General features: G+C 45.3%; 4 protein-coding genes, 6 non-coding genes and 1 pseudogene across 13 annotated transcripts; 4 read left to right on the top strand and 7 right to left on the bottom strand.

Moving 5' to 3' along the window:
* Positions 1–1,005: 1,005 nt before the first annotated feature.
* Positions 1,006–1,843, top strand: LOC138849896 (carnosine N-methyltransferase pseudogene; annotated as a pseudogene).
* A 53,404-nt stretch (positions 1,844–55,247) lies between these two features.
* Positions 55,248–76,090, bottom strand: ZNF322 (zinc finger protein 322). Of its 3 annotated transcripts, XM_051834690.1 has the most exons (5): positions 75,487–75,773; positions 74,710–74,801; positions 70,056–70,105; positions 66,689–66,760; positions 55,248–59,427 (listed from the first exon to the last, which is right to left on the bottom strand). In XM_051834690.1, the coding sequence occupies exon 5, from the start codon at positions 59,248–59,250 to the stop codon at positions 58,045–58,047; it is 1,206 nt and encodes a 401-aa protein (XP_051690650.1). In that variant the 5' UTR covers positions 59,251–59,427; positions 66,689–66,760; positions 70,056–70,105; positions 74,710–74,801; positions 75,487–75,773; the 3' UTR covers positions 55,248–58,044. The 3 variants fall into 3 exon arrangements, with proteins under 3 accessions (XP_051690650.1, XP_051690649.1, XP_017193153.1); XM_051834689.1 differs by lacking the exon at positions 70,056–70,105; XM_017337664.3 differs by lacking the exons at positions 66,689–66,760; positions 70,056–70,105 and having other exon boundaries at positions 75,487–76,090.
* Positions 76,091–87,344: 11,254 nt separating this feature from the next.
* ORYCUNV1R1565 (vomeronasal 1 receptor oryCunV1R1565) lies at positions 87,345–88,247 on the top strand. Its single transcript, NM_001167252.1, has one exon. The coding sequence runs from the start codon at positions 87,345–87,347 to the stop codon at positions 88,245–88,247; it is 903 nt and encodes a 300-aa protein (NP_001160724.1).
* A 5,174-nt stretch (positions 88,248–93,421) lies between these two features.
* On the bottom strand, positions 93,422–93,514 carry TRNAI-UAU (transfer RNA isoleucine (anticodon UAU)). Its single transcript has 2 exons — positions 93,478–93,514; positions 93,422–93,457 (listed from the first exon to the last, which is right to left on the bottom strand). It is a non-coding gene; the product is annotated as a tRNA-Ile (tRNA).
* Positions 93,515–96,809: 3,295 nt separating this feature from the next.
* Positions 96,810–96,882, bottom strand: TRNAA-AGC (transfer RNA alanine (anticodon AGC)). The gene has a single exon. It is a non-coding gene; the product is annotated as a tRNA-Ala (tRNA).
* Positions 96,883–99,551: 2,669 nt separating this feature from the next.
* TRNAM-CAU (transfer RNA methionine (anticodon CAU)) lies at positions 99,552–99,624 on the bottom strand. The gene has a single exon. It is a non-coding gene; the product is annotated as a tRNA-Met (tRNA).
* A 2,510-nt stretch (positions 99,625–102,134) lies between these two features.
* TRNAS-GCU (transfer RNA serine (anticodon GCU)) lies at positions 102,135–102,216 on the bottom strand. The gene has a single exon. It is a non-coding gene; the product is annotated as a tRNA-Ser (tRNA).
* Positions 102,217–107,699: 5,483 nt separating this feature from the next.
* On the top strand, positions 107,700–108,976 carry ORYCUNV1R1618 (vomeronasal 1 receptor oryCunV1R1618). 2 transcript variants are annotated; one of them, NM_001167305.1, is given in 2 exon segments: positions 107,700–107,953; positions 108,328–108,976. In NM_001167305.1, coding segments are annotated over 2 exon segments (903 nt in total).
* A 4,692-nt stretch (positions 108,977–113,668) lies between these two features.
* TRNAA-AGC (transfer RNA alanine (anticodon AGC)) lies at positions 113,669–113,741 on the bottom strand. The gene has a single exon. It is a non-coding gene; the product is annotated as a tRNA-Ala (tRNA).
* A 14,347-nt stretch (positions 113,742–128,088) lies between these two features.
* ORYCUNV1R1604 (vomeronasal 1 receptor oryCunV1R1604) lies at positions 128,089–128,991 on the top strand. Its single transcript, NM_001167291.1, is given in 1 exon segment — positions 128,089–128,991. A coding segment is annotated over 1 exon segment (903 nt).
* Positions 128,992–135,451: 6,460 nt separating this feature from the next.
* TRNAA-AGC (transfer RNA alanine (anticodon AGC)) lies at positions 135,452–135,524 on the bottom strand. The gene has a single exon. It is a non-coding gene; the product is annotated as a tRNA-Ala (tRNA).
* Positions 135,525–143,445: the final 7,921 nt, after the last annotated feature.

The raw sequence follows: 143,445 nt of genomic DNA, 5'->3' as shown, positions 1-143,445 counted from the left end.
GGGAGCTAGATAGGAAGTGGGGTTACAGGTACTAAAATTCATGATCTATGGGTGCAGACTCTGCTCAGACTGCTGCTCCACTACACAGAACCCTAGCTATGATTGTGTTAAATGCTTGATAGAGCAAGTGAATTCTAATCCCATTAAGTCTGAAGTGCTGAGACATGTCTACATAATCAGAGGTGGAATGAGGTAAAGGGGACCAGGGCATTGTTTTAGGAGAAAAAATGAGAACTCAAGGGCAGGAAGGTAAGGGATCAAAGCCAGAACAAGGCAAGCAGGGAGAAAGAAATACTGATGTTTGGAAGCACTGGATGACAGGATGTTTGTCTAATGACGAGTGTGCTCACAGGAGGTCAGGAACATGCATCTCAGTGAGGCACACTGCAGGGTCCTGCATCTACTTGCAGAAGAAGCTAGGCCACAGCTTCTCTTTCCTGTAAGTGCAGGAATAGAGTTTGCAACTGGCAGACAAGAAAGCAAAAGTGACGGGGTGGGCAGGGTCATACAGCTAAGCTCCTGTCAGATCACAAAGACTAGAAAGGATGGCTTCAGGTGCCTGGGCCCAGCCCTGTCCCGTCTTCCTTAGACCCATCTGCTTTGGTCCTGGGACCAATGGGAGAGTATGAATGGAAGCAGGTCTTCTTTGCTGAGCTTGATGCCCAGAGATGACCTGCCAGGCCTTACACCAGGTGTCCAAGCCATATCTTGGGGAGCCTTGGAGTGGCATACAAGAGCCCCTGCAGCCGTGGGAAGATCTCCATTGCCATGGGCCCCAGGAATTGTGCCCATGACACATCAGAGTACAGGACCTTGGAAATATTTCATGGTAGTATGTGAACAAATCCTGTCACTGTGCCTTGGGCCAACTCTTACTAAGGCCTTGCATAGCCCTTTAACCCTGTGGGGAATGCCAAGGATCCCACAGCACCTCAGGGATTCCAGCATGGAGGCAGCACTGAGGAGAGCAGGGAGTGAAATGTGCACTGAGTTTGCAGCAGGTCCATGTTAGCACCATCAAGAGGAGGACGGAGCAGCTGCCACCAAGCCAAGGGTGGTGGCAGGGATGCAGCAGAGGAGTTTAGCACAGCTTCCTGCCACTCAGATGCCAAAGGCTGCTGGCCAGAAAGCAGCGGCAGCTGTGCTGGAAGTGGTGCGGTGGAATCACTGTTCTCCACCCTGCACTGGGGCTCGGCCATGGCGATGTCCTCTGCTGCCTTGAGCAGCATGGAGGAGGAAAAGGAGAGGCTGGAACACTAGCACTTCTGGAGATCACGAATTCTTTCGGCCACTATGGCCCCAGAATGTAAGAGTTGGCACATTGAATAGAAAGAGAATTTTGATAACTTCCAGCTAATCAGCAGAAATTGCTTCCTCAATATCTTAACTTGGACAAGATCTCAAACTGCATTTCTCCTAATCAAGGCATGCTAATGACCATTGTGAATGACTACATACTTATTTTAAGAAATAAAGGATATGGAGAATATGGAAAGATCTCACCAGCATCTACATTTGACATGAGTAAGTGAAAATCCAAGTGAAACACTTTGTGAGACTATAGTGAAACTGGCGAAGCAGGATGGGATTTCTGCTACCAGCCAATCATTATAAAAATGTTTTTTAAATTTTCAAAGATATGGGATCCTTCAAAAACAAATATTCTGGTATGTGGTGCTGAGCTAGGAAGATTGGCCTGGAAAATATCTATGCTCAGTTATGGTTGTCAAAGAAAGAATGGAGACTTTTGTGATTTTTCCCTAGGTTTATAGTAAATAGATGCTTTGAAATTAATAAATATAACCTTTATCCCTGGCCCTTAGTTTCCTCAAATGTTCTATAAAGGAAGCACATGATCTGCCTGCATCTTGACAGTCATCATTTTTCCAGAGAAAAATTTCAGAAGAAGTTGGCAAAGGCACAGCTTGTGTATGTGGAAGGGATTGAGGCTGTCATTGAGAACTCCTGAAAATGGTACCCGAGCCAACTCTCATAGGCAGTGAAACAAATGTGCTATGTAGAAGACACCCAGGACCAGTGCTGATTCAAACAGAAGTTGAGGCAGAAGTCCTATGAAGCAAAGATCAAACAGTAGTGCAGAAACCTCCATTTGTGTCCATTTCCCAATCTGGATACCTTGGAGAACCATGCATAAAGTTCTAAAACACTATCCAGAACATTCTGATATCAGTTATCTAAGACATTAAGGGAGGGAGTGTGCCCTCTTTGTAGAACTTTCTGCCCTGTTGTTCTAGTTAAGCCTCACCAGGAAGAGCAACTTCCTTCACAAGCTCTGGCTGTTCAGATGTTAGACCATGCCAGAAATACCCACAGAGACATGTCAAGAATGAGGCTAGAGCTCTCTGCTGTGGCCTGGGAGTACAGTGGAGGATGGCCCAAGTGCTTGGGTCCCTGCACCCACATGGGAGACCAGGAGGAAGTACCCGGCTCCTGGCTTCGGATTGGCACAGCGCTGGCCATAGCAGCCAACAGGGGAGTGAACCTACGGAAGGAAGACCTTTGTCTCTCTCTCACTGTCTATAACTCTCTCTCTCTGCCTCTCTCTCTCTCTCACTAACTCTGCATAGCAAAAAGAAGAAAAAGAAAGAAGAAGAAGAATGAGGCTAGCCCAAATGTTTGAGCACTCAGTGGCCCAGTCCAGTCATTACATAAAGTTAACTATCATAATATGATCACACAGAAAATAAAAGCAATATTAAGGCAAGGCTTTGGCATTCATAACCATAATCCTTGATATGCACAGGCAGGCAGGAAGAAGGAGAAGGGCTGCAAGGGGAGAAGAGGTAAAGAAGGGAAGCCAAGCAAAGGGGTCTACTGGAAGGCAGAAAAATGATCAGACTGAAAAGGCAAATAACCAAAGACAAAACAATGCCATAGGGGTGAGCAGAGGAGTAAAACTCTGGAGTGAGAGAGCTGTTACCTGAAGCCTCAGCCCTCAAATTTAGCTCAATCCCTCACCCTTCACCCCATGGTGACCAAAAATATTAGTGGGCCAACCAGGGACAATTTTTCCCAAATTCAGGAAGAAGCTAATAGACCAGACACAGGCAGCCATTTCCAAACATCTCTCATGGGGGCAAAATGCTGTTCATTCACAGGCTTTTCCTCAGTACCCACGGCAGGGAAACGGGTCTCATTCCAAGGCGTCTCTGGAATTCAGTGTCACATAGGAAACCACAGGCAAGTAACAAAGGCAAAGACATGCTTTGTTATCTCACTTAGAACACGCACACACTTACTGTGGATGGCCGTGCATTTGTTGACTGATGCTTCTTAAAACTCCTCTGTATGAGAAACAGCCTCACCCATCCAGTCATGCGATGGATTCAGGAAGTGCACCCAAATAGAGACTTGATTAACAATCTTGTAAGATTTCCAGCTTGGTAGGTCAGCACACCTGGGGTGGGTAGAGCAAACTATTTATTTCCTAGCATGGAGATCCCTTCCCTGGTTCCTCAAGGCTGAGAAGGACTGGGGTTAGAATCTTCCCTGCATTTGCTTCACCTGTTTTTGCCGCTATACTCCTGTTTAACTTGTTTGCCTAAAAGCATTCAGGTGCATGTAACCAAGCAGTCTGACTTTAAAAATGAATCAAATTTGTTTTCAGTGATTTCTTAAAAAAGATGTACTTATTTGAATGGCAAAAATCATACAAACAAATACAGAGCATTCACATCTAAAATACTCAAAAAAAGTCAGTTCCAGGCCAGGCTAAAGTTTGGACTAGGTGTAAATCTGCCACGTTTGTGGCAGAGACTCAAGCTCTTTTTTTTTTTTAGTTTTCTTTTCTTTCTTTTTTTTTTTTTTTAGAGACACAGGGGGAGAAAGGTCTTCCTTCCGTTGGTTCACCCCCCAAATGGCCACTACAGCTGGCATGCTGCGCCGATCCGAAGCCAGGATTCAGGTGCTTCCTCCTGGTCTCCCATGCGGGTGCAGGGCCCAAGCACTTGGGCCATCCTCCACTGCCCTCCTGGGCCACAGCAGAGAGCTGGACTGGAAGAGGAGCAACTGGGACAGAATCCAGCACCCCAACTGGGACTAGAATCCAGGTTGCCAGCGCCACAGGTGGAGGATTAGCCTAGTGAGCCGCGGCGTGGGCCAGATCCAAGTTCTTAAGCCATCACATGCTGTTGTCTATGCTCAAGGTTTTCTATCTTTGATCTAAACCTTCTATGTGTACTGCTCTCTGGCCAAGGTCCTATTGGCCTCCAAGGTTTCCACCAGAGGTCAAGTGCCTAAGCCAAAACCTCTGCCTTCCATGTTTGTGACCCCAATTTTTCACTATCTCAGCTCACTATACCTCCCCCACCCACCCAGGAATTCGTACTTTATCTCAGAACCAGGCCTGGCCCAAAGTCTACTCTCTCTGTGTTATCAGTTTGGGAATGATTGTCTCCATGCTTTTGCTCTCCAGCCCTCGTCCTCCAACTGGTCTTTTGTCCCTCTCTTGTTCCAGTTTTACCATAAGAATAGCAAGGGAGTGGTAATCCCATCCTTTTGGGCTCCCTGCTTATTGAGAAATAAATTAGGTATCCCACCCTTCTGATGGCTCTTTTGTTTCATCATGAGCAAGCCAGACAGGAAAATTAGGTTTGGTGCACTGACCTCTGGCCCACTGTCACCTTTGGGAATTGTCTTCATGCAGTCCCACGTGGCTGATTATGATGTCATGAGTCTAAGGTATTCTTAGGAAAAAGGCAACTGTAACTAGACATTGAGTTTGAAGGAATTTCTCTTTAAATCTAGCAAGATCACTACCTTTAAAAATATTGCTTTATAACCTGTTGAACTTATTTTGCAATTTATTTTAACAGGTTTCCGGGTAATCAGTACTCAATGAAACAGCAATGCGTAATTAGTACTTGTTTTAGATGAATGCAATTTTAATTTTAATCAAATTCAGATAGATATATAATATAATATCAGCATCTTAAGTCATTTAGGTGTAACTGCTAATTTAAATTGGGTAAAGGCAAAAGAAATAAATGCATCTAAATGTAAACTTTTGTATACTCAGCATTTTATATTCTATAAAAAAATTTGGGTTAGTTTATAAACTGTCCATGAAAATAGTTTAACATTGCTTAGAGTAATTCAGGCTGAAATTTGATTTGTTACCTTATTTAAAAATGTCTTAATTTGGAGATTTTTAACAGATATTTTAAAATGTAAATCAAGGACATTGGCAGATGGAAAACATCACAAGTATACTAACCAATTCTCTTTGACATAAAATTAGAATCTGATCCTCTGTTAAAGCAATGTGTTAAAGTAATCTATTATGTTCTCTTGATGTCTGTTAAATTCTTTTGTTTTTTAGTGAGCATAAATTTCCAAAGTACAGCTTATGGATTACAATAGCTTCCTCCCCCCCGTAACTTCCCTCCCACCCACAATGCTAACACTCTCCCACTCCCTCTCCCCTTCCCCTTCACATCACGATTAATTTTCAATTATCTTTATATACAGAAGATCAATTTAGTGTGTGTTAAGATTTCCACATTTTGCTCCCACAAACACAAAGTGTAAAATACTATTTGAGTACTAGTTATAGCATTAATTAAACACTTAAGAGTAATTGTGTATTAGTTACAGAGTTCAACCAATAGTTTTAAGTAGAATATAAAATGCAACTTTTGTATTGCTATGGCTTCCCCCCACAACCTCCCTCCCTCCAGTGGCCCTCCCCTCTCCCACTCCCTCTCCCATCCTGCCCTTCATCACGTTTCATTTTCAATTACCTTCATATACTGAAGATCAACTTAGTATATACTAAGCAGGAATTTCAACAGGCTGCACTCACACAACCGAACCAGGTATAGGGTATTGTTCGACTAGTAGTGTTGTTTTTGAGTTTCATAGTTAAACACATTAAGGACAGAGATCCTATGTGGGGAGCATGAACCCAGTGACTCCCATTGTTGATTTAACAATTGGCACTCTTGTTTATGATGTCAGCAATCACCCGAGACTCTTGCTATGAGCTGTCTAGGCTATGGAAGCCCCTTCAGTTCACCAACTCTGAATTTGCTTAGTCAAGGCCGTATCACAGTGGAGGTTCCTTCCTCCCTTCAGAGAAAGGCGCCCCTCTCCTTGATGGCCTGATCCTTCTGCTGGGGTCTTGTTCACCAGGATCCTTCATTTAGATTGTTTTTTGCCACCACGTCATGGCTTTCCATGCCTGTGAGACTCTCATGGACCTTTTAGTCAGATCCGAATGTCCCAAGGGTTGATTCTGAGGCAGGAGTGCTGTTTAGGGCCTGTGCCATTCTATGAGTCTGCTGTGTGTCCTGCTTCCCCCGCAGGATCATTCTCTCCCTTTTGATCCTTTCATTATTTGCTTACACTGGTCTTATTTGCGTAATCTCTTCGACACTTACCCTATCTTTTTGATCAGTTGTGTATTTATACTTATCACTTTACCAAGTGTGCTGGCATTGGTACCTGCCTCCTTGGTAAGGTTGAGTTGAAATCCCCTGGCACATCTCTAGTTCCACCATTGGAGGTAGGTCTGAGTGAGTATGTGCCGTCCTATATATCTCCTCCCTCTCTTATTCCCACTCCTATGTTTCACAGAGATCAATTTTCTGTTAATTTTTAAACACTTAAGAATTGATGTGCATTCATTGCAGAGTTCAACCAGTGGTCTTGTGTAGAACAAACAGAGCAACAACAAGAAAAACAACAACAAAAATACTAAAGGAACAAAATAGTAAGTTGTTCCTCAACAGTCTAGACAAGGGCTGCTCATGTCATTGTCTCTCATAGTGTCCATTTCACTTCAATAGGTATCATTTTAGGTGCTCGTTTTGTTGCCATCGATCAGGGAGAACATGTGATATTTGTCCCTTTTGGACTGGCTTATTTCACTCAGCATGATGTTTTCCAGCTTCTTCCATTTTGTTGTAAGTGCCCGGATTTCATTGTTTTTTACTGCTGTATAGTGTTCCATAGAGTACATATCCCATAGTTTCTTTATCCAGTCATCCGTTGATGGACATTTAGGTTGATTCCATGTCTTAGCTATTGTGAATTGAGCTGCAACAAATATTGAGGTGCAAATGGCTTTTTTCACTCCTTTAATTCCATTTGGGTATATTCCAAGGAGTGGGATGGCTGGGTCCTGTGGTAGTGCTATATTCAGGTTTCTGAGGATTCTCCAGACTGACTTCCATAGTGGCTTCACCAGTTTGCATTCCCACCAACAGTGGATTAGTGTCCCTTTTTCCCCACATCCTCACCAGCATCTGTTGTTGGTTGATTTCTGTATGTGAGCCAATCTAACTGGAGTGAGGTGGTATCTCATTGTGGTTTTGATCTGCATTTCCCTGATGGCTAGGGATCCTGAACCTTTTTTCATCTGTCTGTTGGCCATTTGGATTTCCTCTTTTGAAAAATGTCTGTTAAGGTCCTTGGCCCATTTTTTTATTGGGTTGTTTTGATTCTGTGGTGTTTTCTGATATTTGTGTAGATTCTAGTTCTTAATCCTTTATCTGTTGTGTAGTTTGCGAATAACGTCGCCCATTCTGTTCGTTGCCTGTTCGCTTTCCTGACTGTTTCCTTTGCTGTTAAGAAACTCTTAAATTTGAGGTAATCCCATTTGTTTATTTTATCTTTGATTACCTGTGCCTGTGGGATCTTCTCCAGGAATTCTTCGCTTCGCCTATTCCGATATCTTGAAGGGTTTCCCCTATGCTCTCAATTAGTTTCATGGTGTCGTGGCACATCTCTAGTTCTTTGATCCATGTTGAGTGGATTTTTGTATAAGGTGTAAGGTAGGGGTCTTGCTTCATACTGCAACATATGGACATCCAGTTTTCCCAGCACCATTTGTTGAAGAGGCTGTCCTTGTTCCAGGGGTTGGTTTTAGGTCCTTTGTCGAATATGAGTTGGTTATAGATGTTTGGATTGATCTCCGGTGTTTCTATTCTGTTCCATTGGTCTATCCATCTGTTTCTGTACCAGTACCAGGCTGTTTTGATTATAACTGCCCTGTAGTATGCCTTGAAGTCTGGAATTGTGATGCCTCCAGCCTTGTTTTTATTGTTAAGGATTGCTTTAGTTATTCTTTGTTTCCTGTTTCTCCATATGAATTTCAGCATCATTTTTTCTAGATCTGAGAAGAATGTCTTTGGTATTTTGATTGGTATTGCATTGAACTTGTAAATTGCTTTTGGGAGAATGGACATTTTGATGATATTGATTCTTCCAATCCATGAACATGGCAGGTTTTTCCATTTTTTTGTGTGTTGTCTTCTATTTCTTTCTTTAGTGTTTTGTAATTTTCATCATAGAGGTCTTTGACATCCTTGGTTAAATTTATTCCAAGGTACTTTATTGTTTTTGTGGCTATCGTGAATGGGACTGATCTTAGTAGTTCTGCCTCGGCCCTGGCATTGTCTGTGTATACAAAGGCTGTTGATTTCTGAGCGTTGACTTTGTATCCTGCTACTTGACCAAACTCTTCTATGAGTTCCAGTAGTCTCTTATAGGAGTTTATCAGGTCCCCTATCTATAGTATCATGCCATCTGCAAATAGGGATAGTTTAGCTTCCTCCTTTCCCATTTGTATCCCTTTAATTTCTTTTTCTTGCCTGATGGCTCTGGCTAACACTTCTAGGACTATATTGAATAGCAATGGTGAGAGTGGGCATCCCTGTCTGGTGCCAGTTCTCAATGGAAATGCCTCCAACTTTTCCCCATTCAATATGATGCTGGCCTTTGGTTTATCATAGACTGCCTTAATTGTGTTGAGGAATGTTCCTTCTAACCCCAATTTGCTTAGGGTTTTCATCGTGAAAGGGTGTTGTATTTTGTCAAATGCTTTCTCTGCATCTATTGAGATAACCATATGATTTTTGTTTCTCAATTTGTTAATGTGATGTATTACATTGATTGACTTTCGAATATTGAACCATCCCTGCATACCAGGGATAAATCCCACTTGGTCCGGGTGAATGATCTTTGTGATGTGCAGTTGGATTCGGTTTGTCAGAATTTTATTGAGTATTTTCGCATCTATGTTCATCAGGGAGATAGGTCTGTAGTTTTCTTTCTCTGTTGTGTCTTTTCCGGGCTTAGGAATTAAGGTGATATTGGCTTCATAAAAGAATTTGGGAGGATTCCCTCTCTTTCAATTGTTTTGAATAATTTGAGAAGAACTGGGGTTAGTTGTTTTCTAAATGTCAGGTAAAATTCGGCAGTGAAACCATCCAGTCAAGGGCTCTTCTTTTTCGGTAGTGTGTTTATTACTGATTCAATTTCTTCCATGGTTATGGGTCTGTTTAGATTTTCTATATCTTCACGGCTCAGTTTAGGAAGGCTGTATTTGTCCAGGAATCTATCCATTTCTTCCAGGTTCCCCAATTTGTTAGCATACATCTCTTTGTAGTAGTTTCTGATGATTCTTTTTATTTCTGTTGTGTCTGTTGTTACATTTCTATTACTATCTTTGATTTTACAGATTTGGGTCTTCTCTCTCCTTTTTTTGGTTAGTTGGGCCAATGGTGTGTTGATTTTGTTTATTTTTTTTTTCATAGAACCAGCTCCTGGTTTTGTTGAACTTTTGTATTGTTTTTTTTTTTTTGTTTCAATTCTGTTTATTTCTTCTCTCATCTTTAGTATTTCTTTCCTCCTTTTGGATTTGGGCTTGATTTGCTGCTGTTTTTCTAAATCCTTGAGGTGCATGGATAGTTCATTTGTTTGGTTCCTTTCCAGCTTCTTGATGTAGGCACCAATTGCTATAAACTTTCCTCTTAGCACTGCTTTTGCTGTGTTCCACAGGTTTTGATAGTTGTGTTATCATTTTCTTTTGTTTCTAGAAATCTTTTGATTTCTCTTTTAATTTCTTCGATGACCCACTGTTTATTTAGGATCATGTTGTCCATTCTCCATATATTTGCATATGGTGTAGAGATTCTTGGGTTGTTGATTTCAAGTTTCACTGCGCTATGGTCTGAGAAGGTGCATGGTATAGTTTCAATTTTTTTGAATTTGTTGAGGCTCCCTTTATGGCCTAGTATATGGTCAATCCTAGAGAATGTTTCATGTACTGGGGAGAAATACGTGAACTCTGTGTCTGTGGGGTGGAAGGTTCTGAAGATATCTATTAGGTCTATTTGGTCTATGGCGTCAACTAGCTCAGTTGTTTCCTTGTTGAATTTCTGTCTGGTTGATCTGTCCATTGGTGAGAGTGGGGTGTTGAAGTCCCCTGTTACTGTTGTATTTGAGTCTATATCTCCCTTTAAATCCTTTAGTAATTCTTTCAAGTAGCCAGGCACCCTGTAATTAGGTGCGTATACATTTATAATAGTAATGTCTTCCTGTTGGATAGATCCTTTAATCATTATATAGTGCCCTTCTCTGTCTCTTTTAATAGTTTTTATGTTAAAGTCTATTTTGTCTGATATTAGGATGGCCACACCAGCTCTCTTTTGATTTCCGTTAGCTTGGAGTATCTTTTTCCATCCTTTCACTTTCAGTCTGCGTGCATCTTTGCTGATGAGGTGTGTCTCCAGAATATAGATGGATTCTCTTTTTTGATCCAATCAGCTAGTTTGTGTCCTTTGGTAGTAGAATTAAGACCATTCACATTCAATGTGATTACTGTTAAGTACTGTCTTTTCCCCTTCATGTTTCCTGAAATGAGCTGTTTATGTATTTTGAACTTTATTTGTGGGTTACTCTACATTCGCTTATTTTTGCAGTGAAGTTCTTGTTTTTGTATTTCTGTGTGCAGCACATCTTTGAGCAAGTGTTGTAGGGTTGGATGCGTGGATACAAATTCAGTTTCTGTTTGTTGTAGAAGATCTTTATTTCCCCTTCATTCATAAATGATAGCTTTGCAGGATATAGTATTCAAGGTTGGCATTGTTTGTCTTTTAAAACTTGAAATATATCATGCCATTGTCTCCTTGCCTGTAGTGTTTGCGATAAGAAGTCTGGGGTGAGTCTGATTGACTTACCCCTAAATGTGATTTGTTGCTTTTCTCTGGCACATTTTAGGATTTTTTCTTTGTGTGTCACTGAACTGAGTGTTGCCACAATGTGTCATGGTGAATTTCTCTTCTGGTCTACTCTGTCTGGAGTCCTGGCTATCTGTTGTATTTGTGTGTTGTTATCCAGCTGCCTTTGTTTGAAGTTTTCTGATATTATTTCATTGAAGACACCTTCCAATCCATTCTCTCTTTCCACCCCCTCCCTCAGGGGCTCCTATTATCCAAACATTACACCATTTGATTGAATCTTGTAGGTCTCCGACCGTATTTTTTAATTTTTTAATTTCTTCTTCCTGCGTTTGAACTGACTGTATTATTTCAGGAAGTTTGTATTCGAATTCTGATATTCAGTCTTCTATTTAATCTCTTCTATTTCCGAGGGATTCCACAGTGTTTTTTATATGGTCAATTGAGTTTTTCAGTTCTGGTATCTCATTCTGGCTTCTCTTTAGGATCTCTAATCCTTGGGCTTGTTTTTGATTCAGCTCTTTTTTTAACTTATATTTAATGAATATAGATTTCCAAAGTACAGCTTATGGACTACATTGGCTTCTCCCACCCCCCCGATGACTTCCCTCCCACCCACAACCCTCCCCTTTCCCGCTCTAACCTTCCATTCATATCAAGATTCATTTTCAATTTTCTATATATACAGATCAGTTTAGTATACATTAAGTAAAGATTTCAACAGTTTGCACCCACATGAAAGCACAAAGTGAAAAATACTGTTTCAGTACTCGTTATAGCATTAAATCTCAATGTACAGCCCATTAAGGACACAGATCCTACATGAGGAGTAATTGCACAGTGACTCCTGTTGTTGACTTTACAAATTGACACTCCTGTTTATGGCATCAGGAATCTCACTATGCTCCAGTCATGAGTTTCCAAGGCTATGGAAGCCTTTTGAGTTCTCCGACTCTTATCTTATTTAGACAAGGTCAAAGACCTTTCCACTGGGATCTTTCCACTTCTTTCCACTGGGATCTCACTCACAGAGATCTTTCATTTAGGGTTTTTTTTTTTTTTTTTTTTTTTTGCCAGAGTGTCTTGACTTTCCATGCCTGAAATACTCTCATGGGCTTTTCAGCCAGATCGGAATGCCTTTAGGGCTGATTCTGAGGCCAGAGTGCTGTTTAGGACATCTGCCATTCTATGAGTCTGCTGAGTATCTCGCTTCCCATGTTGGATCACCCTCCCCTTTATTTATTCTATCAGTTCGTATTAGCAGGTACTAGACTTGTTTATGTGCTCCCTTTGACTCGTGGTCCTTTCATTATGATCAATTGTGAACTGAAATTGATCACTTGGAATAGTGAGATGGCATTGGTACATGCCACCTTGATGGGATTAAATTGGAATCCCCTGGTATGTTTCTAACTCTACCATTTGGGGCAAGTCAGCTTGAGCATGTCCCAAATTGTACACCTCTTCCCTCTCTTATTCCCACTCTTATGTTTAACAGGGATCACATTTCAGTTAATTTCCAACACTTAAGAATAACTGTGTATTAATTACAGAATTAAACCAGTCATATTAAGTAGAACAGACAAAACAACTACTAAGAGGGATAATGTATTAAGTTGTTCATTAACAGTCAGGGCTATGCTGATCAAGTCACTGTTTCCCATAGTGTCCATTTCACTTCAGGAGGTTTCCTTTTTGGTGTTCAGTCAGTTGTCACCGATCAGGGAGAACATATGGTATTTGTTCCTTTGGGACTGGCTTATTTCACTCAGCATGATGTGTTCCAGATTCCTCCATTTTGTTGCAAATGACTGGATTTCGTTGTTTCTTACTGCGGTATAGTATTCTAAAGAGTACATATCCCATAATTTCTTTATCCAGTCTACCATTGATGGGCATTTAGGTTGGTTCCAGGTCTTAGCTATTGTGCTGCGATAAACACTAGGGTGCAGACCACAATTTTGTTTGCCAATTTAAATTCCTTTGGGTAAATTCCAAGGAGTGGGATGGCTGGGTCCTGTGGTAGGGTTATCTTCAGGTTTCTGAGGAATCTCCAGACTGACTTCCATAGTGGCTTGACCAGTTTGCATTCCCACCAACAGTGGGTTAGTGTCCCTTTTTCCCCACATCCTCGCCAGCATCTGTTGTTGGTAGATTTCTGAATGTGAGCCATTCTAACCGGGGTGAGGTGAAACCTCATTGTGGTTTTGATTTGCATTTCCCTGATTGCTAGTGATTTCAACATTTTTTCATGTGCCTGTTGGCCATTCAGATTTCCTCTTTTGAAAAATGCCTATTGAGGTCCTTGGCCCATCTCTAAAGTGGGTTGTTGGTTTTGTTGTTGTGGAGTTTCTTGATCTCATTGTAGATTCTGGTTATTAACCCTTTATCTGTTGCATAGTTTGCAAATATTTTTCCCATTCTGTCGGTTGTCTCTTCGCTTTCCTGTTTCTTTTGCAGTACAGAAACTTCTCAACTTGATGCAATCCCATAGTTGATTTTGGCTTTAACTGCCTGTGCCTCCTGGGTCTTTTCCAGAAACTGTTTCCCTGTGCCAATATCTTGAAGGGTTTCTCCAATGTTCTCTAATAACTTGATGGTGTCAGGTCATAGAGTTAGGTCTTTAATCCATGTTGAGTGGATTTTTGTGTAAGGTGTAAGGTAAGGGTCTTGCTTCATGCTTCTGCACGTGGAAATCCAGTTTTCCCAGCACCATTTATTGAATAGACTGTCCTTTCTCCAGGAATTGGTTTTAGATCCTTGCTCAAATATAAGTTGGCTGTAGATGTTTGGGTTGATTTCTGGTGTTTCTATTCTGTTCCATTGGTCTATCCATCTGTTTCTGTACCAGTACCATGCTGTTTTGATTACAACTGCCCTGTAGTATGTCCTGAAATCTGGCATTGTGATGCCTCCAGTTTTGTTTTTGTTGTACAAGATTGCTTTAGCTATTCGAGGTCTCTTGTGCCTCCATATGAATTTCAGCATCATTTTTTCCAGATTTGAGAAGAATGTCTTTGGTATCCTGATTGGAATTGCATTGAATCTATAAATTGCTTTTGGGAGAATGGACATTTTGATGATGTTGATTCTTCCAATCCATGAGCATGGAAGATTTTTCCATTTTTTGGTATCCTCTTCTATTTCTTTCTTTAAGATTTTGTAATTTTCATCATAGAGATCTTTAACGTCCTTGGTTAAGTTTATTCCAAGGTATTTGATTGTTTTTGTAGCTCTTGTGAATGGGATTGATCTTAGCAGTTCTTCTTCAGCCATGGCATTGCTTGTGTATACAAAGGCTGTTGATTTTTGTGCATTGATTTTATATCCTGCCACTTTGCCAAACTCCTCTATGAGTTCTAATAGTCTCTTAGTAGAGTTCTTTGGATCCTCTAAGTAAAGAATCATATCTGCAAAGAGGGATAGTTTGACTTCTTCCTTCTCAACTTGTATTCCTTTAATTTCTTTTTCTTGTCTGATGGCTCTGGCTAAAACTCCCAGAACTGTGTTAAATAGCAGTGGTGAGAGTGGGCATCCCTGCCTGGTGCCAGATCTCAATGGAAATGCTTCCAACTACTCCCCATTCAATAGGATGCTGGCCGTGGGTTTTTCATAAATTGCTTTGATTATATTGAGGAATGTTCCTTCTACACCCAATTTGCTTAGAGTTTTCATCATGAAAGGGTGTTGAATTTTATTGAATGCTTTCTCTGCATCTATTGAGATAATCATATGGTTTTTCTTCTGCAGTCTGTTAATGTGGTGAATCACATTGATTGATTTGCACATATTGAACCATCCCTGCATACCAGGGATAAATCCTACTTGGTCTGGGTGGATGATTATTCTGATGTGTTGTTGTACTCTATTGGCGAGAATTTTATTGAGGATTTTTGCATCTGTGTTCATCAGGGATATTGGTCTATAATTTTCTTTCAGTGCTGCATCTTTCTCTGGCTTAGGGATTAAGGTGATGCTGGCTTCATAGAAAGAATTTGGGAGGATTCCCTCTTTCGATTGTTCTGAATAGTTTAAGAAGAAATGGGATTAATTCTTCTTAAATGTCTGGTAGAATTCAGCAGTGAATCCATCTGGTCCTGGGCTTTTCTTTGTTGGGAGGGCCTTTATTACTGTTTCAATTTCTGTTTCAGTTATGGGTCTATTTAGCTTTTCTATGTCTTCATGGTTCAATTTAGATAGATTGCATGTGTCCCGGAATCTATCCATTTCTGATAGATTTCCCTGTTTGCTGGCATATAAGTCCTTGTAGTAATTTCTGATGATTCCTTATATTTCTGTAGTGTCTGTTGTTACATTTCCTTTTTCATCTCTGATTTTATTGATTCGGGTCTTTTCTCTTCTTTTTTTAGTTAGTTGGGCGAATGGGGTGTCAATTTTGTTTATTTTTTCAAAAAATGAGCTCCTCGCTTGGCTGATTTTTTGTAATTTTTTTTTATTCAATCCTGTTGATTTCTTCTCTGATTTTAATTATTTGTCTTCTCCTACTAGATTTGGGTCTGGTTTGCTGCAGTTTTTCTAGGTTCTTGAGATGCGCTGAAAGCTCATTTATTTGGTACCTTTCCAATTTCTTGATATAGGCACCTATTGCTATAAACTTGCCTCTCAATACTGCTTTTGCTGTATCCCATAAGTTTTGATATGTTGTGTTGTTATCTTCATTTACTTCCAGAAAGTTTTTGATTTCTCTTTTGATTTCTTGAATGACCCAGTGTTCATTCAGGAGCATGTTGTTCAGTCTCCGTGCGTTTGCATACTTTCTAGGGTTTCCTGAGTTGCTAATTTCCAGCTTCATTCCGCTGTGGTCTGAGAAGCTGCATGGTATGATTCTAATTCTTTTAAATTTGCTGAGACTTGCTTTATGGCCTAGTATGTGATCAATCCTAAAGAAGGTTCCATGCACTGCTGAGAAGAATGTGAAGTCTTTAGATGTAGGATTCAAAATTCTGTAGATATGTTAGATCCATTTGGGCAATAGTGTCAATTAAATCTGCTGTTTCCTTGTTGATCTGTCCAGATGATCTGTCTATTTCTGAGAGTGGAGTATTGAAGTCCCCCAGTACTACTGTATTGGAATCTAAATCTCCCTTCAAGTCCCTTAACATATCTTTGAAATAGACCGGTGCCCTGTAATTAGGCGCATATACATTTATAATAGTTACATCTTCCTGTTGAATTGAACCCTTAATCATTATATAGTGTCCCTCTTTGTCTCTCTTAACAGTTTTTGTATTAAAGTTTAATTTGTCTGATATTAATATGGCTACACCTGCTTTTTTTTAGTTTCTGTTGGCATGGAATATCTTTTTCCAACCTTTCACTTTCAGTCTGCATGCATCTTTGTTAGAGAGATGTGTTTCTTGTAGGCAACAAATAGTTGGGTTGTGTTCCTTAAGCCAATCAGCCAATCGGTGTCTTTTAACTGAAGAGTTAAGTCCATTAATGTTTAATGTGACTATTGATAAGTAGTGACTTTGCCCTGCCATTTTCCCGGAGATATTTTCTAGTATATGCTTTGAGCTTCCCATGCTCTTTTACTGGTAGGTGTTCTTCCTTTACCTTCTTTCATATTGATGGCCGTGTTTCTGTGTTTCTGAGTGTAGCACATCTTTAAGTATCTTTTGCAGGGCCGGACGAGTGGCCGCAAAGTCTTTCAATTTCTGTTTGCTATGAAAGGTCTTTATTTCACCTTCATTTACAAATGAGAGCTTGGCAGGATATAATCTTCTGGGATGGCAGTTTTTCTCTCTTAGTACCTGGGCTATGTCTCCCTCCTAGCCTGTAGTGTTTCTGATGAGAAGTCAGCTGTGAGTCTGATTGGAGATCCTCTGAGAGTAATCTGACGTTTCTCTCTTGCACATTTTAGGATCTTTTCTTTATGTTTCACTCTGGTAGTTTAATTACCACGTGTCGTGGTGAGGATCTCTTTTGGTCATGTTTATTGGGGGTTCTATCAGCTTCCTGTACTAGGATGTCTCTGTCCTTCTCCAAACCTGGAAAGTTCTCTGCTAGTATCTCACTAAAAAGGCCTTCTAATCCTTTCTCTCTCTCCATGCCTTCAGGAACTCCTAGAACTCGAATGTTGGTTTTTTTAATAGTATCCTGTAGATTCCCAACAATATTTTTTAGATTTCTAATTTCCTCTTCTTTTCTTTGGTTTGACTGTATGTTTTCCTGTGCTCTATCTTCTAAGTCCGATATTCTCTCTTCTGCTTCACCCATTCTGTTTTTAAGGCTCTCTAATGTGTTTGTCATTTGATCTATTGAGCTCTTCATTTCGATTTCTCTTCACTATCACACTTTCCTGTTCTACTAGTTTCTGCGTTTCATTTTGATTCTTCCTTAAAATTTCATTTTCACGAGAGAGATTTTCTATCCTGTCCAATAAGGATTTCTGTAGTTCAAGGATTTGCTTTTGAAAACTTCTAAATGTTCTTATCATAAATTTTTTGAAATCCGTATCTTGCATTTCTTCTATCTCATCATCTTCATGATCTTGGCTTGGGGTGTTTTGTTTATTTGGAGGCATCATAGTGTCATCGTTGATCTTGTTCCCTCAATTTCTGTGTTTGTTGCTTGGCATAGTTAATTCTTCTTCCCTCACTGTGCGGTTTATATATATATATATATATATATATATATATATATATATATATAAAATATGTCTGTGTTAAGTGGACTGCCTGCTGTTGGAGGAGCCTTGGAGGCTTGAGATGGGTGTGGCCAGAGAGCTCTGCTTGGTTCTTCTGGGTTACGGGTGTGCAAAGGTGACACCCTCAGGTTATGCGTGGTAAATATTTATTTATTTATTTTATTCAGGAGGTAAATAATACTGCACGGCTGTGCAGAATTGATGGTATTTAGCTTCTGATCTCTGGCTTCTACCCAAAGAGTCTGTGTAGGCTCTGTTTCTCCTCTGGACTCCCACTGGGTTGCCTAGGCTACTGAATTGTAATGACTCAGTTCCTTAGCTCTTCCCTGTTGTTATGTAAATCCAGAGAGGGGGCCTGCTCTTTGTCTCTTGCTCGCCTTTGCAAGGTTGGCAGAGAGAAAAACTCGAGAGAAACTCGTCTGTATCAGTACCCCCCCCCACCTTGTTTTTCCTTCTTTCCTATAGTCAATCTGGTGAACTTTCCTGCTCCCCTCTAGATTCTGACCCCCGTTTCCCCACCAATGTCTCGGGTTACTGAGCTCACCTCCCCTTCCAGCGCCGATGTGTGGACTCGGAGCCCTGTGCATCCCTGCTCTCTCCACTGGTGTCTGTGTGACATCCACTCCCCTTCCTGCATTGGCGCGCAGACCCTGCGGCTCCCACTGCTCAGCTTCCGCACGGTGGGCGACCTTGTTCTCCCAGTAGGTCCTCCGAGTCACAGCCACTAGATCCGGAAGAGTTTCCTCTGCAAATTTTTCCTGATCCTTTTTCTGAGGCTACCGTAACTCCCCTTTTATTAAACTAAATTTTCCTGGACTATTGGTGCGCGTCCTCACTATTCCGCCATCTTGGCTCCGTCCCCTGAAACCTAAACTTCTTCATTCAGCTCTTGACACTGTTTCTCATTATTTCTAAGTATTCTGATTATTAATTTTCTGAATTCTTTTTCTGGCATGGTTTCAACTTCTTCTTCTGCCTCTGTTATGGTTGGTTTAGCCTGCTCCATTGGCAAGTTTATATGTTCTTCTATATTCTTGCTGTGGGTTTTTGTTTTGTTTTTTGGCATGCCATCTGGGTGATTTTTCAGATTGATTTCTCTCTGCTATAGGCTGCTGTGAGTCTCTACCAATATCCAGTATAAGCAGGCTCTCTACACAGCCCGAACGTAAACAGACAGGATGGCTGCTCTCTGCCCACTGCAGCTCTAGATTCTGCCCTTTTTCCCCACCGGCAGGCGCTATTCAGTTGTTTTTTTTTTTTTCTTGTAACTTGAGTAGACGGGTGTCAGGGCTTTCAGCTGCCCTCCCTCGAGCAAGAAGTGTCCTGTTGCTCTGCTCTACCTTTGGGCTCCGCCTCTGAAGGTTAGTGTGGAGGCAAAGACAGTTCTCCTTTAAGCCCGAATGTAAACAGATAAAATGGCTGCTTCCCGCCCGCTACAGCTCTGAGGAGGCGCCAAGAGATACTGGCTTACTCAGTCTCTCAATTAGTACCCCTGAATCGTGCACTCTTTCCGCAGGCGCCACTCACTCTGTTCCGTTTTCTATTTCCTCCCCCACTTAGTTGTGCATGTCTCAGTGTCCGTCCCAGGGTGGGTTGGGGGAGGGGCAGCGGCAGCTGTCGTTAAATTCTAATTGTTTAAAAATAGCTGAGTTTTTATTAAGAGCTATGGGTTATTTAAATATGTGCTTATTTTCAAATATTTGAATAATCACCTTGTAACAATGATCAAATTTGGTCTATATTTTTGTCATGTTAAGGAATCTTATTTCAACCAGATACTTTAAGCCTTCTTGGCATCCTTAACAGGCATTCAGAAAATTAAAAATCAGTTTCAAAGAATTTGGACTCTGAAATTTCCAGTAAATTTTGGACTTCGGTTTTTCCAGTTTGGGCCCAACTGACCAGTCCACTGCAGTGGCTTTCAATGTGGAAAGCCTGGGCTTCAGCAGAAGTCAGCTTGTGAAGAGTCCTGGCAGCTCTTCCAAGAGTTGAAACACTGGAAATGGAACTGCCCTGGAATCAAAGGACTTCAGGTCAGAGCCACAGATCTTACTGGCTCTAAGCTGAAAAGCCCTTCACTCGGCCTAGCTTTCAAGGTGACCACCGCTGCTGAGAGGAGATGGCTAAATAGGGTCAATAACATTGCAGGCAGAACTGTAAATTTCCTGTTAGAGTTGCTACCTGTCTTTACCTAGCCAGCTCTCCTCCCAAGCCAGTGAGGTGATGGAAGTCAACAGGGTGCCTTCCCCAAGGACGTTCACACCTCGCTTAGGATGTATCCTATGAAGAGATAGATAAGTCTAGGCCTCATAATTTACAAGGCCCCAAAGCCCACCAGATTATTATCAAGCCCCTTCCTTCAGGTTCTATTTGATTCTCAATCAGAAAACTTAGTTGTAACTTAGCACCTTTCCTAGGTTCTCTAATAATGACTCTGTCCTTTGTATCTAGCCCACTTGGGCCTCATTCCTTTGTAATCATAGCCTCTACTCTAACACCAATGGCTCTACTCCCAACCTGTGTGTACTAATGGTCCTCTCCCCCACTTAATTTTGTATGACTGTTCAGAATTTCTCTACAAACCCTGCTACCTGCAAAAGTTAAGTGGCCTTTCTCCCAGTCTTGACTGGAATCAGCTTTAAGCCACATCCATCAAACTGTCCCCACAAGGGTCCAGAACCCCCCCCCATTTCCTCTCCTCTATGAAATCCTCTCATTACCTGGTTAATGCTACTATTAGGGTCATTGGTTACTATTCTCACCCTGTCTTTTATACTACAATGTCTGTTTAAGTGTTTACAGCAGGTTATAATGGAACAAATGAAGGCCTTCAGCAACCAGGCGGTCAACCAAATGCTGCTACAGGGATATATACAGCTCCCCACCCAGGAAACAGCAGCTTGAAACATTGCTCCATGCCAGTGAAGAGTACCTCATTGCCCCATGTCAGCAGGAAGTAGCTCTAAAGACAGATCATCATCCCTCTACCCCTCCTGGACTTTTGGGACTAATGTAATCCCATACAACTCCTGCTTTATAAAAAACAAAAGGGGGGAATGTTAGGAAAATGGTGCAGTTTTATCTATGGCATGATCTACATCCTGACTTACATCCTAAGCTGTAGCCCTCACAGCCATTGCTGGAAGCCAGGTGGCCACATGGCCCAACCACCGGTGCCAAGCTCCACCCCCATCCTAATGGAATTCGCTGCTCCTGCTTCCCTGCCAGCCCTCCAGCAAAGTTTTAAAAGGACCTGTTCCTGAACACGTGGCTCTCTTGGCTTCTCTCTTCTCTCCTGCTCACTCTCTCTAGCCCTCTCTCCTCTTTCACTCCCCTCTCTCCTTTCCTCTCTCCTCTTTCTCTCTTACTCTCCTTCTCCCTCTTCCCTTCCCACCAGCCTGCTGGGTTTCCCCAATAAACCCTTTTCCTTATTCTGGTGTTTTGTGTGTTTTGTGATGGTATAACAAGTAGTCTTGGTGGGAGATGCCACAAGCTCAGGTGGCCTTGGCTACCCGGTGAGAGACATTGCAGAAGAATCTGAGCTTAACCTGAGGACTGCACATATCCTTTGTGTGGTCCTTGGGACAGAGCAGACGAATATTATACCCACAGGGGCTAGCGCTCAGGCACTGATCACCATTGAGGAAAAGAGCTCAGCTGAGTGGAATTACTTCCCTTCTGAATAAAAAAGAGAGAGAGAGGGAAGATTTACCACGACAAACCTGGGTGTGTCATCTTTGGCATACCCTTAATCCTGAAGAACTGAACAGAGCTCTCTGGCCACACCCACCACAAGCCTCTAGATGCTCACTAAAAGCAGACAGTCCACTTAATCTAGAGTCATAGTATAACGAGAAAAGCCATCAGAGGGGAAAAAAAGAAGAAGAAGAAGAAGAAGAAGAAGAAGAAGAAGAAGAAGAAGAAGAAGAAGAAACCAAAGAATATCTACACAATGCCAAACAACAAATGCAAAAACCGAGGAAACAAGAACAAGGAAGACATCATGAAGCTCCCAAAAGAACATGAAACTCCAATACAGGACTATGAAGATGATGAGATGGAAGAAATACAAGAAACTGAACTCAAAAAATTTATGATAAGAATATTTAGAAGTAATCAAACACAAATGCATGAACTACAGAAATCCATGCAGGACATGACAGAAAATCTCTCTCATGAAAATGAAATCTTAAGGAGGAATCAAAATGAAATGAAGAATTTTGTAGTGCAGGGTCTGAGTCCACCCATACAAGGGTGGACTGGGTCCGAGGAAAGGTAAGTGTGCCGCTCGCCTGTTCCCCAGCCTCCTGATCCCGGAGACAATCAGACGCAACAGGGAGTCAAGTCTAGCAAGAACTCATTTATTTCGCGTGTACAGAGCCTTTTATAGCACAAAACTGCAGAGTCATTGGGGCAGGGCTAAGGACCAACCATTCACTTAAATGGTCATTTTACGGGGCGATTTTCATAGGACTAGCCATATGTCTATACACTTGATATCAGTTGTTGCCACTTCCCCTGATGTTGCGTAGCCAATTAGTTTTAGTGGTAAACAACTTTGGATTGCACCAACCTTACTTCCTCTGGGCAACATCTTTGAATTACTTTGTGTAACTAATTTCCCCACATTGTAGAACATAAAATTGAGATATGGGAGAGAAATCAAAATGAAATGAAGAATTCAATAGAACAAATAAAAAACGCTGTTGAGAGCCTTAAAAGCAGAATCAGTGAGACAGAAGACAGAATTTCGAACTTAGAAGACAGATAACAGGAGCCAGCGCCGTGGCTCAATAGGCTAATCCTCCACCTTGCGGCGCCGGCACACCGGGTTCTAGTCCCGGTCGGGGCGCCGGATTCTGTCCCGGTTGCCCCTCTTCCAGGCCAGCTCTCTGCTATGGCCAGGGAGTGCAGTGGAGGATGGCCCAGGTGCTTGGGCCCTGCACCCCATGGGAGACCAGGAAAAGCACCTGGATCCTGGCTCCTGCCATCGGATCAGCGCGGTGCGCCGGCTGCAGCGGCGGCCATTGGAGGGTGAACCAACGGCAAGGGAAGACCTTTCTCTCTCTGTCTCTCTCTCTCACTGTCCACTCTGCCTGTCAAAAAAAAAAAAAAAAAAAAAAAAGAAGACAGATAACAGGAAAGTGTAAAGTCAAACCAAAGACAAGAAGAGGAAATTAGAAATCTAAAAAATATTTTTGGCAATCTACAGGATATTATTAAAAAACCCAACATTCAGGTTCTAGCAGTTCCTGAAGGCATGGAGAGAGAGAAAGGATTAGAAGGCCTTTTTAGTGAGATACTAGCAGGAAACATCCCAGGTTTGGAGAAAGAGACATACAAGTACAGGAAGCACACAGAACCTCCATAAACATTAACAGAAGAGATCCTCGCCATAACACATTGTAATCAAACTCACCACAGTGAAACATAAAGAGAAGATTCAAAAATGTGCAAAAGAGAAACGCCAGATTACTCTCAGAGGATCTCCAATTAGACTCACAGCAGACTTCTCATCAGAAAAACTACAGGCTAGGAGGGAATGGCAAGATATAGCCCAAGCACTAAGAAAAAAAAAAACTGCCAGCCAGGAATGTTATATCCTGCAAAGCTCTCATTTGTGAATGAAGGTGAGATAAAGACCTTTCATAGCAAACAGAAATTGAAAGAATTTGTCAGCATTCGTCCAGCCCTGCAAAAGATGCTTAAAGATGTGTTACACATAAGAAACTCAGAAACATGACCATCAATACGAAAGAAGGTAAAGGAGAAAATCTCTCAGTAAAAGATCACAGGAAGTTCAAAGCATATATTAGAAACATCTTTGGAAAAATAGCAGGGCAAAGTCACTACTTATCAACAGTCACATTGAATGTAAATGGCCTCAACTCACAGGTCAAAAGATACAGACTGGCTGAATGGATTAAAAAACAAAGCTCATCTATTTGCTACTTACAAGAAACACATCTTTCCAATAAAGGTGCATGCAGACTGAAAGTGAAAGGTTGGAAAAGATATTCCAAGCCAACAGAAACCAAAAAAGAGTTGGCATAGCCATCTTAATATCAGACAAAATGAACTGTAACACAAAAACTGTTGAGAGAGACAAAGAGGGGCACTATATAATGATTAAGGGATCAATTCAACAGGAAGATGTAACTATTATAAACATATATGCACCTGATTGCAGGCCACTGGTTTATTTAAAAGATATGTTAAGAGACTTAAAGGGAGACTTAGACTCCAATACAGTAGTATTGGGGGACTTCAATACTCCTCTTTCAGCAATAGACAGATCAACCAGAAAGAAGATGAACAAGGAAACAGCAGATTCAATCGACACAAGAGCTCAAATGGATCTAACAGATATCTACAGAACTTTTCATCCTACACTTAAAGAACAGACATCCTACACAGCAGTGTGTGGAACTTTCTCTAGAATTCACCACATACTAGGCCATAAAACAAGTCTCAGCAAATTCAAAAGAATCAAAATCATACCATGCATCTTCACAGACCACAGTGGAATGAAGCTGGAAATTAGCAACTCAGGAATCCCTAGAGCACATGCAAACACAAAAGATCAGCAAAATAAAGAGCATTTTTGGAAAAAATAAAAATTGACACACCATTGGCACAACTAACTAAAAAAAGAAGAGAAAAGACCCAAATCAATAAAATCAGAGATTAAAAAGAGAATGTAACAACAGACATCACAGGAAAAAAAAGAATCATCAGAAATTACTACAAAGAGTTGTATGGCAGCAAACTGAGAAATCTATTAGAAATGGAGATTCCTGGACACATACAACCTACCTAAATTGAATCATGAAGACATAGAAAACCTAAACAGACCCAAGCAAAGACAGAAATTGAATCAGTAATAAAGGTCCTCCCAACAAAGAAAAGCCCAAGACCAGATGAATTCACTGCTGAAATCTACCAGACATTTAAAAGAACTAACTCCAATTCTTCTCAAACTATTCAGAACAATTGAAAAGAGGGAATCCTCCCAAATTCTTTCTATGAAGCCAGCATCACCTTAATTCCTAAACCTGAAAAAGATGTAGCAGAGAAAGAGAATTACAGACCAATTTCTCTGATAAACATAGACACAAAAATCCTCAAAAAAATTCTGGCCAATAGAATGTAACAACATATCAGAAAGATCATCCACCCAGACCAAATGGGATTTATCCAAGGAATGCAGAGATGGTTCAATGTTCGCAAATCAATAATGTGATACATCACAACTACTAGAACCTGAATGTTGGTTTTTTTAATAGTATCCTGTAGATTCCCAACAATATTTTTTAGTTTTCTAATTTCCCTTCTTGTCTTTGGTTTGACTGTATACTTTCCTGTGATCTGTTTTCTAAGTCCGAAATTCTCTCTTCTGTCCCACTGATTCTGCTTTTAAGGCTCTCAACAGCATTTTTTATTTGTTCTATTGAATTCTTCATTTCATTTTGATTTCTCTTCCATATCTCAATTTTATGTTCTACAAAATTATTCATTTCATTTTGATTCCTCCTTAAGAGGAACAAACTGCAGAAAAAAAAACCCATATGATTATCTCAATAGATGCAGAGAAAGCATTTGATAAAATACAACACCCTTGCATGATGAAAACTCTAAGCAAATTGGGTATAGAAGGAACATTCCTCAATACAATCAAAGCAATTTATGAAAAACCCACAGCCAGCATCCTATTGAATGTGGAAGAGTTGGAAGCATTTCAACTGAGATCTGGTACCAGACAGGGATGCCCACTCTCACCACTGCTATTCAGTACAGTACTGAAAGTTTTAGCCAGAGCTATTAGCCAAGAAAAAGAAATTAAAGGGATACAAATTGGGAAGGAAGAACTCAAACTATCCCTCTTTGCAGATTATATGATTCTTTATTTAGGGAATCCAAAGAACTCTACTAAGAGACTATTGGAACTCATAGAAGAGTTTGGAAAAGTAGCAGGATATAAAATCAATGCACAAAAATCAACAGCCTTTTAATACACAGGCAATGCCACAGCTGAGGAAGAACTTCTAAGATCAGTCCCATTCACAATACCCACAAAAACAATCAAATACCTTGGAATAAACTTAACTAAGGATGTCAAAGATCTCTACGATGAGAATTACAAAATCTTAAAGAAAGAAATAGAAGAGGATACCAAAAAAATGGAAAAATCTTCCATGCTCATGGATTGGAAGAATCAACATCATCAAAATGTCCATTCTCCCAAAAGCAATTTATAGATTCAATGCGATACCAATCAAGATACCGAAGACCTTCTTCTCAGATCTAGAAAAAATGATGCTGAAATTCATGTGGAGACAAAGGAGACCTCGAATAGCTAAAGCAATCTTGTACAACAAAAACAAAGCCAGAGATATCACAATACCAGATTTCAGGACATACTACAGGGCAGTTGTAATCAAAACAGCATGGTACTGGTACAGAAACAGATGGATAGACCAATGGAACAGAATAGAAACACCAGAAATCAACCCAAACATCTACAGCCAACTTATATTTGATCCAGGATCCAAAACCAATCCCTGGAGTAAGGACAGTCTATTCAACAAATGGTGCTGGGAAAACTGGATTTCCATGTACAGAAGCATGAAGCAAGACCCCTACCTTTCACCTTACACAAAAATCCAGTCAACATGGATTAAAGGTGAAATTATTAGAGAACATTGGAAAACCCTGCAAAAAATAGGCACCAGCAAAGAATTCTTGGAAAAGACCCCAGAAGCACAGGCAGTCAAAGCCAAAATTAACAATGGGGATTGCATCAAGTTGAGAAGTTTCTGTACTTCAAAAGAAACAGGAGAGGGAAGAGACAACCGACAGAATGGGAAAAAATATTTGCAAACTATGCAACAGGTAAAAGCTTAATATCCAGAATCTACAAAGAGATCAAGAAACTCCACAACAACAAAACAAACAACCCACTTAAGAGATGGGCCAAGGATCTCAATAGACATTTTTCAAAAGAGGAAATCCAAATGGCCAACAGACACATGAAAAAATGTTCAGGATCACTAGCCATCAGGGAAACGCAAATCAAAACCACAATGAGATTTCACTTCACACTGGTTAGAATGGCTTACATAAAGAAATCAACTAACAACAGAAGCTGGTGAGTATGTGGAGAAAAAGGGACACTAATCCATTGTTGGTGGGATTGCAAACTTATAAAGCCACTATGGTAGACAGTTTGGAGGTTCCTCAGAAACCTGAATATAGCCCTAACATATGTGTCAGCCATCCCACTCCTTGGAATTTACCCAAAGGAAATTAAATTGGCAAACAAAAAAGCTGTCTGCACCTCAATGTTTATTGCAGCTCAATTCACAATAGCTAAGACCTGGAACCAACCTAAATACCCATCAACAGTAGACTGGATAAAGAAATTATGGGACATGTGCTCTATAGAATACTATACAGCCAAAAAAATCAAATCCAATCATTTGCAATGAAATGGAGGAATCTGGAAAACGTCATGCTGAGTGAAATAAGCCAGTCCCAAAGGGACAATTATGTGTTCTCCCTGATTGGTGACAACTAACTGAGCACCTAAAAGGAAACCTGTTGAAGTGAAATGGACACTATGAGAAGCAATGACTTGATCAACCCTTGTCCTGACTGTCGATGAACAACTTACTATTTTATTCCTTTTAGCATTTTTTTGTTCTACTTAATACCATTGGTTGAACTCTTTAATTAACACACAATTATTCTTAAGTGTTTAAAATTAACTGAAAAGTGATCCTTGTTAAATATAAGAGTGGGAATAAAAGAGGGAGGAGATGTACAGTTCGGCACATGCTCACTTGGATTTACCCCTAATGGTAAAGCTAGAAACATGCCAGGGGATTCCAATTCAATCCCATCAAGGTGGCATGTACCAATGTCATCTTACTAAAGTGATCAGTTTAAGTTCCTAGTTGATCAAAAAGATAGGATTGTCAAAGGGATCACATAAACAAGACCAGTGTCTGCAAATAATTGATAGAATTAAAAAGGAGAGAATGATCCTACATAGGAAGCAGGATACACAGCAGACTCATAGAATGGCAAATGCCCTAAACAGTACTCTGGCCTCAGAATCAGCCGTTAAGGCATTCAGATCTGGCTAAAAAACCCATGAGAGTTTCGCAGGCATGGAAAGCTGAGACACTGTGGCAAATAAATTACCTAAATGGGGGCCGGTGTCGTGGCTCACTTGGTTAGTCTTCCACCTGCGGTGACATCATCCCATATGGGCACCAGGTTCTGGTCCCGGTTGCTCCTCTTCCAGTCCAGCTCTCTGCTGTGGCCCAGGAAGCAGAGGAGGATGGCCCAAGTGTTTGGGCCCCTGCACCCGTGTGGGAGACCATGAGGAGGCACCTGGCTCCTGGCTTCAGATCAGCAGCAGCGCAGCTCTGGCCATTGTGGTCATTTGAGGAGTGAACCAATGGAGGGAGGATCTTTCTCTCTCTCTCTCTCGCTCTGTCTCTCACTGTCTATAACTACCTGTCAAATAAATTTTAAAAAATAATGTTTAAAAAAATGACCTAAATGAAAGATCTCTGTGAGTGAGATCCCAGCAGAAAGAACGGGCCATCAAAGAAGGAGGTCCTTTCTCTGAATGGAGGAGAGAACTTCCACTTTGACTATGGCCTTGTCTAAATAAGATCGGAGTTGGCAAACTCAAGAGGCTTCCATAACCTTGGCAGCTCATGACAAGAGCCTTGGGTGATTTCTGATATCATAAATAAGAGTGTCAATTGTTAAATCCACAATGGAGTCACTGCACCTGCTCCCCATGTAGGCTCTCTGTCCTTAATATGTTGTACTATGTGAATTAACAGTAAAACTACTACTCAAACAATACTCTATACTTTGTGTGTCTGTGTGGGTGCAGTCTGTTGAAATCTTTACTTAATATATACTAAGTTGATCTTCTGTATACAAAGATAATTGAAAATGATTCTTGGCCGGCGCCGCAGCTCAATAGGTAATCCTCTACTTTGCGGCGCTGGCACACCGGGTTCTAGTCCCGGTCGGGGCACCAGATTCTGTCCCGGTTGCCCCTCTTCCAGGCCAGCTCTCTGCTGTGGCCAGCGAGTGCAGCGGAGGATGGCCCAAGTACTCGGGCCCTGCACCCGCATGGGAGACCAGGATGAGTACCTCGCTCCTGCCATGGGATCAGCGCAGTGCACCGGTGCAGCGCGCCGGCTGCGGCGGCCGTTGGAGGGTGAACCAACGGCAAAGGAAGACCTTTCTCTCTGTCTCTCTCTCTCACTGTCCACTCTGCCTGTCAAAAAAAAAAAATGATTCTTGATGAAGAATGGGATGGGAGAGGGAGTGGAGACGGGATGGTTGCGGATGGGAGGGAGTTTACAGGAGGAAAAGCCGCTATAATCTAAAAGTTGTACTTTGGAAATTTGTATTTATTAAATAAAAGTTGGAAAAAAAAAAACCTAGAGAGTCCAAGCAGACTGAGCGTTCAGCCCTCTGCCTCTCTTCTGAGCTGCCCTCCTTGCCTGCCTAGGTGTATTCTCTCCTCCCCACTCAATCATGTAACCTCACTCTCCCCCAGAGTGACTGGGCACTCTCTCTCTGTTTCTTCCATCCTGATGGTTGCCCTACCCCCAATAAAGCCTTATCACTCTGCTCTCTGTCTCACGCCTGAATTCTTTCTTGTGTAAAGACAAGAACCCCATGGCTTCCACGGCCTTCCCTCCAGTAACAGTCCTACAGTTCAATATAAATATGACACATTCTACCTAGTGATAGCATCCAAAGCACACAGTCCCACAAGGCTGCCCCACTTCTGATGTCATTCACAAGTTCCCACTTTACCAATGACTTGTGTCCAACTTTGTCACAAACCAGAGCTTTCCACCATCCCCTTCTCAGTTTCAATCATCTGTGGAGTTGCTCATGGAACCCAGGAAACAGTGCACTCACCATTGCTGATTTATTATAGAGGCTGTCTTAATGTCATGAGTGAACCTAAGTCAAAATTAATATTTTGTGGTCCTTGCAATTTAGTTAGATATGAATTCTAAATACTGGCTCAAATGAGGCAGACAACATGGTAAGGGATGGGATTTATTGAGAGTGAGAGAAATACACAGGAATGTGAGGGCTTCATTAAAGGAAAGTGGGTGATAAAGATTATACAGGAAGCTCCATACCACATTGGGGGGTGCAGGCCAGGGGTCACATGTGGGAATCCACAGGACAGAGGCATGAAGGGAAGCTGCATGGGCAAAAACAGGGTGGGCTCATCATGCTCCAAACTTTTACTCACTTCCAAAAGTGGAGTGGTTATGTAGTCTGATTGGCAGGTGGGTGGATAAAGGTGAGATCAGTTAGGGGCAAGGTGGGAGTGTGATCTTCAGCTCATGAATCTAATCCTATCTCTCTGATTGAGTCCCATATCGTTAAGGCTGCAAATGAACAGGAAGAGGAAGAGAAGCACAGAGAAGGAAAGTGGGGAGAGCACAGGGCTCTCACACCCTCCACATGCAGCTTCCCTCCCACCACCTGTGTTCAGCAGCACAGAAGCTCCCTGAACCCATCCTTTTGGCTTTTATGGAGGCTGATTAAATCACCGACCATTAATGATTGACTCAGTCCCATCCACAAAGGCTGGGGGTATGGTAAGGGGTAGGGGGCAGAGCTGAAAGTTTGCACCTGGAACCAGAGGGTTGGTTCCCCTGGCAACCAGGCAGCCTGGGGCTCTCCAGAACCTTCAATTACCAGTCGTTAGCACACAAAAGACATCACTTCACAAATCCCAAAGTCTAGATAGAGCTATGTGCCAGAAAACTGAGGCACAGGAAGCTAAATGTGTACCTTTTGTTGTCTCACAACCTAAAAAACAAAGAGCATCCAACTTTATTTAACACAGTAAGCCCACCAAATCCAGTGTAGCTACCTGCCAAACCAATCAACCTTGTAGGATGTCACTAGGTGACACTGTGCAGACATGATATATTAATACTGGAGGCCATACAGGGAACATTGTTAGTTTCAGAGGTCACCGTCCAGATCCTACACTAGTTTTAGTGGCCACAGTGCGGCTATCTTATTGGTAGATATGTCCTGTGCTTTAGGTGGAATTTCTCCCCCACCCCCAAAGCCTGTTCTGTGTCCAGTACTCTGATGGAAAGCTTTTTACACACCATTGCAGAGTGCAGATCTGAGATTTCATCCTTGCTGGGGACCTGGCACACGTCTCACGCCTTCAAAGGCTGTAGACAGAAAAGGCGGGCTCGCGCGCCCTCTTGTGGCTTCTAGGACTCAGTGCAGGACTCGCGGACGCTGGATCAGATTCCATTTCCCAGAGCCAAGTGAGCACCTGCCCCAGACTCCATCTCCCAGTGGTCCCCGTGGGCATGCGCATCAGACAACCACATCTCCCAGAACACCCCGGGAGCCTGCCTCAGACTGCATCTCTCAGAGCCCTGTGGGCATCCATTTTCCAAGAACTCCATCTCACGGAGGATCCCATCTCCCAGAGCCCCCTTGGCAACTCCCCTTCAGACCCTTGGCTCCCAGAGCCTCACGGGTGACCGCCTCTGACTCCATCTGCAAGAACCCAGCCAGCACCAAGCCTCAAAGTGTTACCAGTGAAATGGCAGGGTTCTTGTCTTCGCGCAAGAAAGAATTCAGTCGTGAGACAAGAGAGTAATGGAAAGTAAAATAGCAAGGTTTATTAGGGAAGGGACATCCTTAAGAACAGATGGGCACCTCTCCAGACAGAACCTGAGAGAGAGTGCCCAGTCGCTCGGACTGGGGGAAGAGCGAGGTTACATGGTTGAGTGGAATACACCTGGCCAGGCCAGGTGGGTGGCTCAGCATGGAGGCAGAGGACTGAGCACAAAGTCCAATTGAGGCCAGGGGTTTTTAAGGAGATGGGTCTTTGTCGTCCCACATCTCCTGAAACAAAAGACTTTATGGGTGTAAATACTAGAAACTCCTGAGTTTTCCCCCAGAAGTTTTAAGACAGGAGGAAGCCTGGCTGGTGCTGCCCTGGGTTAGAGGAAGGGTGAGCAAGACCCCCTGGAGGATCAGGATTCAGAGCAGGGTATTTGAAATGCAGATACTGGGCTGCATCTGGAAGATTATCAGGCAGAAGGGACGGGACTCCCACCAGGCAGGTTATGGGGTAGAAGGGGGCAGGGCAGGATGCAAATCCTGGGCTGCCCCTGAAACGTTATTGGGATGACTTTGAGATGCATATGCTGGACCTAGATGTCTTCTCTTTAGGCCTTTGTCACACACACATAAGCTCATATCTGATTTCCTACCTAACAAAAGGACTCCATTTCCCAGTGGTCCCCGTGGGTGTTGTGTGTCAGAGGACCCTGTCTCCCAGAACACCTAGCGGGCACCTGCTCCAGACTCCATCTCCCAGAACCCCGCAGGCACACATTCTCCAAGTACACCATATCACTGGGGGAACCACGAGGGTCCCCTCTCAGAAGACCCCATCTCCCACAGCCTGGCCAGCACCTGCCTCAGATTCCAGCTCCTAGAGCCCAGGGAGCGAAAAGCTTCAAAGGACTCCATCTTCCAGTAGTACCCACAGGCATCGCATGTCAGAGGACCGCGTCTCCCAAAACACCCAGCGGCACTCACCTCAATTCATTTTCCCAGAGCCAAATGGGTGCCCACTTCGGACTCCATCTGAGAGAGCCCAGCCAGCAACAGGCCTCAAAGGACTCCATCTCCTAGCGTTCCCCGCAGGCATTCCACATCAGAGGACCACGTCTCCCAAATCGCCCCATGGGTGCCAGCCTCAGACTCAGAATGTTGAAGTATTAGGGTATGGAGTGCACAACATGACAGAGCACCTGTCACAAATGTGTGGAAGCACTCATGACAGGTGGTGGGAGAGTGCTTGTGTGGAATCCACAGGCCAAAAGGAAAATGGAATACACATAAGCAGTGGACTCCACAGTCCTTTCTCACAGGGTAAATAGTGGCTTCAGGGTCAGGCTTGTGGCACAGCTGCTTGAGCTGCTGTCTGCAACACTGACATCTCCTACGGACACCAGTTCAATCCAGGATACTCCACTTCCAATCTAGCTCCCTGCTAATGTGCCCAGGAAAGCAGTGGGTGATGGCCAGAGTCTCCACACTCCTGCCACACACATAGCAGACACAGAGGGAGTTCCAGCTTCCTGTCTTCAGCTTGGCCCAACCCCAGCATTTGTAGCCATTTGGAGACTGAACCAGCAGACAGAAAATCTCTACCTCTGTCTCTCCCTCTCTGTAACTCTGACTTTCAAATAAATATGTATATCTTTTTTACACAGTGGCTTTTGCAACCACTATGTTCATTTCTGTGAGATGAAAGAAAAAAAAATGTTTTTGTTTATATTCTAAATACTTCACTTCTATAACCAAATGTGGGAGAGTTTCCCAATCTAAGGAATTCTCCAACTCAACATCAACTAGTTTAACAGTTCAGAAACAGAAGACTGGGGCCTGTGTTGTAGAATAGCAGGTAAAACCTCTACCTGAGATATTGTCATGCCATATAGGCACCAGTTTGAGAACTGGCTGCTCCACTTCCAATCCAGCTCCTTCCTAATGGCCTGGGCAAACAGCAGAGGATGGCCCATGTGCTACGGCCCCTGCACCCGCCCAGGAGAACTGGAAAAAAACTCCTGGATCCTGGCTTTGGTCTGGCACAGCATTGGCCATTGAGGCCATTTGGGGAGTGACCAGCAGATGGAATATCTGTCTCTCCCTCTGTTACTGTAACTCTTTCAAGTAAATAAATTTTTTTTTGAAAACACAAGCTTTGGGGCCAGTGCTGTGGTGTAGGTTAAGCCTCTTGACTTCAATGCCAGCATTCTATATGGGTGCCAGCTGGAATCCTGGCTACTCCACTTCTGTCTGCTCCAGTGCCGATCCAGTTCTCTGCTAAGGCACCTAGCAAATCTACCGAAGATGGCCCAATTACTTGGTCCCATGAACTCATGTGGGAGATCCACAACAAGCTCCTGGCTCCTGGCCCTGGCTTAGCCCACCCCCAGCCATTGCAACCATTTGACGAGAAAACTAGTGGATGGATGGATGGATCTCTCTCTCTCTCTCCTACTCTGTATCTCTACCTTTCAAATAAATAAATAAATCTTTAAAAAAGAGAAAAGAGAAAATAAAATTCACTCAAAATACTTCACAGGCTAAAGCTTCAAATGCAAAGTATGAAAATCATAGGACAAAAAAGAAATGAAGAAAATCTACATGCTCTTGGATGTTTTTTAAAATACTTTATTTATTAGGCAGAGCTACAGAGAGACAGAGACAGAGAGAGAGAGAGAGATCTGCCATCTGCTGAATCACTCCACAAATGGCCACAACAGCCAAAGAGAGGCCAGGCCAAACCCAGGAGTCACCAACTCCATCCAGGTCTCCCTATGAATGACAGGAGCCCAAGCACTTGGGACATCTTCAGATGCTTTCCCAGGTGCTTACCAGTGAGCTGAATCAGAAGTGCAGCAGCCGGCACTCGAATAAGAACTCCTAAGTGATTCCAGCGTCACAAGCTGTGGCCTACCCCACTGCACCACAATACTGACCCTTAGGCTTGAATAATCTATAACACACAACATCAAAAGCCAATTCCCAGAGAAAAAATTGAAATGGTGGGCTTTATAAAACTTCTATATGATAGATCATGCATAGAGAAAGACAAGGTACAGTTTAAATTATTTGGGATCTGAGAGTACCCAGGGATGGAATGTGACAAAGAATCTATTACAATTATATGGAAAACTCACTGCAGATTCTGAGGACACAGCTAACTGCACCATCTATGAAGAAGGCTCCTCACCAGGCTCAAGTCTCCCAGAGCCTCAGTCTTGGCCTTTCTGGATGTTGGAATTGTGGGCAGTAAATATCTGTCATTTATTTGTTACTAAGCTATTTTTTGAAAAGACTATTTATTTTTAAAAGACTTTTTATTTTTTTAAAAGACTAAGACAATGGACCATTATGAAGGTGTGGTGAAGGAGACACGTACACAGCCAAAGGCACCCAGGATGAAGCCCCAAGGGCAGGGCTTCCACCCCATGGAGCTGGGGCTCCACCCTCTTGGCACATCGATGTGTTCACCACCACAGAAGACCCCTAAAGCACATCTTTTAGGGATCCTCTGGAGGCTTCATCAGGCAGGCATGACTGATGATTCACTCCATCTCCAGCCCTCTCATCCCTGAGGATGAGTAAAGGGACTGGAAGTTGTAGGCCTCTAATCGCAGCTTGGTCTTTCTAATAACCAGCCCCATCCTGAAGCTATCCAAGAGCATCCAAGTGTTCTCATTGGAACAAAAGACTTTTCCTATCAACCAGGAGAGATCAAAGACTTAGAAAAAAAAAAAAGACCAGACACCTATTTGAACACAAGAGGCTGCCAGGACTCCTATCACTTGGGACACTGTAAGGGTTTTATAAGCACCACACCAAAAATGGGAGAGACCAAACATGAGGGTACTTCAAAAAGTTACTGAAAGATGGAATTAAAAGATAATTTTTCTACAAAAACATTTTAAAGCAAGCATGTTTTTTTTTTCATGAGTTTATGGAAAACATATATTCTGAAAACCATATGCCTGGATTTCAAATTTTTATGAAAAAGGTTGATTTATTTATTTGAAAAATTGAGAGAAAAAGAGAATCTGCCATCCGCTGGTTTATTACCCTAATGGCCCAGGGCTAGGAGAGGCTGAATGCAAAAGCCAAGAGCTTTCTCTGGGTCGCCCACATGGGTGTAGGGGCCCAAGTACCTGGGCCACTTCCCAAGTGCACTAGCAGGGTGCTAGATCTTAAGCGTAGCAGTCAGTTCTCAAACCCACGTCCACATGGGATGCCAGAGTCATAGGTGGCAGGTCAACTCACTACACCACAACGCTGGCCCTTGGATTTCAAACTTTATTGCACCAAAATAATCTTACCAGAGCCGGCATTGTGTCACAGCAGGTTAAACAACCACCTGAGATGCCAGGATCCCATACAGAAGCATGGGTTTAAGTCCTGCTCTTCCACTTTTGGTTGAGCTCCAAGCTAATGCTCCTGAGAAGGCAGCAGAAGATGGCACAAGTACTTAGATCCCTACCATCCATGTGAGAGACACAGAGTTCCTGGCTTCTGGCTTCAGCCTGGACCAGACCTGGGGAGTTATGGCTGTGTGGGGTGAAATCAACAGATAAGAGGTGTCTGTTTCTCCATCTGCCTCTCTCTCTCCCCCTCCCTCACTCCCAACCTGTCACTCTGCCTTCAAATACATAAATCTTTAAAAAAATATATCTTTTAACTCTACTTTTTTAAAGATTATTCGAGAGGCAGAATTACAGGGAGAAGGAGAGACAGAGAGAAATCTTCCATCCACTGGTTCACTCCCCCCACCAAAGTGGCTACAAAGCTGGAGCTGGGCCAATCTGAAGCCAGGAGCCAGGAGCTTCCTAAGGGTCTGTCATGTGGGTGCAGCTTTCCCAGACTATGAGCAAGGAGCTGGATCAAAATAGGAGAAGCCAGGACTCAAACTGGCACCACAGGCAGAGGCATAAATTACTACACCACAGCACAGGACCCTGAAATCTACTTTTTTTTTTAATTTTTTTTTTTTTTTTCTGACAGGCAGAGTGGATAGTGAGAGAGAGAGAGAGAGAGAGAGAAAGGTCTTCCTTTGCCGTTGGTTCACCCTCCAATGGCCGCAGTGGCCAGCGAGCTGCAGCCAGCGCACTGCGCTGATCCGATGGCAGGAGTCAGGTGCTTCTCCTGGTCTCCCATGGGGTGCAGGGCCCAAGCACTTGGGCCATCCTCCACTGCACTCCCGGGCCACAGCAGAGCTGGCCTGGAAGAGGGGCAACTGGGACAGAATCCGGCGCCCCGACCGGGACTAGAACCCGGTGTGCCGGCGCTGCAAGGCGGAGGATTAGCCTAGTGAGCCATGACGCCAGCCCCTGAAATCTACTTCTAATGAACTTTCTAAAGTACCTTCATGTGTATGTGTGTGTGTGTGTGTGTGTGTACATATTTCATGTTATGTCACAACCTGCAATCTGAAAAAACAATGAATTCAATATTCATAATAGACTAATGAATTAAATAAATGGCAAATGGTGAGAGCCAGGCTTCTCAATGCTGGAGGGAGAAATAACAGATGAGCAAGTCGGAAGGGTGGAATGGTCCATGTCATACTGAATCCATGTCCACAGTCCACTGATTGCAGACATCAGTATCAACTTTCATTCAGCTTAATATATAGACAGCTACACATAGAAATATTTGCAATTAGGGGTACAAATGTAGAATACACAAGTATTTCCTTGTATTGTCAGTTATGAGAGTCAAAATGCAATGGGCACAGTCAGCTGCTAGATCTAATTTTTTTTAATTTATTTATTTGTGAGGCAGATTACAGAGAGAGGGAGAGACAGTGAGAGAGGTCTTCCATCACTGGCTCATTCCCTAAGTGGCCATAACAGCCAGAGCTGTACCAATCTGAAGCCAGGAGCTTATTCCAGGTCTTCCATATGCATGCAGGGGTGCAAGCATTTAGGCCACCTTCCACTATTTTCCCAAGTCATTAGCAGGGAGTTGGATTGGAAGTAGAGCAGCTGGGACTGGAACCAGCGCCCATATGAGATGCAAGCACTACAGGTGGAGGCTTAACCTACTATGCCACAGTGTCAGCCCCTAGATGTAAGTTTTTAATATCATTCACCCATAAAAGGGACCAGGGATCCTTTAAGAAATGGCAGATACTAGGACTAGGACAAGAATTATGTGGGCCAAGGTAATCTTTACTATAAGAAAATGAGGAGCAGAGAAAACAAAACATGCAATTACATCAGAGAAAACCAGTAGCCAATGGAAAGAATTCCCAATGGCCAAGGCAGGAATGAACTGAGCAAAAAAATAATGCAGCACCAGACAATAATCTGAATATCCAGGCATCCATATTGGCATAAATACATGAATAAAGATTTTCTAAAATAGGATGTCATGCAGAAAAATGTCAAATAACAGACATTCAACCATAAAGGAGAAGACAAGTCCCCACTCCTGAAGCATGGACCCAGCAGACTGATTTCTCCAAAAGAATATATACAGTATGGAAAAGGAGGAAAGTAACTTCTTGGTGAGAAACCTAAAAACACTCCCTGAGCTCACTGACCAAAGTTAACCTGAACAGGGGTCAATCAACTGGAACACATGAAGTGCGAATAGCACTTCTGTGATGTTTTCCCAAAATCCTAACCCCAGCCTAATTATGACAAAAACAAGGCAATATCAATGGAGGGCATTCTTTCTTTTTCTAAGAACTTATTTGAAAGGCAGAGAAAGAGGGAGAGATACAGAGAGAAAGACATTTTCCACCCACTGATTCACTTCCCAAATGGTCATAATGGCCAGGGCTGGGGCAATCTAAAGTTAGGAGCCAGGAATTCCATCCTGATCTCCTTCACTTGTGGCAGGGACACAACTACCTGGGCCATCTTCCACTGCTTTCCCAAGTGCATATGGGATGCCGTCATCACAGGCAGGGGCTTAACCCGCTGCATCACAATGCTGTCCCCTCAATGGAGAACATTCTACAAAATACCATACAGGTCCTCCTCAATCCTGCCAAGACCTCAGAAAGTGTCAGGAGGACCTAGAGATACCTGACAACTGAATGTCACATGGGATCTTGGGTGGACTGTGGCACTGAAAAAAAGTGTAAACAAGGGAAATCAAAGAAATTACAGACTGTGTGGCCAGTGCTGTAGCATAGCAGATAAAGCCACCACCTGCAATGCTGGGTCCCATATGGGTCCCAGTTCAAATCCCAGCTGCTCCACTTCCAATCCAGCTCTCTGCTATGGCCTGGGATAGCAGCAGAACATGGCCCAACTCCTTAAGTCCCTGTACCCATGTGGGAGACCCAGAAGAAGATGCTGGCTCCTGGCTTTGGATCAGCCCAGCTCCAGCCATTACAGCCATTTGAGGAGTGAACAAGTGGATGGAAGAGCTATCTCTCTCTCCCTCCCTCCCTACCTCTGCCTCTGGAATAAATAAATCTTTTTAAAAAAAGACTGTAGTAAATTATAGCATATAAAATTTTTTTATTGTGATAAATGCTGTAAGATAACAATATGAGAAGAAAGTAGAGGTTATGTAGGAAATCTCTGCATTTTAGAGCACTTTTTGAGTAAATTCAAAACTATCCTGGGGCCGGTGCTGTAGCACAGCAGGTTAACGCCCTGGCCTGAAGAGCCGGTATCCCATTTGAGCACTGGTTCTAGTCCCAGCTGCTCCTCTTCCAATCCAGCTCTCTGCTATGGCCTGGGTTAGCAGTAGAAGATGGCCCAAGTCCTCAGACCCCTGCACCCGCATGGGAGATCTGAAGGAAGCTCCTGGCTCCTAGCTTCAGATCGGTGCAACTCCAGCCATTGGGGCCAATTGGGGAGTGAACCAGCGGATGGAAGACCTCTCTCTCTCTCTCTCTCTCTCTCTCTCTCTGCCTCTTCTCTCTGTGTAACTCTTTCAAATAAATAAATCTTAAAAAAAAAAAAAAAACTATCCTAAAGCTCTATTTAAAAACTTTGCGGCCAGCGCCATGGCTCAATAGGCTAATCCTCCGCCTGCAGCGCTGGCACACCGGGTTCTAGTCCAGGTTGGGGCACTGGATTCTGTCCCAGTTGCTCCTCTTCCAGTCCAGCTCTCTGCTGTGGCCCAGGAGTGCAGTGGAGGATGGCCCAGGTCCTTGGGTCCTGCACCCGCATGGGAGACCAGCAGCGTGGTGCACTGGCCGCAGCGGCCATTGGGGGGTGAACCAACGGAAAAGAAAGACCTTTCTCTCTCTCTCTCTGTCCACTATGCCTGTCCAAAAAAAAAAAAAAAAAAACTGCTATATTTATAAAGTACCTACTTGTTTAATTATTCACACTATTACAAGCAATTGATGCTGTTAAAAATTCATTTTTAAGATTTATCTAATTTATTTTAAAGGCAAAGTAACAGAGAGGGAGAGACAGAAAGAATAAGACATCTTTCATCTGCTGATTTTCTTTCCCCCATGTACAGGGCCTAAACTTCAGAGCATGGAACTCTCCTGGTCTCTCACTGGATGGCAGGGGCCTACATACTTAGGTCATCTGCTGCTGCCTACCCAGGAGCATTAGCAGGGAGCTTGGTCAGAAGCAGAACCACAGGATACTATAATTTGGCACTCCAATATGGGAAGCTGGCATCGTAGGCAGCAGCTTAACCCTCCTTAGGCCTTCTGCTATGGCCTAGGTAAGCAGTGGAAGATGGCCCAAGTCATTTGGACCCTGCACCCACATGGGAGACCCAGAAGAAGCTCCTGGCTCCTGGCTTCAGATCGGCACAGCTCCAGTCATTGTGGCCAGTTGGGGAGTGAACCAGCGAATGGAAGACCCCTCCCCCTCTCTCTGAGTCTAACTCTGATTTTCAAATAAATAAATCATTTTTAAAAATTAATAAAAATGGATATATCTTAGTAAATTATGAACAAATTAACATGTGATACTGACATAAAACACTCCTGGCCAGACACACAATAATGGAAAACTACAGCAGGTAGAAGCCATCATGTCTCTTTCTCAATGACTGTCTGCACTTTGTTCAGTTCACAATCTTCATATGCCAAACTTCTGCTTCTATTAATTCAAATATAATAACCTTTTAAAACATGGTTAAAGTATATGTACTTATAAATGGTTTTAGGCAACAAAATTTCTAGCTTTTAAAACTGATTCTCAGGGGCTGGTGCTGTGGCACAGCAGGGAAAGCCACCATCTGTAGAGGTGGCTTCCCATATGGGCACCGGTTCTAATACCAGGATCTCCACTTCTGATCCAGCTCTCTGCTATGGCCTTGGAAGCAAGGCCCAACCACCTTCGTGAGAGATCAAGAAGAAGCTCCTGGCTTCAGATCAGCCCAGCTCCAGTCACTGCAGCCATTTGAGGAGTGAACCAGCGGGTGGAAGTCTCACTAAGGAGTACATAAAATGGCATCACAGTTGGTGAACATGCTCAGTAAAGTTAAAAACACAGTATGAACACACAACAATCCACTTCACACCAGAAATCAACTATGACAAAATCAAATTTTAAAATTCCACTTTCGGCAGGCGCCGCGGCTCAACAGGCTAATCCTCCACCTAGTGGCGCCGGCACACCAGGTTCTAGTCCCGGTCGGGGCACCAGATTCTGTCCCAGTTGCCCCTCTTCCAGGCCAGCTCTCTGCTGTGGCCAGGGAGTGCAGTGGAGGATGGCCCAAGTGCTTGGGCCCTGCACCCACATGGGAGACCAGGAGAAGCACCTGGCTCCTGCCTTCGGATCAGTGCTGTGTGCCGGCCACAGTGCGCCAGCCATGGCGGCCATTGGAGGGTGAACCAACAGCAAAAAGAAGACCTTTCTCTCTGTCTCTCTCACTATCCACTCTGCCTGTCCAAAAAAAAAAAAAAAAAAAAAAAAAATCCACTTTCAATAATGTCAACAGTAATAATAAACTTAGGAATAAATTCAGATTGGGGAAAGAGTTACACACTGAAAATTATAAAACATTAGTGAACAGAGTTAAAGAAAACCAAAATAAACACAAAGACCAATCACACTTATGCAGAATACCTAGAATTTTATAGGATTGTAGTAGCACAGAGCGCAACAAACTGTAGGCTCAATGTGATTCTTATCACACTCTCAAAGACCATGGGCCTTGTATTGGGAAAACTAATCTAAGACTCAGGGAATTTCAAGAGACACTACCTAAGTGATCAAACCAATCCTGAAAACAGAAACATAATTAAGGAGATTTACACTTCCCCATATTTCAAATCTAAACATAAAACAATGGAAATCAAAGAAAGTACAACATGGCCTAAAGAGAAAGATTTGTGGAATTGAATAGAGAGCACAGAAATAAAACCCCAGATCTACAATGAATTCATTTTTGACAATGGCCAATGTCAATGTGGGAAGAAATGGAATTTTCACAGTGGATCACTGGCTTGATGCTTAGGCATCAACTGGGACATCCGCGTCGCCTGTTGAAGTGCCCGGCTTGAAGCCGACCTCCAGCTTCCTGTCAGTGAAGACCCTGGAAGGCAGAGGTAATGCAAAATGGACTGGGGTCCCTGCTACTCATGTGGGAGGCCTGATTTGATCCTCTGGCTCCTACCTTCAGTGCTTCAGTGATGAGCACAGGGTACAGCAGGTGGGAAGGGGTGTGGAGCTCTCTTGCCCTCCACAGGTGGTCTTCCTCCCAACTCATGTTCAGCAACACAGAAACTCTCAGAACCCTGACCTTCTGCACTTTTATGACAGTTTCAGTAAACACCCACACTGATTAAACCACTGGAAGTAGGGAGTAGAGGCTGAAAGCTCTGTACCAGGAATCATAGGTTTGGTCCTCCTGGCAACCAGCCAGCCTGGAGCTGTCCAGGAGCCTCCAGCCATCAGTAGTTAGCGACAAAAGACAATCACTTCATATATCCCAAGGGCTTAATAAGAGCTAAATGACAGAGAAGGCCAAATGAGTAACTCTTGATGTGTCACAACAACCCACAAAATAGAAATAGTTGTAAATTGTATATCTGGTAAGGGTATGGCATCCAGAATATATCCTATGTCTTTTCTTAAAATGATGATCGAACAATTAATTTCAAACAATATGGACTGAAATGAATGTAGATACATACTTTAAAACATGCACAAAAATTCACTCACATTAGTCCATAAAATGAAATTTGAAATGCAAACCATAAACATCCTAGAAATAAAAGCAGGGGCCTGCATTGTGATGTAATGAGTTAAGCTGATGTCTGCAACACCAGCATCCCATATGGGGACTGGATCGAGTCCCATGCTCCACTTCTGACCTAGCTCCCTGGAATGCACTTGGAAAAGCAGTGGAGAATGACCAAATTGCTTGGGCCCCTGCCACTCACATAGGAGATCTGGATTAAGCTCTTGGCTCCTGGTTTCAGCCTGGTCCAGCCCCAACCATCGCAACCATTAGGGGAGTGAACCTGCAGGTGGAAGGTCTTTCTCTCTCTCTCTCTCTTCCTCTCTCTCTCTATATATAATTCCGCCTTTTAAATAAAAACAAAAATAAGGTTTTCTTGTAAAGAAACAAAGGCAGAAGAAAATCTACATGACCTTGCATTTGTTAATGAGTTCAAACATAAAATACTAAAAGCCAAATCCAAAAAGAAAAATTGACATCATGGACTTCATAAACTTAAATTTTCTATTTTGTGTCATATTACATGTAGAGAACAAAAAGACAAGCAACAGACTGGGAGAAAATGTTTACAATACAAATCCGACAAAAAAATGTATATTCAAGGGCCGGAAAAGTGGCACGGCGGGTAAAGCCATCGCCTGCAGTGCCAGCATCCTGTATGGGCACAAATTTGAATTCTGGCTCCTCCACTTCTGATATAGCTCTCTACTATGGCCTGGGAAAGCAGCAGAAGATGGCCCAAGTGCTTGGGCCCCTAACCCTACATGGAAGACCTGGAAGAAACTTCAGGTTTCTGGCTTCGGATCAGCCCAGTTCTGGCTATTATGGCCATTTGAGGGATGAACCAGCAGATAGAAGACCTCTGTCTGCCTCTGCCTCTCTGTAACTCTGCTTTTCAAATAAATAAATAAATAAGCCGGCGTCGCGGCTCAATAGGCTAATCCTCCGCCTTGCAGCGCCGGCACACTGGGTTCTAGTTCGGTCAGGGCGCGGGATTCTGTCCCAGTTGCCCCTCTTCCAGGCCAGCTCTCTGCTGTGGCCAGGGAGTGCAGTGGAGGATGGCCCAGGTCCTTGGGCCCTACACCCCATGGGACACCAGGATAAGTACCCGGCTCCTGCCATCGGATCAGCGCAGTACGCTGGCTGCGGCGGCCATTGGAGGGTGAACCAACAGCAAAGGAAGACCTTTCTCTCTGTCTCTCTCTCTCACTGTCCACTCTGCCTGTCAAAAAAAAAAAAAAAAAAAAAAAGAAAGAAAGAAAAGTGGCTGCTCCCAATCATCTGGTGAAGCAGCTGTGTGCAGTTATCTTGTCTAGGGAGAGAAGATGTACTACTGTCTGCTTTCTGTAACTCCAGTAAGAAATCTGTCCTATAAATCTGCCCCAGGAAAAGCTGGAGGCATTTCCATTGAAAACTGGCACCAGACAGGGATGCCCACTCTCACCACTGCTATTCAATATAATCCTAGAAGTCTTAGCCAGGGCCATCAGGCAAAAAAAAAAAAAAAAAAAAAAAAAAAAAAATTAAAGGGATACAAATGGGAAAGGAGGAAGTTAAACTATCCCTATTTGCAGATGACATGATACTACAGATAGGGGACCCAATAAACTCCTATAAGAGACTACTGGAACTCATAGAAGAGTTTGGTAAAGTAGCAGGATACAAAGTCAACGCTCAGAAATCAACAGCCTTTGTATACACAGATGATGCCAGGGCCGAGGCAGAACTTCTAAGATCAATCCCATTCACGATAGCCACAAAAACAATAAAGTACCTTGGAATAAGTTTAACCAAGGAGGTCAAAGACCTCTATGATGAAAATTACAAAACACTAAAGAAAGAAATAGAAGACAACACACACAAAAAATGGAAAAACCTGCCATGTTCATGGATTGGAAGAATCAATATCATCAAAATGTCCATTCTCCCAAAAGCAATTTACAAGTTCAATGCAATACCAATCAAAATACCAAAGTCATTCTTCAAAGACCTAGAAAAAACGATGCTGAAATTCATATGGAGAAACAGGAGACAAAGAATAGCTAAAGCAATCCTTAACAATAAAAACAAGGCTGGAGGCATCACAATTCCAGACTTCAAGGCATACTACAAGGCAGTTATAATCAAAACAGCCTGGTACTGGTACAGAAACAGATGGATAGACCAATGGAACAGAATAGAAACACCGGAGATCAATCCAAACATCTATAACCAACTCATATTCGACAAAGGACCTAAAATCAACCCCTGGAACAAGGACAGCTTCTTCAACAAATGGTGCTGGGAAAACTGGATGTCCACATGTCGCAGTATGAAGCAAGACCCCTACCTTACACCTTATACAAAAATCCACTCAACATGGATCAAAGAACTAGAGATGTGCCACGACACCATGAAACTAATTGAGAGCATAGGGGAAACCCTTCAAGATATTGGAACAGGCGAAGCGAAGAATTCCTGGAGAAGACCCCACAGGCACGGGTAATCAAAGATAAAATAAATAAATGGGATTACCTCAAATTGAAGAGTTTCTTTACAACAAAGGAAACAGTCAGGAAAGCGAAGAGGCAACCAACAGAATGGGCGACGTTATTTGCAAACTACACAACAGATAAAGGATTAACAACTAGAATCTACACAATGATCAAAAAAAAAAAAAAAAACACAACAAAATCAAAACAACCAACCCAATAAAAAAATGGGCCAAGGACCTTAACAGACATTTTTCAAAAGAGGAAATCCAAATGGCCAACAGACACATGAAAAAAGGTTCAGGATCACTAGCAATCAGGGAAATGCAGATCAAAACCACAATTGTCGCTCCCCCTCTTCGCGGAGCAACGACACTAAACCCTGCCTAGGCTTCCTATCCGAGTCACGGCACCATTATGTCGCTCCCCCTCTTCGTGGAGGAATGACACAGGACCCTGCGCTGTCATTTTGTCTGCTCGGCCCTCCCCGGGTTTGCTGCTGGTTCTTCCCGGGTTGGCTACCGTCCCTCCACCTCCGTGGAGGGGCAGGCCCCCTGCCACTTTCCCCACTTCCCCAGGGGAGCAGCACACCGCCGGCTGGCTCTCTCGGGGGCTGCACAGGTGTTCCTTCAGATAGATGTTCCTGGTGCATGTTGTCTCTCTCCTCCTTTATAGTCCTCTTCCACCAATCCCAACTCTGCTACCCACACGCCGAGCACGCTGCTCTCCTGCAATCAGGAGCAGGTCCTACAGTTTATTGGTTGAACTGGAGGCAGCTGTGTAGAAGCTGTTTCCTCCTCTCCCAGCGCCATATTGTGGGAAAGCAGATGCATAGAATAAGTCTTAATTCGAGTAACAGTCTAGTCTGAGTTGCTCACCACAACAATGAGGTTTCACCTCACTCCAGTTAGATTGGCTTACATACAGAAATCAACCAACAACAGATGCTGGCGAGGATGTGGGGAAAAAGGGACACTAACCCACTGTTGGTGGGAATGCAAACTGGTGAAGCCACTATGGAAGACAGTCTGAAGAATCCTCAGAAACCTGAATATAGCACTACCACAGGACCCAGCCATCCCACTCCTTGGAATATACCCAAATGGAATTAAAGGGGAGAAAAAAAGAGCCATTTGCACCTCAATATTTGTTGCAGCTCAATTCACTATAGCTAAGACATGGAATCAACCTAAATGTCCATCAACGGATGACTGGATAAAGAAACTATGGGATATGTACTCTATGGAACACTATACAGCAGTAAAAAACAATGAAATCCGGGCACTTACAACAAAATGGAAGAAGCTGGAAAACATCATGCTGAGTGAAATAAGCCAGTCCAAAAGGGACAAATATCATATGTTCTCTCTGATCGATGGCAAGTAAATGAGCATCTAAAACGATACCCATTGAAGTGAAATGGACACTATGAGAGACAATGACATGAGCAGCCCTTGTCTAGACTGTTGAGGAACAACTTACTATTTTGTTCCTTTAGTATTTTTGTTGTTGTTTTTCTTGTTGTTGCTCTGTTTGCTCTACACAAGACCACTGGTTGAACTCTGCAATCAATGCACATCCATTCTTAGGTGTTTAAAATTAACAGAAAAGTGATATCTGTTAAACACAGGAGTGGGAATGAGAGATGGAGGAGATATATAGGACGGCACATGCTCACTCGGACTTACCTCCAATGGTGGAACTAGAAATGTGCCAGGGGATTTCAACTCAACCTTACCAAGGAGGCAGGTACCAATGCCAGCACACTTGGTAAAGTGATAAGTATAAATACACAACCGATCAAAAAGATAGGGTAAGTGTCGAAGAGATTTCACAAATAAGACCAGTGTAAGCAAACAATGAAGGATAAAATTAAAAGGGAGAGTATGATCCTGTCAGGGAAGCAGGACACACAGCAGACTCATAGAATGGCAAATGCCCTAAACAGCACTCCGGCCTCAGAATCAACCCTTGGGACATTTGGATCTGACTAAAAGGTCCATGAGAGTCTCACAGGCAAGGAAAGCCATGACATGGTGGCAAAAAACAATCTAAATGAAAGATCCTGGTGAACAAGACCCCAGCAGAAGGAACAGGCCATCAAGGAGGGAGGCACCTTTCTCTGAAGGGAGGAAGGAACCTCCACTGTGATATGGCCTTGACTAAACAAATTCAGAGTTTGTGAACTCAAGGGGCTTCCATAGCCTAGACAACTCATAGCAAGAGTCTCAGGTGATTGCTGACGTCATAAATAAGATTGCCAATTGTTAAATCAACAACGGGAGTCACTGAGTACATGCTCCCCATGTAGGATCTCTGTCCTTAATGTTTTTTACTATGAAACTTAAAAACAACACTACTAGTCGAACAATGCCCTATACCTTGTGCGGTTGTGTGAGTGCAGCCTGTTGAAATCCTTGCTTAGTGTATACTAAGTTGATCTTCTGTATATGAAGGTGATTGAAAATGAAACTCGATGAAGGGCAGGATGGGAGAGGGAGTGGGAAAGGGGAGGGCCACGGGAGGGAGGGAGGTTGTGGCGAGGAGCCACAACAATACAAAAGTTGCACTTTGTAAATTCGCATTTATTAAATAAAAAAAAAAAGAACTTACAGGGGGAAAGCCATTGTAATTCATAAACTGTACTTTGGAAATTTATATTTATTAAATAAAAGTTAAAAAAAATCTGCCCCAGGTATCTTTTATAGAACCATCAACCATTGGAAGTATGGGCCTCAGTCACAGGCTGCAATTTAACCCCACCAATGCTGTAACAGTTAAAGTATGAGGCTGAAGAACCTATAAATATTTTAAGAAACCTAGGCTCAGGGTTCAGTCTCAGGAAATGACTCCCACTGAGCTCACTGATGTTAATAAACTGCTCACAATCCTCCATTATATCGATGAAGGCAGTTTTTCCTCCTCAGGTTTTTTTTTTTTTTTTTAGAAAGCTTTTAATAAATATAAATTTCAAAGGTACAGCTTTTGGAATATAGCAGTTCTTCCCCCCTATACCCTCCATCCCACCCCCACTCCTGTCCCACTTCCTATTCCCTCTCCCATTCCATTCTTAAGATTCATTGTTAATTATTTTTATATACAAATAACTGTATACTAAGTAAAGATTTCAGCAGTTTACACCCACACAGATACACAAAATATAAAGTATTGTTTTAAGACTAGTTTTACCGTTAATTCTCATAGTACAACTGTTTATGTTCAGAAGTCCTACATGTGGATAAAGTGCACAGTAACTCCTGCTGTTGATTTAAAAATTGACACTTATTTATGATGTCAGTAATCACCCGAGGCTATTGTCATGAGCTGCCAAGACTATGGAAGCCTCTTGAGTCCAGGCCATAATCAAAGTGGAAGTCCTCTCCTCCCTTCAGAGAAAGGTACCTCCTTTGATGGCCCCGTTCTTTCCACTGGGATCTCACTCGCAGAGATCTTTCATTTAGTGGGTTTTTTTGTTTGTTTGTTTGTTTTTTTCCCCCCCAGAGTGTCTTGGCTTTCCATGCCTGGGCTCATCAGCCAGATCCAAATGCCTTAAGGGCTGATTCTGAAGCCAGAGTACTGTTTAGGTCATTTGTCATTCTATGAGTCTGCTGTGTGGCCTGCTTCCCATGTTGGACAATTTTCTCCTTTTTAATTATATTATTATTAGCAGACACTTGGTCTTATTTATGTGATCCCTTTGACACTTAATCCTATCTTTACCATCAGTTACACACTTAAAATGATCACTTTAACTAGTAAGATGGCATTGGTACCTTCCAACTTAATGGGATTTGGAGTCCCATGGCAGGTTTTTAGCTTTACCCTTAGGGGTAAGTCTGAGGGAACATGTGCCAAACTGTACATCTCCTCCCTCTCTTATTTTTAACAGGGATAAATTTTCAATTGGATTTAAACATCTAAGAATAATTCTGTTAAGAGTTCAACCAATGGTGTTAAGTAGAAAAAGAAAATACTAAAAATACTAAAATACTAAAAGAATAAAATGGTAAGCTGTTCCTCGACAGTCAGGACAAGGGCTGATCAAGTCATTGCTTCTCATAGTGTCCATTTCACTTCTACAGGTTTAATTTTAGGGGCTCAGTTAGTTATCACAGATCAGGGAGAACATATATTTGTCCCTTTTGGACTGGCCTATTTCACTCAACATGATGTTTTCCAGATTCCTACATTTGTTGCAAATAACTGGATTTCATTTGTTGTTTTACCACTGTGTAGTATTTCAGAGAGAGTACATATCCCATAATTTCTTTATCCAGTCTTCCATTGATGGGCATTTAGGTTAATTTCATATCTTAGCTCTTGTGAATTGAGCTGCAATAAATATGTAGATGCAGATAGCTCTTTATTTGCTGATTTAATTTACCTTGGGTAAATTCCTAGGAGTGGAATGGCTGGGTCGTACAGTAGGGATATACTCAGATTTCTGAGGTATCTCCAAACTGTCTTCCATAGTGGCTTTACCAGTTTGCATTCCCACCAACAGTGGATTAGTGTGCCTTTCCCCCACATCCTTGCCAGCATTTGTTGTTTGTAGATTTCTGTATAAAACCCATTTTAACTGGGGTGAAGTGAAACCTCATTGTGGTTTTGATTTGCATTTCCCTGATTGCTAGTGATCCTGAACCTTTTTTCATGTGTCTGTTGGCCATTTGGATTTCCTCTTTTGAAAAATGTCTGTTAAGGTCCTTGGCCCATCTCTTAAGTGGGTTGTTTATTGTTGTGGAGTTTCTTGATCTCTTTGTAGATTCTGGTTATTAATCCCTTATCAGTTGCATAGTTTGCAAATAATTTCTCCATTTTGTCAGTTGGCTCTTCACTTTCCTGTTTCTTTTGCCATACAGATACTTCTGTTTGATGTAATAGCAATTGTTAATTTTGGCTTTGACTGTTCATGCCTCTGGTGACTTTTCTAAGAAATCTTTACCTGTGCCAATATCTTGCAGGGTTGCTCCGATGTTCTCTAATAATTTGATGGTGTTAGGTCATAGATTTAGATCTTTAACCCATGTTGAGTGGATTTTTGTATAAAGCGTAAGGTAGGTATCTTGCTTCATACTTCTGCAGGTGGAAATCCAGTTTTCCCAGCACCATTTGTTGAATAGACTGTCCTTGTTCCAGGAATTGGTTTTAGCTCCTTGATCAAATACTAAGTTGGTTGTAGATATTTGATTTCTGTTGTTTCTATTCTGTTCCATTGGTCTATCCATCTGTTTTTGTATTATGATACCTCCACCTTTGTTTTGTACCTCAAAAGAGGAAATCCAAATGGCCAACAGAAAAAATGTTCAGGATCACTGTCAGGAAGATGCAAATCAAATCCACAATAAGGTTTCACCTCACCTCAGTTAGAATGGCTTTCATACAGAAATCAACAAACAACAAATGCTGGTGAGGATGTGGGGGGAAGATACCCTAATCCACTGTTGGTGGGGATGTAAACTGGTACAACTACTGAGGAAGACAGCATGGAGATATCTCAGAAAGCTGAATATAGATCTACCATATATCCCAGCCATCCCACTCCATTAAAGTTTACCCATGAGAAATGAAATCAGCATATGAAAGAGTTATCTGTACCCCCTTTTTATTGCAGCTCAATTCATAGTAGCTAAAGTATGGAATAAACCCAAATGTCTATCAACTAAAGACAGGATAAAGAAATTATGGGATATGTACACCATAGAATTACTACACAGTGGTAAAATGAAAACCTAACATTTGCAACTAAATGTATGAAACTAGAAAACATACTTAGTGAGAGAAGCCAGTCCCAAACACACACCATATATTCTCCCTGATCTAATGTAATAGAGCACATAAAAGGTAATCTAAAGAAGTGAAATTGACACTTGGAGATATGGTGACCTTGAATAGCACTCATCTCAACTGTTGAGGAACTTTTCTTTCCATACTACTTGTTGAATTCTTAGTATAGTTAATCATATGTGTATATATGTAATTATAAATAGATCTTAGTAAAAAATAAGAATGGGAATAGGAGAGAAAGGAGGAAGAGAAGTGAGAGTGTGGGTGGGATGGTGGTTACATTGGGAAGAATCACTATGTTCCTAGTGTATATATGAAATACATGAAGTTTGTATGCCTTAGGGCTGGCGCTGTGGCACAGTGGGTTAAACTCCTGGCCTGAAGCACCAGCATCCCATGTGGGTGCTGGTTCTAGTCCCAGCTCCTCCTCTTCCAATCCATCTCTGTGCTATGGCATGGGACAGCAGTAGAAGATGGCCCAAGTCCTTGGGCCCCTGCACCCTCTTGAGAGACCCAGAAGAATATCCTGGCTCCTGACTTTGGATCAGTGCAGCTCTGGCCATTGTGGCCATCTGGGGAGTGAACCAGTGGGTGGAAGACCTCTCTCTCTCTGTCTCTACCTCTCTCTGTAACTCAAATAAAATAAATCATAAAAAAGTTTTTAATGCCTTAAAAAGTTTCTGGGGAGGGGGGAGGACTTTGCACAGATGACTAATTCAACGACCTTGAGCTGGGAAGATTATCCTGGATTATATGTATGAGTTCAGTGTAACCACAAGGGTCCTCATAAGAGAAGGAAGCAGGAAAGACAGTCATCACCACACTGGTGATTTGGTGATAGAAAGCAGAGTGTAGGTGATGCACTCTGAAGATGGAAGAAGGGCCCAAGAGCCAATGAATGCAAGAGATGCTGCAAAAATCAAAGAAACAGATTTTTCCCTAAAGCCTCTGGAAAAGCAGTCCTCTAGACCCATTCTAGACTTCTGACCTCCAGTACTGCAGGAGTATAAATTTGTCTTGCTCTAACCTACTAAACTCATGATAATTCCTTACAGTAGTAACAGGAAACTAATACAGACCATACAAGGGGCCAGTTAAGACTCTGCTTCAAAACACCAAAAACCTATGGCTGGGGCTGGCATTGTGGTGTAGTGGGTAAAGCTGCCATCCATGATATGAACATCCCACATGGGTGCTGGTTGGTGTCCCAGCTGCTCCACTTCCAATCCAGCTCCCTGCTAATGGCCTGCAAAGAGCAGTGGAAGATGGACCAAGTGTTTAGGCCCCTGGCACCACATGAGAAACTTGCAAAAAGCTCCTGGATTCTGGATTTGATATGGCCCAGCTCTGGTCATTGCAGACATCTGGGGAGTGAACCAAAGGATGGAAGGTCTCTGTCTCTCCCTCTCTGTAACTGATATTCAAATAAATAAATCTTACAAAAAAAAAAAAAAACAAAAACAAACAAACAAACAAAAAAAAACAGCACTCAGCAAAGAGGCAAATGACAGAATGGAGAAAATATCTGCAAACTATGCAAATGATAAAGGATTCATATCCACAATATATAAAGTGCTCAAGAAACTCAACAACAAAACAACCCAGTTAAGGAATGGGAAAAGGACTTAAACAGACATTTTTCAAAAGAGGAAATCCAAATGGCCAACAGACACATGAAAAAATGTTCAGGATCACTAACCATTAGGGAAATGTAAATCAAAACCACAATAAGATTTCACCTCACACCCATCAGAATGGCTTTCATACAGAAATCAATGAACAAATGCTGGCAAAAATGTGAAGAAAAAGGTACCCTAATCCACTGTTGGTTTGACTGTAAACTGGTATAGCCACTGTGGAAGACAGTATGCAGAAACTTCAAAAATCTGAATATAGACCTACCATACAACCCAGCCATCCCACTCTCTTGAGAATCTACCCAAAGGAAATGAAATCAGCATATGAAAGTTATCTGTACCTCCATGTTTATTGCAATTCAATTCACAATAGCTAAACATGGAATCAACCCAAATGCCCATCAACTGAAAACTGGATAAAGAAATAATGGGCTATGTACATCATGGAATACTATACAGCACTTTAGAAGAAAAAAAGAAAAGAAATCCTGTCATTTGCAACAAAATGGATGCAACTGGAAAATATACTTAGTGAAATAAGTCAGTCTCAAAAGGACAAATACCCTATGTTCTCCCTGACCCCAACAGAGAACCTAAAAGGCAATTGCTAGAAGTGAAATTGACATTTTGAGAATCAATGACTTGAATAGCCTTTGACCGTTTTTTTTTCCCCATACTATTTGTTGAACTCCTAAGAGAGTTAATCATGTGTATAAAGTCAATTGAAAATAGATCTCAAGGCCAGCACCGCGGCTCACTAGGCTAATCCTCCACCTTGCGGCGCCGGCACACTGGGTTCTAGTCCCGGTCGGGGTGCTGGATTCTGTCCCAGTTGCCCCTCTTCCAGGCCAGCTCTCTGCTGTGGCCAGGGAGTGCAGTGGAGGATGGCCCAAGTCCTTGGGCCCTGCACCCCATGGGAGACCAGGATAAGTACCTGGCTCCTGCCATCGGATCAGCGCGGTGCACCGGCCACAGCGCGCCGGCTGTGGCGGCCATTGGAGGGTGAACCAACGGCAAAAGGAAGACCTTTCTCTCTGTCTCTCTCTCTCACTGTCCACTCTGCCTGTCAAAAAAAAAAAAAAAATAGATCTCAGTAAAAAAGAGTGGGAAGAGGAGGAGGAAGACAGATGCGTGTGTGGGTGGGATGGCAGGTACAGTGGGAAAAATCACTATGTTCCTTAAAGTTGTATTTATGAAATGCATGAAGTTTGTGTGCCTTAAATAAAAAGTTTCTGAGGAAAAAAAAAGGGGGGGGGGAGCAGGGAGGAATACAATATGTTCTCCCCTATCTGTGGTAATAAGGCACCTAAAAGGTAACCTATAGAAATGAAACTGACACTTTGAGATGACTTTGAACAGTCCTTGTCCCAACTGTCGAGGAACAATTTTTCATACTATTTGTTGAACTCCTTATTTAGTATAATCTTATTTGTACAAAGTTAACTGAAGATCTTAGTACATTGGGTCATTAGATTGTGTTCCATGCATCTCCAACACTGTTTTTAAGGATTTTTTTTTTTTTTAACCATAAGATTTCCAAAGATTTGTCTTCTAGTTCAGATATTCTTTCTTCAGCTTTGCCACATCTGCTGTTAAGGCTTTCTATTGCATTTTTGTATTTGATCTACTGCATTCACTTCTTCTTCTTTTTTTTTTTTTTTTTTTTTTTTGACAGGCAGAGTGGACAGTGAGAGAAAGGTCTTCTTTTGCCATTGGTTCACCCTCCAATGGCTGCTGCGGCCGGCACACCACGCTGATCCAAAGGCAGGAGCCAGGTGCTTCTCCTGGTCTCCCATGGGGTGCAGGGCCCAAGCACTTGGGCCATCCTCCACTGCACTCCCGGGCCACAGCAGAGAGCTGGCCTGGAAGAGGGGCAACTGGGACAGAATCCGGCGCCCCGACCAGAACTAGAACCCGGTGTGCCGGTGCCGCAAGGCGGAGGATTAGCCTAGTGAGCCGCGGCGCTGGCCTGCATTCATCATTTCTAATATTTCAATTTCTCTTTAAATCTTAAATAATGGAAAAATTTTCATTCATATCATGTGTGGTTTTCTTCAGTTCATGTATTTGCCGCTGATTGCTTTTGATAGTCCTGTGATTAATTTTCTGAATTCTGTTTCTCAATCTCTTCAAATTCATTCTAACATTGAAAAGTTGTGCTCCTCTGTGGGGTTCATGATGTCTTCCTCATTCCTGTTTCTTGACTTTTTCCAGAAATATTCCTTACCACAGCACACATCAATGCTGGGAAGTCACATGACTTTGAATAAGGAAAAGAATCATGAAGGCTGCAGGACCGGGTGTAACCACACCACTCAACATGGGCAGAAGGGGAAATCACACTTGAAGCTGTGGTTTTCCCTTCCTCCTCTTAGCCGTACAACTATATATGTCTAATCTTAAAGCCACTTACAACCCTGGGACCAAGTCCATTGGCAAAACAAAGGGATCTAAACTGGGCAAACTTTATAGTGATGAATAAAAAAGTGACACCATTTTTTTTAACCACTTCCCTCACTCCACTCCAACAAATAATAAGGCAAGGAGGGAAAAAATGAGCCCAACGTGAATTCTACTAGGAGTCACATATTTAAACTTTTTTTTTAATTCTGAGGGTGTCAAGTACTCATATAAACAACAGATGGTTTGGCTGCTACTAAATTTTAGCAAAGCCCCAATATGGCCAATTCATGTTATTACCATTTCCTTTACTACTTACGTATGCAATGGGGATGCTTCAAAAAGATCCAATGTCCGTGGCAAGGCACAGACAACACTCTGCCTTAGCATCAGAAACGTCTGGTTTTTTAAAGGTGGTCCAATGGTTATCACTACATCAAGTCTAAGTATCATACAAATATCCACATTATCCTAATCCAGGTGCAGAAAAATACTACTTCTCTTAGTAAAGTGGAAACAAAAATGGTGTGTCAGAACAAATGTTTATTTAAGAATTAAGGGAAAATGAAAACATTAAAGCATAGGAATACATTGACTGAATACAAGTTGTTTGGTCTGAAACTTGAAAAAATTATCCTACTTACCTGAGGTAGATTTAGGTTGGCACTGCTTCAAGGGAACCTCCATCCATCCCAGAAGTTACCTTCTAATTTTGGTTGCAGGCTCCCAAGTGGTCCTCTCCAACCTCAGGTTATGCTATATGAATAATACCAATACCCTTTCCCTCCACAGTTAAAAGCCCTCAGATCTGTTTCATAGCCCCGAAGTTCTCTATTTAACAAAGGGTCCATCATTAATTTAAAGCCTAGAGACAATTACCAGTAAGATTAGTCAAAGAGAGGCAAATCATTGCCCTGCTAATGATACCAATTTAGTCCCCTTCTCCAGTTCTAATGACTACCAAGTAGCCATAAGGACTAATTTTCATCACTGCCATGCTATACACCCAATGCTATTTTACATATTACTACTGTAAAACATAAACTAGTCATAGGTATTTTCACCAAAGAGGAAAAAAAAAATCTTGGGTGTTTTATCACACTGGGTAATTTTTCATGATACAAGAGCTATTTATAAAACGTACTGAAACACATTAGATCAAACAAACTTCCAGGATATTTTCTGAAAGAAGAAATATCTTTGAATCCATTTCCTCATTATCATTAAGAGCTACATCCTCTGGCCCTAATATCATAATCATCAACCAATCATTTGGAGCAAAACTCACGGCTACACTAGGCAGCAGCTGGTTACCTCCACACATTCAAGTGCCAATACCCTCTGGAGTTCAGGGATCTGCTATTATACTACACCAAACCAATGTTAGTGATAGCCATGTTTATTCACCAAGCTACAGAGTCCCAAGTACTGCAGGAATCTGAAATATTTATATAAATGGCTTAATCATAAGGAAGAAAACAACTCATATGCAACCATTCACAGACCCTGGATTACAAGATTTCTAGAGAATACTAAAAATAATCACAGTATCCTGTTAAACAGGAGACAAGTGATATATTATCCTTAAAAGTGTGATGAATCTGCCAACTACTTTTCCCTTCCACCATTTAAAATTCTCCATCCAAGCCAAAAATATACCTTAGATTGTGGTGACTGCAACTCTCCCTGGGATTAAAGGATAATTTCTCTTTTCTTGGCAGTTCTGAAATAAATGAAAGATATTATCAAGAGGCTTAAACTGCTGTTTACAGCAGAAGTATAGAGTGAAGGGAAACTAGCTAAGGAGACAAGCACTCCAAATGAAGCCCTGCTCTTCTGTAAACACTTCACTCTGTTTCACACTCTGCCCACTCAGGCATCGGCTACTTTTTGTTCTCATCTAGCCAGTCTGCCAGGGACTAACTCAGAGGTATCTCTCACTGAAAGAGATAAAATGATGCCAAAGAACAGACACTAACATCACAGTTATGATGCTGGAATTTACGTACTGAATTGAAAGAAAACGAATCTCTCAAGTAGAAATTTCAAATACCAATGATAACCAAAAATTGTAAGTAAAGTTTTGAAAATATGACTCAACTATTATTATCCTGCTTCTTTGTGAGACTAGTCCTGCAAATGGGAAACTACTGGAAGAGTTAAATCCTTTTGAGCTTTAGTTCTTTTAATTACCATCACCAAGAGGTTCCCACACTACTTAACACATTCTAGCCAAGAATGAAAATCCAGAGTCAAATCAAGACATTCTTTTTCCTAACAGTGACACATGTCACCCCTTCTATTTCAAGATTACACTCTTCCTTTAGTGGATTTCTAAATTTTAAACAGTGAAAGTAAAGCCATCATTAAGTGATTCAGATATAAGTATCTTTACCTGAGTTACCCATAAGGTCCCCACGGACCGGCCCAGCTCCTCCTAGAACAAACTTCTGGATGTCTACAATCTACTCCCAAGCTGACTCCACTGAAAGTCAAATCTCTTGTAATTATCAACTAACTATGAGACAATCCTTCTCATATGTATCATATGTACAGTCTGATGTTTTATGGGAGCAAGCTTCTCTGAAGAATGGGTTCTTTGGGACCCAGTAAGATAAGAGCTTATAGCAAAGCATTTTTCAGACTTAAAGTATTTACAGGGCTTTTTTTTCCACTTAGTTCCCTGATGTACCACAAGAACTGATCATTCCAAGCTATCTCATCCAGATAGTCATAAGGTCTTTCCTCAGATTAGGATTTTTGTGGGATATAAACCCAGGTAAGGCTCTCCAAATAGTCTTGTGCCACACTCAGGACAAATACACAATTCTTCACCAGTATGGCTTCTCCGATGGGCAAGACATTAAGAGTTCTGTTAGAAAGTGTCTTCATACTTGCTGAGGGTGTCCCAGGGTGGGTTTTCTGGTGTCCAATGAGATGTGCCTATACAATGAATCACTGAAGGCATTTAAAAAGTTGTTTTCCAGCATGAATTTCCTTGCAACAAGGAAGGCTACGCAGTTAGAAAGGTCTCACACACACTTGTAAGAATCCGCTTGTGAGTGATCAAATTTGAGCTCAGACTAGAGATTTCCTAAACACAGGGCATATGTAGAGTTCTTCACTGTAAGTAACTAGTTGATATGGTGGTGTCAGAGTTGCTCTGTGGGCAAAGCATTTCTCCCACTCCCTGCAACCACAGGCTTTATGATCCCCACTAAAGTTTGAGCACCAAGGAAAATGTAAGATTTGCCTAGGTTCTTAATTTTAAGTAGTTCTCTGGCAGGTAAATACATTTTTATATTATAATTTCTTGTTGGTCAAGACATTTGTGAGGCTTCTGATGCATGAGCAGGGCTGAGCTCGAGACCCTTCTCACCCACACTGCAGATATATGGTTTATCACCAATGTGCACTGTCTGATGCTGAAGAGCTGAACTCTGGTGGAAGCTTTTATCACACACGCTGTATTTATAATGAAGCTCCTCTGTTTGAGTTCTCATTTTCTGCTGGGCAACAAAATCCATACCTAAAAGGAAGCCACTCTCACACGCAGACCACTGATGTGGTTTCTCTTCCATGTGAATTCTCTGATGCACAATAAGGTCTGGGCTACAGTTCAAACTTTTCTCATATTCAAGGCATTTAAAAGTGTGCGTGTGAGTTGCCTGGTGCCTAATTAGGTTGGCACTCCGAGTAAAACTCCTCATACATTCCAAGCATTTGTAGGGCTTCTCACCTGTATGGACTCTCTGGTGCACAATAAGGTCTGATTTCTGACCAAAGCATTTCTCACAGGCACCACACTTATAGGGTTTCTCCCCAGTATGAACTCTTTTATGTACAATGAAGGCTGAACGGTGTCGGTAACTCTTCTCACACTTATTACATTTGTAGGGCCTTTCACCAGTATGTGTTCTCTGGTGGCTAATAAGATCTGATTTCCCACTAAAAGCTTTTTCACACTCCAGACACTTAAATGGTTTTTCACCTGTGTGAGTTCTTCGATGCCTTATCAGGTTTGTACTGCGACTGAAACATTTATCACACTCACTACATAGATACGGTTTCTCGCCTGTATGGCTTCGCTGGTGGACAAGCAGATCAGAGCTCTGACCAAAGTTCTTGCCACAAATGTCACAAGTATAAAATTTTTTACCTGCATGTGTTCTCTGGTGTCCTGAAAGGGCTAAGTGGTGCCAAAAGCTCTTCTCACATTTACTACATTTGTAAGGTTTCTCATAATTGTGGATCCTCTGGTGTGAAATAAGCTCTGTACTTTGGAGGAAGGTTTTCTCACACATATCACATCGATAAGGTTTCTCCCCAGTATGGGTTCTCTCACACATAATAAAAGCTAAGTTTTTAGAGAAGTTTTGCTGGCATTCAAGGCACTGGGATATTTGATCATCTACTTGAGAAATCTCATGCACATGAATAAAAATCTTTTTACCCTTCTGAGGGCCCACATGATATATTTTTGTTTTCTGAGTTCTTGGATTACATCTTTCTTCTGAAGTATACATTTTCTATGGTTCTCTCCTAGGGAGTTTTCCACTGGTCTTCTTGGCCCATCATCACCTTCACAGTCATCTTCTTGAGAAGTAGATGATATGTGTCTTTCAGGCCTTTCCGTCATGGCAGTTCCCCTCTACAAGTCTCCAGCATCATATACACTAATTCCTTACTTGGTAGTTCCAGCCCTGTGAGACAAAGTAGAAATATTATTTATACTCTTATAACTAACAGAAAAATTAGAATCACTATAGAAAAGACAGAAATTCTCTACCAGTATTCATGAGATTCCTAGAGTTTGCAAGGACTGAAATCAATTATTTAGTTTTCCTCATTGCTAATACAAAACCAATCAGTAACATGTATGGGAAACTCCCAGTAAGAACCCTTTTTTTATGAACCCAGGTTATTTCAAAACTCTCTTCCCTTGCTTCAGCTGAAAAATCAAGATAGGCCAAATGATCAATATCTCTGCTTATAAAGAAAGCCAAATCAAAAAACACTGTGGATAAGTATATCTCTGCAGTCCTTCCTGTAGAAAAGTCTAGAAGGAAATAGTTAATGACCACCAGAATCTCAGAGCCCAGAGAAGGGAGCTCTGTCATCCTAGCTGTGGGATATCAAGGAAGTTTCTTAACCACTCTGTGCCTAGTTTCCTCATTTGCAAAATAGATTAATAACAGAAACTACCTCACGAGTTGAATAACAGGCCAATCATTACATATCTCATGGAAGCACTTGTTGTTAGCTCTTATGATAATGACGAGGATGGTGAGGATGATAAATGGACATGAGTCTGCTTTGATTGATCAAACAAGCACAAATCTTTCTCAAAAACAAAAATCCTTTGGCCGGCGCTGTGGGCAGCAGGTTAACGCCCTGGCCTGAAGCGCCAGCATCCTATATGGGCGCTGGTTCGAGACCCGGCTGCTCCACTTCTGATCCAGCTCTCTGCTATGGCCTGGGAAAGCAGTAGAAGATGGCCAAAGTCCTTGGGCCCCTACACCCATGTGGGAGACCCAAAAGAAGCCCCTGGGTCCTGGCTTCAGATCGGCGCAGCTCCAGCCATTGCGGCCAATTGGAGAGTGAACCATCGGATGGAAGACCTCTCTCTCTGCCTCTCCTGTTGCTGTGTAACTCTTTCAAATAAATAAATAAATCTTTAAAACAAATCCTTATTATAGAAAGAAACCTAGGTTTCAAAAATAGCTTTTATACCAAGTGTTTCTTTATACAGTGAAAGGTTGTGGAAAAGATTTTCCCCCATTTTGAGGTGTAACATTATAAAGAAATAAATCCTTGGGGCATGCACTATGGTGCAGCCAGTTAAACCACTGCTTGCAACACCCAGAATTCCAGACTTGAGACCTACAGTTCCGTTTCCAATCCAGCTCCCTGCTAATGCGCCTGGGAAAGCTGATGAAGATGGCCCAAGTGATTGGGCCCTTGCCACCCATGTATGAGACTCAGATGGAGTTCTGGGCTGCTAGCTTTAGCCTGGCCCAGCCATTTGGGGGAGTGAACCAGTAGATGGGAACATCTCTTCGTCTCTGTGTCACTCTTCCAAATAAATAAAATAAATCTTTAAAAATGAAAAGAAGGGCCGGTGCTGTGGCACAGCACAGCACAGCAGGTTAAATCCCCAGCCTGCCAGCGCCAGTATCCCATATGGGTACCAGTTCCAGTCCTGGCTGCTCCACTTCCAATCAAATTCTCTGCTATGGCCTGGGAAATCAGTAGAAGATGGCCCAATTCCTTGGGCCCCTGCATCCATGTGGGGGACCCAGAGGAAGCTCCTGGCTCCTGGCTTCAGATCAGCTCAGCTCTGCCCATTGTGGTCATTTGCGGAGTGAACCAGCTTAATGGAAGACCTCTCTCTCTCTCTCTCTAGCTCTACTTCTCTCTATAATTGTCTTTCAAATAAATAAGTCTTTAAAAAAAAAAAAAAAGAAAAGAAAAAAGAGGTAAAAAGAAATATGTCCTCAGATACAAAAAGAACACAACATGGGGTGGGTGCTGTGACAGAGTGGGTAAATCCACTATCTGTAGTGCTAGCATCCCATATGGGCACTGGTTCAAGTGCTACATGCTCCACTTCCAATCCAGCTCTCTGCTAATGTGCCTGGGAAAGCAGCAAAAGATGGCCCAAGTCCAGGGGCCCCTGTATACACACAGGAAACCCGGAAGAAGCTCCTGGCTTCAAACCAGCCCAGCTCTGGCAGTTGCAGCCATTTGAGGAGCGAACCAGCAGATGGAAGATCTCTCTCTGTGTCTTTCCCTGTCTGTAACTCTGCCTTTCAAATAAATAAATAATCTTAAAAATTACTGAAAGGGCACTCTGCTCAGGTTGAAAATGCTTTGTCTCTTCCTGGGTGATACAGACAGCTTTAAGTGACTAGGAAATTTAAAAAGAGAAACAGAAACAGAAAAATCAATCTACTTGAAGCCACAAAATGAGTTAAAGACAGCATGGTAAACAGGATATGTGAAAATGTAAAGTAATGCTAATGAACAGTTAATTCAAGAGAAAAGTTCAGAGTGAGTAATGTCACTGCATTACTCAGTGCCATTAAGAAAAAAACATGAGAAACAAAAGGGAGCAAAAGCCATTTCCCATATCCTTTAAACTCATTCGAATCTCCAGTCATCTCCTAACTCATTCGGCACCCCATCCTTCACCTGAGGAGTATAAGCTTCATCTGAGGAGTATAAGCTTATGCTTTTACTTCCAATTTTACTAAGAAAATGAAAACAAAAGCAAAACAACACATGAAAACAAAACTCGAAAACTACCTGCCACATACTATCACCACCAGACTGACCAACTTCAGTTCCCATGGACACCTGCCTAGCTCACATGAAGGAGAGTTCTCATTCTGGGTGCTAATACAGCCTTTTTTTTTCCCCACAAGGTATCACTCCAACAATTCTACCCCCCACTCCCACATTACCAAGCTATTGCTTCCAGTTGGATCATTTTAAAGCCAACTATTACACAGAAAACTTCTCTCAGCCGCCTCACCCCCAAGCTATTGACTCACTTCTCTGGGCCTCTTTACAGTAAAACTCCCCAACACAAATCAATCTGTTTACTGTCTCTAATTTTTGTCTTCCAAGGTTTCTGGAACAAATCAGCCTCACCACTCCACAATACTGTACCTGTTAAAAACCTACATACTCCAGGGCCAACACTGTGGTGTAGCAGGTAAAGCCACCACCTGCAGTGCCAGCATCCCATGGGGTGCCAGTTCGAGTCCCGGCTGCTCCACTTCTAATCCAGCTCACTGCTATGGCCCAGGAAAGCAGCAGAAGATGGCCCAAGTCCTCAGGCCCCTACACCCACGTGGGAAGACTGGGAAGACCTGGAAGAAGCTCCTGGCAGCTCCTGGCTCCAGATGGGCGCAGCTCCAGCCATTGCGGCCAGTTGGAGAGTGAACCAGAGGATGGAAGATCTCTCTCTCTCTCTCTACCTCTCCTTCTCTCTCTTTCAAATAAATAAATCATAAAAAAAAAAAAAAAAACACTACATGCCCCAAAGAAATCTGACCCTTAATTAACACTCTGTCTCATTTCCTTGCTCCCACCCAGTCTCCCCACGTCTTTGTTATTGTTCACATAAGTCATTTGCACTCACATTTCGGGATCTTCACACTGCCCTGTTGCATTCAAGTGTGGCCTCTTTTATGAGTACAGGGCTGGAAAGGCTAAAGGACTCTGTCTCTGAGTATCTTCCAGGCTCCTTCACTCGTTTTGTTCATGTATTTCCTTGACAGTCAGTCTCAGTGAGGCCATAGCCACCCACAGTATTGTAAATCAGTGACTCCTCACCCCAAGTGACCCAACTCTCCTCTCCTTTGCTTGTTCTGTTTTCCCTGCGCAATTAAGCCCTGCACAGACAGGGTTTTGGGTTGGTACTTTTCCCTAGACGCCAGAACAGTGCTTGGCACATAGTGGCGCAAACCTAGAACTAAAGTTCTTATTTGGCATCTGTGGACTTCTAAATAGCCTGCAAAGCCTCTGGAATTGACTACATAACATGTTCAGTGTATGTACATCTTTCTGGGAGACTGTCTGCTGTCTAATTTGAACTGGTACCTACACATCCATTTGTACATAAATAGTAAAGTTCATTAAATATAGCACACTAGTAAGTGCAATGAACGAGAACACAAATGAACACCTGCACTCATGAGACAACAGTGAGGAAACAGGATCCAGAGCACCAATATAATGGTTATCTCTGGCTAATAAAATGACAGATGGCTTTCTATTCCATCAATTTACTAACCACAGTTTTCTGATTTTTATTCAGCAATTACTGTATAAGGCATAGATTGCTCTTGTAAGAAAAAGTTATATATAAAAAGTTATGTATAAAAAGGTTTCAAGTATCAACTCAGAAAAGCTCTAAAATTTATCTTTAGGAAATAGGAGGAAGAACTGAATACTACAGTTTCTTCAGTCAAGACATACTCAACATAATAAATGCAGTGTTATGACACACAGGGCCAGAATGGGAGAAAGAAGTGCTTACAAAGCTAACAAGAATCGGAAATTCAAAGTCTTTGAGAAAAGGAAGTGGGTAAGTTTAACAGATACATTGTAATGCAAATACAGCAACTTTAAACCCGAGATTTAAAATATTCTGCCATTATCTACATAGATCTACTAAACTATACCAGAAATTATATTTATGGTCCAAATTATATCTTTAAGGTAACTCTTAAAGTAACATAGAAGAACTCCCTCTATGAAACTCTTTCTCTCTGCTTATTTGATAATGATATCCTAGGAAATGAGTACACACACCTGCCATCAAATGAACCCTTGTTTGAAAACACACTATCTCAAAAGTTAGCATGTTTCTCTGCCCATGATATGGGAGCAACAAATCACATCCAGAACCCAGCTATTTCTAACTTCTACTGCTACCACCCTGGTCAAAACAACTCCCTTTGCTCAGCTGGATTGTTTTAGTAACCCTCTAACTGGTTCTCAGCTGCTCTGGACTAAACTGTTTCCCTTCAAAATTCATATACTCAAGATCTAACCCCTACTCAAAATGTGACTATATTGAGAAACAGGATCATTAAAGACATAATGAAATTGAGAGGCCAGGGTGGTGGCCCAACAGGTTAAGCCACAGTTTGCTAATCCAGCATCCCGTATTAGACAGCCAGCTTGAGTCCCATTTGCTCCACTTCCTATCCAGCTCCCTAACGCACCTGGAAAGGCAGAACATGGTCCAAGAACTTGAGCCCGGCTTCCCATGTGGAAGACCTGGATGGAATTCCTGGCTCCTGGCTTTGGCCTGGCCCAGCCCTGACTGTTGTGGCCATTTGGGGGAGTGAATCAGTAAATGGAAGCTTGCTCTCACTCTGTCTTTCCCTCTGTCACTCTTTCAAATAAATAAAATAAATCTTGAAAAAGAAAATGAGGCCATTAGCATGTGCCCTTGGTTTGCTGGTATCCCTCTCAAGAAGAGATTAGAGGGGCTGGCACTGTAGCGTAGGTTAAGCCTCTGCCTGCAGTAGTGGGCACTGGTTCGAGTCCCGGCTGCTCCACTTCCGATCCAGCTCCCTGCTAACGCATCTGGGAAAGCAGAGGAAAATGGCCCAATTTCTTATGCCTCTGCACCCATGTGGGAGACCCATAAGAGGCTCCTGACTTCAGCCTGGCCCAGCCCCATCCGTTGCAGCCATCTGGGGAGTGAACCAGCAGATAGAAGAGATTCTCTCCCTTTCTCCCTCTCTCCCTGCCTCCCTCCCTCTCTCTCTCTCCCCACACACACACACACACACACACACACCTATCTCTGCCTTTTAAATAAATAAATCTTTAGAGAGAGAGAGAGAGAGAGAGAAGAGATTAGGACATACACACAGATGGACACAGAGAGATCAAAGACCACACAGGACACAAGTAAGAAGTCAGCTGTCTGGAAGCCAAGGAATGAGGCTTCAGAAGAAACTTTTTTAAATTTAATTTTAATGTATTTGAAAGGCAGAGGTAGAAAGAGAGAGAGAGAGAGAGGTAGCGGGGAGAGAGGTAGAGAGAGAGAGAGAATCTTCCACCCACTGGTTCACTCCCCAAATGGCTGCAATGGCCAGGGCTGAGCCAGGCTGAAGCCAGGAGCCGGGAGCTTCTTCCAGGTCTCTCACATGGGCACAGGGGCCCAAGCACCTGGGCCATCCTCCACTGCTGTCCCAGGAGTATTAACAGGAAGCTGGATTGGAAGTGGAGCAGCTGGCACTCAAACGGGTGTCCATATGGAATATTGGCACACCAGGCAGTGGCTTAACCATCTAAGCCACAGCAATGGCCCCGAAACCTTGTCTTAAACTGATACCCTTCAGAACTGGGAAGAAATGAACTTTTGTTTAAGCTGCCCAGTCTGAGATTTTATCAGGGCAGCCAGAATAGACTAAGACCCTTCTACCATTGTCCTCTTTATGCCCTACTTCGCACCCCTTCAGTCAGTGTGATCCAGTTTAAATGAAAGCCAGATCACATCCTTGTATTCTCTCCAATGGTCTTTTCTCTGCCCTCACAAGATGCCACATCTGTGCTGCCTCTTTAATCTATTTCAGGATTCTTCCCTGCACATTCCAAGCCAGCCCCTGGCTGTTCCTCAACCAACAGAAACACCCTCTCAGGGTCTCTGCTCATGCATTCTTTTGCCTACAGCCCTCTTCCTCCAGGTTTGGGCGTGGGTCTCTCTTAACTCCTTGAATAACAATTTTTTCTCATATTGCTCTCAGAAACCTTTCCTGACCACCCTACAGCCTGCAGACTGTTCCAGATCCCAGTATTCCCTCTCCCCCTTTTCTATTTTATTTTTCTCCATGGACTCGTCACTTTCTAACATAAAACATATCACTTACCATTATCTGCTGCTAAAACAGGGCAAGGATGTTTGGTGCTCTTTCCCTAGTAGAAAGAACAGTACCAGACACTGGGCCGGGGCTGTGGCGCAACGGGTGAAGGTCCTGGCCTGAGGTGCCCACATCCCATGTGGGCGCTGGTTCTAATCCCAGCTGCTCCTCTTCTGATCCAGCTCTCTGCTATGGCCTGGGAAAGCAGTGGAGGATGGCCCAGGTCCCTGGGCTCCTACACCCAAATGGGAGACCTGGAGGAGGCTCCTGGCTCCTGGCTTTGGATAGGCACAGCTCCGGCCATTGTGGCCATCTGCGAAGTAGACCAGCGGAGGGAGGACCTCTCTGTCTCTCTCTCTCTCTCTCTCTACCTCCCTCTGTAACTCTTTCAAATAAATAAAATAAATCTTAAAAAAAAAAAAAAAAAAAGTACCAGACACACAGTTAGTGCTTAAATAACACCTGCTGAGTATATGAATGGATTTTCACAGAAGGTCTACTTCTCTCCTTATCTGTTGAAGAAAAAGGACTCAGTGCAATGGGAAGGCAGCTATTCTGAAGAAACACAGCTCACCTGGAATCTACAAAGAAAAGCAGCATTCACTTCCTGGTCCTGAGATTTTAATATCTCAAGGAAGACAGCATCCTGTGAAACAGAAGGACAAGAAAAGGAGAAAAAGTCATGAGTAACAGACTTAGTATTAGCTTATTTATACTCCAAGGACACAACTGCCTAAACTGCCATTTCCTTACAAAGATTAGATGTGTTGGGGCTGGTGCTGTGGCGTAGCGGGTAAAGCCGCCGCCTGCAGTGCCGGCATCCCATATGAGCGCCAGTTCAAATCCTGGCTGCTCCACTTCCGATCCAGCTCTCTGCTGTGCCCTGGGAAAGCAGTAGAAGATGGCCCAAGTTCTTGGGCCCCTGCACCTGAGTGGGAGACCTGGAAGAAGCCCCTGGCTCCTGGCATTGGATCGGCACAGCTCCAGCTGTTACAGCCAATTGGGGAGTGAACCAGTGGATGGAAGAACTCACTCTCTCTGCCTCTCCTCCTCTCTGTAACTCTTTCAAATAAATAAATAAATCTTTAAAAAAAAAAATAGTGCATAACCCATCAGCACAATCCACAGCTCCTTTTATGACTACAGCAACATGGAAGGAGAGGCCCCTAACACTAACTCCCAGCTGCCAATGAGAGCACTACGGCACTGCCTTCACATGGGGCTTCAGTTTGCCCATAAATCACAATGAAGACAACAAAGGATACTTGAGAATAGGAAGAAACCACCTCCTTCCTTCACTGGAAACCATGTAGCCGCCACTATTTTGGTTACTCAAATTCCTAATAGCCTAATTTGATTCATATTTCAGCCAAAGGCAACCCAGTTGACCAGCTGCACAAAAAGATATGTGACAGCCCAGACCTAACTACTAGTTCTTCCCTCAGAAGCTTCTACCTGTCTTGTTTTCAGGCTACTGAGACTTTCAGTTCTTTCCACAACCTTCCTGTTAAGAACTGGACAAAAATGGAATCACCAGGATACAGACAGAACATGAGTACACTTTGTAGAGGCTCTTTGTGACCCTTAGTATACAACTGCGAGCATTGACACACTTCCTGGCTCTAGCTCTGGGTAAGATGCAATAAACATATGCCATGTTGGCTCCTCCACCAGAGGCACCTATGAGATCTGAAAGAACTTGTGGCCCAGCTATCTGAGGACAAGGACACAGATCAGCAACACCCATAATTTAAATGCCACCCAAAGAGCAACCAGTTTACTCTTTTTGGGTCCCCTTCAGCAACTCCAGGCCTGAATTAACACAGCCCAAAATACAAAAGTTAGGGAAATAGAACCTAGTTGTCAACTGAGACTTTTCAGAAAACCTATGAGTTTCCACATCAGTTATTTAAAATTTACTTTCTGTGGAAATCAATGACAGAAAACTGACTTATAAGCCGGCGCTGCGGCTCACAAGGCTTATCCTCTGCCTGCAGCACCGGCACCCCGGGTTCTAGTACCGGTTGCAGTGCTGGATTCTGTCCCGGTTGCCCCTCTTCCAGGCCAGCTCTCTGCTGTATCCCGGGAAGGCAGTGGAGGATGGCCCAAGTGCTTGGGCCCTGCACCCACATGGGAGACCAGGAGGAGGCACCTGGCTCCTGGCTTCGGATCGGCGCAGCGTGCCAGCCACAGCAGCCATTTGGGGGGTGAACCATAGGAAGGAAGACCTTTCTGTCTCTCTCTCTCTCACTGTCTAACTCTGCCTGTCAAAAAATAAGTAAATAAAACTGCCTTATAAATATGGAAAAGAAAGAACAAAGTATCTCTAGAGGAAATATAAAAGACACAGTACAAAAACAAAGTCAGAGGGGATATGGGAGCTGCAGAAAGCCAAATCTTTCAACAGATACTTTGAAAGCAATAAGAATAAGAACAGATGTACCACACAAGATCCACACCATCACCAAACCCTAGCTACATGGCTCTCACATTGAATGTTGAAACTGAACAGCAATCATATCAGGAAATATGAATGAGTTTAACTAAATACAAGACACTCAAAGCAAGGGGTTTAGAAATGGATGGGTCAGAGGCTGGCACTGTGGCACAGTGGGCTAGGCTTCTGCCTGCAGCGCTGGCATCCCATGTGGCCACTAGTTCATGTCCCAGCTGCTCCTCTTCCAATCCAACTCTCTGCTATGGCCTGGGAAAGCAGTGGAAGACGGCCCAAGTATTTGGGCCCCTGCCCCCATGTGGGAGGCTCAGAGGAAGCTCCTGGCTCCCAGGTTTGGATAGGTCCAGCTCCAGCCATTGCAGCCATTAGGGGAGTGAACCATCAGATGGTGGACCTATCTCTATCTCTCTTCCTCTGTCTATGATAGCTCCTCCTCTCAAATGAATAAATAAAATCTTTTTTGGAAAAAAAGAAATGGATGGGTAAAGGAAAGCAGGCAAACAATGAAAGTATAGCACAACTATCAAGATACTAAAATTCAAGCCAAAAAGCATTACCTCTGATAGAGAACATTTTCTAAATTATAATAGAATTACCAAGTTACATAGCAGCCCCACTTACAAAGTGAAAGCTATAACAGATACAGACTAGAAATAGGAAAACATCACATAGCACTCAGTAAACACAAAGTAGACCACAAATAATAAGGCAGAAGTCCAAAATAACCTAATTAATAAGTAGCACTTATGGATATAAATTGAAGCTTACACCCGGACGATAAGGAACACACACAAATCATTAAAAAAAAAAAAAAAAAAAAAAAAAAAAAAAACCTGTCACACATTAAGTCATAAAGAAAGTACCAGTTAAGTCCCATAAAGTAACACATTACAAGAAATAGTCTGTAGTAAAACAAGAACTTTATTAAAATATGAAATGGGAAAAGATCCTCTCACAGGTCGAAAAAAAAACTATTAACTCTTTAGTGAAAGAAGAAATGAAAAATTTAAAACATATATACTGATCATTTAAAATACACGTTAGAATCTATGGAATAAAACTGAAGTAGTGATCAAGAGTATTCATAAACTTTATCATGTTTTGATTAATAAAAATAGAAGAATTAAAATGAACAAGCTAAATGTTTAGATCAACAGAAATAAAAAGGCTATAAAGAAAAAGGAGAAATCAATGAACTAGACAACAGAAAAATAATAAACTGAATTAGAAATCAAAATTCTATTTATCTTGAAAAACTCAAACAGAAAATCACTAGCTAATTTAATAAAAACAAAATAACAAAGGACAAGTAAGAATACCACTGAACCAGAAGCACAAGATCACTATGCAGATCTCTACACTAACAAATGTGATCACCTATAAAATAGATGGCTCCCTTAAGAAACATAAATTATCAAACTTGACCCACTACAGCAAAAATTTTTAAAACATGGATTTGCATGGAAAAGGTCATCAAGGAACTAACCTCAAAAAAGTTCTAGGCCCAGACTGTTTCTCAAGGGAGTTCTAATATACCTGCAAAAATCAAATAAAATCAAAGCTTCATAAATGTTTTCCAGAACACTTTAGAAAAATTTCCTAATTCTTTTTGTGAAACAGGGATAACATCGATAACCTGATGAAAGAGCTTAAAAATTTTACAGCCTAGTATCACTAATCAATGTGAGGAGAATTAACAAAACTCCATATCACATTAACATAGTAACATATCCCTATTAAGTGGGATTTGGTCAAGAAATGTGGCATTAGAAAGCCCTTCAATATTAGGAAATCCATTAGTATAATTCTGAATTTTAACAGATCTATGAAGGAAAAAATTATCTGCATGGATACTGTAAAGAATTCACAACAGAAATTAATACCCTTTCCTGTTGAAAACATTCAAGAAAGTACAAACTAATGGCTACCTACTTCCTCCTGCCATGATAAAAAACAGAATCCTTAGTACCAAAGCCAGCACCCTGAGAAAAAAAAATAAGAGTCATTTCTGGGGCCAGCGCTGTGGCTTAGCAGGTAAAGCTGCTACCTGCAGTGCCAGTATCCCATATGGGCTCCAGTTAGAGTCCTAGCTGCTCCACTTCGATCCAGCTCTCTGCTATGGCCTGGAAAAGCAATGGAAGATGGCCCAACTCCTTAGGCCTCAGCACCCGCAAGGGAGACCCAGAAGAAGCTCTGGGCTCCTGGCTTCAGATTGGCGAAGAATCAGCCAGTACAGCCATTTGGAGAGTGAACCAGTAGATAGATGGAAGACCTCTCTCTCTGCCTCTGCCTCTCTGTAACTCTGCCTTTCAAATAAATAAATAAATAATAATAAAAAAAGAGGGGCCGGTGCTGTGCCTTAGCGGGTAAAGCCACTGCCTGCAGTGCTGGCATCCCATTTGGGTGCTGATTCAAGTTCCGGCTGCTCCACTTCCAATCCAGCTCTCTGCTATGGCCTGGGAAAGCAGTAGAAGATGGCCCAAATCCTTGGGCCCCTCACCCTCTTGGGAGACGCGGGAGAAGCTCCTGGCTCCTGGCTTCAGATCAGTACAGCTCTGGCTGTTGCGGACAATTGGGGAGCGAATCAGCGGATGGAAGACCTCTCTCTCTCTGCCTCTCCCTCTCTCTCTGTGTAACTCTGCACTACACCTATGTGGGAGACCCCAAAGAAGCCCCTGACTCCTGGCTTCAGATCAGCACAGCTCCACTGCGGCCAATTGGGGAATGAGCCAGTGGATGGAAGACCTCTCTCTCTCTCTCCCTGCCTCTCCTTCTCTCTGACTTTCAAGTAAATAAATAAATCTTTAGCCGGCGCCGCGGCTCACTAGGCTAATCCTCCGCCTAGCGGCGCCGGCACACCAGGTTCTAGTCCCGGTTGGGGCGCCGGATTCTGTCCCGGTTGCCCCTCTTCTAGGCCAGCTCTCTGCTGTGGCCAGGGAGTGCAGTGGAGGATGGCCCAGGTGCTTGGGCCCTGCACCCCATGGGAGACCAGGAAAAGCACCTGGCTCCTGGCTCCTGCCATCGGATCAGCGCGGTGTGCCGGCCGCAGCGCGCCGGCCGCGGCGGCCATTGGAGGGTGAACCAACGGCAAAGGAAGACCTTTCTCTCTGTCTCTCTCTCTCACTGTCCACTCTGCCTGTCAAAAAAATAAAAAATAAAAAAATTAAAATAAATAAATAAATCTTTTAAAAAAATATGACATGTCTACACAAAAAATCTCAAAGAATCAACAACAAAAAAACTCTAGAAACAATTATAATAAAGTAGCAAGATACTAGCTTAATATACAAAATCAATCACTTTCTTCTATACCAACAATGAACAAGTAAAATTTCAAATTTAAAACACAATGCCAGGCCAGGTTTAAGTCTAAGAGTGTATATGTCAGTGGAGACTCCCTGGTCCTTTATCAAGAGAACCTGGGTCTGAGTTTCATCTCCAGCTCCTGATTCCAGTTTTCTGCTAATGCAGTCCTGCGAGGCAGCGGTGACACCCCAAGTAATTAGGTTCCTATTACCCATGTGGGAGACATGGATAGAGTTCCCAGCTCCAGTCACGTGGCTCCCAGCTTCAGGTCAGCCCACCCCGGCTTGGGGAGTGAACCAGTAGATGGAAGACCTTTCTCTGTCTCTTCCTCAATGTCTGTAACTCTACCTCTCAAATAAATAAATAAAATCTTTAAAAGAAAAACTAACATTTAGCATTTGGGGGCATTCTTTGTACTACTCTGCAATTTTTTCTAAGTCTGAAATTATTTCAAAATTAGAAGTACCTGATTTTGGTTTTTGAAAAATAGGATGACTAAAGGTTGGTATATTTTGGCAGTTGAAACTGAAAGTTTAAGCTCTGAAATAAAAATTTGGTTCAAATTCCCACTCAGCTGCTTTGTAACTATAAGAACTTGGGTAAATTATTTCCTTCAGCTTCAATTTCCCCTTTGATAAAATAGGCAAGATACTTACATGACTCATGTAGTTGCTACAAGAACTGAGACACTATCCACTAAGGACCAAGTTCAATGCCTGGGTCTGAGTAGATGCTCAATAAATAACAAGCTCTATTATCATCTTAATTTCACCTTTACATGAACAAATCTACTGACATTTATTGGGCCCATCCTCTGTGCCTAACTCTTAACACAAAGCCTTGTTCAAAATCCATTTAAAATAATTAACTAATTCAGTTAATTAATGATCAAGATCATGTAGAAAGTTGAAAAACTGGAGAAATGTTACAAAGAAAAAGAATTCCAATTCAGAATCACAACTAGTAAAGACATGCAGACACACTCAGACATACTGACCAACAGCTTATGTAACAGTGAATTTATAGGAATTTTGTCCTCAAAAGAGGACTAGCGTAAAAACAGACATCAGAGCTTGGTCACAGCCCACCAACTCAATCATGTTATTACCTAGTTATCAGCCCAAATTATTATGTTTGTACTAATAAAGTATGGGGCACCAGGAAGAAAAAAAAAATACCTGAGAAAATAAGGGCATCATTTTCCTGTTCATAGACACCAGAACAAATAAAATATAGTCTGGTTGTCAAACCTCAAAGCAGACCAAGACACTTCCCTAGTTTAAAATATTATCATCATTTCCTCTCAGAAAGATTTATTTATTTATTTCAAAAGACACAAGAGAGGGAGAGACAGAGAAAGAGACCTCTTCCATCATCTGGTTCACTTCCCAGATGTCTGCAATAGCTGGGGCTAGGCCAGATGGAAGCCAGGAGCTTCACTGGGGTATCCCACATGGGTTATCACTGGAGCTTCAATGAGGTATCCCACAGGGGCCCAAATACTTGGACCATCTTTTGCTGTTTTCCACAGGCCACAAGCAGGGAGCTGGATAGTAACTGGAGCAGCCAAGACACGAACTGGTGCCCATATGGGATACCTGTGAAGCAGGAAGCTACACCACAATGCCGGCTCCAAAACCCAAAGTTTTTAATGCCTGCCATAATGTGGCACTTCTGCCCATCTTCAGCATCACAGGCACCTAGTCCTTCCAGAATGCACTTTCTCTACACAGCCTGTTCCTTTGATTCAATTCTCTGCCTAAAAATTACTTCCTCAAAAGGAAGCACATACGACTCACATGAACACAGTCCATTCCTCCTTAACCTTAACTTAATTCCTCCTTAACTCCTGATTTCTATCACACTTAATCACCATCCAACTTTGTCCTATATATTTTGTGTTTATTCATTTGTTTCTGTCTCTACAAGAATACAACTTCCTTACAGTTAGAATTTAGTCTTTGATTTACTGCAACATCCCTAGTACCTAGAATACATTTGCTGAATGAATGAAAAATACAAATACTAGAACAAGAGAGGAAAACAAAAGTTATCATTATCCTTGCAGCCCAAGTAGCAAGACAACAGACTAGGCCAGCAGCCCTGACTGGTTCACCTGGCAAAACCAAATATATATTTCAAGTCTTAGCTCCAGTGAACCCCCATCTAGGACGCTGCTCTTACCTCATTCTAGTAAGAGTCAGGGTCCCAGGTCAGAGAGCAGAAAACATGCAGGCAGGCAACAAAAGTCCAAGGAAACAGGCTAAGTTACAATTTTAGAGCTCAAGGTTATCGTTACAATTAAAAGATGTATGGGACCATCAAAGTCTGGAGATACTGTAAATAGATAATGCTTACTATATAGGCTCTAGGTTTGGGATTATCTTAGTTTTTCATTTGTCACATGAGATTAGCTCATTTAATTCTCCAACAATCCTGTAAAATAGATACTACTACCAATGTTTGCACCTTACAAACAGAAAACCTCACACTCAGGGCAGTTATGCAATCACCCAAGAACTCACAGCTGGTAAATAGTAGAACTCGGCTTAAATGTCCATCCTCTGATTCCAGAGCATGCCTACGTACTGGGTATTTTGCTTCCTTCCTGCTGCAGATCAATTAAGAAGTAATTATATGCCTACAGTGAACACGCATGCACACACAATGGAAAGGAGGAGAAAATACACTTAAATTAGTAGGTCAGGGCTCGGTTTTATTCCCTTGCTAGCTCAGGAGCTAAGAAACTGCCGTGTACCCTCTCCCATTCCTCTTCTGTTCTTTCCTCTCTCTCCCAAAACCCGCCTTTAGGTTGAGCCTAGTATGCCACTTACCACGACCGGAGAGACTCGAGACTGTCTTCCTTTCGGCTCCAAAAGGTCTCTAGTGCAGACCTATTCACAACAATCAATAATTCTTCCCTCTCCTAGAGGAAAAATCAACAACGTAGATGATAGCTTTGTCAAACTTAGAATACCTTTAGGGGTGGCCTTCTAAAGTCGGTCCGTTTACTCTGCTGTCTGGTCAGCATTCTTCAACAGCATCTTGGCTCCCCTCACCTTTGATCACACGGCTTCTCTCCCAGGAAGTACCTGTCGCTGGAAGCCATCAGTTCCACCCTGACCAGCTCCAGACAAAAAATCAAAAACCCCTCCTCGTAACTTCACAACAAAGCCTCAAACCGTGTTTCTGGAAGCTGTTTGCGGTCTGCTAACCATCTTTGTATTACCTCAACTCCTCAAGGACCCATTCCCACCTGCAGCCCTCAAGGTGCAAAGTTCTATGTAATTCTGGTTTCCAAAAGAAAATGCCTGCGGAATGATTGAACACACCAAGCTCTTCCGCATGTAGAGTCCACCACCACGGAAAACAGCGGGGAGGCGAGGTCTCCCCGACACACAAGCGTCGATTACCGGGGAAAGTGCCCGGCCGCGTTCACCCCCAGCAGCGGCAGGGAAGCCCTCCTGCAACTTCTCACTGACCGTCTTCCGTCCTCCGTCCGCTGCCGGGCACCGACCCGGCTCGCTGAGGTGCAGCAAGGTCGCTACCGGGGCTCTCGGGTCCCGTCCGGAGCCCCGGCCCCCGCCCCCGGACTCCGGCTCCACGCTCACCTCGCACGTCGGCACCGCCCCCTCGGCCTGGGACGCACTTCCGGCTACTCTCCGAACTCTCGGATCCGGGTCTCACCGCCTCAGTGAGTGAGCCCAGGGCCCAGCTTCGGGGAGGGAAGCGAGCTGAAAGGGCCACGAAAGCGCGGAAAAGCCGGCTGCGTCGCTCAGCGGCCGGGTGAGCTGCACCTCCCCGGCGAGCCGAGGGCGAGCCAGGCCAGCGCGCACGCCCGTCAGCCCAGCTGGGGAGCGGCCGGCCTGGCCCCGCCCCGCAGCCACGTGACCGCTGGCTCGGGCCTCCAGGACGCTCCACCCCGGACTCCAAGCCAATAGGGGCTGAGCTTCCAGAAAGGGGCGGGACAGCGGCGCGCCTGGGCTGTACCACGCAGTGGAAGGCCGGGTGAAGTGAGCCTTCATCTGTCGGGGGGAAAGAACGCCTACAGCTCTGCAGTTTATGCTGCAGCTTTTGACATCTGTTCTCTTCCCCGGAGCTGTTGGAAGGGAACTCTGGTCTGGCGTGGTGCTAAAAGATGAAGCAGTGCCTGAAAGGCGCCGGCCCTGAAGAAAACCCCCCGCACGACCTGGAAGCGATGGGCGGTCCCGACGCGAGGCGGAAGCGCTGGGTTTCCGGAAGCCGCGGCGGTGATGACCTGTGGAGGGTGCCCTCGTGTGGACGGAGGGAAACGTTGGCTTTCCCCGGCTCGTTCTGCGATGTTTGGGAAAGGCTCGGCTGTTCCAGGGACAAAACTTTTAAGCTTGAAAATATCTAGTGGGAAGGACGAACGCTAAGAATTCCTTAAACTCCACTAAAGAACACAGGACTCATGAAGGACTTGTTGCACCGTTCCTCTCCTCCCTTTCCTGCTCCTCCACTCCGCCACACACACCCCCATTTCCTCCCTGTTGTTGAGATCCTTGGGGCCTAACCAGACCCATCTCAACTCCTCGCAATGCAAATGGCAAAGCAGGTAAACTGCACAGGACAGCTATGAAACAGATAAGAGGAAAGTTCCCGCAGACTTCAAAGACCTCCGTTCTCTTCTGCCGGTGGCCTTCTGCAAAGCTCTCCCCGCTTCCCCGCCTCCCCCTTCCCGTAGTGGCAAGTTCTCTCCTAACCCGATGAAAACCTGAGTTCCAAACGGGCCTGGTGCACACTCCATTCGCAAGAACACAACCTCTTTGCTCCCAGTAAAGCAACCTGCCTGTATTGAGGTCTGTCTTTCCTTTCTGGGAGTAAAAGGCCAGAACGCAAAGTTGCTCCAGACCTAACAACTCATACAGGGAGCAGGGTTCTAGAGCTTCAAGGTGGAACAAATTTGAGTGTACTGTTAAAGGGAAAATGTTAACAGAAAAAGAGAGTGAAGTTTCAGGAAAGGGACATTTGATGTATGGAGGCCTCTCAGGGGACAGGAGAGACTGACGTCTGCGATTATGGAGAAGAATTAGCCTGCAGCAGAATAGATCTGTAATGCTTTGGTCTTATTCAGAAAATGTACTTGTAGAATTTGGAGGGAGAACCGTCAGGTAGTCGTTGGTGCAATCCACTTTAAGCTTCCAAACTCTTCTGTTAGTCATTCACCAGAACCTGATCCAGAGAAATTGCATTCGCACAAAATGCCTTCTGATCCAAAGATAACAGCCAATAGTGTGCTTTTAAAAAGTAAAGCAGCATGTTAGTGGAGCCAGGAGCCCCCTCTGGGTCTCCCACGTGGGTGCAGAGGCCCAAGTGCTTCAGTCATCTTCCACTGCTTTCCCAGGCCATAGCAGAGAGCTGGATCGGAAGTGGAGCAGCTCAGACTCAAACCAGTGCCCACGTGGGATGTCAATGCTGTAGGCCATGGATTTAACCCGGTGTGCCACAGTGTCGGCCCCTGTAACATATTGAACACATAGCAACAAATGAAGACATTCTTATGTCATATGGTGTTTCTGTGGTGTAGTGATTATCATGCTTGCCTAACGTGCAAGAGGTCCCCAGTTTGAAACCCGGTGGGAACAGAGATTTTTTTTCCCCCTTTCCCCTTCCCAGGAACTGATAGTTCTGCTCCTGCCAACACTGAGATTTATTCCGGTCCTTCTGATGGCCGCACCAAACCTGAACTGTCAGATTCCAGCAGCTCCACACTTTTTTAGTGTCTTTTCTCTCCTTTGCCGTTTCCCCCTCCCCTCTGTGGCCTTGGCTGTTTCAGAGTAGACACTCCCCAGTGGAGTTCTGTGTTCCTGAACACCCTTAACTTTCCCTGAGCTCCAGGGTGCTCCAAAGACCTACCAACAATGTGCAGACTTGGCTCACCCACTGCCAGGTGAAGTCAGGTGGTAGAGCGCTTGCTTAGCACGCAAGAGGTGGTGGGATTGATGCCCACATTCTCCAGATTTTACTGCTGGTGCCTTGGATTTTATGAAATGAAGAAAAATACACGTTTGAATCCTTCACTATTTAATAACATGGAGCCCCGTACACCTCCACTCTAAGGGGTACACTTTGAATAATTCTTTTCTCTTGGTTCAGAAGAACTGTGATTCCACAAGAGGGGCATACTCAGTGTTCTATTGTCTGTTTCTTCCTGTACTGCAGCCCAAAATGCAGCAGTCCTGAAAAGTGCAGAGCACAGCAGTGGGATGAGAGCTCCAGCTCTCTGGTGAGTGAGCGGGAAAGTGGAGCACTAAGTGACCTGAGACCGCTGGAGCAGACCCAGAAGGCAGATGGCCTTGTGATCTCCTTGGAAAGACCTCTGCCTGGGAATATGTGCCTCTAATCTGACACAATATACTGTGGATTTTGAGAACTGGGCCAAGTGATAAACCACCTTGGCCACGGGCTTGCAAATGTTCCAGAAAACTCCCTGTGTGTATTATTTCACACACAAGGCGGCTCGGGCTCAATCTCTGACCAACCCTTCCTGGCATCAGTTATACACAAGGAAGGTGACCTTAAATGGGCTGTGGAGAGTCAGCACCATCAGTACTAGCTGTGCTGGACTTGTCATCTTGGAATATGTGGTGCCTCCTGGGCAGTTGGTGGGCCAACCTCTGATTCCTTTTCTCTTTACAGAGGGATTCAGATTTTTACGGTGATAACAAAACTTCTCTTCCACTTGGGATTGCATTTATGCAGAACTTTAACCTGGAAAAGCAAGGAAAACAGAGCAGACAGGAGACAAACGTTATACAAGAGAACTTGGGGGTTTTACGTCTCTGAGTAGCACAGCTGTGCACTGGGGACCACAAAGAGCCAGAGAGTCAGATAAAGGAAGGTTGTGATAATCAGGAATGTTTATAGAGAAAGCCTGGACAGAAAAGTAGAATAAGAAAAGGAAGCATTGGAAGGGCTTCCCAGGAAAGCGTTCATAGCCATCTTGCACACCTGGGAAGGGGTCTGCACCCCATCACAGCATCTACAGTGACAGTACAGACTAACATCTTCAGAAACACCTACAAAATTATGAAACAGAAGTCAGGGTTTAATTTCCACACATGGAGCCATACATAGTAATTTCCTCCTGCAGAGGCAGTTGAAACCAGGTTAGAATGTGGAGGAAGAACTCCAGCTGATAGTCCTAGAAACTGACATATTCTATCTTCATCAAGGACCTGTACCAAAGCAGTGAGGGAAGACAAGGATGATGATTTGGCCATGATGAGTGGTGGGACTTTCTTGAATTTTGCCTTTGCCAACTGTCCTTTCTCTCCTTCCATTTGAACTAAAGTGTCTCAGATACCAAGAGTCCCATGGATGAAGCTTTTGGAGGCCATGAGAATGGAGTGTTTCTTCATAAACCCAGTATGTGGTTAATCCGGGGGTGTGTAGACTTGAAATGTGTTGGGAGATTTCTCATGCCTGCTTTGCTGTGACAGAACTGGGCTGAGTTTCCAGCTATGCGGATGCCTGTCCTCAGCCGCTGGTCTCCTGCCTCAGATTTTTCTGTCTTTTCCCAAGTTTAACAATGTGCCTACCTTTTGGCACCCAGTTCCAAATCACTGAAATACTGACAATGAGGACACTGCAGATAATTAAAAATGCCTTATTCTTTGTGGCACTAGTAAGTAGCATCCTCATCCTGAGAACTGTGCATTTTCCACCCAAGTTGCTAAATAGGGAGTATCTATAAGTGCAAGAGTCAAACAGAAGTGGTGATGAAGCTTGTGCCCATTAGGGGTCCCTCTTACTGTTAAGGGCTGTGTAGGCAGCCCATAAACAAGTCATAGACAAGTCAAGGTCAGTCATGGATTGTGGAATTCCTGGGATGAAAAAAAAGTCACCTATTCCCATGCTCTAGGAGAATGATCAAACAAGCACACTCTGCTAAAATTAACTATGTTGTGACTGTGTTGTAGAAAGCCCGATAAGTTGCTTATGTATGTTGTTAACTTCTGAGTTGCCTTGAACTGCAGCTGGTTATGCATAATATCTCTGAAACACTGGAATAAATGAGCCTTGATCAGCCTTGTTGTCTTGGCTCCATTCTCTGCGCCCTTGTCCCTCTTTTCATTCCCACTCCCTCCTTCAGGTTCCATTTAACTGGTGCGGCAGGCCCGCACAGGGCTGCAACACCAACAAATCAAAGCTTCTGTCCTGCTGGAATGCAGTGTCACACTGAGATAACAGATATGCCGAGAGAATTCCATGCTAGGTTAGTAAGGAGACAGGTCGATAATGACTGGGGGCTAAGGTAGACCATTGGGAACAACACAGAACTGAGTCAAGACTGATTAGTTTTTCCCTAGAAGAAAACATGGGTAAATCTTCATGAAATTGTGACAGAAAATATGATTAGAAGAATGATAAGAAAACCAAACAAGAAATGTTACAAATGTGGATAAATATTCTCATAAAATCATGTAATACCTTAAACAACATGCAACATATAATCTAAATGAGTGCATAGATCCAGATGCTTTGGCCCCACCCAGCCAAGCATAGGATCTTGAGTCCTTGACCTCCCCAGGCAGACTCAGAAGAGCAGCAGTGAGAATAGCTCCAGCCAGATCCTCTCCATCATAAGGCTGTGTTTATGAGATCTTAGAAACTTAAAATCACTCAAAAAAAAAAAAAAAGAGAAACTATAGAACTAGCCAAAAATGTATCATAGAATAAAGAAATCAAGGTTCAGTGGAGATGGACATTTAAAAAATATATTACAAAATCTGTCTCTTGCTTTGTGGATGGTTTTTCATACACTTATAATTGATGTGATAACTGTGGACCATGAATTCTTCATATTCCATTAAACTTCTATTTCTTTTTTTAATCTATTTTTTATTTATTTGAAAGGCAGAGTTACAGAGAGGCAGAGGCAAAGAGAGAGAGGTCTTTCATCTGCTGGCTCACTCCCCAGATGGCTGCAATGGCCAGAGCTGTGCTGGTCCGAAGCCAGGAGCCAGGAGCTGCTTCTGGGTCTCCTACATGGGTGCAGGGGCCCAAGGACTTGAGCATCTTCTACTGCTTTCCTAGGCCACAACAGAGAGCTGGGTCAGAAGTGGAGCAGCCAGGACTCAAACTGGCACTCATATGGGATGCCGGCAGTGCAGATGGTGGCATTACCAGCTACACCACAGTGCCAGCCCCACTGCCTTCTATTTCTAAATACCTGAAATCCAGGCTGCCCCCAAATACCATCTGTACTTTAAATAATGATCAATCTCAATATATGGGGCTCTTACAAGGTTTTGAACACCAGGCTGGTCTTGGAGTCAGGAGGTCTAGGGCACTGTCTTCTTTACACATCCTTGTGAGCTCCTTTAACACATTTGTCTGTAGCAAACAACTGATTTATATTTGGTATCTGTAAAGCTGCAATGAAATACATGGAATGCTCACATAAATGTTATTATGAAAATCATTCATGTCTGTGATTGTCTTCCTTCCCACACTTTGTAGTTTTAGAAATTTGACGTCTTGTGTATGGAAGGTATTCTCATCTATATCTTCACTATCCCTGCATAAGGCTGCAATCATGGGAGGCTCTTTAGCTATGATAATAATCACATATATTGTAATTAATTAATCTATTTATTATTTGTTTGAAAGCAAAGAGACAAATAGAGAGCTCCCACCTGCTGGCTCACTCTCTAAGTACCTGCATTAGACAGCAGCTCCTTGAGGAAGAAAGGACCCGGTTTCAGGAGCTACTGGCCAGTCCAGCCTACAGAGCCAGCCCCCTGCTGGCCATCGGGCAGCAACTGGCCCACCAGCTACAGCTGGAAAGCAGCAGCCAGCTGTGACCAGCACACCAGTTTGTCCTGAGTTCCGCAGGACACACACGGACCGTGTCTCAAGCCTGGAAGAGGGAAAACACAACACCCCTCCTGGGAGCACACACACACACACACACACACACCCCTCCTGGGAGCACACACACACACACACCCCTCCTGGGAGCACACACACACACACACACACACACACCCCTCCTGGGAGCACACACACACAGAGAATGCCTCTCCTGGGAGCGCGTGCACACACACACACACACAGGTCTCTGACAGCTGGGCTGGGGGGCAGGAGGCCTGGCTGTGAGGGGCTGCAGTGCACTGTGGGCTCACTTCCTCATCCCAGAGGCCCCTACACTCACAGCCCTCCCAGGAGAGGGGTGCCGACGTCACGTGTCTGGGAAGGCCGCCTGTGGGTGTAGATGTCTCATCCGTGAGTGGTCCAGGGACCTGTTGCTGTCACTGATGGAGAGAGCACCTAGGGGCAGGGCTTGCTGCTTGGCTGTCTTCCGGTGGCCATGTCTTGGCTTTCAGCTCCACTGCCTGCAGTGGCCCGGTCGGCTCCAGCCCACCCAGTTGCCTCAGTCACCAAAGTCCACCCCATCATTGGCTCCTCGTGCCCTTTTCTGGACTCCCTCTGGCCTCGGTGGTGCTGAGCCCCAGCTGCCTCTGCTGACTATGGCAGAATGCCCTCCTGGTCCAAGGGGATCGGAGCAGACCCAGCCTGGCCTTGGACCCTCCTGCTGAGTCTGAGGGGGACAGCATTCCTTGTGTCCCTGAAGCCTCCGTCAGCCAGGAGACAGTCCACTGCCTGACAGAAGCCCTTAATGAAGCAGCATTGATGACAAGCCCATGACTGCGGTGAGGTAAGCGTCGGGCCCAGAGCCAGGCCTGGTGCAGAGCCCACAGTGTGCCTGGAGCGGGCTCATCTGAGCTGTGTCAGCCCGTGCAAACCAGAGTCCACATGGGTCTGTCCTGGGCCTCTCCTGGGGCTGTCTCCAGATCTGGGGTCAGCACCAGGGCCCCTGAAGGCTCGTCCTTGGCTGGGTTAGTGTTCTGAGAAACACCCCCACCCCACCCCACCCCACCGGCTTCCCAGGCTCCAGGGGACTCCAGTCTGACCGTGGCTTGTGCCCACCTGCTCCTGACACTTGGAACCAGAACTCATGACTCCGGTGTAGAAACTGGTGCCTCCCCTCGGGGGTCCTTCATGGGAGAACAGACCACGTGCGGCCAGGATGGGGCCTCAGCCAGGGGATATTGCAGCCGGCCCCTGCGGAGTCTGCTGGGCGTCGACAGGCCTCGCCACCGGGTGCTGGCCACGCTGTGTGGAATGGCCCTGGAGGAGCAGGATTGCTGGGCAGAGAGGCCTGGGAAGGAGCCCACGCTCGCTCTGCCTGGGCACAGACATCCCAGGACGGCGGGGACACGGGCTGGGGACTACCGTTGTGCGTTTCTAATAAATCCGAGAGGGGCTTTGTGGGGAAAAAAAAAAAGTAAGTACCTGCATTAGAAAGAGCTGATAGGGGACTGGCAGATTCAGCCGATGCCTGGGTGCCTACATCCCATATGATCCTCAAGTCTCCACTTCCCATCCAGCTCCCTGCTAATGTGCCAGGGAAAAGAACGGAAGATGGCATATTACTTGGGCCTCTGCCACCCATGTAGGAGACCTGGATGGAGTTCCTGGCTCCTGGATTTGGTCTGGCCCAGACACAGTTGTTGCAGCCATTTGGGGAGTGAACTGGTGTGTGGAAGCACTCTCTCTCTCTCTCTCTCTCTCTACCTCTCTCTGTCATGCTGTCTTCCAAATAAATACACGAATCTTTTAAAAAAGGAGCTGATAGAGCTTAATAAAATTGGCTCCTCGGTAGTGTTTAATCCATTATTCAATGTGTGTTCATCTTCTCACACGTACGAAGCAGACACTTGAGAAATCCATTGTTTGTTAGGAAATTTCTGACACCTAAATTTCCTCTGTGTCTGTACAGAAGCTCCACAAACAGAGGCTGTGTGATTGTGACCCAGTTGCACACTGGAGTTCGCAGGGAGTGCACACAGCACACACAGGGGCTCTAAGAACTGAGCAGGAGCCATGTGAGTGAGGGACTGTGTCCCCAGCCCCAAGCAGGCCTGGCTGAGCCCAGTGGTCAGAGAGGTCCAGACAGCAGCAGAGGCCGCTGGGCTGTGCAGCTCAGGAGTGGGTAAGGAAACCCTGGGTCTGCCATCAGATCAGCTCCACTGGGCCCTCCTCCTCCCACCTCCACTAACCTGGCACAGCTGCTCCTGTGGCTGGGACAGTGTCACCTGAACGTGAGGTCACTGTGTGTCCATGCAGGGCAGCACATTCCCTTGCAGCAGGGCCTGGGCTGGGCTCTGAGGAAGGGGGTGGGTGGGTGGGGATGAGAGCAGTGCCCCCAGGCAAGTCTGCACTGCAGGGGGTGCGGGGTGTCAGCCTGGCTGCTGCCTTCTTGCTGTCTGCTGGACAGATGAGAAAGAGGCCATCTCTGAAAGGCTTGAGGGCCCCAGAGCTGATGGGTGATCCTGAGACCAAGGCCACACGGCACCCAGTGAGCTCTGGACCGTAACTGCAGAACTGGAGCATCCAGCGCAGTGGCATTATGATGCTTTGGAAGTGAACATTTAAAGAGCTGGACACACAGAGAAGGGCAGACAGCTATGGGCTGTAATCCTGATTCTCTGCATGCAGCCAGCACTGGGCAAGGAAACAGTGGCAGCACCCAGGAGCCCCTTTTCTTCTACACAGGATGGCCCCTGATTCTAGCACTCAGTGGCTTTTCCACAATGTAGAGTACTTTTAAATGTTCAGAAAGTATATTTGTAAGCTGCCTTTAAGATAATATATTAGAAAAAAGCTATTCTAAGGAGTAGCGACCTGTAAACACAGCTGCAGAATCTGTGGACCTTTCTTCCACATTACTTTCCAGGCTGGTGCAGATAAAAGACACAATGACAGTCCCAAAACAACTTGTCAGCACAACACTACTTGAACTTTGCCTTCCCAGAGCACAGATTGGCAGATATAAGTGCTTGTGGTAGATGGTTAAAAATTACAATCAAATTATGAAAAACCTCTTTTTGCTAATTCACACACTGATGGATATTAACTGACTTTATATCAGTGCAGCTCAAAAATACACAAAAAACAAAGTCAAATGGGAAAAACAGAAATGCAAGTTTATCTTCATATACATCTTTAAGACCTTTCTACTCACGATTGACATTGGATAACACTAAAATGTGTTAGCAGATTGGGAACTTCGGTGAAAGTTGTACAATTAATCAACTTGAATTCTGTTCTTGACACTTTTTTTAGAAATAAAAACAAATGGCAAGCTTATAAAAGGTTGAGAGAGTCACCATTTCTAACTTTCAGAGACTGCTTCCCAGCTGGTCCTGAGCTTCAGTGGTGAGTGGAGGGGGTGGGATGAGAACATAATCAGGTCCCAGGAACCCAGAGCCCTCTGCACCTGCTCCTCACCCAGCTGCCTTCTGCTCATCAGGGCAGGTTCACCACAATTAGGACCAGGAGGATTCTGGGCTCAGCAAATGAGGGCCCAGCAGGGAGAGGGCAGAGCCGGCCCCAATGTTCCACAGCGTGCACAAGGAGCCTTTTCCCCTGGCAGAGCCAAACTCCTGACACTGACATGTTGACAGCAGTGAGAGTGTCCCTGAGCGCTGGGACTCAGGGAAGGATAAAGAGGCCTGGCTGTGCTGCTCTCCACAGCTCCTGCCAGAGCCCCTGCACACTGCTCAGGTGAGTGATGCTGAGTGCCAGGGGGGCTGCCCCAGGCAGGGCTGGTCAGGGGCAGGTGGGGAGAGGGGGGGTCTCAGCTCCCCTGTGCCTGTGGAAGAGGAAGGTGTGAGGACCCAGGGAGAGCATGGGGATCCCTTCCCAATGCACCCAGCAGTGTCTGCTTGTCTGGCCCTGGAGGGAGCTGCTGTGCAGCAGCACCACTGATGCTCTGAGCCCAGGGCTGCTGGGTTTCCCAGGCATGAGGGAGGCTGGGGGCATCAGGCAGCAGTGGGCTTTCAGCCTGCAGTGGGGAGCTCTTCCCCCAGGCTCCCTGCCCTTCTGCACTCTCCCTCCCAGCACTGGGATTTTTTCCATTAAGTGTGTATCTTCCTTATGGTATCCTTAAGTCTTTTTAGGATGGAACATTTTTGGATTATTTATTATGATTTCTTTTTCTGAATTTTTCCCTTCATTAGGCTTTCAACATTGCAGAGTATGTAATTATAGAGACTTCAGAAACGCCACAACCACTGTGAAGACACGCAATGACACTGAAAATTGCATCTAGAAAATCAGTCTTTTCTTCTTGCAGGGCACTGACATAAGCTTTATATACATGTGCTCATTTAGTCCTCACAGTGGATCCAGTTGGTACAAAGCATCATCCCATTTAGAGATAAGAACATTGGTTCTTAATGAGACCAGGTAGTATTTCCAAGGTCTTACGTATGATTGTTCTTGGGAGAAATGAAGAGTAAGGACAGAGTAAGCAGGGAAGAAAGGAAGGAAGGAAGGAAGGAAGGAAGGAAGGAAGGAAGGAAGGAAGGAAGGAAGAAAACAGAAAGAAAAACTTGCATGCTATCCCACCCGGAGGAAGAGCAGGACATGTGCCTTAGCCCAGCCAGTCCTACCTCAGCTATCCTCTCCCTCTGTGTTACATACCTGCAGAGAGTTTGGGGAGATGGTAAGCTACTCCTTATGGTGAAGTACAATTCTTTTTTTGGAAATTCGCCATTCACATATATGTGATTTGTTAGTACACTTTGTATTTTTATTAACACATATCAATTGTACAGATTTGTGGGGTCCAGCATGACATTTCAATACCTGAATACAATGTGTAATGATCAGAGCATGCTAATTATGATGTCCAAATACTTCATATATTTATCATATCTTTGTGTTAGGAACATTCAAAATGCTCTCTACTGCCTATTCTGAAAAAGAAGATCAACTGCTGTCATAGATATCTTGCTGTGCTGTAGAACATTAGAAGTTACTCCTCTTCTTCCCCATTAACCTTTCTCTCTCCATCCTTGCAACCCTCTACAGCCTTCCCAGCCTCTGGTAACATCGCTTCTATTGTCTATTTGTTTGAGATGAACTTTTTGGCTTCCACATATAAATGAGAACATGTGGTGTTTTTCTTTCTCAATAATCATTTCAGGGCTGGTAATGAGGATGTGAGAGGCACCAGCACTGCCCAGTTGGGTTGGTTTTTGAGTGAAAGCGATAAACGGGGAAGGTCCTTAGGATCATGCCTAAGGATCATGATGGAGTGACATTATTCATAGTCAGTGGTTTTCTAGGGAACAAGTCCTCGTGTACATAAATGAAATATAGAAAGTTCTTGTGGAAAGGCAGATAGATACAATAATACAGAGTTTACATTTAAAGTGATATTATCACTATCTCTGTATTAACAGAAGCAAGACAAATGCAAGAAAGAGACCAAGGAAGAGATGAGAGGCCTGCTAGGAAAGAAGAGAGAAGTATGGGCTTTTACTTATTTTAGACACTGTTGTCTTCACTAAACCACAGACCTGAAGTTGATAACCTCTTTTTCTTCATATACCTCAAAAGGTTTTCCTTAGCTCCATCCATGAAGGCAGAGATGACTTGGAATGACCTTATCAAGAGAATAATCTTCCTTTCTCTCATTTGGCCTGGAATTGTGGGGAACTTCCTTGTGCTTGTGAAATATGTACATATGTTTGTCATGGGTCCTGAAAAAAAACTCACAGATGTTATCCTCATCCATGTGGCTTTTTCAAATTTAGCCATTATTTGCACCACAGGGGTCAGAGTCATAACCATAGTCATTTATTTCAGTAACTTCCTAGGTGACATTGGTTGCAAAGCTGTGATTTACCTGAACAGGGTGGCTCGGAGCCTCTCCATCTGCACCACCTGCCTCCTCAGCGTAGTCCAGGCTGTCACTGTCAGTCCCAGGACCACCTGGTGGAGAAAACTCAAACCCCGCAGTGCACAGCAGCTTCTTCCCTACCTCCTCCTCTTCTGGGTCGTTAGTCTTCTCATAAGCTCTAACCTGCTCCACTACATCACAGCAGTCAACAGCGTGAATGAGTCTGGAGTTAGAATGTATGCTGAATATTGCTACATGCTACCAGCTGGGCAAATAGTCAGGTGGCTTTTCCTCTCCCTCATGGCCCTTCGGGACCTCACCTTTCAGAGTGCCATGGGCTGGAGCAGTGGGCACATGGCTCTCCGTCTGTACAAACATCACAAGCGCGTCCTCTACCTCCAGAGCTCCAGGACTGCAAAACATCCCAGCCCAGAGGTCAGAGCTACTCAGAGCACTCTCGTTCTCATGACCTGTTTCCTCTTCTCCTATTGGACAGATTTCATTTTCTCCTTCTACACAGGGTCCACCCTGACCAGGGATTCCACAATTTTAAATATTAAAATACTTCTAGAACTCAGTTATGCCTGTCTCAGTCCTTTTGTTCTGATTAGCAGAGATGTTCACTTTGTTGAATGCTGGAGAGCTCACTGAGGAATGCAGGTAACTTGTTCTGTACTGATTCCTCCAGGTACAAAGATATATTTCTAGGGATTGCCTTTCCTGACATACATCAAAACATTAAATTCATCAGGGCTAATGCAAATAGACTTTATTTTAAGAATAAATCTGGTAGCAGGCAATCTAAGCTGGTTCAGTGCTTCCAGGAGCCTAGAAAGAGAGATCTTGCCAACTTCCCATTCTGCCATACCTGCCAGGTGACTTTTCTTTTATGGCTTGCACAGTTGTTGTTGTATTTTAATCAGCATTCTGATCATGAAGGAAAAAATAAAGTAACAGAGAAAAAGTGTGTATTCACACACACACACACTTTAGGAAAACAAAACCTTTTTTAGAAATCCTCAGCAAATATTTGAATATAATGGTAAAACTATACTACTTGACAACCTCTAAATGTAAGCTTGATTGAAGAACATTGTTTTCTACTGGCACGTGTTCTTTTACTAGTCAGGCTGCCAGCTCTCTGCATGGAGACGTACGTGACTCATGACCCTGGCTCTCACGAGATCAGTCATTTTGGAAGGAGAGGAACAAAGAAAAACGTGAAAACTGTGATCCAGGGATACATGAATCTGTCTTCAGAAGCTACTATTTATCTGAGACATATCTTCAATCAATTTAAGTTGTTGTAATAGTGATTGACCCAAAGTGACAATGGATTATTTAGTCATTAATAACTAATGCAGATTATTAGGCATGAATTATCAGAAAATGAAGTTTCAATAAAAGCCAGGATGGAAATATGCATAGATAGGAAGATATGAAATGGAGAGGGGAATGTTGTGTGCGGTGAGAAATTACAGAAAAGGACTGGCAGACTTGAAATTCCAGGAAAGAGCAGCACATTGTGATGGTCACAGTGAGACTTCTTGTGTGAAAACTGGAGCACAAAGAGTGGAGCTTGGGTATCTGGTGCTGTGCTCTCTGGATACTGAAAGAATCTTGGTATCAGACGGAAAGCATGGTTTAGGCCAACAACTCAGGTTCCAGCTTTCCTCTGTCAATGTACTGTAAGAGTAATAAACCTCATTACACTTTACTTTAAAAAAAACTTTTTGTATTAACAACAATACTAATGCATATTTATGGGCTTCAGTGAGACATTTCAATGCATATATACAATATGTTATCATCAAATCTAGGTCCCCTTCTTTGACATTACTCGATGATTATAGCCCTGGAGCTCCTTTCTTCTGTTTGCCCAGAAAATATGTCATAAGTTATTGTGAACTGTACTCACTCCACTATGCTGTGTAACACTAGAAATCTATTCCTTCAAGGTAACTCTGATTTGGCCTCATTTACTCATATTCCCTCTGTGTCCCCATAGATCTTCAGTCTCTAGTAATTACTATTCCGTGTTCAGACTGAGTTTTTTTACCTTCTACATCTGATGTAAAATGCTGTATTTGTCTTCCTGTGTCTGATTTATTTCACTTAACTTAATGTCCTCCAGTTCCATCGATTTTGCTACCAATGACAGAATTTCATTTTTATGGCAGGATAATATTCCATTGTGTATACATACTACATTTTATTCACCCATCTATCAGATAATAGACACATTGGTTGATTCTGTATCTTGGCTTTTTTGAAAAGTGCTGCCATTAACATGGTGGAGCAGGCGTCTCTATGCTACAATGATTTCATGTCTTTTGGATGTACAGCCAGTAGAGGGATTGCTAGATCAAATGGCAGTTCTATTTCTAGTTTTTATAAGAATCTCCATGCCGTTTTACATAGGGGCTGCACTAATTTACATTCTCACCCACAGTGAATGAGTTCCCCACTGTATTACTTTTGATCTCATGGACAATCATTTCCTTGAGGTATGGGTAGTTTATTCTATGCTGATATGATGCCACTTCTAATGACACTACCTTCAATTGTCATAGATTTGAGCAGAGACAAATAATCCTTGATCGTAAGCATGTCTTGAATTTGAACTTGTGGCTGAAATCAACCACAAGAAAAGATTTCATCTTTGTGAATCAAAATAATGATGCAGGAAATGTTTGTAACTCTACATATCCTTTTGAGTGGCTAAGACAACTCAGAGTTCAACCTTGGAAAATTCCAAGATAACTTATACCTGTGCCCTATTAATTTCACAACAATAAAATATTTCTTAAGTTTCCTTATCGCTAAGCTTTCCATAGTATTACTTTTATTCTATACAAAATTAGATATCTAACAGTTGAAGAAGAAAGGCTAAAAACATATTTATTCCTCCTTTTCCCACATAATCTGCATTAATATTATTTCAATGAAATTAAAAAGTGATCAACAGAGAAATACAAAAATAATTAGCAATATATTGGGTAAAACGGTTTCAAGAAATTCTTGGAAGACAGAAAGCAAATGCCTCCAACAGAATGTAACAGAGAAGACAGCATAGGCTCTCGTGTGAGAACAGGAGGGGATTGATAGGAAGAAAGCAGCAGTCACAGCTACAAACATGGGGGCTTAGGAGTTGCAGTGGGGATAATGGTAGAGGCCCAGGTGGGCAACTGTGAGTCAGTAAGTAGGGAGCTCCCCACTTATTCTTCAGATTGGTAGGAACTCTGTGTTAGCTGCTTATCTCAGGAACCTATGGAAAAAAATAACAAACTTTTAGAACTAGTCGTTCCTTGCAATCTTATGAAACAAATATTCTAACACCCCCTATATTGAAGCAACCTAATTCTCAATAAATATTTAAGTTTCTTTTAAGTTATTTTTTTGATTTGGGCTGACATGGTGGCTTAGCAGGTAAAGCTTCCACCTGCAACACCTGCATCCCATAGGGGCATGTGCTGGTTTGAGCCCCAGCTGCTGCACTTCAGATCCAGCTCCCAGTTAATGCACCTGGGAAAGCAGCAGAGGACGGTCCAAGTGCTTGGGCCCCTGCACCCATGTGGGAGACCCCAATGAATTTCCTGGCTCCTGGTTTCAGAGCAGCACAGTTTCGGCCATCGTGGCCACTTGGGGAGTGAATCAGCAAACACAAGATCTGTGTGTGTGTGTGTGTGTGTGTGTGGTGTGTATATGTGTGTGGGTGTGCATGTGTCTGTCTGTCTCTCCCTCTCTGTAACTCTGCCTTTCAAATAAATAAATAAATATTTAAAAAATATCTTTGGCTTAGTATCCTTAAGATCCATAAAGGAGGTAAAATCAGAAAGTCTGGAAGAAAATAAGGGCAAAATACAAGTGTTACCCTCCTCTACCAAAAACTATGATCCGGGAGTTTCTGCTTTAACAACCGTATCATATTCAGTTGAGTGAAGATCAACACAGGGAACAGTAAAAACTAGGAAATGTTATAGGGGATTCCCACAGAAATCTGAAACCTCAAAGGGATATAATTGTAGAATAAGTATGAGTGATAAAAATAACCCTTTATTACAAAATAGGGTCTAAGAAAAATGGGTGGAGTTGTAAGATGAGTTCAAAGTCTAAAAAGAGATAATTAAGAAAACAGGATTGAGCCAAGGTACCTGAGAGAACACATTTTGATGGAATTTACACATAGTATATATTGTTCTAATGCTAAGGTTAATGATAATCTCATGAAATTTACACAAGAGAAATGAAAAAAAGATCCTAAAATGAGACATATCATGCATATTAGATCATACCAGAAATTGGAAAATAGCTATATCTGTACATCATCCTTGTGGTGCAGTGGGTTAAGCCATTGCTTGTGATGACTGTACCCCATACTCAAGTGCCAATTCAAATCATGACTGCTCCACTTCCAATCCAGCTTCCTGCCCATGTGCATGGAAAAGCAATGGAATTTGAGTCAGTTTCTTGGGCCACTGCCACCCATGTGATACCAGGATGGAGTTCCTGGCTCCTGGCTTCATTCTTGTCCAGTCCCAGCCATTTGGGGAGTGAACTGGTGCATGGAAGATCTCTCTCTCTCTCTCTCTCTCTCTCTCCCTCTCTCCTCTTCTTGCCCTCTGTAATTCTGCCTTAAAAATAAATAAATGAATGTTTTTAAAAAAGAAAATGGTTACACTTGAATATTAATTAAAATGATATTGATAGGTATTTTCACTTCTGGATGGTTTTATGATGTTTAAGAAACTTATTTTAGCTTATGCTAGAAGCCATAAAACATTAATAATGGCAGCAGGTGTATGGCTTAGTGATTAATATGCCATATTATAAATAGGTGAAATGTATTTTCTCGCCATCTAAGGAAGGCCATGGAAGACCCTAGCACCCCCCCCCCCAACCAGGGAAAGAAGAGATGACATGGATGAGGTAAGGCATTGGGACTGAAGTGGGGTTTCCCAGTAGCAGCAGAGAGAAGGACAGAGATTCAGAAGAGGGAAGCGTCTGCACAGTTTTGGTCCTCAGTGCTGCCCAAGCTGTCTGAGTAAACAGCACAAGGCCATCACACCCAAGAACCATCACTGATGCCGCTTCTGGTGCACAGGGGCTGCCACAGGCACTATGTGAATTAGAGCCCCCGCCATTAGGTTGCTGAACAGATTTCAATCTATTTGTCTTCCTTCCCTATCACTTTCTAGCCAAAGATCCTGTGACATACTTGTACACATCTCTGAAGGCCTCTTTGGGAAAAAGATCTGAAAATTAAACTTGGAAGCTCTGCCTGGGTCCAATCAGAAATTCAAAAGAGAAAGACTCTTGTCTGTCATCCTAATGAAGGCTGTGCTCAGGCTGGAGACCAGCGAGTGTTTCCCTCTTCTCCCAGTTTTCTGCCCAGCTCCACTGGAATTTCTGCACAAAGCTCAATTAAAGAATGAGAAGGATCCAGGTCCCACACCTATTAGTATCTCAGGCGTCGGGGGAAAGCTTGTAAAAATGAACAAATGCGGTATGAGGGGGAGATAACCAGAGATAAGTGGGCAGAGAGACCACAGGTGGTCAAAATGCAAGGAGCTGAGGCTGAAATACTGACCAGCATTTCTCGGGAAACAGTTTGCTAGGGATTTTGGACTCTGTCAAGAAAAAGCTTGTAGAATACAAGCCCGACGGAATTTGCATTACAGAAAGACAGCTGGTAGATTTCTACTGTCTAGCTACTCCCTGCTGCACCACAGATTTCAACGGGAGTTGGGTGGCAAAGAATTAAAGGCTCCCAAACGCGTTTGGGACAGTCGAGGACAGTCACGAAACCGGGGACTGGAAAACGATGCTCCAGGTGAGGCTCGAACTCACAACCTCGGCATCCCTCGCACGAGCACTGCCCTATAAGTACCGCGCGCTACCGATTGCGCCACTGGAACACCCAGGTCCCCTCATGTCACTCTTCACTCGGTCTACTCCAGAGCCCAGGGCGCCGTGACTCGCATTCCGCTGTCCCAGAGCCCTGGCACCACCCGAGTCCCCGGCCGAGTCTCCCCAGGTGCGCTCAGGGCCCCGGGCCGGGTGTCCCCGGGCGCGCGGGAAGCCGGCCTAGCTTGGGCTTCGGTCCCCACAGGAGCCACCGGCTGGAGGCGCCGAGCGCGCTCTGCCGGCGAGAACGAAATCGGACGCGTCCTGGTTGGGGAGCAGGCAGAGCGCGGCCGCTGGCTCGGGGGTCTCGGGCCTGGGGGAACGGGAGTCCTCGGGGGACCAGGGAGCCCCTTGAGTGGGAGTTACCAAAACCGCCCTCCCGTCCCACCCGGCAACGTGCTGAAATCTCTCAAGAGATAATAGTTTTTTTTAAAAAAATAGAGTACAGAATGCAATAACACCTGTAGCCCTCCTGCTGTGGTTCCATCCCTAAATTTCCTGGTCTTCCTAGGTGCTAGCTTATTCCCTTTGACCAGGTCCTCACCTTTGCCCTGGGTCTCAGGCCCCTCTTAACCAATTTCCTTCTCTTGGCTTCCACGTGGGCAACTGGTTTTAGAATCCACACGGTGAAACGAAACATTATTTTTCTTTCTGTAGCTGGTGTGTTTCACTATGCATATGTACATCCAGGTTCATCTACCAGGTGGCCGCTTCTCCCGCGCCTGCTCCCTCCCTGTGCCCCGGCTCTCTGGGACCTGAGGGAGGGACTCACCTGGGGAAAACACCATAAACCAGCCAGATTGCGTCTCCGCGGTTCTGCGCATCTTTTAGATGAAAGTGGGCTTATGAGCATTTGTTTTCCAGAAACATGACGTTATAAGGAGCTGTGTAGAAGTTGTTAGGTCCGAAAACGCCCACCGCCCCAGGAACGACTCCAAGAGACTTTCTCTCATGCAACCAGCAAAGGGTTAAAGATTTATTGATCCAACATGTTGGGGCTCTCTGAACATACCAGAACAGAGGAGCCCCAGGAACTAAAGTATAGGGTTTATAAAGGCAAAACCTGCAAAATCGGGAGGGGGGAGAGAATACACGGTTGCTAAGTGGTTGCTAAAATCTTACAATCAGCAATTATGACCTTAAGACATAGACAAATCACATCTTCATTATTAGCCCAGGTAACCCAGGTGCAACCTTTCTACTTTTAAGCTTGAGCAATCATGCTAGGGGGTTTTTGTGCTCTGCCAAGGGTGATGTGGTGCACTGCTATTGTCCGACTATTTGAGATCATAGTTTCAGACCAGAGTCTCATGATGGGGGGGTTGCTTTCCCAGAATGGAGTCTCAAGTGCCCCAAAATGGAGTCCCTACTGTCAAGGGGCTACTTCAAAGTAAGCACGCGTTTTCACTAGAGTGGGTGTCGTTCTTGCAGGTGAGAGATGTGGATGACAGTGAGAGATTGTACAGAATCAGCAGGATTTTCTATCCCAGTCTCCTTTTGTGTTTTCAAAGTAAAAACTGTATATAAAAAAGTACTGACAAAGTATATGGAAAGTAAAATTAAAACATCAATTAATTTTGGTGCAAAAACTTTTAAAACAATGCATAGTCTTCATATCTACACAATGAAGTGGTTCCCTTAGTCAAACTAATAAAGTGCCCATCTCACGTGGTTAGCATTTTGCACATGGGGTGCAGCACAGGACACTGTACTAACCGCAGTCGCCTTGCTCTGTGTGGTTCCATCTCTGGGTTCTCCTCCCAGGAACAGCAACTTGGTACTCCTAGGCCAGCTCCTCACCATATCCCTGTGTCTCTGCCCCTCAACCACCTTTCCACTCTCAGCTCCTGAATACGCAGCTGGCTTTAGAGTCCACAGACCTGGGAAATCATGCACTGTTTTTCTTTCTGTGTCTGGGGGGTTTCACTTTGCATAAAAGCAGCCACATAATTTGTGTTGTTGTAAATGGCAGAATCTTCTTTTTAAGAATGGATCATATTTCAAGGATGTGTCTCCCAGGACATTTTTGAAGCTCTGGCCCTGACCATATTTGCTTTATGTGTCCTCAGAGGGTAGACACTTTGTTCCCATGTCTTCCTTTGAGTGGTGTTGCAAGCAAGAGTCTTCTGATGAAAAACCATAAGCATTAAAATTGTGTTCCTCTCATTTTCCTCTGGCAGTTTGCAAGAACCTTTTTCTTTAGCAGTTTGATAGTGATGAGCCTGGTATAATTTCTTTGTTTACGCTGTTTGATAAGTTGAAATTTTTGAAACTGTCAGATGCTATCTTTTGCAAATCTGGGAAGCTTTTAGCCATTGACGATGCAAATAGATTTTCACATCACCATTCTCTCTTCTGATACAAAGAAGACATATTGTGTATTTGAAAGGCAGCGTTAGCTCTGAGAGCTGTCTTCCATCCAGTGCAGTCTCCCACATCCATGGCAGGGGCCCAGGCACCATCTTTCCTAGCTTTCCTATTTTCAGGGAAATGGAGCAGCATGGACTAGAACCAGACTCTTACATGGGATGCCTCCATTGCAGGTAGCAACCTAACATACTGAACCACACCCCTGGTCCTGGTTTTATCCAATTTTTAACAACTGGGTGTTATTACCTTCTCATCATTGGTATCTATGCATTGCCATTCCCACAGGAATTAGGATTTCCCAGTTATCCATATGCTGAATAATGTGGGATGTAGCTGGGCGTCCAGCACTGTTTCCTCTGTGTCTTTTATCCAGGGTTGCTACTATTGTTTTTGCAGGCAGTGCACAGGTGTGTGTGACTTGCAAGTGTCACCAGCTCTGTGTTGTGATTCAATGCCCACTCCACTTTCAAGCTTTGCAATGTTTGGAGAGATTTCTGGAGTGTGTGGGAGCCAGTGGTCAGTCCTCAGAGTCCATAGTGTGTTGTGTAGCATGAGAGACTCATGTCACATGGCAGAGGTCTGCCCAGGAGTCCCCAAGGGAGTCCACCTTGTGGATGTTTGCACAGCCACAGCAGGCCCCGTGGACTTAGTGCTCCACTTGCTCACTTCCTGTTCAGGAAGCTGGGACTGCCATCCAGTGTGCAGGGCTTTTGCAGCCCTGTGCTAAATTAGGGGCAGTTACCAAAGCAACCGAGGAGCAAAAGGACAGTTGAGTATCTTAGGCTTTTGTGACCCCAGTTCTTCTGACCCAATAGGGGAAAAGCCCCAAGTATGCACCTTACAGCCTTGTCCTGTGAGGTAACCGCGAGTCCTATCTTGTTGTGTCCAGGGGAGTGTTGTGGCGGGTATTTTCTGGATTTCTTCAAAAGCAAGCTGTGGAGAATGTGGGCATCGATCCCACCACCTCTCACATGCTAAGCGAGCGCTCTACCACCTGAGCTAATTCCCCGGCTGACTGTAAACTCTCCTTGGTTTCCCTGAGTCCTGGCGGCTGCACATCTGCACATCTGCGCCTTGGGCTGCTCCCGGGGCCGGCTGGAGCGCAGAGCAGGTCAGCCCCTCTCACCACGACCGGGACCCCAACCAGGGAGAGTCTACCCACAATGGCCGGGGTCGGGCGAGGCCAGCGCCGCCTCCGTCCTGCAGGGGACACGGCCCGACGAGGGGGTGGGCGCCGAGACACGCGGTGCCGCCGGAATCCCACGGCGCAGCCCCGCGTGTTCGGGAGAAGACGCCGGGGAGCAGCCACTCGCGGGGCTGCACTGAAGCTCGGGGTGGCCAGGGCGGGGGCCACCTCCCGGGTGAAAGAAGAAAAGGCAAAAGCCGCTGCTCCCGCCCGGTTTCGCACCGGGGAGCTCTCGCGTGGGAGGCCAGCGTGATGACCGCTACACCACGGAAACACCGCCAGGAGGACGTCTGTCTTCCCTGGTGGCTGTGTGGTGACCACTTGGAAACGCGCTCTTTTAGTGGACAGCGAGCGCTGTGTATGAAATGCGCGTGACCGGGTCCTCCAGGCTGTGCGCACTCGCTGCCCACGTCCTGTCTGTGGAGAACTACAGCCTGCTCGCCGCGGTCCTCACACGACGTCCGCGTCAAGGCCAGCCGCCGTGCTGGGCAACAGGTCTCCTCATTCCCGGACCCGGACCCGCGTGCTTTGACCCGCACCTCCTCGGATCTTCACCCCCACCCCACCCTCAGCTGCTCCCGGCGCGCGGTACCCAGCACGTTTCTCTCTGCTTCTGCGAGTGGGACTTTTCAGATCCCACCCCTGAGGGCAATCACGTGCCTTCTTCTCTGTGGTCCTGAGTTAATCCATCATGGCGCCCTCGGGGCTCTTCCATGCTGCTGCAGTGACAAGTCTCTCTCCCTCCCTCTTCCTCCCTCCCTCTCCTTCCTTCCTCTCTCTCTTTCTCCCCCTTTCTTTCTTGTTATTTTAAAGGCTGAATTGCATGCCTTTGTGTGTCTATACCACATTTTATTTTTCCATTTACTAGCTCATGGACAGTGATATTGAGGTCATGTCTAGACTATTTTGAATAAAGCTGTCTTGTACATGGATGCCCCAGTATCTCTCGGTAAACAGATTTCATTTCCTTTTAGTGGGTGACCAGTCGTGACATTGCTTGACCCATGCAAATTCTGTCTTTATTTTGGTGAGGAAGCATCATACTATTTTCCATAATGGCTCCACTAATTCATTTTCCACCAATAGAGTGCAAGGTTCTTTTTAATTCACACCTCCCCAAGCACTTGCTAAGTTGTACTTTTTGATGATAGTCATTCTAATAGATTTGAGATCATATTTCACTGTAGTTTTGATTTGTGCTTCCCTGCTGAGCTTTTCTAAATATACTTGTTGCCTCATCTTTGGTAAAATGTCCCTTCAGATTCTTTGCCAGGTTTTCATCAGATTTTCTGTTGAGTTGGGTGAGTGTCCGACGTGTTAGTAAAATGTTACCATATTATCTGGAGTATGACCTTAGGCTGTGGCTGCACTGCCATTTTGTACAATAAGCTTCAATCCTAAGCCCAGCCTGGCTTACTAGAAGTCAGGTGACAAAATGGCCCAAGCACAAGTGTCACCCCCACCCTAACGGGATTCACTGCTCCCACTTCCTCACCTCTGCAAAGCTTTATAAGACCTGTTCTTACAGGCTGCTATTCTCTCATGCATGGGAGGCATCCTGTTGGGTTTCCCCCATCCCACAATAAACCTTCTTTATTCCAGTGTTGGGTGTATTTTGCGATTTGTCTTGTGGTGACCTTTCACTATATATATATTTTTTTTGACAGGCAGAGTGGACAGTGAGAGAGAGAGAGGAAGGTCTTTTGTTGGTTCACCCCCCAATAGCCGCTGCAGCAGGTGCACCACGCTGATCTGAAGCCAGGAGCCAGGTGCTTCTCCTGGTCTCCCATGTGGGTGCAAGCACTTGGGCCATCCTCCACTGCATTCCCTGGCCACAGCAGAGAGCTGGCCTGGAAGAGGGGCAACCGGGACAGAATTCTGCGCCCCGACTGGGACTAGAACCTGGTGTGCCAGTGCCGCTAGGAAGAGGATTAGCCTATTGAGATCAGGCAAAATTCATTGGTGAAGCCACTAAACAGAGATTCTGAATTTCATTTTTATTTGAGAGACTGGGAATGGCTCTGAAAGTTTGTGGGTTGGTTAAGGAATCAAAACTGCACCAAGTATGGACTCTTCTAAATTTAGTCAACTATCAGACCTTAGGGTACCACAAAGGAAGGTGTCCAAGGCCTAAGGGAGACTGCAATGGCCAAGACAATTTAGATTAATAGATCTGCCCTTGCACAATAGGGAGTTCCACAGGAAGTGCTTTTCACCATAGCTGCACCAAATACAATCAGAGGACAGTCCCAGGATCCTAGAACAACTCCCACCTCCATTACCACCTCCATTGCTCACAGACAGTAGATTGGTCTGACTCATGAAATCTTTGGGATAATGGCACCCTTAGAACTGAAATGGAAGCATCGAGGAGATCACCTGAGCCTTTTATCTACTATGAAGATTTTTGCATTTCCTTGAGAGGTGGTGCTGATAGGGGAATGCATTGTCAACACTGGCCCCAGAGCCTTAACTTGGGACAAAAGTCCAGCTGCCCCCTCTGAGGCTCGAACTCAGGACCTTCAGATTATGAGACTGACGCGCTGCCTGCTGCGCTAAGGAGGCAAGGCCTGTAAATCTCTGATTTGTATACACAGAAAGCATGGTTGTCTGACTTGAATTCTGCCTTGAATTGCTAGGCCACGTGCTCACAACTCCTCACTTAACTCTCACTTGAACCACTTCAGAAACTCAGAGCCCCTGCAGTAAAGGGGAACCCAGGCTCCCTGGGGACTCTGCCACAAACTTTCACTGATGAGCTTCTCAGTCTTCCTCATGGGAAATGGGATCACTTACATGGGGGGGGAGGGGGCTGTGCACTGGCAAAGAGATGCAAACGGACACTGACCTGAATTGACCCCGATGCCTGGGGACCCAAAGAGTCTCTGAGCACTACCAGTCAGACTCAGAACTCAATAGGGTCAGGGGATCCATGCCTCAGGGGTGAGGTTTATTGCAAGGTCACTGTCACTTGATAATCTTTGCTCCCTTGTAGGTAATGCGCTATTTTTCTCAGACTGCTTTGGGAGCTTCATTGTCTTAATTTTCAGGAACTTGATTATGATTGACCTGGATATGGACCTTCATAGGCAACCTGCTTAGGGTCCTCTGAGCTTCTAGAAGCTGATCTATCTCTTTCACCAAGTGGGAGAGGCTTCCAGCCACTGCGACTTCAAATCTTGTGGAAGATTTCACAGGAAAATCGATGCAGAGTTCATCTTCCTATGTCGATGGTGTTGCTGAGAAGCAGTCTAAGTATGCTAGAGGTGAGAGGTAGCTGGTGTGCTTCCCGCTGAGCAGGGTGTCCTGCAGATCAAGATTTCCAGTTCCAGGGCCGGCCCTGGGGTAAGCCGCCACCTAGGATGCTGGCACCCATATGGGTGCTGGTTTGTGTCTGGCTGCTCCAGGTCTGATTCAGCTGCCTGGGGAAAGCAGCAAAACATGGCCCAAGTGTTTGGGCTTCTGCCACCCACTTGAGAGACCCAGACAAAGCTGCTAGCTCCTGGCTCCTGGCTTCCACCTGGCCCAGCTCCAGCTGTTGCTACCATTTGGGAAGTGAACCAGCAGACGGAAGCTCTCTCTGTTTCTGTCTCTCCCTCTTTCTCTGTAATGCTTTCAAATAAATAAGTCTTTTAAGCAGTATGTTTCCAGTTTCTCTTCCATGCCTCCTACTCTTTAGATTTGTTTAGTTATTATTTTATGCTTGAGAGTCTAAGTTCAATCAAGTTTTAGCAATCCAACATCAATAAAGGAATTACCCAATTATGCTTATATGGGACACCTACATTCTAGCACACCAACTGTAACCACATTTTTCCACTGAGCTATTCTCAGCTGCATATTCATCTCGACACTTCCTGTCTATTCTTGTTGCTCAGTAAACTCTTCATGGCTCGGTTTGAATACACCACTGTTAATTTCATTCCCAGACACTTAATCCCTTCCTCTGAGTCAAACCTCAATGACTACTTCAGGCGGTGCTGATTTGTCTTGTTCTCCATGTCAGGTACATGGGAGAGGCTGCCATGGGAAAGTTGTGATATTGAGACCAACCTCGTTACCATCTCTCAAATTTAGCAACATTATATCTTCTGTTGTACCTCCCTCCTCTTTGGTTCACTATACACACACATATATTTAAGTAATTTTTATTGGTGTATCATTCCTGGTTAGGCTCTTATTTCCAATTTTTATATCTTTAATTCCTACTCCTTTGTACTTCAGAGCTGTCACTTATTATGTGCTCTCACTCCCTATATTCCATATTTTTGAGTTCTCACACTCAGGCAAACTGCATAGGTTTTGAAGACAGGATTGCAGTGGTCAATTGGGTGAAAGCCTCCAGGGAGAAGCCTACACTTGAGGCAGCAGGCAGTGCTCTCCAGGAACAAGAACAGTGCCCTGCGGGACCCTGGGAGAGGTGTGAGCGGCCACTGAGTGACTCAGGGAATGCCTACAGCACAGCACCATGTCCTACACTGCACAGAGCTACAATCCTTACCTTTCCAACTTTTGTTTGAAAAGCATCAGTTGCTGTAACTCTTTCAAATAAATAAATAAATAAAACCATCAGTTGTTAGCAAGATCCATAAAGGATTCCAGGTGCATGACCAATACATTCTTCTAACACCAAAATAAAACTTCCTTTAATTAAATAAAAATGAAATTAATTGATTAATTAAAGTAAAACTCCTGTCTCCATCCCTCCATCGCTGGGAGCGCTCCCACCCGGTTCCCGCCGCCTGGCACTCAGGGCCCCGTCTGCCACGGCGGGAGATCCGCCTGGACGTCACGGCCCTTGCAGGAGTGTGGCAAACACCGAGAAAGGGGCTACGTGGAGTGAAATCGGGGTCACAGCGGCAAGATGTCCTCGGACGTCTGCCAAATCAATGCCATGGATGCAAGCTCAGGCCTGTTACAAAACGGGAGAGAGGGAAGAGAGGGAAGCGGCCCCGCCAGGAGGCTCGGACCCGGAGAAGTGAGCGCGAAGCTCAAGCGGGCAAAGGCCACAGAACCAGAGGGAGCGCACGCTGCAGCCGCCTGTGAACCGTTTGCCAGCCCTAAAAGCAGGGCGCCGACGAGGGTGGGATTCGAACCCACGCGTGCAGAGCACAATGGATTAGCAGTCCATCGCCTTAACCACTCGGCCACCTCGTCCCCGCGCGGGGCCACTCCCGAAGGCTTGCCTGTCACAGGGCCCGCGCCGCGGCGCTGAGCGCGTCCGGGCCGGAGGACGCCGCGGTCCAGGGTGGCGACGCGGGGCGCTGACGGCGGAACCCGGAGGAAGCCGGAGCAGGCCGGAGGCTGCAGACGTGGGCGGCTCTTTGCTTTGGAAGAGACAGAGAAGGCGGGAGGCTGGGTCGAGGCGGCTCGTGGCTCCCCTCCACCTGCCTCTGCCTGTTAACCCAGCGCCCCCGGTCCTTGTGGAGACGGATTCGGCCTGGACCTGGAGTCCCCTTGGAAGGCGCCCATCACCTACCACGCCGCAGCCTGTGGAGGGTCCAGGGCCCTTGTAGCTCCTCCTTTCCAGGTGCGCTTTTCTCAGCGCTTGCGGAAGCGGCTCTTCCAGGCCCAGGTTTCTCCCCGTGTGCGCAGAGGTGCATACCGTTTTATCCTCCACGTGGCTCTCCCACTCAAGGGGCGCGGCTCACGAAGCACAGCTCTGGGAGCAGAGAGTTGTTCTGTAAAGACTGGTCCTTTCCACATGTATTGCTGCGGTCAGCCATCTGGTAATGTCGCACGCACGCACGCACGCATGGGTTTTTTGTACTATATTATAATCCAGTGATACAGACGTCCTTTTAGTTTAAATGTTTCCATCGTAATGTTAGGGAAACGGAGGGAACGTGCACAATGAATTCATAAGCTTAGATTTGTGAAGGCATCATCAACACGTCCACAGGTGGTTAGTTGTGTCATAAATTGCTCGTGAATGTTAATAATCGACAAAAGAATTAAAAGATGGCCGAAATAATTTTTAAATTAATCTGTTGACAATTAGGTGTTGCTTTTGTGCATGAAAAAGTTTCTTTTTACCCTGAAAAGTACAAAATAATAGAAACATTTATATTAGCGTATCTATATATTATTTACCAAGATGTCTTTTCCCCTTTCTGACAAAATGAAAGAGCACTGCTTAGAATAATGTGAGCTAATCAAAACAGCTGCAGAATGGCAAGCATATTTAACCACTGTTAGTAACCTCTCCCTTTATATCACAAAGAGGTAAATCTTCATATTAGCTGCTATGTAGTTTAGAAGTCCTTTAAAGCCCTATAGCTTAACAGCCTTGTCCTCAAAATGTTCTATTAATGATTCATGGGTTAATGTTATGGGCTATTGGATCCAGTGTTGAGACTTCATCAAGTTATGGTGCCTGAAGGTGGGCCCAGTGGGAGTTCTTTAAGTCATGGAGGGCAGTTCTCAGAAGGTTGGTTATATAAGCCAAGCCACCTTGGGCCTGGAGTGTGTGTTCTCTGTCTCTCTCTCCTTCCAGGCTGGCCATGTGATCTTCCCTCTGCATATCTTCCCCATCCATTGCATTCATCAGACAACAGACCAGTGGGGCACCAGAACCATGTATTCATTTATTTGAAAAGCAGAGTTACAGAAAGAGAGGACAAGGCAGCAAGAGAATTCTTCCTCCTCCTGGTCCACTCCCTAAATGGCTGCCTCACCTGGTGCCTGGCCAAGCAGAGGCAAGGAGCCTGGAACTCTACCTGGCTCTCCCCCATGGGTGGCAGAGGCCAAAGCACTTGGGCCTTCTGCTACTGCTTTTTCAAGTGCATTAGTAGGGAGCTGGATCAGAAACCAGCCCTATAAGAGGTGCTGACATCACAGGTGCATCTTAACCCCCTGAGCCACAATGTGGGCCTCTATTCTCATTTTAATAAGACCATTTTGATGAAAATAATTGGAGAATATGTTCAAACAGAGAGTTAGTGAGATTCTTTGGTGAATAAGGAATCTTTGGGCAGAAAAGAGCTTACCAAATTTAAGAGAAATAAAAGCTACAAGCTAATTTTATTCTCTTTTTATATTATCTATAAACAATTTGCAGAAGGATTTCTATAAGCTTTATAAAAGTGACATCCATGGACATTAAGCCCATTTTTAAAAATACCTTAATGTATTGTATTCCTTTTGAGGATGTTTTATCTGCATAAATTTTATTTTTTCATTTAAAATTTTTCATTTTCTTTGAAATGGAATCAGAGAGAAACAGATTGATATGGGGAGATGCTTCTGTATATCCTTAGACCCAACTCTATACCCCAAATGTTTATTTTAGCATATTTTATATACACTGGCAGAAAAAAATTACATTGGATTTAGCAATGAATTAAGGAAAAATCACATAACCCTCTCAATTGGCACAGAAAAAACATTTCACAAAACTCAGTGCCCTTCATTACAAATACCCTGGGAAACCAGGGGTTAGGAGAAAAATACCTCGACATATTGAAGGCCACAATTGCACACCTCGGGCTCACATCATCCTCCAGGGTAAAAACTAAAGCTTTGCTTCCAATAAGAAGAACAAGACAAGGTTGCCTACTTCAGGGGCCTGCACTGTGGCATAGTAGGTTAAGCCTCAGCCTGAGGTGCTGGCATCCCATATGGGCACTGGTTTCTGTCCCAGCTGCTCCTCTCCTGATCCAACTCTTTGTTAATGGCCTGGGAAAGCAGTGGAAGGTGGCCCAAGAGCTTGGGCCCCTGTACACACATGGGAGACTCATAACAAGGTACCGGCTCCTGGCCTCAGCCTGGCCCAACCATGTCCATTGCAGTCATTTGGGGGAGTGAACTAATACATCTGAAAATAAAATAGTATAAAAAAGAATAAAATACTAGGAATAACCTCAACATAAAAGCAAAAGAACTTGTACACTAAAAACTACAAATCATTGCTAAAAGAAATTAAAACAATAAATGGAAAGACATCCCATCCTCATGGGTGGTAGACTTAATATTTTAAATCAGTCAATACTATGTAAAGCCAACTGCAGATTTAATATAAACTCTATGAAAAAATCCCAACAATATATTTGGCACAAATAGAAATATCCAATCAAACATTCATAGGGAATCTAAAGTTACTCTGAATAGCTGGTTTGTGTCCCGGTTGCTCCACTTCTGACCTAGCCTTCTGCAAATTTGCTTGGGAAAGCAGCAAAGGACGGCTCAAGTACTTGGACCCCTGCCACACACATTGAGATCTGGATGGAGTTCCTGGCTCCTGGCTTCTATCTGGCCCAGCCCTGTCATTGTGGCCATTTGGGAAGTGAACCAGAGGATGAAAGATCTCTCTGTCTCTTCTCTGACTTTTTTAATGCTGTATTATTCTCTAAAATAAATATATAAATACATATTTTTAAAAATTTGAAAACAAGTTGAGAAAGTCTCCACTGCTGACTATACAATACTCCTTCCCAGTTGGTCCTGAGTTTGGTGGTGAGAGGAGGGGTAGAACGAGAACATAATCAGGTCCCAGGAACCCAGAGCCCTCTGCACCTGCTCCTCACCCAGCTGCCTTCTGCTCATCAGGGTAGGTTCACCACAATTAGGACCAGGAGGATTCTGGGCTCAGCAAATGAGGGCCCAGCAGGGAGAGGGCAGAGCTGGCCCCAGAGGTCCACAGAGTGCACAAGGAGCCTTTTCCCCTGGCAGAGCCAAACTCCTGACACTGACATGTTGACAGCAGTGAGAGTGTCCCTGAGCGCTGGGACTCAGGGAAGGATAAAGAGGCCTGGCTGTGCTGCTCTCCACAGCTCCTGCCAGAGCCCCTGCACACTGCTCAGGTGAGTGATGCTGAGTGCCAGGGGGGCTGCCCCAGGCAGGGCTGGTCAGAGGCAGGTGGGGAGAGGGAGGGTCTCAGCTCCCCTGTGCCTGTGGAAGAGGAAGGTGTGAGGACCCAGGGAGAGGATGGGGATCCCTTCCCAATGCACCCAGCAGTGTCTGCTTGTCTGGCCCTGGAGGGAGCCACTGTGCAGCAGCACCACTGATGCTCTGAGCCCAGGGCTGCTGGGTTTCCCAGGCGTGAGGGAGGCTGGGGGCATCAGGCAGCAGTGGGCTTTCAGCCTGCAGTGGGGAGCTCTTCCCCCAGGCTCCCTGCCCTTCTGCACTCTCCCTCCCAGCACTGGGATTTTTGTTGTTGCTTTAACTCAAGTGTGTCTTCTGTCTGCTGTCCTTCAGTCTTTTCAGGATGGCATATCCTTGGCTTCTTTATTATGATTGTGCTTTTTCTGAATCTCCCGTTCCTGAAACCAACAATAACACACAGAACCTAATAGAGATGTGAAGAAAGCCACAACTAAGGTGAGGACCCAGAGTGACCCTGACATGGTGTCTCCTCTTCTTCAGGGCACTGACTTAGGCACTGCATTCATGTGCTCCTTATTTTTCACAGGACACCTGGCTGGTATAAAGCACCAGCCTGTGTACAGATGGCAACTTTGGTTCTGAGGGAGGCCAGGGAGTATGTCCAAGGTCGTATGTAGGAATGCTCTTTGGGAAATGCAGGGTAAGGACAGAGTAAGGAGGAGGAAAAAAAAAAGGTTCCATCTGAACCACCCAGAGGAAGAACGGAACTTATGCCTAACCTTTGCCAGTCCTACATCAGGCCAGGGGCTGGGCCTGTCTCTTCCATCTCTCTGCCTTAGTTACTGGATAGGGAGCTTGGAGTATGTGAGCTTCTCTGTTTGTTCAAGTGTAATTCTTTTGAGAAGCTACCATTCACATATATATGACTCAAGTATGTATTTTATTTTTATAGGCAGATAGTAATTGCTCAGATTCATGGTACAGCATGACATTTCAACACTTGACACAATGTGTTCTGATCAGGGTATGATGACTGCCATATGCAGACTTCTACAGCATCATCATTTCTTTGTTTGGGGAACATTCAGTATCCTTCCACTTGCAATTCTGAAACATACTTTGAATTGCTGTCAATCACAGATACATTGCTATTCAATAAAACACTAAAAGTTACCCCCTGCTATTCACCTGCACCCTTCTACCCACAACCCTTCTCTCTCCACCCCCTAAACCTCCATACACCCTTCCTGGCCTCTGGGAACTGCTTTTCTATTCTCTGCTTGTTTGAGATGTACATTTTAGCTTCCTCATATGGCTGAGAATATGTGGTGTTTCTTTTGTGCCTGGCTTATTTCCCAATACTCATTTGAGGGGTGGTAGCAAGGATGGGAGACAGGCAGCACAGGCCAGCTGGGTCAGCTGTTGAGTGTGAGCCGTGAAAAGAAGTTCCTCAGGATCATGGCTTAGAGCTGACAGAGGACCTTGCACTTGTGCAGTGATTGGGGAAAAGTCCTCATGTTCATCTGGACATGAGGGACACACAGAAGGCTCTTATGAAAATGCAGGTGATGCACTAACATAAAATGTGCATTAAATTGTAGTTATTACCATCTCTGTGTCAACAGAAGCAAGACAGAAAGAAGAAAGAGGAGGAAAAGAGAGGCCTGCTAGGAAAGAGGAGGGAATATGGACATGTGCTTACTTCAGTTAGTGTTCCTTTCACCAATGCAGAGAAAATGTGCAGACCTGACCTTGGTCAACTTGACTTATTTGTGTTCCTTGAAAGGTTTCCCTAGTTCTGTTCCTGAACTTAGAAGATGACTTGGAGTGATGTCATCCAGAGAATGATCTTCCTTTCTCTCACTGGACCTGGAGTTGTGGGGAACTTCCTTGTGCTTGTGAGATATGTATGTACATTAGTCATGGGGTCTGAGAAAAAACCCACAGGCCTTATCCTCATCCACTTGGCTTTTTCAAACATACTCATTATTTGCACCACAGGGGTCAGAGACATAACCACTGTCATTTATTTCAGTAACTTCCTAGGTGACATTGGTTGCAAAGCTGTGATGTACTTGAGCCGGCGCCGTGGCTCACTAGGCTAATCCTCCACCTAGCGGCGCCGGCACACGGGGTTCTAGTCCCGGTTGGGGCGCCGGATTCTGTTCCGGTTGCCCCTCTTCCAGGCCAGCTCTCTGCTATGGCCAGGGAGTGCAGTGGAGGATGGCCCAGGTGCTTGGGCCCTGCACCCCATGGGAGACCAGGAAAAGCACCTGGATCCTGGCTCCTGCCAGGATCAGCGCGGTGCGCCGGCTGCAGCGGCGGCCATTGGAGGGTGAACCAGCGGCAAAGGAAGACCTTTCTCTCTCTGTCTCTCTCTCACTGTCCACTCTGCCTGTCAAAAAAAAAAAAAAAAAAAAAAAAAAAAAAAAAAAAAGCTGTGATGTACTTGAACAGGGTGGCCCGGAGCCTCTCCATCTGCACCACCTGCCTCCTCAGTGTAGTCCAGGCTGTCACTGTCAGTCCCAGGACCACCTGGTGGAGAAAGCTCAAACCCCGCACTGCCTGGCAGCTTCTTCCCTACCTCCTCCTCTTCTGGGTCTTTAGTCTTCTCATAAGCTCTAACCTGCTCCACTACATCACAGCAGTCAACAGCGTGAACGGGTCTGGAGTTAGAATGTATGCTGAATATTGCTACATGCTGCCAGCTGGGCAAATAGTCAGGTGGCTTTTCCTCTTCCTCATGGCCCTTCGGGACCTCACCTTTCAGAGTGCCATGGGCTGGAGCAGTGGGCACATGGCTCTCCGTCTGTACAAACATCACAAGCGTGTCCTTTATCTCCAGAGCTCCAGGACTGCAAAACATCCCAGCCCAGAGGTCAGAGCTACTCAGAGCACTCTTGTTCTCATGACCTGTTTCCTCTTCTCCTATTGGACAGACTTCATTTTCTCTTTCTACATAGGGTCCACCTTGACAGGGATTTTCACTATATCAAATATTAAAATACTTCTAGAAGTTGGTTATGCCAGTCTCAGTCCCTTTGTCCTGATCAGCAGGGATGCTCATGTTGGTACATGCTGGAGAGCTCACTGAGAAATGCAGGGAACTGCTTCTGTACTGACTCCACCAGGTTCAAAAATATATCATAGGTACTGCCTTTCCCTGTATTTACAAAACATTACATTCATTAACATTTCTGAAAGCAGACAATGTTTGAATAAGAAGTCTGGTACCATGCTATCTAAGCTGGGTCAGCAGAACCAGGAAGCTGAAAAGATCCACACTTCCCAGTCGCCCATTCTGCCATCCTTGTCTTCTGGCTTTTGTCTTCTTGCCTGTGCACTTGCTGCTGTACTTAGCATTTTGAGCATGAAAAAAGCCGAGGCAATAACAGAGAAATGTGACTATGGATTTATACACTCTATGATTCTTTCTGTTTCTGCATCTCTTTGTCTATAAGAAAACAAACTCTTTCTGAAATCCCCATAAATATTGGAATATATTGTAATTTTATTACTTGGCTGCTTCTAAATGTAAGGTTGATTGAGGAATGTTCCTTCCACAAGATAACCCAGTCGGGCTGCAGCTCTCTGCACGAAGTGTGTGACTCACGGCCCTGGCCCCCATGAGATCAGTCACTTTGGAAGGAGGGAGAGTGAGAGAAGAAAAGAGTTGAAGGCTATTCCCACTGTGATCCTGGGATACACGAACCTGTCTGCAGAAGCTTCTCTTGATCTGAGTGTTATATCTTTAATAAATGGAAGGCACTGGCAGAGCCATTGATCCATAACAAAATGATTGATTATTTGGTCCTTCATAACTGACTCTGACTCTTAGACATGAAGGGTCAGAAGAAGCGGCTTAGAGTAAAGGAAAGGCCAGGCTGCCTGTAGATGGGAGGCTATGAGCTGGAGAGCGAGGGGAGAAAGGACAAAAGTTCGGCCCAGTCTTGAGGAGCACATTGTGATGGTCCCAGTGAGACTCCTTGTGTCCACGTGGAGCACGTGGCGTAGAGCTGGGGTATCTGCTGTTGTGCTCTCTGAACGCTCCAAGAATCTTGGTATCGAATGGAAAGTACGGTTTCGGCCAGCAACTCAGGGCTCATAGATCACCTGCCTGCTGTCTTTCGTCAACGCACTCTAACAGTAATGAAGCACACTCTACTCTACTGTTTTTCAAAAACTTCTTGATGACAAATAATGTAGAATAATTAACAGTAACAGGTATGGGTTACTGTGCAACATTTCAATGCAAGTATACATCAGGTACTAATCAAATCAAGGTACCTAACATTCCCCTTCTTGGACATTACTTTAGGCTTGGGGGCCTGGAGCTCCTTTCTTTCATTTCCCAGAAAATATACCCTAGGTTATTTTGAACTGTAGTCACCCCTCCATGCTGTGTGATACTACAAACTTATTCCTTTGATGTAACTCTTACCTGTTACCACTATCTGTTACCCATACTCCCTCTGAGCACCCATATCCCTTCTTGTTTCTAGTAATTTCTATTCTGTATTCAAGTTGAGTTTTCAGCTTCCACATATAAGGAATAAGCAAGTGGTATTTGTCTTTCTGAGTCTGCCTTATTTTTCTTAATGTCCTCTATAACCATTCATTTTGCTGACAATGACAGGTTTTTACTCTACTCTAAGGCAGGATAATGCACCATTGTGCATGTACACCACATTTTCTTCACCCACCCATGTGGTGATGAACACCTTAGTTGACTCAGTATCTTGGCTGCTGTCAACACTGCTGCAATAGACACATGGTGGAGCAGGATTTCGTGTCTTTTTGGCTACATACCCAGTGGTTGGATTGCCTGATCAAAGAGCAGTTCTACTTCTAGCTTTAAAAGAATCTCCATACTTTTTCCATAGTCAGTGTACAAATTTACAGTTTTTACAGGACTCTCTCAGTGTGTATCTTTTGACCTCATGCACAGTCATTTCCTTGGGGAAGGGTGGTTTGTTCTTTGATGATAGCAAACCACCTTGCTTGCAGTGACACTGCCTTCAGTCTGCATAGACTGGAGCAAAGTTAGGTTGCCAGCACATCTTGAATTGGTGGCAGAAAACAACCACAAGAAGAGACATAAACACAGACCAATTCCTCTTCATGGACCAAAATAATGATGACAGGAAAGAAAAAAGACAGAGTCTCATTTCATATGTAACTGAACAGCTCTTCCCCATTTTAAAAGAACTCTAAGTTCACCCTGGGAAATCTCAAGATGACTTATACCTGTGCCCTATTGATTCCACAACATAAAATATTCTGCAAGCTTCTTTATTTCTGTTTTCTAGAGAATTGCTTTTATTTTGTAGAACACTAGATAGCTGACAGTTGAAGAAGAGCTTTATGCCAGTTCAGACCTGGGACTCTAGTCCCAAGGGCTCAAGTCATTGGGTTCCTACTCACCTATATGGGAGATCTGGTTTCAATTTCTGGGTCCTGGCTCAAGCCTTGGGTGTTTTGGCATTTGGGAAGTGAATCAGCAAATAGAAGCTCTCTCTTGCCCCCTCATTTTTTTCACTCTCTTCTGTTGAATAAAAGTTTAAAAACATTTTTAATTAAATTCAACAAATACCAATATCACATGAATAGTCAAAGGAACATGGGACAGATATAACAAATAGGAAATAAATAACAAATAACAGAACAGTAGTCTTAAATGTCAAATGGACTCTGAACTGAGAAGCAGGAAAGTAGAATTAAAACTTCAGACTCAGAAAGGCAAATACACCATCTTGGTCTTACGCTAAAACTTAAATGAAAACCGGAAGTTAACGAGGGTCAGTGTGTAGGAGGGCGCAGGTGGTCCAAATGAAAGGAGGTGAGGTTGAAATACTGACCAGCACTTCCAGTGCGAGTGTTTCTAAACACTTCGGAATTCTTCAAGAAAGAGCTTGCAATAAAACAGCTATAGACACGATGGGATTTGCATCTTTCTGGATATAATGTAAGTAATGCTGCGGATTTGCACCCTTCTACTGGGTAGAGTCAGGGACAAAGCCGAGACCCAGAGGGAAGCTACTCCTTGCAGCACCACGAATTCGGACGGGTTGGGTAGCAAAGAATTAAGGCTACCTGAGAACTGCCAACGAATGGTCCGGAAGCTGGGGGTTGAAAACGATGCTCCAGGTGAAGGTCGCACTCACAACCGCGGCATCAGGCCCACACCCATGCTTTCTAAGTACCGCGCGCCACCGGAGTGCCCAGTCCTTTTCACCTTACTCTTTATACCGCCTCCACGGAGGCACAGGGCGCCGTGACTCGCCTTCCGCTGTCCCAGAGCCCTGGCACCACCCGAGTCCCCGGCCGAGTCTCCCCAGGTGCGCTCGGTGTCCCGGGCCAGGTGTCCCGGGCGCGCGGGAAGCCGGCCTAGTTTGGGCTTCGGTCCCCACAGGAGCCACCGGCTGGAGGCGCCGAGCGCGCTCCAAGGACCGGGACGATATCAGACGCGTCCTGGTTGGGGAGCGAGCAGAACTCAGCCGCTGGCTCGGGAGTCCCGAGCCCGAGGGAACGGGAGTCCTCGTGGGACCAGGGAGCCCCTTCAGTGGGAGTTAACCAAAATCGCGCTCCAGTCCCGCTCGGGAACGCGTGGGAATGCCGGGCGCCCACCGCAGGGACTGGAGAGGGCGGCCGCTTCTCCTACGCAGCCGTCGGGGGCCTGAAGACAGGGACCTGCTCCCAACCTGCGCCCCCGCCCCTGGGACCTTAGGGTGGGGCGCACCTGGGGAAAGCGCCGGAAACGGGCCAGGTGCGTCTCCGCGATTCTACGCGTCTTTACCGTAGGTGAACGTGGTTTTATTTTGTTGTTTTGTTTTGTTTTGTTTTTCCCAGTAACGTGTGAATCATAAGAGCGCTCTAGAAGTAACTACCCGCGTTTTCTCGGAGTGTGGGGGTCATTCCTGAGAGTGGGCGATAAGGTGTAGAGAAACGAAGCATAATAAACGGGGCTTTTATACGTCTGTTTTCGTTTTTTTTTTTTTTTAATAAAACCTATATAAGAGTACTTCATAAATTTTATGAAAACTGGAGGTAAAGAGATTTATATTGGTGCAGAATTTTTGAGACTGATGCATAAATCCGCAAATTAATAAAATGTATTGCCACCCCACAGGAAATAGGATTTCATAGTTCTCCACATGCTGAATAATGTGGGATGTAGCTGGGCCACTATGAGCGTCCAGCTCTGTTTCCTCTGCATCTTTTATCCAGGGTTGCTACTATTGTTTTTGCAGGCAGTGCACAGGTGTGTGTGACTTGCAAGTGTCACCAGCTCTGTGTTGTCATTCAATGCCCACTCCACTTTCAAGATTTGCAATGATTGGAGAGATTTCTGGAGTGTGTGAGAGCCAGTGGTCAGATCTCAGAGACCATAGTGTGCTGTGTAGCATGAGAGACACATGTCACATGGCAGAGGTCTGCCCAGGAGTCCCCAAGAGGGTCCACCTTGTGGGTGTTTGCACAGCCACAGCAGGCCCCGTGGACTTAGTGCTCCACTTGCTCACTTCCTGTTCAGGAAGCTGGGACTGCCATCCAGTGTGCAGGGCTTTTGCAGCCCTGTGCTAAATTTGGGGCCAGTTACCAAAGCAACCGAGGAGCAAAAGGACAGTTGAGTATCTTAGGCTTTTGTGACCCCAGTTCCTCTGACCCACTGGGGGAAAAGCCCCAGCACCATATAGCGTTGTCGCGTGAGGTGGCCAAGAGTCCTAACATGTTGTGTCCAGGGGAGTGTTGTGGCGGGTGTTTTCTGAATTTCTTCAAAATCAAGCTATGGAGAATGTGGGCATCGATCCCACCACCTCTCGCATGCTAAGCGAGCGCTCTACCACCTGAGCTAATTCCCCGCCTGCCACCGCCTTCTCTCGTTGGTTTCCCTGAGCCCTGGCGGCTGCGCATCTGCACATCTGCGCCTCCGGCTGCTCCCGGGGCCGGCTGGAGCACAGAGCCGGTCAGCCCCTCTCACCACGTCCGGGACTCTACCCAGCGAACGTCTACCCTCAATGGCCGGGGTCGGGCGAGGCCAGCGACGTCTCCGTCCTGCAGGGGACACGGCCCGCCAAGGGGGTGGGCGCCGAGACACGCGGTGCTGCCGGAATCCCACGGCGCAACCCCGCGTGTTCGGGAGAAGACGCCGGGGAGCAGCCACTCGCGGGGCTGCACTGAAGCTCGGGGTGGCCAGGGCCGGGGGCCACCTCCCGGGTGAAAGAAGAAAAGGCAAAAGCCGCTGCTCCCGCCCGGTTTCGCACCGGGGAGCTCTCGCGTGGGAGGCCAGCGTGATGACCGCTACACCGCCGAAACACCGCCAGGAGGACGTCTGTCTTCCCTGGTGGCTGTGTGGTGACCACTTGGAAACGCGCTCTTTTAGTGGACAGCGAGCGCTGTGTATGAAATGCGCGTGACCGGGTCCTCCAGGCGGTGCGCACTCGCTGCCCACGTCCTGTCTGTGGAGAACTACAGCCTGCTCGCCGCGGTCCTCACACGACGTCCCCGTCAAGGCCAGCCGCCGTGCTGGGCAACAGGTCTCCTCATTCCCGGACCCGGACCCGCGTGCTTTGACCTGCACCTCCTCGGATCTTCACTCCCACCCCAAAAGGCTCCCGGCACAGCCGTTCCCTTCATTTTCTCGGGACCCTGTGGCACGGGAGGGGCCGTCGGAGAATCTGGCGAGCACAGCTCTCCGCGGCCGCCGTGGCTCCGGGGCTGCCCCGCGGCGTCGGCGTGGGAAGAACACCGGACTCCTGCGGACTCCCCGGACGCCTGCGTCGCTGGGGTGGTTTTCCAGAGGACGGGTCGCCTCGCTGTCGCTCGACGTCCCAGGAGCGAGGAAGTGAGGAGTGGGGCCACTTCAGCTGCTCCGGGGGCTGCGGGGTCAATGGTTTCCTGCAGGGTAGGCAGGGAGCGCGCAGGTGTTCATCCACTCGCAGTGCACCCTGGGAAGGAAGGTGAGGCCGCAGGTGCGTCCCCCAGAGCTGGTTTTCCAGAGGCCGCCAAGGCCAAGGCTGTTCCAGGGGAGGCCCCGGGCTCAGAGGGGTCGTTGGCAGCCACGCGCTGTCTTCGGTGCCCCCACCAGGGGCGCCATCTCGCTCAGGGATTGCTGTATTCTAAAATATTACTTAGAAATGTTTTCCAACAAAAGCTGCAAGAATATTATAGCGCCAGGAACATCGGTTTCCCATACTGTTAATATTTTACTCCATTTTCTATATATTTGGTGGTTTATTCATGTATTTATAAATGGGAATATTAGTATTTGTGTTACTCCCAGTTTACTCTGGTTGCTTGTTCTGTCTAAACTCTATCCGTTGGAAGTAAGCCCCCAAATGGCGGTCCCATTAGGGGAGTGGGTAATGAACATACTGCTCTTGGAGGGGAGAGCATCTACACACAATTTTTTGTTGTGCTTTCTGCATTTATTTCTTTATTCAGCCATCTATTTATATCAGCATGTGCTCATAGAGTTTTTTCGACCAGTTTTATTTTTTAACATTTATCTAATTTAGAGATTCCATTTTTGATTCTTGTCCTTCCTCCTTGCACTTGACTTTTTTTTTTTAAAAGAATTATTTATTTATTAGAAAGGCAGAGTTACAGAGGTTGAGAGACAGAGACAGAGATCCTCCATCTGCTGGTTCACTCCCCAAAGGGCCGCTAGCCCTAGCCGAAGCCAGGAGCCAGGAGCTTTGCAGGGTCTCCCATGTAGATGCAGGGGCCCAAGCACTTGGGCCATCTTCCACTGCTCTCCCAGGCTCATCAGCAGGGATGCTAGATGGGAGGCAGAGCAGCAGTTTGGAACCAGCGCCCATAGGGATGCTGCAGCCACAGGCAGCATCTTAACCCGCTAAACCAGAGCGCTGGCCCCTAGACTTTGGTTAAAATCCAATGATACCTGATTGTTTTTGGTTTGAGAATTTCCATTGTGTATATTTGGAACTGTTGGAATGGGAATGAAAATGCTTGGGATTCGGTCCCCTAAGGAGCCACAGGCTGGAGGTGCTGAGCGCGCTCTGCCGGCGAGAACGAAATCGGACGCTTCCTGGTTGGGGAGCGGGCAGAGCGCGGCCGCTGCCTCGGGGGTCTCGAGCCCGGAGAACGGGAGTCCTCGGGGGACCAGGGAGCCCCTTGAGTGGGAGTTACCAAAGCCGCGCTTCCGTCTCTCCGGGGAACGCGCTCGGAACGCCGGGCGCCCGCCGCAGGGACGGGAGAGCGCGGCCGCTCCTCCTGCGCAGCCGTCGGAGGTCTGAGGACCCGGACCCGCTCCTTCCCTGCGACCCCGGCCCTGGGACCTGAGGGTGGGCGCACCTGGGGAAGGCACCGGAACCGGCCGCTGGCGTCTCCACGGTTCTGCGCGTCTCCACGGTAGGTCAAAGTGGTTTTTTTCGGAAGCGTGTGAGGTCATAATGGCGCTGTCGGAGCGTGCGCGTTTTCTCACAGAGTGGGAGAATGGGGGCGTTCTTGTGGGTGGGCGCTGTGGACGACAGTGAGACATGATGCCGCACAGCGGGACTTCCTATGCTGGCTTTTTAAATTAAATAAACAAGCTGTATGTCCAAGTGTACTTCAGAAAGATGTGGAAAATGGAATTAAAACAGGCCAGGCAGGAGACTCAGCATAGAGGCAGAAGACTGAGCGCGCTATCTGGTTGAGGCCGGGGGTTTTTTAGGGCATGGGTCTTGCCTCCCCACCTCTGCTCCTCTTGGAACAAAGGACTTCTTGGATGTAAATAGAAAAACTCCTATCTGACTTTCCCCCCTGAAGTTATCAGACAGGAGGAAGCCTGGCTGGTGCTGCCCTGGGTTAGAGGAAGGGTGAGCAAGACCCCCTGGAGGATCAGGATTCAGAGCAGGGTATTTGAAGTGCAGATACTGGGCTGCATCTGGAAGGTTATCAGGCAGAAGGGGCGGGACCCCCACCAGGCAGGTTATGGGGTAGAAGGCAGAAGGGTGGGATGCAAATCCTGGGCTGCCCCTGAAACGCTATTGGGATGACTTTGAGATGCATATGCTGGACCTAGATGTCTTCTCTTTAGGCCTTTGTCACACACACATAAGCTCATATCTGACTTCCTACCTAACAAGACACGCTACAGGAAGAGGGCACAAAAGAACCACTGAGTGTGCCCCGCTGTTCTGTGACACCACGGTTCCTCTGAAACAACTGGGGAAAGTACAAAACATGCACCACTGGGAAGTCTGTCGCTTGCCACGTCTTCCCCCTGCCCCCATGGCTTGCTATCCAGCGGTGCTTTCAAATGGATATTTTCTCAATTTCTTCAAACTCCAGGTGCAATCATAAAAGTTGAAGAATTGGGTACCCAGCCTACCACCTGTTGCGTGCTAACCCAGTGCTCCACCACTTGAGCTCATTCCCCCCAACTCCAGGACAAGAAAGCTTGGGCTGTGACTGTCACCCACCTCTGCAGGACAGTGATGCAAACGACAGGGGGAACCAGGGAGCAGAAGCACCATTCACTGTGCCCTACTCATTTCTGATGGCGCCCTGGCAAGTGCTGTGTTCTGCCAGCAGGCCGCCAACCAGAAAAAGCAAACGGGTGCTGCCTCAACTCCCTCAGACTTGAGGTCAAAAGCACAGTGTGGAGAATGTGGGCATCGACCCCACCACCTCTCGCATGCTAAGCGAGCGCTCTACCACCTGAGCTAGTTCCCCACCAGGCAGCAGGCTTCCTGTTTATTTTATTGGGCCATCCGCGTCTGCACGACTTCGCCTAGAGCTCCGGGAAAAACAAGGGCATTCGCAGAAAACCTGGCCCGGACCGAGGGGGCATCTACTCCAACACCGCCAGGGCGGGAGCAGGGACGACTCACCTCGAAAAGGGAAGGGAAAAGTGTGGGGCGGCCGGACCTCAAGGGTCAGACTTTCTAAGGGTCCTGGGGCTGATAGTGTTAGGTAGGAAGTCAGTTATGAGCTTCTGTGTGTGTGACATAAAGGCCTAAAGAGAAGACATCTATGTTCAGCATATGCATCTGCTGACAATATTTCAGGGGCAGCCCGGTATTCACATCCTGCCCTGCCCCCTTCTACCTGATAACCTGCCAGGTGGAGATCCCCGCCCCTTCTGCCTGACAAATCTTCCACAATCTCCCAGATGCAGCCCAGTATCTGCATTTCAAACACCCTGCTCCAGATCCCCATTCTCTAGGGGTCCTGCTCACCCTTCCTCTGAACCCAGGATGCCACCAGCTAGGCTTCCTCCTGTCTGATACCTTCAAGGGAAAACTCAGATAGGAGCTTCTTAATATTTACATCCATAAAATCCTTTGTTTCAGGAGGAGATGTGAGAAGACAGAGACCCATCTCCTTAAAAACCCCCGGCCTCAACCGGACTGGGCGCTCAGCCCTCTGCCTCTATGCTGAGCCGCCCACCTGGTCTGGCCAGGTGTACTTCACTCAACCATATAACCTTGCTCCTTCCTCCCCACCCCCCCAAGTCCCAGCGACTGCACTTTTTCCCAGGTCCTGTCTGGAGAGGTGCCCATCCATCCTTACGGATGTCCCTTCCCTAATAAACCTTGCTATTTTACCTCCCACTACTCTCTGTCTCACGCCTGAATTCTTTCTTGCGCGAAGACAGGAACCCTGCAATTTCTCCGGTAACAATAGGAACACGGTCTTCAGTGCCCACGTTGTTTCCGCCCGGTTTCGAACCGGGGACCTCTCCCGTATTAGGCGAGCATGATGACCGCTACACCACACGCTACGGATTTCTATTCAATTGTATGAATTGGATATTTTTAAAAATCTATTCTCAATTGAGCACTACAAGTTGGATATTTTTGGTACATACAGGCTTCTGGCTTGACAGTTCTTTTCTCTCAGCTTTTCTTCTGACCTCCACATTTTCTGATGGGAAATTAAAATTGTGCTCACTTTTCTCAGGATGTTTTCCACTTTTTTTTTTTCTTTCTTTCTTTTTTTTTTTTTTTTAGCAGTTGTGGTGAGTTGTGGCAGCAGCGACGAGAGTGAGGAGGCTCAGGAGGGCCCCGTGGACCCCGAGGGGGCTCTGAGGAGGACGTGGACGGGCATGGGGATGGGCACGAGCACGAGCAGGGCCCTGGCCGCTGAGCAAGGCCCCGCAGGGCTGAGGGCTCTGAAGGCAGCCCCGGCCCGGGCTCCTGGCCTGTCCCAGGCCGCCTCAGGCTCCTGCTTCCCCAGAAGAGGATCAGCCCCTAGGCGCGGACTGTTGGCACGATCCCCGCTCCCAAGAGAGTGTGTCTCCTGCAGGAGCCCAAGGCCCACGGCCGGGTCGAATCGCCCGTGGCAGGCCTCGGGGTCGGCCCGTGTCCTGAAAGAAGAAACTCCAGGAGTCTGCCTTCGCCCAGCAGAAGCTGACCGGCTAGACCCTGGGCTTCCAGATGCTGCAGCCCGTCAGCGTGGGAGCAGCCTCGGAAGGGAAGGGGCTGGGCCGACGGGCAGGAGCCCAGGGGCACGCGTTCGACCTGTTCCGGCGGCGGATGGCGCAGGTGCACAGGCGCAAGGGGCCAGCGAGGACTGCGGCACCTGGGAAGCGCCCGCCGGTCGCTGCGGCTCGCTGTCCCCGGCTCACCAGTCCCTGCAGTCACAGTGGTAGTGTGTTTGGTGGTCGGTCAAACCTGGAAGACATTCGTAATGTCGCAAATGGAAGCCCTGTTTCGTGTTCCAAGAATCTCAGAAGTTGTGAATGTCGTTAGTCAGACACCAGTTAGAGTAAACGACAAAAATGGTGTAAAAGTAGAAAAGCAGACCCCTCCGGTACCGTGGGAGGTGTTCTCAGTCCAGGTGGGAGACCGCCCGCCCGAGCTAGGAAGCCAGTGTGATGGTCAAAGCGCCCTAAAGAATTCTGGCGGTGAGTCCAGAGAAAAGCAGGCCAGGGCGCTAAGGCCACGCAGAAGGGCCAGGCGGCTGGAGCCGGCTGTGAGCGGGGTCGGGAGTGTGGTGAGGACACTGCGCCCCCTACAGGCCGCAGGGCAGAACTTCTGCCTGCTCCAGGTTCACTGTCAGCGGTAACAATTCCATCTGTTTACACTATAAACCAGTATTACAGCTTTGTCTTTGTCTTCTTCTTACTTTCTATTCCTTTGCTGAGACTTCCAGGCTTTCTTTCCGTGTCAGGAGAGTGTGTCTTTTCATGTTGGAACATTATCACATCTGTTTGATGGTTTCTGTCAGATATCCTAACACCTGTGTCTTCTCATCTTCCACGACGATGGCTTGTTGATTCTCACACAAAGTAGCACTTCCTAGTTCTCCCTATGCTGAATAAAGTGGGATGTATCCTGGCCAGGTTTACCGTCTTGACACTGTTTGCCCTTTAAGTCTTTGGCCCAAGTGGCTACTATTTTTTTCAGGCATAATCTACCCCCCCCCCCGCCCCCCGCAAAGTGTACTGAGCAGAAGCTGATTTCAGAGTGGAGCCAGGACTCCGACTCTGGTACTCGGGAACTGAACACTTTGATACGGGATGCAGGTGTCGCAAACAGTGTTTTAACCACTGCAACAAATGCCTACCCTTGGGCTCTCTAGTTTGTTCCATTTGTCCGCATGTCTGTTTTCATGCCAATACCATGCTGTTTTGATGTCTATAGCTAAGTAATGTATTTTGAAGTGAATCTGTACATCAGCTTCAGTGGTATGGACACTTCAACAACATTAATTCTTCCAATCCATGAACACAGAATACCTTTCCATTTATTTCTGTCTTCTTCAATTTCTTTCATCAGTGTTTCATGTTTTTCAATATGCAGGACTGTCATCTTCGTTAATCCTAAGTATTCTAATATTTTTAGTGCTTGTTAATGTAACAATTTTCTGGACTTGTTTTCAGATACTTTTTTGGTGTAAAGAAACAAAACTATTTTTTGCATGTTGATTTTGTAACAAATTTTTTCTAAATTCATTTATTAGTTCTAATAATTTTTGGATTAATTCTTTGGGATTTTCTACATATAATAATACCATGTAATCTGCACAGTCTTACTTGCTTTTTTCTAATTTGCATGCCTTTATTTGTTTTTCTCATCTCATTGTTCACAGCATTTCCACTTTTTGAAAAGAAGTGGAGAGGATGGGAATTGTTGTCTCGTACTAAATCAGATAAAATCTCACCATTTCCTGGTATGGTATTATGGATTCTCATGAACAGCCTTTATTGCGTAGAGTGAATTTTCTTCTATACCTATTTTGTTGCAAATTTTTTTAAAATCGTGAATAGATGTTATACTTGATCAGATTCTCTTTCTGCACCTATGGGCGCGTGGTTTCTAACTTTCATTTCTGTTCGTGTAACAAATCACTTAGACTTGGATATGTTGAGTCAAACAGGTATCTCTGAGATAAATCCCACCTACTCACAGTGGGTAACCTTCTTGGTGCTGTAGTTGAGTTATTTTTTCTATTTTTGTGTCTATGTTTATTTGTAAGTTTTTCTCTTGTGATATCTTTTCTTGGTTTTGGTGTCAGGGTGATGCTCGTCTCATAAAATGAGTTTCAAAGTATCACTCTCTACTATAATTTGGAAGATTTTCAGAAAGATTAGCATTAATTTTTTTAAAGGTTTAGTGGAATTGAGCTGTGTAACCAGCTGGTGATGGGCTTTCATGAGGAAGTGTTTGATTCCTTCAGTCTCATTTGGTCTTGATCTGGTCAGGCTATTTCTTTTTATTCAGTCTTGGGAGGTTGAAGATTTCTAGGAATTTATGTCTTCTGCATTATCCAATTAGTTAAAACAATTCTTTATAATAAACTCTTATCCTCTTTTTCATTTCTGTGACTTCCATGTCATGTCTCCACTTATTAAATTTTTTTATGATTCTTCTCTTTTTTCTTAGTTATTGAGCTACGCATCTTAAATTTTGTTTATATTTCATAAAAGAAACTGCTCTATTGATTTTTCTAGTTTCTATTTGATTAATTTCTTTTTTCTAAAGATTTATTTATTTGTTTGAAAGGCAGGTTACAAAGAGGCAGAGGCAGAGAGAGAGAAGTCTTCCAACCACTGGTTCACTCCCTAAATGGCTGCAATGGCCAAGCTGGGTAGATCTGAAGCCAGGAGCCAGGAGCTTCTTTTTTTTTTTTTTTTTTTTTTTTTTTATAGGCAGAGTGGAAAGTGAGAGAGAGAGAGAGAGAGACACAGAGAGAAAGGTCTTCCTTTGCCGTTGGTTCACTCTCCAATGGCCGCCGCGGCTGGCGCGCTGCGGCCGGTGCACCGCGCTGATCCGATGGCAGGAGCCAGGAGCCAGGTGCTTTTCCTGGTCTCCCATGGGGTGCAGGGCCCAAGCACCTGGGCCATCCTCCACTGCACTCCCTGGCCACAGCAGAGAGCTGGCCTGGAAGAGGGGCAACCGGGACAGAATCCGGCGCCCTGACCGGGACTAGAACCCGGTGTGCCGGCGCCGCAAGGCGGAGGATTAGCCTAGTGAGCCGCGGCGCCGGCTTGGAGCCAGGAGCTTCTTCCTGGTCTCCCACTTGGGTGCAGGGGCCCAAGCACTTGGGCCATCCTCCGCTGCTTTCCCAGGCCATAGCAGAGAACTGGGTCAGAAGTGGAGCAGCTGGGACTCGAACCAGCAGCCATGTGGGATACCAACACTTGCAGGAGGTGGCTTTACCTACTGTGCCACAGCACTAGCAGTTTGATTAATTTCTCATATTGTTTTCCTCTGTTAATTTAGGCTTTGGTTTGCTCCTTTTGGTTCCTTGAAATGTTGTTATGTTTGGGGGCTTCTTTTTTTAATGTAGGCATTTATTGCTATACACTTCCCTCTTAATACTCTTTTTGCTGTATCTCATAAGTTTTGGCAAGTTGTGTTTTTATTTTTTATGAAGATGTTTTAAGGACTCCTTTTATTATTTTTGATCCAGTGTCCAAGATCGTGTTAGTCACTCCCAGGTGTTTGTGAATTTTCCCATTTTCTTGTTATTACTGATTTCTAGTTTCAATCCATTGTGTTTGGGAAAGATAGTTGACATGATTTCTACCCTCTTGAGCTTTTTCAGACTTGTTTGTGACCTAGTGTGATCTGCCCTTGAGAATGTTCTGTGTGTGCTTAAGGAGATTGTGCTTCTGCTGTCAGGTGAAAAGTGTGCCCATAGGTCCGTTTAGTGCATAGTGTTAAGCTCCTTGTTTCTTTATTATTTTTCTATCTAGACATTATTGGACGTGGGGTACCGAAATCTATTATTGTATCGCAACAGATTGGTCAGCCTGATGGTGCTGTCTAAGTACTTAAACTATCTCCACTCTTCTTCAATCATTTCCTTTTGCTCTTCTGGTTGAATGTGCAGAAACACACACCTGTAGCACATACGCGTAGTCACACACCAACATGCACAAATGCAGACACAGACACGTGCAGATATACGTGTACTCACACGCACATACAGCCTGGCACACACGCATGTACACACACGCCTCACTCCAGGTGAACAGGTATTTCCTTCACAAGGGAAGTCCTATACCCAAGTAGGTTCCTTCCACTCACTCCTCATCCACTTCCCTCAGTGAATATGTGTAGTTTCTGATGACTTCATCCAGTGTGAGCTTATCTCTCACATGCTTTATGGCTGTTACCTGTAGGATTTTTTTTAGTTTGGGCTGTCCTCACGGAGAACACGCGCCTGTAGTGTGTAAAGCAGGGGAAAGTGCTGACCCTGTGTGTCAGGAATGGTGGGATCCAGGCACACATTCTCCAGGTTTCCTACTCAGACCTCACTCAGTTCTCAGGTGACGAGCCCTCTAAGCTCTTGGAGACTGAGTGGCCATCAGACGTTTGGACACCACAGTCACAGGGACGCCTCCCTGCTTTGTGACGTGTGGGCGCCCACGCCTTGACCTTAGAGGTACAGATCCAGCAGCCTGCTCTGTGTCGCCCCCTACCGTCACCCCGGGGTACTCCCAATTGTCTGTCACCCCGTCTCCACCTGCAGCCTGGTCCTGAATGCAGGGCAGAGCCACCAGGGAAAGTCCTGGCTTCCTGGTCAGGAGACTGAACCCCAGAATGACCAAGAAACCCCATGGAACAAGAACGACCAAGGGAGTCACCGGAAAGCAAACCCACAGGCCTGTCTTAGTACTACTGGGTGCACCGTGAGTTACGGTCAGAGGTTCTGGTCATAAACAACTCACCATGAACTTAGAGACCTGAACCAAGCCAGGGCCACCAGCTAGGCCAGACTGGCCCCTGGACACACACACTCCACAAATCTCCAAATAGAACTGTAGTCTTTGAAAACAGAGCTGGCTTTGAAACCACAACATGCAGAGCTTAAACTTGGAAGTTTAACACAAGGCAGTCAAGTGCCTGTGAAATCCAACTATGCACTGTTATTCAAAGTTTTACAGGAGACACAATGTTATCACGTTGAACTAAAATATCCAGTTTATAATAATCCAAGATTATTTAACATATGAAGAAACGGGAAAATCATAATTTTCACAGAGGTGGAGGAGCGAGGCCAGGGTCGGGGTGAGGGGCCGGCACTGTGGCCTAATAGCTAAGCCTCTGCCTGTGGTGCTGGCTCCACTTCTGATCCAGCTCTCTGCTGTGGCCTGGGAAAGCAGTGGAAGATGGCCCAAATGCTTGAACCCCTGCATCCGTGTGGGAACCCAGAGGAGGTTCCTGGTTCCTGTTTCCTGGCTTCAGATCGGCCCAGCTCTGGCCCATGTGGCCATTTGGGAAGCGATCCAGCGATGGAAGATCTTTCTCCGTCTCTCCCTCTCTCTTCTGTAAATCTACCTCTCAAAAAAATCTTATTTTTATTTTCATGGAGGGAGGATAATCTACAGACACCAATATGTAAATTAAAGATGTATTTATTTGAGAGGCAGAGTTATGGAGAGAGAGACAGATTCTTCCTGCTGGTTCACTCCCCAAATGGCTACAGTGGGGAGACTCATTAGTTACTGCAATCTTATACACACACAGACACAGACACAAATCTTTACTTACCTATTTATGTATGTAAGAGGAGAGAGACTGACAGAGAGCGTTCACCAGCTGATCTACTCCCCAAATGCTTGCATTAGAAAGTGCTAATGGTACTTATCATAGTGGCCCCTCGGTAGTGTTTAATCCATTAGTCAATGTCTGTTCATCTTCTCACATGCAGGAAGCAGACACTTGAGAAATCCATTGTTTGTTAGCCTGGCTGCTGCCTTCTCCTTGCTGTCTGCTGGACAGATGAGAAAGAGGCCATCCTGAAAGGCTTGAGGGCCCCAGAGCTGATGGGTGATCCTGAGACCAAGGCCACACGGCACCCAGTGAGGTCTGGACCATAACTGCAGAACTGGAGCATCCAGCGCAGTGGCATTATGACGCTTTGGAAGTGAACATTTAAAGAGCTGGACACACAGAGAAGGGCAGGCAAGATAAGGGACCTCCTCAGTGGGCTCTAAGTCCTGATTCCCTGCATGCAGGAAGCAGCACCAGCACCCAGGGGCCCCTCTTTTCTGGACATGACACCCCAAGGCAGCCCTGGACTCCAGCACTCAGTGACCTTGTGTGAGAAATGTAGAGTACTTTTTGAATGTTCAGAAGAGGGGGCCAGCACTCTGGTGTAGAGGGTGAAGCTGGCCATATGGGCTCCAGTTCAAGTCTTGGCTAATGGCCTGGGAAAGTAGCTGAAGAGGGCACACAAATGCTTGCGCCCCTGCACCCACATGAGAATTCAGAAATCGTACCTGGCTCCTGGCTTTGGATAGTCCCAGCTCTGGCTGGTGAGGCCATTTGGGGACTGAACCAGTGGATGGAAGACCTTTTTCTCTGTCTCTCTCACTGTCTGTAACTCTACTTCTCAAATACATAAAATCCTTTTAAAAATTGCTAAATTATAGTAAACTAGGGGGAAAAAAACCTCTTTTTTGTAATTCACACACTGATGGGTAACTGACTTTTGGGAATCATTTGGAAAAAAACCCCAAGGTAGCCCCAAAAAATACAAAACTCAACTCAATGAGAACAACAGAAATGCGAGTGTATCTTTCTGTGCATACTTAGGGTTCTCTACTCACGACTGACTGAGTATAATTAAAATATATCAGCAGAAAAGTCAATAGACTGTGAAACTGGACATAAACTGTGCAACTAACCAACCTGAATGCTCTTCCTGATACCGTTTTTCAGAAATTAAAAAATGCTACAAGCTAAAAAAAAAAAAAAAGTTGGCAAAGTGTCCACTGCTGACTCTACAATACTCCTTCCCAGTTGGTCCTGAGCATTGGTGGTGAGAGGAGGGGTGGGACGAGAACATAATCAGGTCCCAGGAACCCAGAGCCCTCTGCACCTGCTCCTCACCCAGCTGCCTTCTGCTCATCAGGGCAGGTTCACCACAATTAGGACCAGGAGGATTCTGGGCTCAGCAAATGAGGGCCCAGCAGGGAGAGGGCAGAGCCGGCCCCAGGGCTCCACAGAGTGCACAAGGAGCCTTTTCCCCTGGCAGAGCCAAACTCCTGACACTGACATGTTGACAGCAGTGAGAGTGTCCCTGAGCACTGGGACTCAGGGAAGGATAAAGAGGCCTGGCTGTGCTGCTCTCCACAGCTCCCGCCAGAGCCCCTGCACACTGCTCAGGTGAGTGATGCTGAGTGCCAGGGGGGCTGCCCCAGGCAGGGCTGGTCAGGGGCAGGTGGGGAGAGGGAGGGTCTCAGCTCCCCTGTGCCTGTGGAAGAGGAAGGTGTGAGGACCCAGGGAGAGGATGGGGATCCCTTCCCAATGCACCCAGCAGTGTCTGCTTGTCTGGCCCTGGAGGGAGCCACTGTGCAGCAGCACCACTGATGCTCTGAGCCCAGGGCTGCTGGGTTTCCCAGGCGTGAGGGAGGCTGGGGGCATCAGGCAGCAGTGGGCTTTCAGCCTGCAGTGGGGAGCTCTTCCCCCAGGCTCCCTGCCCTTCTGCACTCTCCCTCCCAGCACTGGGATTTTTGTAGTGTTTTAACTTAAGTGTGTCTCTTCCTTTGGTGTCCTTTACTGTTTGGGGATAGGATATTGTTGGCTTCTTTTTTATTATTTCATTTTTTCTGAATTTCTCTTCCTTAGACTCACAACATAGCACAGTACCTAATTATAGGGAATTGAAAAAGTGTGACAACCAATGTGAGGACAATGACACTGACAACCGTTCTAAAACACCTGTCTTTTCTTGCTGCACTGCAGACATCCACTCACGTAGTCCTCACTGTGGACCCAGCTGGGACAAAGCACTGACCTGTCCATAGATGAGAAGGTAGGGTCTGAGGGAGAACAGGTTGTATGTCCAAGGCCATACCTAGGAACATTCTCTCAAGAAACAGAGCAAGGACAAGGCAAGCAGGAGGAAAAAAGAAGTTTCTCACTGACCCCACCCAGAGGCACAGTTGAACACAAGTCTTAGCTCTGCCAGTCAGTCCTGCCTGGGGTGAGGCTTGGCCCTTCTATCTCCTCCCTCCGTATTAACACACTTATCACTTCTTTGTGTTGGGAACACTCAAAATCCTCTCATCCAGGTACACAGAAACATGCAATTGATTGTTGCCAGTCATAGACATCTTGCTGTGCTATAGACATTAGAAGTTATTCCTCCTATAAAGCTGCACCCTTCTACACATTAACCTACCTCCCTCCACACCTGTACCTCCCCCGCCCACACACACACCTTTTGCAGCCTCTGGTAACTGCTTTTCTGCTGTCTGCACACTTGAGATGACATTTTCGTTTCTACACGTAAGTAAGACTATGCAGGGCTTGACTTTTGTGCCTGGCTTATTGCCAGCTCTCACTGAGGACTGGTAACAAAGATGGAGAAGAGACACACCAGCACAGTCCAGTGGAGCAGGTTGTTGAGTGTGAGCCATGAAAAAGAAGGACTTCAGGGTTACAGCTTGGATCGACAGAGGTCATTGTCCCTTGTTCAGCAGCTGTCTAGGAAAAAAGTCCTCATGCCCTTTTGGACACAAGGGACACAGAGTAGGCTTATTTGGGAAGGCTGGTGATGAACAAATACAGAATTTACATTTCAATTTTAGTTATCATCTTTGTGACAAAAAGAAGGAAGCAAGCAAGGAAGAGATGAAAGTCAATTTCAAAAGAGAAAAGAACTATGGGCGGTGTACTTTTTTCAGACCCTGCTATTAATCTAAACACAAAGAAAACCCACAGACCTGAACTTGGTCACTTTTACGTCTTTGTACTCCTCAAAAGGTTTCCCTCATTCCGTTGATGAAGTTGGGAGATGACTGGGATTGACATCATCCACGGAATGATCTTCTTTTCTCTCACTGGACCTGGAGTTGTGGGGAACTTCCTTGTGCTTGTGAGATATGTACATACTTTGGTCATGGGTCTTGAGAAAAAGCCCACAGACCTTGTCCTCATCCACTTGGCTGTTTCAAACATACTCATTATTTGCACCACAGGGATCAGAGACATAACCCCTGTCATTTATTTCAGAAATTTCCTAGGTGACATTGGTTGCAAAGCTGTGATTTACCTGAACAGGGTGGCTCGGAGCCTCTCCATCTGCACCACCTGCCTCCTCAGCGTAGTCCAGGCCATCACTGTCAGTCCCAGGACCACCTGGTGGAGAAAGCTCAAACCCCGCACTGCCTGGCAGCTTCTTCCCTACCTCCTCCTCTTCTGGGTCTTTAGTCTTCTCATAAGCTCTAACCTGCTCCACTACATCACAGCAGTCAACAGTGTGAACGGGTCTGGAGTTAGAATGTATGTTAGGTATTGCTACATGCTGCCAGCTGGGCGAATAGTCAGGTGGCTTTTCCTCTCCCTCATGGCCCTTCGGGACCTCACCTTTCAGAGTGCCATGGGCTGGAGCAGTGGGCACATGGCTCTCCGTCTGTACAAACATCACAAGCGCGTCCTCTACCTCCAGAGCTCCAGGACTGCAAAACATCCCAGCCCAGAGGTCAGAGCTACTCAGAGCATTCTCGTTCTCATGACCTGTTTCCTCTTCTCCTATTGGACAGATTTCATTTTCTCTTTCTACATAGGGTCCACCTTGACTGGGGATTCTACCATATTACATATTAAAATATTTCTAGAACTAGGTTATGCCAGTCTCAGCCCCTTTGTCCTGACCAGCAGGGATGTTCACTTTGCTGAATGCTGGAGAGCTCACTGAGGTGGGCAGGGAGCTGCTTCTGTACAGACTCTGCCAGGTACCGAGGATGTCTCTAGGGATTGCCTTTCTCTGTATGGATCACAATAGTAAATTCATCAAGGCTTACAAAAATACACTTTCATTTAATAAGAAGTCTGTACCAGGCAATCTAAGCCTGTTGAGGGGTTCTAGGAAGTGGGCAATCCAGATTCTCCCCAGACTCCCATTCTGCCATCCCTGCCATGTAGCTTGTGTCTTCTTGTTTGCACAGTTGGTGGTGTAGTTTAGTCAGCATTCTGATCATGAGGAAAAAGTGGAAGGTAACAGACAAAAACAGACTACTTGTATTCTCTCTCTCTCTCTCTCTCTCTCTCTCTCACACACACACACACACACACACATACACTCTTTAGGAAAACAAAACTTTTTTTTAGAAACTTCCAGTAAATATTTGGATATATTGTTAAACTACTAAATAGCCACCTCTAAATGTAAGGTTGATTGGGGAGTGTTGTTTTCTACCAGCACATGTTCCTTCCACAAGATAACCCAGTCAGGCCGCAGCTCTCTACCTGAAGTATGAGACTCGTGACCCTGGCCCTCTTGGGATTGGTCACTTTGGAAAGAGGGAGATGTGCGGTGAAGACTGTTCTTTTCTTGATCCTGGAATACGTGAACCTTCTTCAGGAGCTCCTCTTTATTTCAATTATGTCGTTAGCAAACACAGGCTGTTGTCAGACAATGTAATAATTATTCACTTGCTTATAACTGCACCTACCCATGCAGTTTATTCTTCGTCTCAGCTCTCAAAGTGTGCTGTGTAGGATCAGAGGCACATATTCACAGGGCAGAGGTCTGCTAAGGAGTTCACAAGGGTGGGTTCCTTCCGGGTGGGCTCCCACAGTCTCAGCAGGACTGATGGCCTCTCTGGGCTCCATTTTCCCATTTCCTGACCAAGAAGCTGGGGCTATCAACTGGTGGCTGTGGCCTGCCCTTTCCAGGACTGTGATGCATTTTTGGCCATGCTACGGGAAAAATCAGGGCACAAAACACCCAGTGAGTGTGCCTCACCCGTCTGTGACCACAGTTCTGTGCCCTCTGAACCAAGAGGGAAACAAAGTACAAAAATAAGAGGATGTGTGGGGGCCATCCCAGCCCTCCCTTGCTCTACATGAAGACAGAACAAAAATTAAATAGGTTGGGCATTGTGACACAGCTTGTTAAGATACCACTTGGGCTGCCTGCGTCCCATTCAGTAGTAATGGTTCTTGCTCCACACTTCTGATTCAGTTTCCCTTTAATGTGTCTGGGAGGTGGCAGATAATGTCCTGAGTACCTGTGTTCCTGACACTCAGATGGAGTTTTTGGCTCCTGACTTTGGCCTGGCCCAGCCCTATCTGTTATGGGCATTTTCGGAGTGAAATAATGGATTGAAAACGTTTTTTTACTCTCTTGCTCTCTTTTTCTCTCTCCCTGTCACTCCACCTTTCATAAAAATACATAAAGAAATACTTTTTTAAAATAATACAATAAAATATAAAAGCCCTTATCTGTAAGACACTTTGCCTAAGAAATTTAAGGTGCTGTGTTTGCATTTTACTCTGAATACTGCCCCTGCCCTCCCCTGTAAAGGGGGTGGGGGAGACGAGACCGGTAATGTGTTGATGACTGCCAGACAAGCACATGGGGGTTCATCTCCTAACTGTATCAACTCTTATACATTTGAACAATTTTCCTCAGAAGCTTATAAATTTGACATCTCAGCCACCCAAAAGACTGAAAGCGAATGTCTCTTTCTTTAAAAAAAAAAAAAAAAGTTTATTTTCATCCACATGAAAGGCAGGGCTTTGGCTGGGCCAGGCAGAAGCCAGCGGCCAGGAACTCCATGGGGTCTCCCACAGGGGTGGCAGGGGCCCATCATCTCCCGCCTCCCAGAATGCATTAGCAGGAACCTGCATGGCAAACAGAGGCACCAAGGCCGGAACCAGCACTCTGATAGCAGGTGCAGGCCTGCTAAGCTGCAGCGTCACTCACTGGGTCACACAACAGCAGCCCCAGATTTCTTCACATGGATTACTCTGCTCACATGATTGAAACTGCTGTCCACCCTCTTACATTGTGATGTGGATGCTGAAGGGGTTGGATGGTATGAGGCTTCCGATCTCTCAGACAGAGATGCTATAAAGGGTCTACTCTTCTATTTACTCACACTCATTATTGTATTGATCACATAAGTGATCAAAGAACATTGTCTATGCATAATTTCAATTAAAAAAAAAGCCCTACCCTACAAGCCTACTGTAAAATTAGGTAGGGAAAATAAATGTAAAAATGAGCCTTGGGGTTGGCATTGTGGCACAGGAGGTGAAACTGCCACCTTCAGTGCCAGCTTCTCACATGAGGGCTGGGTCATGAGCTGGCTGCTCTGCTTCTGACCCAGCTCCCTGCTAATGGTCTGGGAAAAACAACGGAAGATGGCCCAAGTGCTTGGGCCCCTGCTACCTCTGTGGGACCCGGGAAGAAGCTCCTGGCTCCTGGCTTGAGCCATTGCAGTCATCTGGGGAGTGAACCAGCAGATTGAGGATCTCTTTCTCTTTCTCTCCCTCTCTCTGTAACTCTGACTTTCAAATAAATAAATCTTTAAAAATGAACCTTTATATAAATGATTTTTTTTTGGACAGGCAGAGTGGACAATGAGAGACAGAGAGAGAGAGAGAAAGGTCTTCCTTTGCCGTTGGTTCACCCTCCAATGGCCGCCGTGGCCGGCACGCCACGCTGATCCAAAGGCAGGAGCCAGGTGTTTATTCTCGTCTCCCATGGTGTGCAGTCCCAAGCACTTGGGCCATCCTCCACTGCACTCCCTGGCCACAGCAGAGAGGAAGAGGGGCAACCAGGACAGAATCTGGTGCCCCGACCAGGACTAGAACCCAGTGTGCCGGCGCTGCAAGACGGAGGATTAGCCTAGTGAGCCGTGGTGCCAGACATAAATGATTCTTTAAACCACTATCATCAATATTGTTAGAAATTGGGTCCTTTGTCTCCTTTTTAAATATCATACCAACATTTCATAATGAGCATAACTCTGGTGATTCTTATCATCTCAGGAGGTAACCTGAGACACTAACTAGAATGAGACTGGACATTTAAAAGCATCTCTTGGGACAGTATGAAAACTTAGACACAGAGTAACGTGTATTCTTGTTCCAGTGTTAAAAGCAGCAGCACACATGCTGGGATACCACTGACAGGTTTGAAACTACACTTCTATTTATTGCAAAGATACAGAATACGTAAAAGTCTCCTTCTCTATGGTTGACCAATAGTACAAATATATTTCAGATTCTGATTTTCTGAAGTTATGCAACTACTCCATTTAAGGAACCTTAAAGACATTCATTAGGAGGTATACTTTATTTCAGGAACAAACGATGCCCTAAGTTTTCTGAGGCAATACATAGGAAGAACTTAAAAAGAGAACTTGCATAGATCAAGCAACCTCAAGACTGGTTACCTACCCAAAGGAAATGAAATCTGTCAGTGAAGAGATCCCTGTCCTCCCATCTTCATGGCAGCTTTATTCCCAACAGCCAAGGCAGGGACACTAACTTATTGCCCACGAGCTAGTGAACGGAGAAGAAAGTGTGGTATAGACACACCATGCATGCCAGTTAGCCTTTCAGAGAGGTGGAATTCCGTCATTGCACCAGCATGGGTGAACCTGGGGGCATGATGTTCAGTGCAATCAAGCCGCACAAAAACACAGAGGCCACGTGATTTCTCTCACACGTGGGATCTAAAAAGCCCCACTCCCAGGAGCAGAAACTAGACTTGGGAGCAGATGGGGGTGGGGATGGGGTTAAAGATCTGAGGCGATGTTGGCAAAGGACAGACAATTCTGGTCACAGAGGAGGAAGTTGAAGAGATCTGTACAGTAGCATGACTAGAAATTCTTGAAAACTGCTGAGAAAATAGACGCCATTTGTTCCTGCCACACATGAAGCATGTGAGATGAGTGTGTGACCTAGTTTTTTTTCCAGCCATTCTACTACATGTACATGTATAGGAAGGCATCATGCACATTACATATAGAGTTATGTCAATTTGAAATAATATTTTTTTAAAATTTTATTTTAATTCACCAGAGAGGCACAGAGAGAATCTCCATCCGCTGGTTCACTACCTAAATGGCCATAATGCCCAGGGCTGGGCCAGGCAGAAGCCAGGAACCAGACACTTCACCCAGGTCTCCCATGTGGGTGGCAGGAGCCCAAGCACTTGGGCCATCATCCACAGCCTTTTCAGGCACATTAACAAGGATCTGGATCAGAAGCAGAGCAGCCGAGACAAAAACCATTGCCCATAGGGTTGTGGGCATTGTGGTGTAGGGGGTTAGGCCACAGCCATATACCAGCCCCTAAAATGGAATTTTTTAAATATTAAACACATACCCACAAATGAAGATAAGTGTACACTGTGTGCCATTTCCATGGTGCACTGATCATCATGCTTGCCTCTAGCCAGGTGTCCCTAGTTTAAATGCAGGTGGCTGCAACATGCTCTTTTGTCCCCTCCCTGGGCACTGACAGCCCGGTCCTGTTAACATCCAGATTAGGCAGGCTCTTTTAAGTGGCTGCTCCCCGGCTTCTCTCACCCAAAGTCTGCATGGTCAAATTCCATTGAATTTCGGAGGTCCACTATTAACCAGGGTCCATTCTCCCCATTTGCTGTTTCCCCCTCTGCTGGTAGAGTCCTCCTCGAGATTGGCCTGGCCACTTTAGGGTAGATGCTCTCTGGTTTGAGTCCTGGACACTCATGAACACCCTTGACATTCTCTGATCTCCAGGCTGGCCAAGGAGCCCTTTCAGTGGGAGTTACCATAGCCGCGCTCCCGTCCCGCCCTGGAACGCGCTGGGAACACCCGGCACCTGCTGCAGGAACCGCAGAGGGTGGCCGCTTCTCCTGCGGAGCCCTTGGGGAGATGGGAACACAAGTCTTCTCATGTCTACACAATTAAGTGATTCCTGCAGACTAATAAAGTGGCCATCTCACGTGGTTAGCTAGCTTTAGAATCCACAGACCTGTGACATCATGCACTGTTTTTCTTTCTGTGTCTAGTGGATTTTAGTTGCATAAAAGCAGCCACATACATTTATTCTGTTATTTCTTTTTAAGAAACTCTGTGTCTTCTTTTTAAGAATGGGTCATATTTTAAGGATGAATACTAAATCAGGAGGTTTGACAGATACTTTGTTCCCATGTCGTCCTTTCAGTGGTGTTGCAAGCAAGAGTCCTCTGATGAGAAACCATAAACATTAAAATTGTATTCCCCTCTTTTTCCTCTGGCAGTTTGCAAGAACCTTTTTCTTTAGCAGCTTGATAGTGATGAGCCTGGTATAATTTCTTTCCATTTACACTGCTTGGTGGATTGAAATTTTTGAATCTGTAGGATGCTGTCTTTTGCCAAATCTGGGAATTTTGTAGCCATTAACCATTCAAGTAGATTTTCACCACACCTTCTGCTCTTCTGATACAAAAAAGACATATTATGTATTTGAAAGGCAGAGTTAGCTCTGAGAGCTGTCTTCCATCCAGTGCAGTCTCCCACATCTGTGGCAGGGGCCCAGGCGCCATCTTTCCTAGCCTTCCTATTTTCAGGGAAATGGAGCAGCATGCACTAGAACCAGATCTTACATGGGATGCCTTCATTGCAGGTGGCAACCTAACATACTGAACCACACCCCTGGTCCTGGGTTTACCCAGTTTTTAACAAGTGGGTTTGATTATCTTCTCACCATTGGTATCTATGTATTGCCATTCCCACAGGAATTGGGATTTCCTAGTTCTCCACATGCTGAATAATGTGGGATGTAGCTGGGCCACTCTGAGCATCCAGCACTGTTTCCTCTGCATCTTTTATCCAGGGTTGCTACTATTGTTTTTGTAGGCAGTGCACAGGTGTGTGTGACTTGCAAGTGTCACCAGCTCTGTGTTGTGATTCAATGCCCACTCCACTTCCAAAGCCTATTGAATGCTTTGGAGAGATTTCTGGAGTGTGTGGGAGCCAGTGGTCAGGTCTCAGAGTCCATAGTGTGTTGTGTAGCATGAGAGCCACATGTCACATGGCAGAGGTCTGCCCAGGAGTCCCCAAGGGGGTCCACCTTGTGGGTGTTTGCACAGCCACAGCAGGCCCCGTGGACTTAGTGCTCACTTGCTCACTTCCTGTTCAGGAAGCTGGGACTGCCATCCAGTGTGCAGGGCTTTTGCAGTCCTGTGCTAAATTTGGGGCAGTTACCAAAGCAACCGAGGAGCAAAAGGACAGTTGAGTATCTTAGACTTTTGTGACCCCAGTTCCTCTGACCCACTGGGGGAAAAGCCCCAGCACCAGATAGTGTTGTCGCGTGAGGTGACAAAGAGTCCTAACATGTTGTGTCCAGGGGAGTGTTGTGGCGGGTATTTTCTGGATTTCTTCAAAAGCAAGCTGTGGAGAATGTGGGCATCGATCCCACCACCTCTCGCATGCTAAGCGAGCGCTCTACCACCTGAGCTAATTCCCCAGCTGCCAGGACCCACTCTCGTTGGTTTCCCTGACCCCTGTCGGCTGCGCATCTACACATCTGCCCCTTGGGCTGCTCCCGGGGCCGGCTGGAGCGCAGAGCCGGTCAGCCCCTCTCACCACGACCGGGACCCCAACCAGGGAGCGTCTACCCTCAATGGCCGGGGTCGGGCGAGGCCAGCGCCGCCTCCGTCCTGCAGGGGACACGGCCCGACGAGGGGGTGGGCGCCGCGGCGCCGAGACACGCGGTGCCGCCGGAATCCCACGGCGCAGCCCCGCGTGTTCGGGAGAAGACGCCGGGGAGCAGCCACTCGCGGGGCTGCACTGAAGCTCGGGGTGGCCAGGGCCGGGGGCCACCTCCCGGGTGAAAGAAGAAAAGGCAAAAACCGCTGCTCCCGCCCGGTTTCGCACCGGGGAGCTCTCGCGTGGGAGGCCAGCGTGATGACCGCTACACCGCCGAAACACCGCCAGGAGGACGTCTGTCTTCCCTGGTGGCTGTGTGGTGACCTCTTGGAAACGCGCTCTTTTAGTGGACAGCGAGCGCTGTGTATGAAATGCGCGTGACGGGCTCCTCCAGGCGGTGCGCACTCGCTGCCCACGTCCTGTCTGTGGAGAACTACAGCCTGCTCGCCGCGGTCCTCACACGACGTCCCCGTCAAGGCCAGCCGCCGTGCTGGGCAACAGGTCTCCTCATTCCCGGACCCGGACCCGCGTGCTTTGACCCGCACCTCCTCGGATCTTCACCCCCGCCCCAGGAGGCTCCAGGCACAGCCGTCCACCAGCATCAACTCGGGACCCTGTGGCGCGGGAGGGGCCGTCGGAGAATCTGGCGAGCACAGCTCTCCGCGGCCGCCGTGGCTCCGGGGCTGCCCCGCGGCGTCGGCGTGGGAGGAACACCGGACTCCTGCGGACTCCCCGGACGCCTGCGTCGCTGGGGTGGTTTTCCAGAGGACGGGTCGCCTCGCTGTCGCTCGACGTCCCAGGAGCGAGGAAGTGAGGAGTGGGGCCACTTCAGCTGCTCCGGGGGCTGCGGGGTCAATGGTTTCCTGCAGGGTAGGCAGGGAGCGCGCAGGTGTTCATCCACTCGCAGTGCACCCCGGGAAGGAAGGTGAGGCCGCAGGTGCGTCCCCCAGAGCGGGTTTTCCAGAGGCCGCCAAGGCCAAGGCTGTTCCAGGGGAGGCCCCGGGCGCAGAGCGGTCGTAGGCAGTTCACGCGCTGTCTTCGGTGCCCCCACCAGGGGCGCCATCTCGCTCAGGGATTGCTGTATTCTAAAATATTACTTAGAAATGTTTTCCAACAAAAGCTGCAAGAATATTATAGCGCCAGGAACATCGGTTTCCCATACTGTTAGTATTTTACTCCATTTTCTATATATTTGGTTGTCTATTCATGTATTTATAAATGGGAATATTAGTATTTGTGTTACTCCCGGTTTACCCTGGTTGCTTATTCTGTCTAAACTCTATCCGTTGGAAGTAAGCCCCCAAATGGCGGTCCCATTAGGGGAGTGGGTAATGAACATACTGCTCTTGGAGGGGAGAGCATCTACACACAATTTTTTGTTGTGCTTTCTGCATTTATTTCTTTATTCAGCCATCTATTTATATCAGCATGTGCTCATAGAGTTTTTTCAACCAGTTCACTTTTTAACATTTATTATCTAATTTAGAGATTCCATTTTTGATTCTTGTCCTTCCTCCTTGCACTTGACTTTTTTTTTTTTAGGGTTTATTTATTTATTAAAAAGGCAGAGTTACAGAGGGAGAGAGACAGAGACAGAGATCCTCCATCTGCTGGTTCACTCCCCAAAGGGCCGCTAGCCCTAGCCGAAGCCAGGAGCCAGGAGCTTTGCAGGGTCTCCCATGTAGATGCAGGGGCCCAAGCACTTGGGCCATCTTCCACTGCTCTCCCAGGCTCATCAGCAGGGATGCTGGGTGGGAAGCAGAGCAGCAGTTTGGAACCAGCTCCCATTGGGATGCTGCAGCCACAGGCAGCATCTTAACCTGCTAAGCCAGAGCGCTGGCCCCTAGACTTTGGTTAAAATCCAATGATACCTGATTGTTTTTGGTTTGAGAATTTCCATTGTGTATATTTGGAACTGTTGGAATGGGAATGAAAATGCATTATCAAGTGGCCTGCACCAGTGGTACAGTAGGTTAATCTTCCGCCTTCGGTGCCACCATCACATATGGCCCTAGACCCGGCTGCTCCTCTTCCCAAGGCCTTTGGTCCCTGCACCCACATGGGAGATCGGGGAAAAAGCACCTGGCTCCAGGCTTCATATCAGTGCAGGTCCGTTCGTTGGAACCATTTGGAGAGTGATCCAACAGATGGAAGACCTTCCTCTCTGTCTCTCCCTCTCACTGTCTGTAACTCTACCTCTCAAATAAATAAATAAAATCTTAAAAAAAAAAAGAAAATGCATAATCAAATCATAAGGATAGAGATTTTGAATGCATTAACACTTCTCCAAGGTGGTTATTTTATTTCATAAATGGTTCGTGAATGTTAATAATCCACAAAGGAATTAAGAATGTTTATTTTACTGCTTTAGAATGATCAAAACATCTGCAGAATGCTGTGTATCTGTTTTTACTAATCTCTCCCTTTAGATCATAAATAAGTAAATCTTTGTGTTAAGTGCTATAAGATTTGAATAAGAGTTTGGGTGTCCTCCAAAGTCCTATGAGTTAGTAGCCTTGTCTTCAAAATGTTATGTAATTGAATCATGGATTATAGATTGAGACTTGATCCAATTATGGTGCCTGGGAGGTGGGCCTAATGGGACATCTTTAGATCATTGGGGGCATCCCTTGGAAGGTAGTTCTCTGCAGAAGGTTGGCTATATAAGCCAGCCCCAGTTGGGCCTAGCACTCTCTGTCTCTCACTCTCTCACTCTCTCCTGCTCTCTCTTCCACTCACTCTCACGCCTCTCCCCTTTCCTCATTGGTCATGTGCTCCTCCCTCTGCTTGCCTCCCTCCATCCATTCCATCATCAGACATCAGAACAAAGAGGCCACTGAAACTTGGAGTGTAAGCTTCAAACCTGTGAACCAAACTAAATCTTCCTCCTTCCTAAGTAGCTTCTCTCAGGAAGCAAGAACCCGACCCACACAACCATGGGAGTCCTTGAAATGCAAAGAAAGCATCTTACACCCTTGTTTGTTTTGAATTTGGGGCAGACAAAACCAAAAGATGCTGGCACAGGAACAAAATAGGAAGCTTAAGCATCTACAGGTAGATATTTGCGAGCTGTATTTTCAAAAACACACTGATACAAAATAATGGTAAGTAGGAATTTTATTATCACTTTAATTTTTAAAGATCTATTTATTTATTTGAGTTAGAGAGAGGGTGAGCAAAAAGAGAAAATCTTCCACCCTCTGGTTCACTCCCCAAATAGCCACAGCAGCTGGAGCTGGGCCACACAAAGCCAGGAGCCGAGAACTCCACCCAGGTCTTCCACATGGGAGGTGCAGCCACCTTCCACTGCTTTCCAGGTCTGTTAGCAGGGAGCTTCCAGCTAGGACTCAAACCAGCCAACAGGAGGTGCTGGTGTTCCGGCTGCACCTTAACCCCCTGCACTGCAATGCCAACCTCCGTTAACTTTTACTAAGAAGGTTTTTATAACAATAATTTGAGGCTATGTTGAAACAGAGAATTGAGGAAATTCTTTGGTGATTAAAGAATCTTTGGGCAGAAAATAACTCACCTAGCTTGAGAGAAATAAAACCTACATGCTAATTTTGCTCTCTTTTATATTGTCTGTATAGGATTTACAGAAGGATTTATTAACTTCCTAAAAATGAAGTCTCACACATTGAGTCAGATTTTAAGTATTTTAATATATTATATTCCTTTTTAGAATGTGTTCTCTGTACATATTTTATTTTTAAATGTTTAAGTTTTCATTTTATTTGAAAGGCAGAGAGATAGGGAGAAAGAGCTGGATGAGCACAGAGAGATCCTTCATCGCTGGCTCATTCAAATGCCTTCAGCACCCAGGGCTGGGCCAGGCAGAAGCCTGGCGCCCAGAACTCAATCCGGTCTCCCATGTGGTGGCAGAGGCCCAGGAACTTGGGTTATCACCTACTGCCTCCAGGGTACCCTCAAAAGGAAGCTGGATCTGAATAAGAGTAGCTGAGGCTCCATTATGGGTTGCAGGCAACCCAAGTATTACTTAATTGCTGTGCCAAGTGCCAGACCCTATCTGTGTATATTTTCAACCCAGACAAATAAAGTTTATTTCCACTAGAATTTATTGACCAAATGCATATCCTCAAATGTTTGTTTTAGCATCTTTTTAATACTCTGGCAGGAGAAAAGATTACTTTGAATTTGACACTGAATAAAGAAAAAAACACATAACCCTCTCAATGGTTGCAGATAAAGCATTTGACAGAAGTCAATGCCCTTTTGTGACAACAGCATCAAAGAATCCAGGAATAGGAGGACTCTACCTCACATTGGAAGGCCACAGGTGCAAACCTCAGGTGACATAATCCTCCATGGTAAGACCAAAGATTTTCCTCTGAGATCAAGAAGAAGATTGTCTACATTAACCACTTCTGTTCAACATGATACTGAATATTTAGGCAGAACATTTAGGCAAGAAGAATTTTAAAAAAGGCATCCAAATTGGATCAGAGAAAGTAAATGTATGTCTAATGTGTTGTATGTGGAAAAACATAAAGGTTCCACAAAAATACCAGCTAGAACTAATAAGCGAAATTATAAGAAACAAAATCAACACCAGAAGTAAATTGTTTCTTTTTTTGTTTGAATATTTATTGAATTATTTATCTGAAAATCAGAGTTACACATAGAGAGCAGGAAAGGCAGAGAGAGAAAGGTCTTCCATCTGCTGCTGGTCACTCTTCAGTTGGCCACAATGACCAGAGCTGCACTGATCTGAAGCCTGGAGCCAGGATCTTCTCCCAGGTCTCCCATGTGGGTGCAGGGACACCAGGACTTGGGCCATCTCCCACTGCTTTCCCAGGCCATAGCAGAGGTGTATGGAGCAGAAGTGGAGCAGCCGGGACCTGAACCCATGCCCATATGGGATGCCAGCACTGCAGGCGGCAGTTTCACCTGCTACGCCACAGCGCAGCCCTGAGTTATGTTTCTATACACTAACAATGAACAGTCTGAAAGGGAAATTAAGCAAAATAATTCCTGGGGCCAGCACTGTGCCACAGGAGGTTAAAGCCCCACCTGGCTGCTGCCTTCTCCTTGCTGTGTGCTGGACAGATGAGAAAGAGGCCATCTCTGAAAGGCTTCAGGGCCCCAGAGCTGATGGGCGGTCCTGAGAGCAAGGCCACACGGCACTCAGTGTGGTCCAGGTCAAAACTGCAGAACTTGAGCTCCCCAAAGTCAGTGGTATTAGGATGCTTTGGAAGTGAGCCTTTAGACAAATACAGACAGAGAGACGTGCAGAACTCGTGAGGGAAGTGGGCTCCAAGTCCTGACTCTGCATGCAGCCAGCGCCCAGGGCCCTTTGCCCTCCCTGGACAGACACTCCAAGGCAGCCCCTGATTCCAGCACTCGACGGCCTTGTGAGATCAATGTACAGTACTTTTTAAATACCCAGAAAGTGTATTTTTAAGGTGCCTTGAAGACAATATATAGTCTATAAGACACTCTGTAAGTATGGAAGATAGTATATGGAATAACTCTATAAGATGAAGCTATGTTAAGGGGTGCCAGGTGCACACACAACCATGAAATCTGTGGACTTCTCGTCCCTGTCACTTCCCAGGCTGCCACAGATGAGACGCACAACACTGAGCCCAAGACGATCTGTAGCACCATGGTACTATCTGTGCCTTCGGAGAGCACAGATTGGAGATACAAGTACTTGTTTAAACTGTTAAACATTAAAATGAAATCATGGAAAAACCTCTTTCTCCTAACTCACCCACTGATGGGCAACTGAAATTGGGAATCAGTTGGGAAAACCTCCAAGGCAACTCGGAAATGCACAAAAAGCTCAACTCAGATGGGAGCAACAGAAAGGTAAATCTGTCTGTGTATTCTAGGACTTTTCTACTCATGACTGAATCGATACGGCTAAGATTTCTCAGAAAAGTCCACAGGTTGTGAAACTGAGTGCTACTTGTGTGATTAATCAACCTGAACACTGTTCTTGATACATTTTTCTCAGACATTACTAAATAATGGCAAGCTTAAAAAATAGTTGAAAAAGTGCCCACTGCTGACACTCTGAAGCTGCTCCCAGTTGGTCCTGAGCATTGGTGGTGAGAGGAGGGGTGGGAAGAGAACATAATCAGGTCCCAGGAACCCAGAGCCCTCTGCCACCTGCTCCTCACCCAGCTGCCTTCTGCCCATCAGGGCAGGTTCACCACAATTAGGACCAGGAGGATTCTGGCTCAGCAAATGAGGGCCCAGCAGGGAGAGGGCAGAGCCGGCCCCAGGGCTCCACAGAGAGTGCACAAGGAGCCTTTTCCCCTGGCAGAGCCAAACTCCTGACACTGACATGTTGACAGCAGTGAGTGTCCCTGAGCACTGGGACTCAGGGAAGGATAAAGAGGCCTGGCTGTGCTGCTCTCCACAGCTCCCGCCAGAGCCCCTGCACACTGCTCAGGTGAGTGATGCTGAGTGCCAGGGGGGCTGCCCCAGGCAGGGCTGGTCAGGGGCAGGTGGGGAGAGGGAGGGTCTCAGCTCCCCTGTGCCTGTGGAAGAGGAAGGTGTGAGGACCCAGGGAGAGCATGGGGATCCCTTCCCAATGCACCCAGCAGTGTCTGCTTGTCTGGCCCTGGAGGGAGCCACTGTGCAGCAGCACCACTGATGCTCTGAGCCCAGGGCTGCTGGGTTTCCCAGGCGTGAGGGAGGCTGGGGGCATCAGGCAGCAGTGGGCTTTCAGCCTGCAGTGGGGAGCTCTTCCCCCAGGCTCCCTGCCCTTCTGCACTCTCCCTCCCAGCACTGGGATTTTTGTTGTTGCTTTAACTCAAGTGTGTCTTCTGTCTGCTGTCCTTCAGTCTTTTCAGGATGGCATATCCTTGGCTTCTTTATTATGATTGTGCTTTTTCTGAATCTCCCGTTCCTGAAACCAACATTAACACACATTCCCTAATTATAGAGATGTGAAGAAAGCCACAACCAAGGTGTGCACACAGAGTGACCCTGACAACGGTGTTTCTTCTTCTTGCAGGGCACTGACTTAGGCACTGCATTCATGTGCTCCTTATTCCTCATAGGACACCCAGGTGGTACAAAGCATCATTTGGTGTACAGATGGCAAGGTTGGGTCTTAGGGAGGCCAGGTAGTGTGTCCAAAGTCATATGTACGAATGCTCTTTTTGAAATGGGGAGTAAGTACAGGGTAAGTAGGAGGAAAAAAAAGATTCCATCTGATCCCATCAGAAGAACTAAGGAACACCATTTACGTATACATGATTCTTAAGTATAAATTTCCTTTTTTATAGGCAGATAGAAATTGCACAGATTCCTGGGTACAGAATGACATTTCAATACTTGAACACAATGTGTTCTGATCAGGGTATGATGACTGCCATATGCAGACTTCTACAGCATCATCATTTCTTTGGGGACATTCAGTATCCTTCCACTTGCAGTTCTGAAACATACTTTGAATTGTTGTCAATCACAGATACATTGTTATTCAATAAAACACTAAAAGTTACCCCCTGCTATTCACCTGCACCCTTCTACCCACAACCCTTCTCTCTCCACTCCCTAAACCCCCATACACCCTTCCTGGCCTCTGGGAACTGCTTTTCTATTCTCTACTTGTTTGAGATGTACATTTTAGCTTCCTCATACGACTGAGAATATGTGGTGTTTCTTTTGTGCCTGGCTTATTTCCCAATACTCATTTGAGGGGTGGTAGCAAGGATGGGAGACGGGCAGCAGCACAGCCCAGCTGAGTCAGCTGTTGAGTG

This window comes from Oryctolagus cuniculus, chromosome 5 (genome assembly GCF_964237555.1).
Source record: "Oryctolagus cuniculus chromosome 5, mOryCun1.1, whole genome shotgun sequence".
In the NCBI taxonomy this organism is placed as follows: Eukaryota; Metazoa; Chordata; class Mammalia; order Lagomorpha; family Leporidae; genus Oryctolagus; species Oryctolagus cuniculus.
Note: the sequence above shows the minus strand (reverse complement) of the source record. Positions and strands in the feature narration are given on the sequence as shown.

Excerpts from the sequence above, each read along its gene's own strand:
- ORYCUNV1R1565 (NM_001167252.1), top strand. The coding sequence starts at position 87,345 with ATGACTTGGAATGACCTTATCAAGAGAATAATCTTCCTTTCTCTCATT.
- ORYCUNV1R1618 (XM_070073277.1), top strand. The coding sequence starts at position 107,700 with ATGACTTGGAGTGATGTCATCCAGAGAATGATCTTCCTTTCTCTCACT. Across the intron at positions 107,966-108,339 it reads GCTGTGATGTACTTGAGCCG|GGTGGCCCGGAGCCTCTCCA; the intron begins GCGCCGTGGCTC and ends GTACTTGAACAG.
- ZNF322 (XM_017337664.3), bottom strand. The coding sequence starts at position 59,250 with ATGTATACTTCAGAAGAAAGATGTAATCCAAGAACTCAGAAAACAAAA.